This window comes from Engystomops pustulosus, chromosome 1, assembly GCF_040894005.1.
Source record: "Engystomops pustulosus chromosome 1, aEngPut4.maternal, whole genome shotgun sequence".
NCBI lineage: Eukaryota > Metazoa > Chordata > Amphibia > Anura > Leptodactylidae > Engystomops > Engystomops pustulosus.
Window position 1 is genome coordinate 192865200 of NC_092411.1, and position 144179 is coordinate 193009378.

The 144179-nt window shown below is 40.9% G+C and overlaps 3 protein-coding genes across 12 annotated transcripts; 2 read left to right on the forward strand and 1 right to left on the reverse strand.

Moving 5' to 3' along the window:
• The first annotated feature begins 829 nt into the window (after positions 1–829).
• RUFY3 (RUN and FYVE domain containing 3) lies at positions 830–67822 on the forward strand. 9 transcript variants are annotated; one of them, XM_072116651.1, is made up of 19 exons: positions 830–1529; positions 27643–27696; positions 31733–31906; positions 31990–32107; positions 32580–32681; positions 33866–33989; positions 34135–34196; positions 36645–36710; positions 38339–38408; positions 41050–41130; positions 41238–41321; positions 46423–46590; positions 47113–47210; positions 51934–52053; positions 59860–59986; positions 60824–60897; positions 62548–62581; positions 66023–66097; positions 67084–67822. In XM_072116651.1, the coding sequence occupies exons 1-19, from the start codon at positions 1112–1114 to the stop codon at positions 67225–67227; spliced, it is 2193 nt and encodes a 730-aa protein (XP_071972752.1). In that variant the 5' UTR covers positions 830–1111; the 3' UTR covers positions 67228–67822. The 9 variants fall into 9 exon arrangements, with proteins under 9 accessions (XP_071972752.1, XP_071972768.1, XP_071972760.1 ...); XM_072116677.1 differs by lacking the exon at positions 830–1529 and adding an exon at positions 21172–21979; XM_072116667.1 differs by lacking the exon at positions 66023–66097 and having other exon boundaries at positions 831–1529.
• A 1665-nt stretch (positions 67823–69487) lies between these two features.
• On the reverse strand, positions 69488–82516 carry GRSF1 (G-rich RNA sequence binding factor 1). Of its 2 annotated transcripts, XM_072116742.1 has the most exons (11): positions 82115–82254; positions 81093–81279; positions 79621–79774; positions 78270–78425; positions 77652–77840; positions 76649–76787; positions 75884–76065; positions 74239–74360; positions 73958–74096; positions 72257–72343; positions 69488–70039 (listed from the first exon to the last, which is right to left on the reverse strand). In XM_072116742.1, the coding sequence occupies exons 3-10, from the start codon at positions 79688–79690 to the stop codon at positions 72294–72296; spliced, it is 1047 nt and encodes a 348-aa protein (XP_071972843.1). In that variant the 5' UTR covers positions 79691–79774; positions 81093–81279; positions 82115–82254; the 3' UTR covers positions 69488–70039; positions 72257–72293. The 2 variants fall into 2 exon arrangements, with proteins under 2 accessions (XP_071972843.1, XP_071972834.1); XM_072116733.1 differs by lacking the exon at positions 81093–81279 and having other exon boundaries at positions 82115–82516.
• A 16882-nt stretch (positions 82517–99398) lies between these two features.
• Positions 99399–144163, forward strand: MOB1B (MOB kinase activator 1B). Its single transcript, XM_072116613.1, has 6 exons — positions 99399–99550; positions 126041–126207; positions 127372–127465; positions 132435–132568; positions 134464–134627; positions 140836–144163. The coding sequence occupies exons 1-6, from the start codon at positions 99537–99539 to the stop codon at positions 140911–140913; spliced, it is 651 nt and encodes a 216-aa protein (XP_071972714.1). The 5' UTR covers positions 99399–99536; the 3' UTR covers positions 140914–144163.
• Positions 144164–144179: the final 16 nt, after the last annotated feature.

A 144179-nucleotide genomic window follows, 5' to 3' on the forward strand; every position in this document is an offset into this window, starting at 1 on the left:
GACACGCGTGTCATAGGTTGGCCATCACTGCTATAGAATGACAGCAAGCAGAGATCTAGAAAACTGTGAGGAATCGATAAAGAAACTAATTTGGAAAATGACATAATTTTTCATTTTACAAACAATATAATTTATTACAAGACTTTGGAATACCCCTTTAATGTTACGCAATAAGGCTAAGGCTACATTCAGACGAACGTGTGCCCACCGTACCGTAGAACGGCGGGCACACGTCAGCGCCCAGTGGAGGAGGGGTTGAGCGCTCCATAGAGGCGCGTATTACGTGGGAAAGATAGGACATGTCCTTTCTTTTCACTGGGTACAGAACGGTATGGTGCTGCATGTGTGCGTCACCATACCACTCCATACGCCCATTGCCGGCCAATGGGGGAGGTATATACGACGTATAAACGGCGGCCATAGATACGTTCCCCAAGGGCTGTGTGAATGCAGCATTACATAGGTGTAGCTGCCCTGCAATGTAAGGTATGTCTTTTTTCTTGCATAAAAAAGCTGCTGTCTATGTCTCCTATAACAATCAACTAGAGGCAGATTCTCTGCGTTTTTCACAAAAAACTGCATGTGAACTAGCCCACAAAGTGGCATTTAGTAAAGCAGATTACTCAGCTTTCCATGATACAAACCGGTAAGAAATGGCAGAATCCATGTTTTAACAACTGTTACAGCCACATGCACTGGTGTTATCTGTGACTGAAACTCTGTAGTAAATAATGTCAGTGCGCCTGCACTACCTCCTCACAATTACTACGTGACGTCCATTACTACAGGCTCCGCCGCGCACTGAAGGGTTACAGCTTGAGGGGAGGAGCAGCACAGTAAGGAAGAGTCTTGTGTCTGCTTCCTCCTCTGCCTGACTTGGCTGTCAAGGGAGTTCCGGGCTCACACTGCACTGGAGGCTGGGGTCGGGCAATAGGTAGGAGCTTGTACCCGGAGAGTGCAGCTATTGTGCTATCTGCTGCAGCTTTACCACTAATGTTTGCGCCCCATATCATGGGAGTGTTATAGTGAGGGGAGGGAAGACTCCATATCTGGATGAAGAGACGACTCACGCATCGGTGAAGGATTACTACAGACAGGTGACAATACAAACATGGAAGGGCAGCGAAGTAGTAATGGTGGACCCCAAGGCAAGGCTCAGCGTGAGCGTGATATAGAGATTATCCCACTTCACCTGGACGGGAAGGCTTATCAGGAGCCCGAAGAGTCCCCTCCAGCATCTCCCCTGCCACCACCCATATTCCTATACCCAGGAGCCAGGAAACAGAAGCAGCCAGTGAGGACCTCCCCTGGTACTGTTCAAGGAGCAGGGGTCCAGCCGGAGTACCCCCGAACATCTCCATCATCCTCCCTCTCGTCATCATCATCATCCTCTCAGCAAGGGTACCCAGACCCCACCTCACCTGGTTCTGGGGGTCTTTCTCCAACATCTTCGCTTCAACTTATGATGCTGATGATGAACTACGCAGGCACCGGCGCAGGAAACACTGCTACAGAAAAAGTCCAAAAAAGTAAGTAAAGTAGATAACAGAGGGAAGGGCCGCATGTATGCCATTCCTAAATAAAGATTTATAAGGTAGGATTTACTTTAAGTTTTGTGGGCCCCAAAACGTAAAGGAAATCAAACACTAAAAAACAAAAAATGGCTACAAATGTTCACCCCCGCTCCTCGTCACCTTGATCCCGGTGCTGACTGTCTATAATCTTGATCCGCTGGGATCACCTAGAAAACAAGCTTATAAGTAGCAGCACGGGGACAAGATGTTCTGCGCTGCGGGCAGCTAATTATCCACCCTTTTGCCACATTGCACCTCCCAGCATGGGAGAGGGAGGTGCCGGGGCTTGCATAATTAGCAGCCCTGAGCGCCAGATATCTTGTCTCCACGCTCCGTGCTGCTAATTATATGTTTCTTTTTTTAGCTTCTTATGCTTTAAAAATTATGCAAATGGGCCTGAGGGGCTCTGAGCTCCATAGATGTTAATGGAGCCTGACACTTTTTTCATAACACTTTTTTTGTAAAAAAAAATAAGGGCATGTGAGGCTAAAAAGCAGATCCTGTCAGCGGGGGCATACACCAGCATGTAAGTGTGATTGGTTTACAATCCTTGATCCAGATGGTAGATGGCCTTAAAATAGAATCAAAGAATAAATAGATTAACACTTGTTATCGGTGATTCTCATTCAGATCAGTGAATCTGTGGCGTTAATAAACACAATCTGGATTTTGCTTGTAATGCTGAATGGAAATGCTTTTTATCTGGATATATGTGAAATCTGTGCATAAATCAGAATCCACAATCTGTGAGCATGGCCTAATAGATGTCTTAAAGGAAATCTACCATCAAATATCCAGCATGATCCAGGCACAATCTTATTATATTTGTTATCCATGGCCTCCTTCCTTCTAAAATCCACTTTTAAAATAATGCTAAGGAGAATGAAGGGCTCTTGGGAGTATCCCCAGAGCCCCTCTGTTGTGCAGCTTCACTGACTGTTACACTGTCTCCTCTCCCCCTCTGCTCCCTCAGCATTTCCCCCTTCCTCTGCCTGATGTAATCTCTGCAGCACAAGAAGTTTAAGCACACCGTGGTAGAGAGGAAGTGCTCCTGCACACTGTAACAGCCTATGAGGCTGTTATCTGTAAGGGGCGATACTCTAAAATGGTACCATGAAACATTAAGAGCGAAGACACACGGCGGTGATCAGTCGGTCCCTGACTATGATGCCAGATCCCATCCCCTACATTGTGGTCCTTTCACAAAGCAGGACACTGCATGGTCTTTCACAACCATGTCGTGTGTTGTAGCCCTGAGACCGTCTTGACACGTTGCATTTTGTTTTCATTTAACACGTGCGTTCTCAAAGAGCAGATTTGCCTAATGACATTGTTGTCAACATGCGGTTTTGTAAACGCAACGCTGACAACAATGTAATTAGGCACATAAATGCAAACAAAATGCAACGTGTGACCGCAGCCTAAAGCTTGTACCTCAAAATTAGACCTCAATAAAGTTAAGGCTATTAAAAAAAATGTAATTGCAAGATTTCATGGTGTGTGAGGGGAGCAGAAAAAGGCTAGGTCAATAAGGATTAAAACAGTCGGTCATGAAGTGGTTAAGTTTAGTATCAGTTGTGTTGCTTGCTGTCCAGCTGCCAAGCTGTCAAGTATCACAGCCTTATCATGACACCATCGGCAGCTGCAATGGCCATATTTGTTGACCGTGTGTAATCCGTATTTTACCTGTGTGACGGCTGTAAAACCACAAAGTTGGTCTGCGTTTCCAGGAAGCTGAGCTTGGCCAGCCCATTAAGGACATGTGATTTATCCCAGCAACCAACCACAAAAACGTCCATAAAGCCTAGTACAGCTGCCTGTAATCCCTTTTTTTTTTTTCTTTTTTTTTGTGTGGTCCCATTGACTTTTTTGGGACGGTCTGAGCCGCAAACACAGATTAGAATAGGACATGCTCTGAGTTTTTCCACATGGGCACTAGGCTGAGACACAGTGCTGAGGAATCCTCTGCAGCGAGCACAAGCCTATAGCAATACATGGAGCTCATGGAGAAAAATGGCTGTCGCACCTGAGCAGGCCTTAGACTTTGTGATGGGCTGTGTTGGGGAGCAGCTAAATTCTCTCTATAGGTAAAATATTGTCAGTTAATCCCACATAGTCATTAGTGATAGCTAACAATGTCCTGTCCTTTAAGATTAAAGGCACTGTACTGTACCTTTTGGAGCAATTGGCAATTTATAATTGATGTGAGTCAAACTTCAGGTTTTGCAAGTCTTGTTTTAGATTATAGCTCGGTACTTCACATACATTTACACTATGCTTCACACTGGTATGTCACACGGAAGTGTAAAATTTTATTGTAAAGAGAGTGCTGGATGGTGAGGGCTCTGCTCATACCTTTTAAAGGCCTGGAATGGAGCTGAGGGCTGTATGATCAACCTGCTTCTCCATCAGTTAGAAGGAACAGGACCCCCATTCTTATGATTGGTGTGGGTCTGAATGCCACCGATCAGATTATCTTCTGTGGTGGCAGCAACATAATGGGGCACATTTACTAAGGTCTTTGCGCCGTTCACAATCTTCATTGCTAAAACGGCTTGCAAAGTTTTTAAGAAGTGTCTGCCCTGTGATTGTGGCGCACACAATCCGTTTGTTGGCGCAGCTGCGCTGCATGCGGCACAAATTAGGGGGCGTGCCATCGGACTGTTTGATTGATTTGGACCAAGCGCCTTTTTTAACTTTCAAATTGTGTCACATGCCCGATGTTAAAGATGCCACACTAAAAAGATGGTGAACTCTGTCGGACCTGTTTGGGGAAGCGACACATTCATGATTTCTGGTGCATGATCTTAGTGAATTATACATTGCTTATAGATGGACATTGCGCTTTCAGTGTGCTTGAGTCACCTGGTAAGTAAATGTGCCCTAATGTGCTTCACCACATTGCTTGTTATAAGAGTTAGGGTCTTCATGGCCTAAAAGCTAATTTCTTTATTACAAGCACAAAATTATGAGATATGGAGATACATGTACCGTACATTCTCGAATATTAGCTGACCCAAATATAAGCCGAGGCTCCTACTTTTACCACAAAAAAACTGGGAAAACCTATTGACTCAAGCCTGGGGTGGGAAATGGATTGGTCACAGCCCCCCCAGTATATAAATATTCGGCCCCTTTCCCCCGGTGTATAGCCAGCCCCCTGCCCCACTGTATAGCCAGCTAGCATTCCCCCACTGTATAGCCAGCCGGCCTTTCACCAGCCCTAGTTCATAAAAAAAGAAAGTCAATACTCTCCTTTCTGACGTCCCCCGCAGGTCTTTTCCATAGTTCTGTGGCTCTGACGCCGACCACTGCTGCCATAATATTGTGTGTGCTGCCTCCAATATAGTGTCTGACATCACAGCCTGTGCGCCGGAGCGTCATACACAATATTATGGCAGCAGCGGCCAGTGTCAGACCCACAAGCCTCCGGCACACACTGTGATGTTAGCAGTGGTTGACGTCACATTTTGTGCCAGCGGAGCGTCACATGGACCTGCCGCTGCCAGAGGTTCGCAGCGAAGACCTGCGGGGGTGTCGGAAAGGTGAGTATTGACCTTTTTTTGGACTTCAGTATAAGCTGAGTTTGGGTTTTTCAGCACATTTTTCATGCTGAAAAACTCTCGAGTATATATATATGGTACATAGAGATCCTGTATAAGGAGAGAGTCGTATATCCACATATCACTATTACCTGCTTGTAGGTAAATCCTCATTCTTACAATCCGGGAGCTTGTGGTTAAGCACACTGTTACAAAGGCTTCTGAGTTTAAAGCTCCGCTTAGACACATTATAAAAGTTGTAATATATATTGGCCTCTCAGGAGGAATGAGACTTCTGAGAGGTGACTGTCCCCAGAGACTGGAGGGAGGGGGAGCATTTCCTGCTTCATGTGACATAACCATATCATAGCAACATAGAGGCTGAAAAACTTGTGAGATGTCAACATTTTGCTTTTCATTTTATATGAGAAAAATATTATCATTTGTTAAAGAAAATCTAAAATTTTGGAGAACCCCTTTTGTGGTTTTCAATCACTGCTGTGCCAATACTGTAGATCTGTGTCTGTTGTGCTGTTCATGTCTGTATGAAATCCTTTTTTCTCTCATCCACATATAAAATAGAGGTTGGCAAAAATCAGTTGGTAAAAAAACCTGTTTCCCCAGGAACATTTACGAAAAAAATGGAGAGCACGTTCTTGTGGACTGTCATTTGGTTAAAAATCGAACCACATCACGTTAGTTATTAATGGAGAAATTTAAGGTAATTTAACTCTTTAAAGCAGTTAGATTTTTATATCACAGTACAGGGGATAACAATCGCACCCTGATCGATCATAAGAAAACTGGTTGTGGCATGCCTCCATTCATTACTGTTGGAATACTGGAAATAGACCACAGCACTCGTAGATGGTGAATGAGAGTGCTGAAAATAGTCAAACGCTGTATTCTCTATTTTCCAACACTCCCATAAATTAGTGAGGCCGGGACCCTAGTTTTTGTGATACGTGGGGGTCCCAGCAGGGACTTTTATTTTACTGGAGAAAAATCATGCACATATTTTTAAGGCCCATTTGAGGGAATCTGCAGTGGTGGCCTAGGTGGCTTTGCACAGAGCTGTAACAATCTCTTCTGCTGATGATTTCATTATGTAATGAATAAGCTTATTGATTACATGCTGCGTTAGATCAAGTATTTTATTTACCTTCTCTCCATGCATGTTTTATAGGCCTCAAGAGTGTTTTATACATTGCAGTAAGTTTCCTTCTTGGCAGTTGACCTAACCTCATAATGTTTTGCTTAGATTTTCATCCCCTCACCCACTTACATTTTAGTGTTTTTATGATTAACTAGTAGATCATGTCTATATGGGAAGGAAGGTAGAGCTGCTATTGGATATAGTCCAGGATTCAAAACCTAGCAATGTCACATGGTCAGTTAGCAGCTCAGCCCCATGGAAGTACCACTAGAGGAAGAATCCTCTATGTACTATGTAAGGACCTTTTGCTTTCATCATTGGGGATAGATTAGAGTTCTGCTGAGAACAGTTGAAAAGGTTTTGAAAACAGAAGGGACTGTACATGGTGTACTGACATAGATGCCTGAGGCAGACAGACCTCTGACTGCAACTAGGAATTTTGTGCCCTTGACTTGCAAATTTTATGTCAAAGCACCCCTACCAAAAAAAAAATATTAATTTTGACTCAAGTATAAGCCTAGGTCAAAGCATTGGTCACAGCGTCCACATTATATAGCCTGCCAGACCCCTGTAGTGTATAGTGTTCCAGCCAGGTCCTGCAGAGAACATTGGGAATAGGTAGCATATGCATGATTCAATACACTGTTTCATGCATATTGATAAACACATGTACTTGTGTGCTTTTAAATGTTTTTATAATGTGTGTTTTTTGTTTTGTTTTTTTTGCAAGATGAAGATTCATATTTTTTGTAACTATAAAAGAGCTCATTAGCCATTTATATACATATCCTTTCTTTTCTCTTTGGTACTGAATTCTTTTTTGGATATGTGGCATATTTAGTTCTTGGTTCACATAGTGTATAGCCGGCCCGTAAAAAAAAAAAAAAAACAAAAACAAAAACAAAAAAAAACTGAGTACTCACCATTCCAATGCGATCAGTTGCCATGACAGCCTCAGGTCTTCGCCAGTGGCTCATTACAATGAATCCTATGCAAAAACGCCATATACTGCAATACAGTAGTATTGCAGTATATGGTAGGTACAGTCAGACCATCTAGGGTTAATGTACCCTCACACAGCTCCGTGCACCAAAGTATAAAAAAGTTATTAGCATCAGAAGATGGCAAAAATGTTTTTTTTTTTCTTTTTCATTCACATTCGTTTAATTTTTGAAAATGTGTTAAAAAACAATAAAACCTGTAAATTTGATATCACGGTAATTGTACCAAACCAAAGAATAAAGCTGACGTGTTATTTGGAGTGCAGAGTGAACATGATGGTGGAGAGCAAGAAATGAGCGAAAAAAAAACCCTGTGTCCTTAAGTGGTTAAGGAGATGAGTAAATCACATGCCCGTTTTCTTCTACCTGAGCTGTCTGCAGAGTCCAGCATTTGGCTGCTGCTGGGAGTGGATTGTGCCCTGTAGCCCAGATGATGGTGCTGCATGCACACCATATGAAGCAGAGGAATGTCACTGTGTCGGACATTGCAAGTAGCTGAACCGTGTCCTTTAGAAGGTTATACAATGTATATGTAGATGGCTGTGGACTACAGGTACAAGATATCCATTCTTAATCCTACCAAGAGTTGGTGAGTCACGATGCCACCTCTGCTAGCTTTTGGTAATGTTGTTCCTCAATAATAAAATAGTCATAGTGATGATGAACACAATATGCTTTATGTTTTAGTAATTTATATTTCTATGTCATCAAAATGTAACGTTAGATAATGGCGAGCGAACGCTGATGATTTATTTATGTGTACATACGTCTCCATGTAATACGAGCATTGTGCTGAAATGGCAGCATCTGTGTATTTTCTTTTTGTCTTCTAATCAATCCCCCCGCCTCCCTCCTTGGAAGTCTCTCGTGTGTTTCTCAGCATTGATTTTTAGAGAATTTTTTTGGTCCCCTCTTAAAGGATGTCTCACAAAGAACCAATTGCTTCAGAATCCTAGTAGCTTTCTGGCTGGCCGGTGCTATAAACTAATGGGGGGGGGGGAGAACTCTAGTTGCTCATGGCAACCATTCAGAGCTCAGCTTTCATTTTACCATAGCATTTTATAAAATTTAAGCCTGAGCTCTGATTGCCATTGGTGTGATGAAAGCATGACGTTTCAGACCCCTAAGGCAGTGATGGCTAACCTATGGCACTGGTGCCAGAGGTGGCACTCAGAACCCTTTCTGTGGGCACCCAGGCCATCACCAGAGATGACTCCAGGTATATTCCTGCAGTCCCAGACAGCCCAGGACTTGCTGTGCACTATTTTAAAGTGACAGCTGTACCTGGGACTATTTTCTGCTTTATTAGTGTCCTCAGGGGCTGGTATCAATGAAAACTGTGACAGAGAAGGGAGTATAAATCACAAATTAAATTTCTGTGTTGCACTTTGTGATAAATAAGTGGGTCTTTGTTGTAGTTTGGGCACTCGGCCTCTAAAAGGTTTGCCATCACTGCCCTAAGGGGTACACAAGGTCAATTGATTATCCTTTTATAGACGCCCCAGAACGCACAGGTTCTGGAAGATGCAGGAAGTTGTCCACACAACCTCCAGATATGGCACAACAATAAATCACAGCCCTGAATGGCTGGAAGACCCCTGTCACTAGCCTCAGTGAAAGAGAACCTTATCAACCCAAATATGGCACCACCAGCTCTCCTTTAATATAAGCCTGGTCTGTAACAAGATTATATAGGTTGAAGAACCATCCTGGTAGCATGTATTAAACCGAGGCAGGGACCTGGGGTTTTGTGGATTGAGATAAAAGGTTACATTTTATATTTAATTTCATTAGGGGCACACTAGACAAACGGTACACACAATAGATGTATACTGTTCGGAAGAGTACAAAGTACCCAGGTAGAACTACAAATATCAGTATGCTAGTTACCTTGTGTGTGGGCCTGATGGAAACGAATAGTCCACACCTTAAAGGGGTTTTCCCACAAATCAAAGTTAGGCCCCATCCTGTGGGTAGGGCCTAACCTGCTGATCGGTGGGGGTCTCGGTGATGAGACCAACACACATCAGAAAACATGGGGGGCCAAGTTACCTTAGTCGGACCCCTCGTCGCTCCCGGAGAGTAATGGAGCAATCACTGAGACCCCCACCGAACAGCAAGTTAGGCCCTATCCTGTGGAAAAAATACACTGGGCCTCAAGGGTGCTCTGATTATATTAGGTGCAGACACCCCCCTGCACACCCACAGGAGGGCTCTAAGGACCCTCCTATCTGGTATTAAATCCAGAACCCTGTAGAAGTTCTAGCTTCTCAAGGGGAAGTCATTGCGTCAAAGATCTGGTCTCATTGAATCCGGGTGAATCCGGCTGCATCACATTGATACCAAACCTGACCCATTTGCTATGGTTCCCTTCAGAGTTGTTTGTATCTCTGTGTCCAAGGATGCTAGAGTCTAGTGAGTCTGAGCTATACGATCCCCTGGCTGTACAGATGCCAAAAATGTAACTGGCCTTAGGCTGAGATGGACCATAACTCCATAACCAACATAATAGGTGGGATTTGTATGCCCCTTTTTCTCTGGTCAAACAAAATGGAGGGAAGCCTTTGAAAGATCCTGCAGCTGAGGAATTTCTTTTGAAGCTCGACCTCCTGTAGTGATTGATAACACTGTAGCTCAATAAGACTAATCAAGATGAGGTTGGAGGGAATAGGGAATTTGTACAAACAATGATGACCTGGCCATATTTATCACAATGGGCAACTAGAACAGTTCTATAAATAAAATAACATTTTTTAAAGGGGTTGTCTGAGTTACTTTAAAAAAAATCTACATGTGGCCTTGGTGTTGTAAAAAAAAAAAACCCTTGTATTTACTTTCTCTGGTGCTTCTGTTATCCCACGTTGCCATTGGTGGGTACCCCTGTTCGTTTACAGGTGCAGGCACGCTCCGCTCTGACAACTTCTATCCGCCCGGCATGCCCACCTGTCCCCTGTCCATGTGCCTGGTGCACATTGAGACTAATACTGTATCAGGTGCTGGGACAAGGGACAGGTGGGTGGAAGATGTCGGAGATGAGTGTGTTCCCCTGCGAACAAACAGAGGCCCGGTAACGACAAGTTACGGTGCAGGAGAATGGGAGCATCTAATTTATGTAATGTAAACGTGAGAGCAGGGAGCTTATGCTGTGCTATAAAGTTCTATTTGTTAAAAGTTATTTAAAGTTTAAAGGAAAACATAAGAAAATGTTCCAAATTTTTTTATTCTCATGAGGGTTCACTTAAAAGCACACTGAATAAAGCCATACTCTGAATCTTAGTTCTCATGAAACGGTTTATGATTTAACCTGAGACTGTCATGTGATTGTGCAGATCATCACATCCTGAAACTCTAGCTATTAAGTTAACATCTTATCTATTCACCCAGACCAGAAGTGTTGAACTTCCCTCCTAACATTAGTAAAGCTGATACAGCAAAGCTGAAAACTTCAGAATACTATTAGGCAACGGAATGAATTTTTGGAAAATGAATATATGCAGGCCCGGTGCCAGCACCCAGCTAACCCGTGCCGGGGCCTAAGGCTGCTGGAGGGGCTTGTGCGGCCCCTGGATCAATTGTACCAGTGTCGCTTTAAGACTCTAGTTCAAATGATCACCATCCGGCTTGTGTACCTTTCTGGCTCAATGCTGCGCTCATCGGGAGCGCAGCATAGAAGCAGAATCGAAAACTCACCTTTCCTCATTCCCCCAAAGCGGCGCTCCGCACTGTATGCAACGGCTGTGAAGCCGGCACACGTGATGTTATCGGATTACGGCTGCAGAGCCAGCGCGTACGACAGGCACATGAGAAGAAAGAAGGTGGCTGTTCCTACAGGGGAAGGGGGGGCGTGCAGTGTGGCTACAGGGGAGGGGGGGGGTGCAGTGTGGTTACAGGGGAGGGGGGGGGTGCAGTGTGGCTACAGGGGAAGGGGGGGATGCAGTGTGGCTACAGGGGAAGGGGGGGATGCAGTGTGGCTACTGAAGGTAGGCCCACAAAGGGGCCACTAAGGTTCTGTCGCCCATGGGCATACTAAAACCTGGAACCGGCCCTGGATATATGCACATGTCTACCTGCCCAGGAACATGGACATGCAAGTCTATGCTTTTTCAATTGGTGACAAGCCATACATTAATGTTATATTTCAGTGACTGATTCATATCGACCATTATTAAGGGCAGAAATGTAGTCAGACGTGTGAAAATTTCTTATGTATCTTCTATATATAGCAGAGGGTCAGAAACCTCAGTTGTGATGTATGCTAACAGATTTGGAGAATTTTATAGATTTGTAAAGGACCAAATAATCTTTTTTGTTGGGGAAGGGTTTGTAGAATAATTAAACAGGTTACAAAATGATTGTTCTGGCTGTCAAAGATCAATAACATCTAATTGTAGGGGTCATTGCACCGATGCATACCAACCCTTCATGTGAGGTTTTGTGGTCTAGCAAATCCACAGCGTCATACAGAAGCATTATTCCATACACACACTGTAGAATCTACTTTCTGCTGTGGATTTAGTTGACATCCCCTAATTGTCACAAAATTTTAGCTTTATACACATCATACGCGGCTTGGGAAATGGCTGTGGATTTACAGCTGGAATAAATTCGGAAGCCTTTCTGCAAAGTGTACAGATGACAATTCACTGGACTGTATGGGGGGAATTCATTAAAGGACATCTACCACCAGGATGAAGGATTGTCAGGGTGGGTACACATGTTCAGTTTTTGATGCCCAAACCAGGAATGGTATAAAAGTAAGGGGGGGGGGGGAGTAGCACTATTCAATTATACACTCACCGGCCACTTTATTAGGTACACCTGTCCAACTGCTCGTTAACACTTAATTTCTAATCAGCCAATCACATGGCGGCAACTCAGTGCATTCAGGCATGTAGACATGGTCAAGACAATCTCCTGCAGTTCAAACCGAGCATCAGTATGGGGAAGAAAGGTGATTTGAGTGCCTTTGAACGTGGCATGGTTGTTGGTGCCAGAAGGGCTGGTCTGAGTATTTCAGAAACTGCTGATCTAAAACAGGGGTTAAGTAAAAGCTAAAAGAGCAGATCCTGGCAGAGGGGACACACACAGTATGTCAATGTGCTTGTTTACAATCCTTCATCCTGGTGGTAGATGTCCTTTTAAGACTAGTGTTTTGAACACCAATCTTAAAGTCCCCCCCCCCCCTCCTGGCGCTCAGGTGGCTGTATCCACTGTAAGGCTCTGGCCTCTTAGTAAATATGGGCGCAAACTCTGACCTGTACACCAGATCTGAATTGGCGTAGTATTTTTATTTTTTTTCTGGTGGAGATATGTGTCAGGACACACGTTCAATTAAAAAAAAAAACACACAAAACTGGCGGTAGAGGAGATTCGTGTGCCAAAGCACAGAAAGAGATGTGTACAGTTTTAAATGTGAACTAAACTACTATGTAGCAGCAATATGCTTCTAAGATTTTGATTTGCTGTAACAAATAGGTTATAAGGGTTTTTTCACACTGCATTAGCATAATTTTTTTTGTCCTTAATGGAAATTTACCATCAAAATCAAGCATGGATAAGCCAAGGACACTTAATCACTGATCCAGGCTCCGCGACTGTGGTAATCTTCTTAAAATTGTTATCCATGCCCTCCTAGCTTCTAAAATCAACTTTTAACATAATGCTATGGCGCCTGAGGGGCTAAATATCTGTGACCCCCCCCCCCCCTGCTTCCTCAGCCCTTGTGCAGTGAATATTTCACACTGTAATGTAGGTGCTGACAGAGCAGGGGTGGGTGTAACAATGTAATAGCCTGTGAAGCCGGATCTCATAATTACATTTTTTAATTTTAAAAGTTCATCTTAGAATAAAGGAGGCTATGGATAACAAATATAAGAAGATTACCACAGTGCCTGGATCTATGAGTAAATGCCCCTGGTTTATCATGTTTCATTTTGATGGTAAATTTCCTTTAAAGGGGTATTACAATGGAGACAAGATTCTTAAATATACTCAGGATAACAAAATAACACATTCTATAACTCAATGTCGTTAACAAAAATGCAGCATTTCATGGATATAATTCCATCCTGTCTCTATCAGTCCTGCTGTTTTGAATTTTGGTTGTCCCTGGATCCAACCTTAAATCTTCTGACTGTGGTCAGACAATTCCCTATAGTTAATCTCGCATTACAGCAGAAGAGTGAGGGGTAGGGGGGAGAGAGCACTACAGATGCAGGAACTTACTGGTTCATCAGCCATGCTTCTACACAGTGTGGAGAGCACACAGCAGCAGCTGCTCTACAAACAAGATAAGCTCTGGATCCCAGGGGAGGAGGTGACATAGCAGTGCTGACTGTTTTATTGATTAGATGAGACAGCAGAGCTCAGTGTGTTACTGTGTCTTATATCCCTCTCATGACTCATCTCATTTCTCTTTTTCTGTGTCAGATACCAGTAGAATGTTTAGAAGCCAAATGACAGTATATATAGATCTGTACCCTGATAATTTAAGCACACTGCCGGCACACAGCATCTGACAGCATTGGAGTTGCTGCTTAGAGAGTCCCGGCCCAAACTCTGGAATTTTACACTGACTTATATGAGCTAAAATCGCAATAAAACTAGCCAAACTGTAAAGTAAGGAGTCAAAATGATCTATATTGTGTAAACTTAATCACATGATAGAGTCTAACTTGCTGATTTGGTGGAGGACTCAATGATCACAGATCATTAAAACGGGGGGTCCAAGGTACATTTGTTGGACCCCTTGTCGCTCCCGGAGATGAATGGAGCAGAATGGACATGTGCAGCCGTCTGCTCAATTCCTCTTCAGGAGCTACGAAGGGTCCGACGATAGTACCTTGGACCCCCCATTCTCGTGATCATCACTGAGACCCCCACCAATCAGCAAGTTAGTCTCTATCCTGTGGATCGAGCCTAACTTGAATCGTGGGAAAACCTCTTATGTACAATATGTCCACTTATTAATAGTCATGTACAGGGCATCTAGGATGGCTTGTTCTGGCGTACTTTTACCCTCGTACTACTGTGTCAGTCTGCAGAGTGGACAGGCAGGCAAGACAAACCCCCTCCCCCGGAGAGTAAAGTCACTTAAAATGAAGTCTCATATGGGAAGTGAGCGAAAATGCAGAAGCCTCACCCTGCTCATTGTTTCAGTTTATTTTACACTATCCTTAGGTATCAGCATGTTTGTTTATTCATATTTAATTACTGGAACATAAACTTGTTTAACCCTTTCATGACCAAGGCTCATTGGTATTTCAATGTCAAGGTTCTGCTGGTATTGAAGTTCTGTTATGCTGCGCTGTAAATGGTGATTATCTTTAGAACAGCTTCACATATCATGACAATTCTACTCGGTTTTGTTTAATGTGAAACTCTAAAAGAAATCTGTCACCACACTACCCCCGTCCCTTCCCCCCCAAGCCACTATCAGTACCTTCTTCTGTAATATGTACTTCCCCTGGAGGTCCTTTTAGTATATTTCTAGGTTGCTGCATGAATGAAAAATCAGGTTTTATTCTTTTGTATGATTCAGTCAGGTAACCTCTCCTCCTGCAGCCAGTTATAGGCGCACTCAATGCATCTGGAATTTAAGAGTGGGCATGGCATGGTAAAATTGGATAAACATTTACCAGAATAAAAATACATAGTGTCAACCTTCACCCTAGCTACAGATGCAGATGGTGTATGTATGTGTTAAAATGACACCAAAACCATGTTTCTATGTGCCGGGTTGCAAAAGATATCTGTTTGAAGTGGGTCACTGTCTTGACATCCATACAAGCTGTCCGCATGAGGTGTATGCAACTAGGAGGTATATAGCCTTCCGGCAGCCGTGAGAGAGTTAAAGCCTAGCTGGGTGGCTACCTGCAACCAATGCTAGAGGCAGGACAGGACATACTATTTAAAAGGGAACTGGAACTGGATCAGTCTTTTCCCTCACACACATCTGTATTTTTCTCTTTTTTGCTTCTAACCATTCTGTCAGCAGACTTGGCCTTATGTATCGCGAGACTTCGGCGATGAGACCGATAGCACGAGACTTCGGCGATAGTACGCACAGCCGGCGGGTGCGCTTTGCAAGCCAGCGATGCGCATGCCCTAATGCTCCAGAGGTCTTGGTGCCGTAACCAGCTCTCAAAAGCGAGGAAGGGAGGGTGGGGGGAGGCGGAAGCGGCACTCTACATGCCTGCCCTATTATGCTAATGCCCTAGCGCTGTGACACACACAGAAGCTTTGATTGGATGATTAGCAAAGATAAGAATCTATATTTATAACGCAACGGCCGGATTATATGCTTAACCAAAATGACTGTTTGTAATGACTCTATATAATATAAGTTTCACTTTTTGAGGAGGAGAGGAAAAAGTTGTGAGGGATTATCTAGAGCCAGGCGCCAAAATGGTATGCACAAAATGGGGGATATTGGAGTGGAGTTGCAGCATCACGCCCCAGAGCTGGATGTGGATCCAGATGTATTGTGCAGAAATAGAGAAAAAAAACGGGGTCAAGGAGTGAGACGCGCTACATCCAAAGTGTATTGTTGATTATTTTTATTGGAATTATGACTACGCGTTTCAACACCGTAATGGCGTCTTCATCAGGTCAAACACTGTGGGGTTGCATAGTAAAGAACATAAAGTATCATGGTTAGTAGTTAGTAAACATAAAGGGCAAATATAAAACACAAATGTAAAACAAGGGTTAAAACCAGGGTTAGAAGGGAGGAAGTGTGTATATGTAAATAGAGAGGTGATCAATGTAGCATCGTGGATAAATAGTCTAATTTGAAATTAGGCAGATACTTGGTCAATTCATTAGTTGTATAAACTATATAATAATAATAATAATAAATAGATATAAAAATGATTAATCAATTAGTAAATAAATATGCATATAGTTAGTATATACAGAGATAAATGCAAGGAAGATGGATGGATGAATGGGTAAGGAGGGAGTACCTGCAGGGAGTCCTGCGGTTTCTTGTGGCAGATGCTGTGCTGCTTAGATGTCCGATACTAATGGGGGAGGAATGGAATGCAGATGAGACCGGGGGGTGAAGAATGGGAGCGATGGGGACCGAAGGGGGCTTTAGGTGTGAGGAAAAAACTTACTTACCGCTGCGTTCAGTGTAGCGCGGGATGGACTGAAAGCGCGCCGGGAAGACACACGGTTTTTAATTGATTGGCAGGCGGCCGGGTCTGGAAGATGTGAGGGCAGTGCGCCTGCGCAGGTTCCGGAGCGGAGACGTGGAATAGGTACGAGTTGGGGAAGTACCGGTAAGGTGATGGGATTGTGTGGTAGCAGAACGGGGTTACTTAGATTGTAAGTGGCATGGAGGGGGGGATATCTATGAATGAATTGGAGGGATGGTGTAGAAATGTAATGTGACAGTCGCATCGGATGAGGGTGGCATATAATAGTGTTACATTTTAAATGGAAGTTGAATAAGTAAATAAATACATGAATATATAAATAAATAGAATGTGTAAATAATATCATTTTTAGGTGTATAAAATAAATAAATAAATGAATAAGTGAGTGGATGAATACATGACATAGGTAATTGGAGATATACATAAGTAAACATAGAACAGTGAAACCATAAATATAAAGTATATATATATATATATATATATATATATATATATATATATATATATATATATATATAATATAAATGAAAGAAAAATTAATGAAAAGATCTTGGCAGATCTTTTCTCTCTATTTCTGCACAAGTTTCACTTTTTGAAGTGAAACTTTTGCTGACATTCTAATTTACTGACAAGCACTTGTACAGTGGGGAAAAATATTTAGTCATCCACCAATTGTGCAAGCTGTCCCACTTAAATGATGAGGCCTGTAATTGAATAGTCCTCAACTATGAGATACAAAATGAGAAAACAAATCCAGAAAATTCACATTGTCTGTCTGATTTTTTTTTAAATAGTTTATTTGCTAATTATGGTGGAAAAGACATATTTGGTCACCTACAAACAAGATTTCTGGCTCTAACAGACCTGTAACTTCTTCTTTAAGAGGCTCCTCTGTCCTCCAGTCATTACCTGCAGTAATGGTTCCTGTTTGAACTTGTATAAAAGACACCTCTCCACAACCCCAATAGTCACACTGAAAACTACACTATGGTAAAGACCTGTCAAAAGGACACCAGAAACTAAATTGTACACCAGCACCAGGCTGGGAAAACTGAATCTGCAATAGGCAAGCAGCTTGGTGTGAAGAAATCAATGGTGGTAGCCAGAATTAGGAGGCATACAATGGAAGACATACAAGGCCACTGATAATCTCCCTTAATCAGGGGCTGCATTCATTAAAGATTCCTCCCTGTGGTGTAAAAATGATCACAAGGACGGTGAACAAAAATCCCAGAAACACATGGGGATCTAGTGAATGACCTGCAGAAAGCTGGGAACAACGTAACAAAGGCTACCTTCAGTAACCCACTACATCGCCAGGGACTCGTATCCTGCAGTGCAAGCCGTGTCCCCCTGCTTAAGCCAGTACATGTCAAGGCCCCTCTGAAGTCTGCTCGAGAGCATTTGTATGCTCCAGAAGAGAATTGGGAGAATGTAATATAGTCAGATGAAATCAAATGGAACTGTTCTGGTTGAAACACAACTGGTGGTGTTTGGAGGATAGTGAATTCTAAGCTGCAGCCAAAGAAAACCATAACTACTGTGAAGGGTGGGGGTGGCAAAAGGACCTGGACGTCTGTGAAAGAATGAATGGGGTCATGTATTGTGAGATTTTGAGTGCAAACCTCCTTCCATCAGCAAGGGCATTGAGGATGAAACGTCAGTACTATTACGGCGATATCGCATTTATATAGATTTTTGCAGAATAAATAATTTTGCAGAATAAAAACATCTGGAGAGAAATCACATGTTTTTGCATTGCTGTCTTCTTAGACAGCGGGCTATGGCCAAAAACTGGGAGGAAAAAAAACGGAACCTGAGGAGAGAAAAAGACGGAGCCGCGGGGTGAGGAAGAGCGCCAGAGGTAAGTGTTGCCTTTATTTTCATAGGGCTCCACTGTGGATATTTCATTTGGGGGTAGTACTGCTGGGACATTTCCTGGCGGGAGGAGGGGGCACACAGCTGGGTAATTATATGGGGACTCCGCTGTGGGCATTTAATGGGGGGGGGGCACTGCTGGGGACATTTCATTAATGGAGGAGAGCGCTGCTGGGGGAATTTCTTTAATGGGGGAGCAATGCTAGGTACATTTTATAAGGGGGAGCACTGCTGGGGAAATTTTTATAGGGTGGGAAGCACTGCTGGAGACATTGCATTGTGGGGTATCAGCTTGGGGCATTTCATTGAGTGGTGGACTCTGCTGGGGACATTTCATTGGGTGGGGGGCTCTGCTGGGGACATTTTCATTGGCTGGTGGGAGCTTATTTGTTGATGAGTGTACTCTTTATTGGAATCATTGGTGTTAATGTTACTTTTTGATCACTTATTGCTTTTTTTGTTTGGTTGGATGTGTAAAAATCCCAATTGTTTTTTTTTTTTTTTTTTTAATTTTGTGTTTACTGTACAGGCTTAGTAATGATTTTATTTTGTTGTTACGGACGTGGCAATATCTTTTATGTACTGTTTGGTGATTTTTACTTTTTCTATGTTGGAGGTTGGTCATTTATGGGGCATTTCGGAGACTTTTTATTACTTTTTTACTTCCAGGGTCGTAAAGGGGTTAAAGGAAACCTACCATCACGAATATGCTGAGGTATTACTGATGGTAGATACCTATCTATATAATAAGCCATACACTGCCTTTACCTAAACTTTTAACTATACTTAAAGGGAACCTGTCATCAGCAATTGTCCAAAAAACACTAGCAGTATGTTGCTGAGCAGCTTCTAGATGTTTCTTTCATGACCTGGTGTGGTGGCATCATCCAGAAAATCTACTTTGAAGTGACATGTAAATTTGTTTAATGAAGTCAAGGAGGTGGAGAGTTTAACACTGAAGTCGGCTTTCCCTACCTCAGAATACCCTGTTCACTGTAAATGATGGTCCTGCATCCACGGACATCCTTGGCCAGACCTCCCAAATTCGGACACATGATGTCAGTCACATAAAGAGTTGTTCAGAGGCAGGGAGAGCTCAACTTTTGTGTTAAGCTCTCTGCCTCCCATATACAACCAATTAACTTTTCACACAAAGTTCATTTTCTTGATGTTGCCACCAAACTGGACAATGAAAGAAACATAAAGCTGCTCAGCTGCTTGACCATATGCTACTAATAGTTTATTAGGTCAATTTCTCATGGCAGGTTCCCTTTAACTAAGTTCAGCCGTGCCCTTGCATGCACAGTAACTTCTTCCTCTTTTTGGCAGTGAGCAGATTTACTGTGTATGCATGGATATGGCTAAATAGCCGAAGAGCGTTGGGGGGCCGTGCACGGAGGTAAAATAAAATGACATTAAAAATTTATACCAACATAAAGCAGACATCTGGAAAATGATAGTTAGTTAATAATTTGGACGTTAGGACTATTTGTCTGAAAAACATAGCCTTTTAGAATTATGAAAATGGGGGAAATTTTCAAAAATTTCACCCAACTTCCATTTTTTTTTTTGATTAATAAATTCAAAACCTACCAATATAAATTTCCAACAACATGTCATGAATAAACATTCTCAATTTCGCTTGGATAGGTTAAAGCATTCTAAAGTTATTAGCACATATAAGGCCACATTTAAAGTGTTTGCACCAGTTTTCACAGGCAAACTGCACATAGTACATATTGCATTAGTTTTGATAAATGTGGCTGATGGTGACACATAGCAGATTTCAAAAATCCTTTAGGGTTAAAGATGCAGATTGTAACTTAAAGTAGGCAGTTTGAGACAGTTTTTACAGAATTCATATACCCTTTCATTTTTTCTACATATATAGTGAGCTACACAGACTGAGAGCGAGCGAGCCACACAGAGAGAGAGAGAGCTACAGGGAGGGGCAGGCTGGCTATATACTGCAGGGGTGGGCATGGCTATATGCTGGGGGTTTGCTGGCTGTATACTGCAGGGGCTGGCTATATACTGCAGGGATGGGCATGGCTATATACTGAAGGCACAGTGGCTGGCAGGCTATATACTGAAGGGGGGGCTGGCTGGCTATACCCTTGGGGGGGGGGGGCAGGCTATATACTGTAGGGGTGCGGGCTGGCAGGCTATATACTGTGGTACTGGGGCTGGCGACCTTTATTTTGGCTGGAGGCTGTGACCAATATATTTCCCACCCTCTGCTTATGCTGAAGTCAATAGATTTTCCCAGATTTTTTGTGTTAAAATTCGGTGTCTCGGTTTATAATCGGGGTGGCTTATTCTTGGGTATATACGGTATATAATAATATATATAATGTGTGTATGTATGTATGTGTATATGTGTAAGATGTGTGTTTATTAATGAAGGTTCTAATTTATTTCATATGGTATTTTATTATAAGTATTATTACCAGTATATTATCAGTATTACCTTTAGATTTTATTGCATTTGTAATATGCTTTTATATTTTTATGTATGCATGTAAATATAGTTTCATTGTACAAAATGGATGCATGAATCTTTGAATAGATGGCAACAAATAACAATTCTCTGGCTTTGAGCCAAATAATTGCTGCCACAACAATCTGTAATCGCTTTTGCTTATTACAGCAACCTCCACTATCCCTACATATGATGCTTTTCCGGTCAGTGTTTTCAGCTGTGTGTCAAGGATTAACCTGCCCTTCTGGCTGCCAGAATTAATGACAATAGCCTTATTGTGAGATTGCCTGTATGCTGCGAGAGTCTGAAGCAAGGAGGAGCCACTGATGGGGAGGGTGAAGGCTGTCACTGAGAAGCTGCTGGGGTTGGCTGCTGGAGGAAAAAGAACATTTTAATTGCTCTCCCTACATCAGCAGCATCCAGACAGCATCCTGGGACTTGCTTACGCTCCTAGCATCTCTGGTCACATGAGTGCGAATTTTCTCTTCTCTTCATTAGTCAGCCATTTTGGTCACCACCCTGCTTACTGCGCAGAACCAATCCTACAAGATCACAAGTGCCTGGGCTGTGCAGACCTGCTGCCCTCTTTGAATCACTTGGATTCCTGTAATTGCCTTTCATTGTCATTTATGTGTCGTTGGACGGCTGCTGTGAATTTTCATGATCTAGCTTGCTGGCTTAGACAAAGAATAATCGTTGAATCTGGATTTTGCTCTGAAAAGCAGGTTTGACGCATGACAATTGCCATTAGGGCAGCAGGGGGGCGGAAGAGGCAGAGACGACTCTCAGGATTCCAGAGCAAACCAGAAAGGAAAAGCATCTCTGTATTGGTGTCAATCAAAAGACTGTGATACCTTTTCTTTCCGTAGCTCTCTGCATGTTGATTGTGCAACTTTACCTCTGAGCTCATTGCCTTCCTAAGTTGCGTGCAACCATCTTGGATCCTTGACCGCTCTTCGGGCTGTTATTGTTTTGTTTTGGGTGGCTGTTGTATCACCTGAGCCATCATGTCGGCTCTCACTCCTCAAGGCGATATGCCAACCCCCACCACAGACAAGATAACACAGGCTGCCATGGAGACCATCTATCTCTGCAAATTCCGTGTCTCTATGGATGGTGAATGGCTTTGCTTGCGCGAACTTGATGACATCTCACTCACACCAGATCATGAACCTAATCCTGAAGGTATGGGCCAAATTCTTGCCGTGGCACCCTCCCATAATCCAATGCTGTGAACTACTTAATTGCTGTTTTCACATTCAAACATTACCTATTACTATTTACTTTTTTCCCAAGAATTTATTATACCATTTATGTCATTATTCTGTCTGGAATTGTTTCCATTGTTTTTCTTTACCACTGCCATGGCATGTAATATTTCAGGTAGTGGTCATTACTTGCTTCCTTTTATGTCGGAAAGTGTACATTTTTGAAGGTCACATGTTTCTTGACACGCTGCTATGTGTACACAGTATTTATTCTATTATGGCCATTGAAATATCAAAGTTATTGTTCTACGTCGAGTATGAAAAGCCTGTTTATGATTCTGTGGTGCATAATTACTTAGTAAACAGCATTGTGTCATGGTGGACATCATATTACAGTAAGCTCCTATGCACCAGTAACCTTGATATTACCTTTGTAACATGATGCAGTGGAACTGTGTATCCCTTTAAATTACTGAGCATGCACAGATGGGGTTAATAGCTTGGCCTGTCCATCTGTTTGTAGTGGGGTTTTTTTTATTCATGCAGGAGTGAAGAAGTTAAATCCTCTCTTTTTGTAAGGCTCATGCCATTCTGCCCAAATAGTTTTTAGACAAAAGGCCATTAGAGCATGCAGAGATGTGCTGCCTGTCTATAAATCCCTAGTTTATTCTAACCCCCTTGTGATCTGTACCAGTCTCTTGGGTTCTTTGTTTTTCTGAGTGTTTGTATTATGGCAGTAAGTATGGAGAGAGATTTTTTTTACATTCTGGTTATATGTATTGCTTTCATATGAATAGGGAGTGGCCAGTTGTTTGGGCCTTGTCCTGGACATTAGATGATGCATCCTGTTTTTGGTAAAGCAGTAAGCAAAGGTCTTAAGATTTTTATTTTTCTAATCACTATAAAAAGTATCTGTCATTTAAAAATAAATTCTAGGTGAAAATGCCATTGTTTTATCAGTCATTTCCTGCCTGCTAAACTGCTCAGTTCATTACTCTCATCTGTCTCCTATCTCTGTGGAATTGCTGTATTGAGCAGTATAGATGTGATTGAAGCTGTAGAGAAGCTAAATATATTTATACTGTTTTTTCCATCTGCTTGGCTGATACTAAAGGCTGTTAACTACAAACAAAAAAATATATATATACACATTATAAGATGTCAAAACTTTCTGCCTGAAATGGAGAGTAGAGATAACTTTACTTATTATGCTGCTAGATGATTGTGTATGTGAAACACCTTGCCATCTCCATTATGGATTCTACTTCTTACTTGCTCTCACAATTTAAAACTGTTCTTAAATATATTTTCTTATATTATTATATATTCTTATTGTGTTATATTATTCATCCTCATTAATATTATTTAAATAATAGTTAACGTAAGTGAACAAAGAAGAATTTTGCTCTGATAAGATACAGTACACATAACTTATAGGTTTAATAGAAAAATGTAAAAGAGGATGTGTATATAAGAAAAATATACCTTTGGTACTGTCCATGACCATCAATAATACACAAGTCAAGTAAGGTGCTCACAAATGTTCCAGGGTGGGGTAAGAAAAATAGAATATCAATATCTGGAAGCATAAGCCCACACACTATAAATAATAATGTCTCATAGACACAATATAAGAGAAGCACATTGCCTTAGGATAGTAAAACAAGGCCTCGGAGTATCGCCTGTCAAGCAGGCAAAGCCAGGCAATAGACGTGGGGCATTTTTCCTCCCCTCTCCAAGGCCTTGTTTTACTATTCTAAGGTAATATGTTTCTCTTATATTGTGGAGTATCGCTAGCACTTGGGATTGTTATCTTCTTTCTGCCACCTCCACGCCAGAGAGGCGTGAGGGGGGGGGGGGGCGTGGGCGGCAGGGCAGTGGGCTTCCACGGGGCGTTTTTCATGTCTGCACTAGGGACTTCTCAAAGGTGAAAAGTTATTTGCTGCGCTTATTTTTCCAGCAGGTATGACCTGGCGTGGTAATAAAAGGTTGAAGCCTCTTGATATATCCACCAGCAGCTGGGCTATCGTTTACCGACTTGATATAATACTACTCATTATTTATAGTGTGTGGGCTTAAGGTTTCATATATTGATGTCCTGTTCATTTATCTTACCCCACCCTATAATATTTGTGAGCACCCTACTTGACCTTAATAACTTTATTCAGGCTGAGGAGTGGGTTTGATGTTCATCTACTGTACCCAAGGTTTTTTTTTTTTTAATGTTTTTAAATCGCATATAATTTAATAAAGAATATTTTTCTCCTATACACATCCTCTTTTACATTTTGGTATTCTTTATCTTGGATGTGGGGAATTTCACTTAGACCTTTTGTGATATATTAGCCCCTTATTGTTTTTGTAGATGTACAGGTTTATGCAAAGTGTGTTGAAGCTTTAGATATAAGTAAGTTATAAGTAATAATTGTATAGATCCATGGGTTCTCAAACTACAAATAAGGGAGTATGCCAGGACCTGAAATCTGAGGGTCATCATTGAATTTCTACCTTGATTAATGCACATTGGATATAATCGAATGTGTAAACATGACCCTAGAATATTAATCCTTTGAACAAGTATGCTTCATTAGCTATACTGTGGGGGGGGGGGGTTATCTGAGAAGTACAGTAGATGGCTGTAAAGTGTCTTTTATTCAAAATAAAATTATATTTGTACATCTGGGAATCAGATGTAGAATCAGATCTCCTGATGCATTCAGTCTACTCTGCACTTCACGGTTTGCTTCAGTGATCACACCCTGACACAGTGACTTGTCATTGATGTAGCTCTTCTCTGATTGTAATTAAGTTTACCCTCCATCAACAATAATGGGGATAATTTTTGGATCCCTGTGGTCTGACCTCTGAAGCCCACATGTGTGCCTTATAAAGTATGGTCAATTTTATGGGGCGGATAGCTGTCCAGAACCACCATGTATCACTTTGACCTTTCCTGTAGTTGGTGGTTTGGTTTATTTGGATGCATTAAAAAAAAAAAAAAAAAAAAACACAAACAAATGGGTGAGCGGGCGTTCCCTATGATGAACAGCTATTTGACAAGTCCAATGTTTTGACCCAGGTGCTGGGTAAAGTTGCTGCAACTTTCTTTAATATGCTACATGACCACGTTCCCATTGGAAAAACTGTCTCTTGATTCAACACTGAGGACATATTCTGGACGTAGCCGAAAATCATTTGGCCACTCTGTGTGTATGCGAATGCGTGTATAAATATATATATTTATATATCTATTATATATAGTGTGTATGTGTGTGATAAGCCACCCACATGAACACTGTGTTCAGTAGTGCCTCAGCAGTGGTACCTGGATCTACAGCATGGAGCTAGTGATTGGCTGCAGTGGTCACATGGGTAGTTAACCAATGCTTAGTTGCCAGAATTGATTACTACCACTGATTACTTCTTATTTTCAAGCATTTCATTGTGGACAAAATCATATTCTTTATTTTGAGAATGTGTAATACATTTATAAATCCTGTATAGATAAACACAGTGAGGATCTTTTTTTCTTTATGGTTAAGTGTTCTTCTGCTGAGCAATTATACTCCAGGAGCCAGCCTAAATCCGTTCTTCAGCACACACATATGCCTACAGAATGCTAATGTAGTTAATCCCTGCACAGCCCCCAAGAACATGTCCTGTGTATATGAACCATGCCTTGCTCTGAGATTGCCTTGTATTCCCAGAAGTGGTTTAAACCAGAAGGACGGTTTTAAGTGATACAGTACATGGATGATGATGGGAGAATAGATCTCGTGTCTCATGGGAGCTACACAAGTCTTTGCCTAGGCAGATTGCAGATGAGAATGGTACATGTTGTCTCACAAAGATACTGTAACCAGGCTGATTTTTACCTCTTTGAAAAACATTATCTAAAAAAATGTAATTGGTCAGTCTTTTATATGTTTCTACGTTTGTTGTGTCCATTAGTAGCATACATACGCTGTATGATATTAATAAAACAATATTGTAGTGATACTGTGACCCAGCAATACTTTAGGTCCTTCAGGAATAAATATGTGGTAACAGAGGTAATATGGCAATTTTACAGAGCCATACCCAGATCGTGTGACATTTGACTTGATATCTAGGCATCTCGGTAGATTAGTTCTTCTTAAAGGAAACCTACCACTTCTGAAGGTAGGTATGAGATGCAAACACCGGGCACCAGCTCAGGGTGAGCTGGTGCCGGTGCTTAGTCTCGTTAGTGTTAAAACCGCGGTATCGCGGTTTTAACACTTTTTAAACTTTATAGTAGAAACTGCTTCGGCGCTGCGCGCGACCGTGCGCGCGCAATGCCTGCGGCATTTCCAATGTAGGCGCGCGCACGATGGTGCGCACACAGCGCCGAAGCAGTTTCTGCTAGAAAGTTTAAAAAGTGTTAAAACCGCGATACCGCGGTTTTAACACTAACGAAACTAAGCACCAGCTCACCCTGAGCTGGTGCCCGGTGTTTGCATCTCATACCTACCTTCAGAAGTGGTAGGTTTCCTTTAAGCGTTTTCTCTATACAGGCGGTCCCCTACGTAAGAACACCCGACTTGCATACAATCCCTAGTTACAAATGGGCCTCTGGATGTTGGTAATTTCCTGTTCTTTAGCCTTGGGCTACAATGATCAGCTGTAACAGTTATCATGGGTGTCTGCAATTAAGATTTATTGTTAATCCTGGTTCTTATGGCAAATCAACATTTTTAAAATCCAATTGTCACAGAAACCAAAAAAATTTGGCTGGGGTTACAATTATAAAATATACAGTTCCGACTTGCATACAAATTCAACTTAAGAACAAACCTACAGACCCTATCTTGTATGTAACCGGGGGACTGCCTGTGTTATGTTATTATAATACAGTATTATATAAATAGGACAGTGGTGGATAGTTTATAGTAATATAGCAGTATTGTAACCCTTGCCCTTATACATGCAATTATCTTTTAACAAACTTTGCCCACAAAATAATTCTTTGTTTATATGAATTATTTTTACAACATTTTGGTAGGATGAACAACATTTTTCAAAGTGCGCTTGTTAAAATGACCAGTTAAAGGGCTTGTCCAGGGACGACAAGTTATAGCCGGATGCACATGCACCTTGCTGCTCTATTCCTCTTAATGGCGCTGACAAAGATAGCCGAGCGCAGTAATTCTATCCCCGCACAGCGACTGAAGCAGCAAAGCTTATGTGCAACCAGATCCTGATTCTTTTAGAATGCAACGGGGTACAAAAGACCCCCTGTTCACATGATCAGGAATCAGTCCCTTTTGTCCTATTTGGTCCTTAATGTACCTTTAATGGTCTTGTGCCCCATATTTATCCTGTTGTAAAATAACCACATAATACTGTTGTGTATTTTGTCATTACAGTGGAGCAGTTGTAATGTTTCTGTTATCTCTGGATGAAAGATGGGATTGTACGTGTATCTGCTGACTAGGCTGTTGCTTTATATTGTGGAAATGGACTTCATCTGATTTGCATTAGAACATGTAGAAGATCTGCACAGTGTAGCGGTTATAAAGTGATTATGTCTAATGTAGTTATGGCCATTATGAGCACATGAAGTTACTGCTTGTTTTTTTTTTTTTTTCCTTCCTCATTTTCTGTTTGCTATTTGCAAAGACTCTTGGGAGGATTTAACAGAGTTGGTGGAGAAAATGCGTCATGATCCACAAGGTGCGTTCCTCACCGCCATGACAAATACTTCACTGTGATATTTGCTTTAGAAACAGATGCAATAAAACCTACAAAGACAGAATGTGCACTAAGTGTAGAACATATACAGTAGCACAGGAGACCTAATACTAATATAACACTGTTGCTAATTCCACAATCTATCAACCTAAGGAGCTTATGTATGTCCAACGCCCCACTTGGTGTGCGTATTTTGTATTTGGAAATGCAGTGTGTTGTAGATGAAATGGTTCAGTTGAGTCTAACATGTGGCGTTCACAACGTGGACATAGCTATCGGCGAAGTGGGCCTGCGTGGGGCATTCCTGCCCTGCACCAGTGCACTTCAGATGGCCTGCAAACACAAACACTCTTTAGGTCTAGCTTTCTTAAGGTGGTCTTTTTTAATGTTTTCACACAATCTGTCTCATGGTTGTGCCATGTAATGTTGGACTGTTCTCTTGGTCCATTCATCCTTTTGTGATGACCTAAATCAATGGGAGGTACTTTTATATGTAGTAAACCTTATAGAGTAAAGGCTGCCATTTCTAGGTGTCCCCTTTGAAATCCTGCATGTAACTGTTCAATGTGTAAAATGCTAAAAAGTACAACGGGGCCTAAATATCCATCTTCTTTTTATGTCTAATGGAAATAAATGATTTCTATATATCTGCTAAATTTTAACACAACTGTGGGTTAAAGGGAACCTGTCAGCGCTGTTGGAAAAAAAATGAGCATTAGACCGATTCCCATAGAGCTTTATGGCCTTTTTTAACGAACTTAATCGATGGTCACAGGTGGAGAAAATTAACTTTGATTCTCTGCCTGGTAACCAGACAGAGAACCCAGCGCTTCAGACTGGGCGTATGCTCACGCTTGAGTCCAGCAGCCACCTCCTCAGCACCTCATCAGTTCCTCCTCATTCCACTCTCCTTTTCCGATATGTCACTTAGCCAAGCGGAAGGGTGGGAATAAATTAGATTTTGACAGAGCCGAGCACTGAGCGCCTGCGGCTCATTTGCATAAATTTTATAAGTTAATATTTCATTATAGAAGACGGCCCAGAGCATGCCAGTAGGAGTCCCCCATCACCCCTAAGGTGACTAGCATACTATGTGGACAGTCTTTCACCCTTATATGTAACTGTAAATTTGACTGCTTTGTATGTGCCCACAGTTTGCAAAGATAAATGGCACGCATTTTACTATGCGTTTGGCTGCTTTGAACCTGTTGATCTTCATTTCTAGAAGTGTAGGCAGCTGTGAAACAGATGAAAACCAGCCAAACGCATGGTAAACATTCAAAAAGGCATGCTTTAAAACAGTCCAAAAACGTGACGTGTGGCATCACCCTAAGTCAGTGATGGCGAACCTTTTAGCGACGGAGTGCCCAAACTGCAACCCCAACCCATCCTCATTTATTGCGAGGTGCCAACCAAAATTAAAGCAGTAATTTATTGCTTCCTGGACAACTTTCAATCATACTGGCCTCCTGAGGACACCAACACAGTAGAAAGGAGGGAAAATTTGCATCATTGTAGCTTCTATCCAGTGTCCCTCTGTACACAGAACCAATGGGGCCAGCAGTAGCTTCTCCAAAGATAATTTGTCTCTGTCCACACATTCCACAAGTTGCTTGGAACTACAGTAAAATTCTTTGAGTCCTGTCTGGTGTCCTGGGGCAATGGCCTGGGTGCCCACAGAAAGAGATCAGAGTGCCGCCTCTGGCACCCGTGCCATAGGTTCGCCACCACTGCCCTAAGTGGTCACAGGGCTGGAGAAAAATCATGCTAGGATCTTTCCCCGTTGTCTCATAGCCCAGGTACATGATCAGAAGCTGAAGGTAGTTTATGATGATGTATTTATTCTATGAGATGTTAGTCAAGGCAGGAGGGGTGAGGTCAGCATGACTCTTCTCCACTCCTATGACTCCTTTTCTTTGTACAAGGGTCAGAAGGTAAGAGTGATGCCACACATGATATTTTTGGTCCGTTTTTAAACATGTGTTTTTGACCATTTACCAAGTGTTTAGCTGCTTAAAACCTGTTTATCTATTAAGATAATTGCGCATGCGTTTTTAAACGCACTTAAAACGGCTGCTTGAAAAGGAACCAAAAAAGCCATGTGTGGCAGCACCCTGAGAGTTCTCCTTTATGGAGAGGTTGCTAATAAAGGGCGTCTTATAAGCGTGTGGAGACTTAAAGCCATAGATACTCCACTAGGGAATCAGACTTCTTGTAGGTCATACTTGGTGTTAAGGGGACTGCCTTTTAAGGTAGCAAAAGGAAGCATTATTTTCCTTTTAACACCTTGGAAAACGTATTTGCATTTCTTTGTACGCAACATTCAAAGTTTTTTTTTCTTCTGTGTATTGCTGTAGTTCCCAGAATATCAAAGAATGTCATTGTGGTTCTGTCACTCACTTGCATAACAAGTAACAGCATGTGGGTTTAAATCCTCCTGACAAGTTCCCAATAAGGGCTGTTTCACATCAATGTGCGAAACCTGGAATGTGTGTTTGTTAGATTTACAGGCCAGAACCTGACTCAGCTGAGCCAAACACAGCATGGCTAAGAACACTCAGAAATGGTGCTTAGATCTCCCGTGATAATGTAGGATAAACATTGTACACATTTGGTATTGTCATTCACAACACAGTGAAGAAGTTAAGTGTATCGATTGTTTGTTTTTTTGGGTTTTTTCCCTGTCCACTTTTTCTGTATACAAAACTGAAATAAATTGCATTGGGTTGTGGTTTAGCATTATACAAATGCACATTGTAAAACAAATAGCAAAGCATCTAAAAATTTGCCCTTAAAGCACATGTACCATCGGTTTACGGATGGTAGATGTGTCCTAATAAGAAGTTCCAGGCTTCTTTTATTATAACTCTATATAAAAGTTATATAAGAATTATAAAAGTTATGAAAATTACCCTGGGGTGCTTAGGGGAAGTAGCCTGTGCTCCCCAAGGTAATTTGCATAACTTTTATAACTCTATAGAGTTATAATAAAAGAAGTCTTCTTATTATGTCACGGATTTAATCTAGTAAACTGATGGTAGATATCCTTTTAAAATGCATTGTTTGGGGAAAGTAGATTTTTGATTTAAGTTTCTGGATGTGTAGGGATCATTTTATTTATTTTTTTTCTTAATGGCTCTTAAAAAATGTGTAGAATTAGTAGCTCATTGTTCTTAATTCCTCTTTCATTGAAACAAGGCTGCAGTTTTTCTGTATATTGGCTATGGTAGACTTCAAAAGTTCCCCTTAGCACAAGAGCTTCTAGTGATTTATTAAAATCCGCTTTTATCCTACTTTTCATGCTTCTAAATAATAGGTGCTGGGTCTCTGGACTGTAACTATTCACTCCCCCTTAACAATTCTGGATAGAGAGGACAAGTCCACCCTAAGTGAATGTTTAATGAAGTGAAAAGAAACTGCAATTCTACTTGAACAGGTACAGAGAATATCTGTCTCCCACTCACATATATTTAGAAACCTGAAACAAAAAGAAACAGTCAGTTCTCCTCCGGCTTTGGGTGCTGATCCTGTGATGTCTGCTCAGGTACTTGGTTTCGTCTTCTCCTTGATGAAGCCAAAATCTGATCCCTATCAGACAAGCCTCCAGTTTGATATTCCAGCGTCATATACAAGGTTTGAACTGGCAGAACTTGCTCGGAAAGGTACAGTGATTGGGATCTCCTTATATATGTAATATCCACATCTGCCTTGGCTTATGTTCTAGGAAATGACTGCCACACCTCCTGGATTTTTAGTGGGTAAAACAACATTGAACATGTGTACTTTTAATCTTTGACTCATTTCAGATTCCTTATTGTAGGGAAATTCCAGCTATATTTCTCCTGTTTATAAACTAGATAAATAATGCACAAGTCATAGCCAAAGCTGAGCTTCTCAATACAGTTATCATAAGTGCACTGTACTAACCTTGCTATTTGTGGCCCTTTGTGTTATGTTTACAGAAAGTCCAGGAAGTTTGTGGTTCACTAAAATGTTTTTGACATTGTTTCTTCTCCAGATCCCAATTATCTCATGGCCAATGAACGGATGAATCTCATGAATATGGCAAAGTTGAGTATAAAGGGCTTGATTGAGTCTGCGCTGAATCTTGGTCGGACCTTGGATTCGGACTATGCACCTTTGCAGCAGTTCTTTGTGGTGATGGAGCACTGCCTGAAACATGGATTAAAAGGTAAGCAGTCCAGTCATTGCCTGATGGCATGTCTGAAAAGAGGTGTTGGTTAGCAGCGAGTCAAACTTGTTAATGTTTTCTAGCTAAGAAGACCTTTCTAGGACAGAATAAATCATTTTGGGGACCTTTGGAACTGGTGGAAAAACTTGTACCTGAAGCAGCAGAGATCACTGCTAGTGTAAAAGACCTACCTGGCCTCAGGTAAGTGATTTTATAAAACTGCAGTTGTGTATTGACACATTATGTGGTTATTTTCTTCACTATGCAGGGAAAATCCATGAATGAGTTGAGTCCCTTTATATCATAGATCATTGGGAACCTGTCCCCCAGGTGTCCCCCAGTAAGTGATGGCATATCCTAACCAGATGTCATCCATCACTTTGATAGTGATCCTACTTCAAAGGATTAATATGTAATACTTTAATACATTTTTAATGTGCATGTACTCTCCTTTTTTTAGTCCTGCAAGTTTTTGATCCCCTTTGTTTTTAACTAATGTGAAAGTTTTCCCTATACGCTGGTGCTTGGATGGTCTTATACTGACCAGCCGTATTTTCCATATAACTTTGCAAAAAATAAAAAAAATTGTAAAAAATAAATATATATAATATACTTACTTTTGTCTAATGTGTATTTTTAGTTTAAGCTTTACCATCTGATCTTTTCTTGGCAGAACACCTGTGGGCAGAGGCCGGGCCTGGCTTCGCTTGGCGTTAATGCAGAAGAAGCTCTCAGAGTACATGAAAGCCTTAATAAATAGGAAAGACCTCCTGAGGTAAACGTAACTCTTGAAGGTTTTCTTACAAGATAGTAGAGATGGTGGTAGACATCATTCATCCATCTGATGCTTGTTTTATGGACAGGTTTAGCCTTCGTGCCCTTTTGAGTGCTTTAATAGTGGATGGTTATTAAAGTCAACATTGCAGCTTGTAGATCATAAGTTATAAACCAGTCTATTTTAATGTCAATCCAAGTGACTTTTGTCATCAACAATAAAATGTGTTCTTCTCCATACTTACACAGTAATATAGAAGCCACTGTAGGAAATATACACCATTCCGACTCAAAGACTTCTATGTATTACATGGTCTTTTGATTGTCCCTGGGGAGGGTTGCATTCCTAATTAACCTGTACATTATCAATAGTAATTTGTTTTATAGTAATACTCCAAATGTTGTCTGAAATTGCAACTTTGTTATCCTGAGCCAGATTCATCAAAGTGTCTCGTTCCTGGTTATATTCAACCTGTCTTAGTTTGGTCTTAGTTCCATCTTACTTTACATCTTCTATTTGTTGCCAGAATAATGCACCATAACTTTAGTAAACACCACAGTATTGTTGTAAAATTGTCTCAAGACTGTCTAAAACAATAATGATGATAAATCTTTATATAGCGCCATAATATTCTGAGTGTTGCACAAAGCATTTTTTGGAGCACAATAAGTCAGAATTCTGGTGCATTTAATCAACTCAAGTGTATATTGGTTTGTGGCCCCTGCTGCTCAAAGTTTCACTGATGCTAATGAAAGAAATGGCCTTAAGGCATATTACAAGGAAGCAGGTGCACATAGCAGTTTGGCCCATAATTGGAGATGAATCGGACAACACAGCAAATGTTCTCACATATTGATCTTGAATAGTTTACTGCAAAGACAATGGAAAGGCTGTAACCCACAATGGTTGTCTGTACTGCATGGCCTCTCTGAGTGATCTGAGGTCAAAACCAATAAAGTAGCAAAGGAAGAAGTACGAATACAGCCCTCAAGAATATGTGGAACACGTGTTTATGTCAAAAGTCTTTTTTATTTTTATAGGAAAGTGTGAATAAATAGTTTTTATAGACAATGTAACCCTTTATGGAATACAATCCTGCACTTCTGTTTTATCTTTATCCAGTATTACATCTAACAGAAGAATTTCATTCTCATATAACATTGTGCTTCCCCTTGTTGTTGCAGTGAATTCTATGAGCCTAATGCACTAATGATGGAGGAGGAAGGGGCCATCATTTCTGGCCTTTTAGTTGGACTCAATGTGATTGATGCAAATTTTTGTATGAAAGGGGAAGACCTTGATTCCCAGGTACCTATCTAAGCTTTTCCATGTTACAGAAAAAAAAATGCAAACTAACAGGTCTCTATAAAAAAAAAGTTTGAGTATGTTATGTGTTTCAATATATTTAAGTAATCGGTAACAACTAATAGTTGCTGTTTTTGTTTATATTTAGGTTGGAGTCATTGATTTTTCAATGTATTTAAAAGAAGGTCCTATTGCCAAATCCAGTGAAGAGTAAGTGAATCTGAAGCCGAATAAGTCAATTGTAGTATCTACTGTAGTGTCCATTTATAAGTCACATTTATTAAAGGGGTTTGGGCGTAAATCTGAAAGATTATTAGGATACAAGTACCATCTCCTAATAGGGTTATCCTGGTAAACTTTCCCATTGAAGCTGTAGGAGCTGCCAACTTTATGACCTGTCAACAGCCTCTTTTGGGACTTCCTGCACATCTGGTGGAAAAGAGCACTCATTACTGAATGCATGCCACCCCCATGTCACTGGTTGGAGAAGAATGTGGATTTGCTTTACACTCCCCACCCACCAGTGACAAGAGCGTGGTATTTGGGGAGAAGGGCTGCATATAGTAATGAGTGCACTGCCTCACTCCTCCAGACTGGAAGTATTGCAAGACATGGCATATCACAGGAGGTCCTAATAGAGGCTGCTGGCAGTTCATATAGCCTGTGGCAGCTACAGCTAAAAGGGGAATCAGTCTTATTTGTGGCCAACATCTTTAATCGTAAAGTATTTTGTGTCACCAATATTTGTAGAAGTAAGATGGCAAAAACATCTTTGGTGCTTTTCATATATTAACGATAATAATCTAATCTTGAAATCCCACCTAGCTAGGGGTACTGTAAGTTACAGAACTGAAAATACAGGTAGTCAAAGACATAGGAGGGAATTGGATCTTTGCCTGGAGCTCGCATTCCCAACAATCAATGTCTTCAATTGCCTGTATCGTTTGATTTAAAAGATAAAAATCTTTATCTTTAATATAATCTAAAAGCACAGTTTGGGGTACTGTAGCACCCTGGGTATGGGCATCCGAAGTAATGCCCCCTCATCCAGCATCTAAAATTTACTGAAATGAAGAGTTGCATGACTTCGCATCACACAGTGTTACTGACATCCTCTTTCTGACATTCAAGAAGTTATAAATATCACTTCATCCTTCCAGCTACAGGCTCATCTCTAGTGAGCAGAAATTATTTTTTTTTCTTTATAGATGACATATTATTTCTGAGTTGAGCATGAGAAATCGGTACCTTTTGATTTCAAATGGCATCTTCTTTACAGTGTCTGGGTAGCTTTCAGAAAAGATCAACTTTAAGACTGTGGCCTGCAGTAGTTGCTTTCCATAAAATTGTATCTGGATATATCATGAATTAGGAGCAATACCTCTGCAACCAACAGCAAATTACCGTATATACTCGTGTATAAGCCGAGTTTTTCAGCACAAAAAATGTGCTGAAAAACGTCCCCTCGGCTTTTACACGAGTCATATACGAGTTAAAAATACTTAAAAAATAATAAACGTATATACTCGCCCTCCGGTGGCCCCGATGCGCAGCGCTGCTCCCCCCATGTCCGCGCGGCTCGTCTTCTTTCTTCTGCAGGGCGCCGCCATTGTTCTTCTCCCGGGCAGCGCCTAGTATGACGTCAGCAGCGGTGCGTCATACTAAGCGTCGGCAGAGAGAGAGCAATGGCGGCGCCTGGCAGAAGAAAGAAGATGGGCGCGGAAGCCTGAAGACGAGACGCGCGGACATCGGGGGAGCAACGCTGCATATCGGCATCACCGGAGGGTGAGTATATAAGTTTTTTATTTTTTTTTTTTAATGCTGGGGCAAGCTGTATACTACTGGGGGCAGGCGTATACTACCGGGGGAAGGCTGGGCTGGGCTGTATACTACTGGGGGCAGGCTGTATACCACACGGGGCAGGCTAGGGTGCTGTATACTACTGGGGGCATCGCTGTATACTACTGGGGGCAGCGCTGTATACTGGGGGCAGGCTGGGCTGGCTGTTTACTTCTGGGGGCAGCCTGGGCTGGCTGTATACTTCTGGGGGCAAGCTCGACAGGCTGTATACTACTGGGGGCAGGCTGGACTGGCTGTATACTATAGGGGGCTGGTTGGCTATATACTGGGGGGGGGGGTCTGTGACCAATGCATTTCCCACCCTCGGCTTATACTCGAGTCAATATGTTTTCCCAGTTTTTGGTGGTAAAATTAGGGGTCTCGGCTTATACTCGGGTCGGCTTATACTCAAGTATATACGGTATGTATTCAGTAATTAAGGTATAAATAGGGCTTGGAGATAAAAATAAGTTTGTTGACCTGGTTAAAAACCACTGTGATATGCTGTGCAGCTTCAACAGCATATTTATAGGGTTTGTTTTAACCAGCTGTATTTTGTCTGTTCTGTATATAGAGTATATGACTTAAAACTTTGTCACAGAAGACATTCAAGAACTTTTTCCTTTCCTTTTTATCCATTTTTTTTTTAAACAACTAATCTTAATACATTTTTATATACAAAGATCTTGCAGTGAGTGTCTTGGAAGACTCATGGGTGGGGGTTGTAGTTGCTTTACCTTCTGCACTTCTACTGCTATTCCAGTTGTGTTATGTACGGTTTCTCTGTTTTATGACTGTAATTTATTATTTTCCTTCTAGAGATGTCCAGATAACTGCTATACTAGATCAGAAGAATTATGTGGAAGAGCTTAACAGACAGTTAAGGTACACAATACATATTTAACAAATCACAGCCTGCAGGATTATTTTGGTGGATATTCTGGTGTCAACATATAAAGCTTACTACACTGTATTATGTGAATTATTTTCTATTTAAAGACGCATACAAACAAATTCAATACTCCCCATGTTTTCTTCATAATTTTTAGGTGATTTCTTTTTGACCACATGTTTGTTGTAAATTACATAGTTTTTGTTATGTGCCTTATAGTCACTCAATTACTCTTTAAATAAAGACATTTCCACCACCAAATCTGTATAAAGAATGTTAGGATGTAGTAAATCTTAAATGTAATGTATGTAGCTGTGGATCATAGACCGCTGAGCATAAATAATGAAAGTGATAATTAGATCTACTGAAATGCTTTCTTTGCCCCAAGCAGGCCAGGAATTGTAATGTACTCCATTATCCCATAAATGGTGCAGAAAATCTGCCTCACATTATTGATCAGTCATAATGGTTTGGGATTTCTGTATTTCTGTGGGATTCATCATTGTACCTCCAGGTAGTGTTCTTTTGGTTAAAATCTAAATCTAAAATACACATAAAATACATTTAACTAATGTAACCAAATTACATGACAAAATACAATGCAAAAACATCTCTAGACTAGTGCTGTTCAGATAAATGGTTTATACACTGTTGAACTGCACTATAAGGTAAAAGGGAAAACCTTATTGGCTGCATGCACAGAACTGGATTGTGGGCCGTTATCTGGTCGCACAAATTGCGGCCAGATAAGGGCCCTCATAGAGATCTATTATACTAGTGACGGTATGGAGAACACAATGGAGCACATTTATCATAAGCCCGGCTTTGTCTGTGTTTTTTGGGACTTTTCTTGGCTTTTCTGCTGGTCAGATGTATCTCAGCTGTTTTTCCTTATTTATACATATGGCGTTTGGTCTTTTAGTGAATTAGTAACCTTTTAAAACAAAAGTCGCAAAAAGTTTCAAGCTTATTTCTACACCTGGTCTGTGGCAGCCGTAGATTTGCACCAAAATTTGCGACTTTTTAAATTCAACTTTGCAAGTTTCACAGCTGGATCCAGGTAATATCTCGGGGAACACTGCAGAAAACTAGACCATGCCAAACTTTAAAAGTAGACTCTTGTAGGCTCAAAGAAAGTCGCAAATGAGCACAAGCACCATGAGAAGTCTCAAAATTCAAGAAAAAGGCAAGCCAAAAGTTTGATACATGTGAATCACTGTGTCTCACTGAATTGTGACCTATCCATACGACCACGCCATTACAAATGCAGTCCAGCAGATCCACAAATTTTTAGATTCATTAAACCTCTGATATTTTTTTTTAGTCCAGTGGGCAGTACTGCTCTTTGATTCTCTGTCATAGAGAAGATCATTGGTCAGTAAGTGAGACTCCTGGTCCCTGAATGAGCAAAGGTGTAAATGATTAAATGAAAAGGATCTTGGAGTAAGATATGTTCCTTCATTCAGTTATCGTATAAGGAAGTAGTTACTAATAATTAATTGCAGGAACTTAGGAATAAGGAAGTATAACAAATCTGTATTTTCACCAAAATATGTTTGCTTTGCTGTGTAAGGTTACATGCCAACCTTTTTCTTTTTTTTCTCTTTTTTATGTATTACAGTGCCACTGTTAACAACTTGCAGACAAAGGTTGATGCATTAGAAAAATCCAACACCAAGCTAACTGAGGAGGTTTGTTCTTCTATGAACTAAAGTTATGTTTTAGATAAAACCAAACTTGAAAGAGAACCAGTCGAGCAAATTAACCGCCAAAACTAAATATATTTCCATAAACTGCCATTACAAAGCATTGCCTCTATCCCTTCATTGTCCCTCTACATGACTGTAAACTTAAGCAATCAGGCACTAAAGCTGTATGCAAATGACCTGTGAAATGTCCAATGAGTCATTATCATATTCAGCTGCCCAGCTTATTCATGAGTGGGAGGCACAGCCACACCCCCAGTGCTTGACTGACAGCCTGTGTAATGATGTGATGTATAATGGTGTGATTGCTCCTCTATGTGCTTCCTGGTGCTGGAGGCCACGCCCCCTGCAGCCTGTGTGTGCGAGGGTTACAACAGCTCCAGGATGCAGCCATGTTATAGCAGAACATGTCAGATTCATGTGTAGCTGATGTTTGTCTCGCACATGTTTATGGGAGGACAGCAGGTAAAGCACAGACACTAGCAATGCTTTACTATACATTACATACAGACAGGTTCAGAGGGGAGGGGCAACAGGGGTGACATCACTGCCCCTCTCCATGTGCCCAGCCTCATTTACATAATAAAGAAAATATGATTTTACAACGATCAATGTATGAATTGACTAGATAAAGACTGGGTTGGAATTCTTGTGGGCTGCTCCAACAGGTATTGGTGATAGAGATAGTGACAGAGACCTGATGACAAGTGTCCTTTGAAGGCAAAAACATACCAGTTTTAAATAGCATTATTGTTGATAGGTGATTAATATTAGGTGGGTTGGGGAGCAAAACCCAGCATCTCTGTCAATCAACTGCTTTGGTGGGAACCTGTTGGGCAAATTAACCCGCAAAACTAAATATATTTTCATAAACTGCCATTAAAAGCATTGCCCCTATCCAAACAGTGTCCCTCTACATGCCTGTAAACTTAAACAATCAGGTTCTAAAGCTGTATACAAACACATGACCTGAGATGGGTCCAATGAATAATTATCATACTCAGCAGTCCAGCTTATTCATGAGTGGGAGGCACAACCATACCCCCTGTGCTTAACTGACAGCCTGTATAATGATATGACACTGCTAGTGCTGGCTCCTCTGTATGCTTCATGGTCCTGGACGCTACGCCCCCTGCAGCCTGTGTGTGTATGAGAAACTCCTATACACATCACTGGCAGCCTGTATAATGATGTGACACTCCTGGTGCTGGCTGCCACACACCCCCTGCAGCTCATGTGTGTGTATGAGAAATTCCTATACACATGACTGACAGCCTGTAGCAGTTGTAGCAGCCTGAAATGCTGTTACTTTTGTAGCTGATGTCTGTCTCTCTCACAGGCAGTAGATAAAGCACAAGCACCAGAAATGCTTTACTAAACACTACACAGATGCATGAGCAGGGGGAAGTGAGGGGACGGGTAACAGGGGTGACATCACTTTCTCTGTCCATGTGTCCAGCCTCATTTACATAATAAAGAAAATATGATATTAGAATGATTAATGTTTGAATTGACTAGATAAAGGCAGGGATTTAATCCTTGTGAGCTGCTCCAACAGGTAGTGGTGACAGAATTAGTTACAGAGACCTGATGACAGGTGTTCTTTAAAGGGGAACCTACCACCACGAATCTAACTATAAAGGTAGAATGGGTGGTAGGGGCATGTATACGGCGTGCAGCTCCTCGTAGCGGCTGCGCTACTGTTCCAAAGCCGTAGCTGCTGCGCACGCGCAGAACTCTGGATGTCAGGGTAGGAGGAACAACGAGGCTACTGGGGTGTGGAGTAGCCGCGACTTGTAGCCTCATGTCTGGCTACTCCACGCCCGAGTAGCCTCTTTAGAAGATTTACATATTAGGGCAATAAAGATTTTTAAAAAGATAGCGGGGACGTGAGGATTAGCTCTAAAATGGGCTATCCTTATGTCCAATACATGCACCTACCACCTGTTCTACCTTTATAGGTAGATTCGTGGTGGTAGGTTCCCTTTAAGCAGGCCTTGGTTTTGGTCTCTGGTAAAGTTAAAAAAAAAAAATTTCAGTCTACCTTGTACATCACAGCTCCTCTTATACTTGCCTTGTTAGTGCACAAAAACTTTAAGAAATGCTATTTGATTAAACACATATTCATTCACAATTCGGGTATGACCTGAAGCTGTTATAGTAACAGATTGCTGCTCCCCAATGACATTACTGGGAGTGATGGTCTGAGCCAACATGGTGGCGATCGAAAGGGTTACCACCTGTGATCGGTGCTAGCGGTGGGGGTTTGCTGCAATATGCAGTAAACGCTCACTGGCTATGGAGAGGGCAACGAATATGTCACAGGACGTTAAGGGGTTAAAGAATAGCTAGACCATGCTACACCTGCATTTACCACTGTTTGCATAGCTGACCGCCACATTTCTGCAAATATGTTTTATGCAAATTAGCTGGCTGGCATGCCTCATTCTAGCAAGTGCCTATCCTACCAAGGTTAGGCCGTCACTTGTACATCACAGCTGTATATCACCAACAGCTCCTCTTATACGTGCCCTGTTAGTTTTTATATAAGTGCAAAAAAACTTTAAGAAATGCTATTTGATTAAACATATATTCATTCACAATTATTTTTTTTTTTATAATTAAGCTTGCAGTCGCAAACAACAGAATCATTACCATGCAGGAGGAAATGGAGAGGATGAAAGAAGACAGTACATACTTCTCCAAGGTAGGCTTGATGTATAGTATATAAAAGTTGGAGAATTAGTAGTAAACCGTTAATGTCATATTTTTGTGTTATTTTCATTGACCATAAATGCTTTGTTTGTATCCAAGGGTAACAAACAAGAGAGAACTGCAGATGGGCAAACTCTAAATGAAGTAAAGAAACACTTGAGGGAAGAAACCCAGTTAAGACTGGTAGGATCACATTTTAATGGCCTTGAAATTCCTATGTGATCTGTAGGCAGTTCAGTTGTTGCATATGTGTTCCTATGTTTTAATCATTTTAGTTTGTCGACTTTATATGTATTACAGAAGATTTTGGAAGCACAAAATAACATTTATAAATACTGTATCAGATTTTTCAATGGCAGTGTCACATATTGAAAGCCACAAAGGATTTAATTGTGAGAGTATTGATTCTTCAATTACCGTTTATACTCGTGTATAAGCCGAGTTTTTCAGCACAAAAAATGTGCTGAAAAACCTTGCCTCGGCTTATACACGAGTCAATGATAAAAAAAAAAAAATTAATACTCGCCCTCTGGTGTCCCCGATGTTCGTCGCGGCTCCCCGTGTCTTCTCTTCTGTCTTCTCTAGCCGGCAGAGTCGCGTCCATGCGATCTGCCGGCCGTTGCACACTGTGATGCGACGCTGTCGCGGCAGATGACGTCCTCAGCGGCGACAGCGCTGCATCACAGTGTGAGACAGCCGGCGCGATCTCCTGGCCAGAGAAGAGTGAAGAGTGAAGAAGCCGCCGGGAGCCGCGATGGGGATCGGAAGCCGTCGGGAGCCGCGACGAACATCTCGGACACCGGAGGGTGAGTATTAAGTATTAAGGCTGTATACTACTGGGGGCAAGCTGTATGCTACTGGGAGCAGGCTGTATGCTACATGGGGCTGCTGTATGCTACGTGGGGCTGGCTGTATACTACATGGGGGCTGGTTGGCTGTATACTACATGGGGGCTGGCTGGCTGTATACTACACCCTCGGCTTATACTCGAGTGAATAGGTTTCCCCAGTTTTCGGTGGTAAAATTAGGGGTCTCGGCTTATACTCGGGTCGGCTTATACTCGCGTATATACGGTATATACTTTGTAAAGGAAAAAGGGAAAATAAAACTAATGGTGCCCACTATCTCACTTTCCTTTGTGTATATATATAAAAAGTCAAAATTCTAACATTTAAAATAAACCTGTAAATTTAAAATTCATCTATACTCTATGAGAATTAATTTGAGTTCACATTGTTAGCACCAGATTGTGGCCACTAGCAACCAGAATTTAATAATTAATAAAGTTTTTTTTTTTTGTATACGGATCATGGGATGCATATACAAATAAAACCAGACATTGCAGAATAATAACCTAATCCAATGAAATAATAGGAACAAGGGCCCTCTTAAGACTATGAGGATGAAGGGGTGACACAGAAGGAGATTCGTAAAATGGTCCAGCCATACTTTAAGGGAAAACATTATTAAATAGATAAATAAAGCTGACAGGACTCCTCATTAAGTTCCACACCACACAGGACACAGAAGCGAGAAGAATTGGACAGAGCTGAAATATGATTGGAGCTCCGTCTCTGGGCTCAAGATTCAGGGTACCTTGGAGGGAAGCTACAATAATAATCAGAATTTCTCCTCTGTCTTTGCACTGTATTGGTGTCTTCAAGATGCCAATACGATTAAAAGCTGTGACAGAGCAGGGAACAATAAGTTACTGCTTAAATTTCCACGTTGGAACTTCGTCAGAAATAAGTGGGTTTTGTTGTAGTTTGGGTACTCTACCTCTAACAGGTTCTCCATCACTGCCTTAACCCCTTAATGACCAGGCCCTTTTTTTGTTTTTGTGTTTTCACTTTTCACTCCCCACCTTCAAAAATCCATAACTTTTTTATGTTTCCATGTAGAGAGCTGTGTGAGGGCTTGTTTTCTGCATAGAAATATTTAATATTCCATGCCATGTACTGGGAAGCGGCTTGGTCGCTATTTTCTGTATGGGAGTTTAATGCCGGGAATAATCATTATTATATTTTGATAGATTGGACATTTTGAGACAAGGTGATATCCAACATATTTGATTTTTACTATTTATTTATATCAGTTCTAGGGAAAGGGGGATGATTTACATTTTTATGGCTTTTTTTATATTTATTATTATTACTTTTAACCTTAGGTTGTCTGATCCTACCACATACTGCTATACTGCACAAATCGCACATTGTAATAAATGTGTTAAAACAAAACCGCCTCGAGACTTTGTATGACCCGAAGCTGTCATAGTAACAGATTGCTGCTCCCAGATGACATTACTGGGAATGACGATCTGATCCAACATGGTGGCGATCGAAGGGTTACCACCTGTGATCGGTTGCTGCAATATGCAGTCAACGCTCACCGGCTATGGAGAGGGCTAGTAATATGTCACAGGACATTAACCCCTAAACGCTCTGCGCCGTAGCTCTACGGCGCAGAGGTATAAGGGATGTATGAAGAGGGCTCACGGGCTGAGTCCTCTTCATACAGAGGTGGGGGTTTTTGCATTTTGCACAAAACCCCCACCGCTAATAACCGCGGTCGGTGCTTGCAAAGTCGCCGGCGGCGTTTAAAAGACGGCGGCGCGCGGGCGCCGCCATCTTTTTTTCGATCGCCACGCCCCCGAACGTCATCGGGGGGCGGCGATCGGTTACCATGGTAGCCTCGGGTCTTCTTTTGACACGAGGCTACATGGTTTATGCAGGTTCGTTACAATGAGCCAGTGGCTCATTGTAATGTATGACCTGCAAAAATGCCATATATTGCAATACTGTAGTATTGCAGTATATGGTAGGAGCGATCTGACCATCTAGGGTTAATGTACCCTAGATGGTCTAAAAAATAGTGGGAAAAAAAAAAGTTTAAAAAATAAAAAAAATTAATAAAATATTAAAAGTTCAAATCACCCCCCTTTCCCTAGAACGGATATAAAACATAACAAACAGTAAAAATCACAGACATATTAGGTATCGCCGCGTCCCAAAATGCCCGATCTATCAAAATATAAAAACGGTTACGGCCAGCGGTGACCTCCGAGGCGGGAAATGGCGCCCAAATGTCCGAAATGCGACTTTTACACCTTTTTACATAACATAAAAAATGAAATAAAAAATGATCAAAATGTCGCACAGACCTCAAAATGGTAGCAATGAAAACGTCGCCTCATTTCGCAAAAATGACCCCTCACACATCTCCATGCGCCAAAGTATGAAAAAGTTATTAGCGTCAGAAGATGGCAAAAAAAATTTTTTCTTTTTTGTACACATTCGTTTAATTTTTGAAAATGTATTAAAACACAATAAAACCTATATAAATTTGGTATCACCGCGATCGCACCGAACCAAAGAATAAAGTAGGCGTGTTATTGGGAGCGAAGAGTGAAAGTCGTAAAAACTGAGCCCACAAGAACGTGACGCACGTGCGGTTTTTTTTCAATTTTTCCACATTTGGAATTTTTTTTAAGCTTCGCAGTAGACGGCATGTTAAAATAAATAACATCACGGGAAATTAAAATTTGTTACGCACAAAATAAGCCCTCACACAGGTCTGTACACGTAAAAATGAAAAAGTTATGGATTTTTGAAGTTGGAGAGCGAGAAATCAGCCGAAAAACCCTGCGTCCTTAAGGGGTTAAGGAGTTAAAGAATAGCTTGACCATTTTACTGTACTATGCTACACCTGCAATTACTTTAAAACGTTCAAATAACTGCTTTTTCGACATTAAATAAAAATGTATATAAAGTAATCAAAAGGTTGCACACTTATCAGCTTTTCCTGCATTTAATTACATGTTCTCCATCTCTGTGTTATGAGTGTTCGATATATCTGAAACGACCTGTAGAATAAAAAAAATATATCATTGAATCTGCATGATGAACACCATAAAATAAACTGTTAAAAACCCAACAAAGATTATAATTTTTACTTTTTTCATACCACAAAAAATACAATAAATAACATCTACTCAAGAATGATATTGGTGCAAAGTACAACATAGTCCCCTAAAAATCAAGCCTCCAACCACCTCCATAGCCAGAAAAATAACAATGTAATGCCACTTGGAAGACGGCGATGCAAAAATTATTTCCCCACATTAGGTTTTATTTGGCAAATTTTGTAAAATGTTAAAAGATATCTGTAAGTATGGTATCGCCATAATCGAATTAACCCATAGAATAAAAAATTAAGAAAAAAATTGCATAATTGATGCTTTTCTATTCCTCTGCTCCCAAAGCCGTTAATAAATTTCCAACAATAAGGAATAGCAAACGCCAAACAGGTATTGCTGGAAAATGCATCTCATCTTGTAAAAAAAATGCCATCACATGTCCCCCACTAACCGAAAAACAAAAATGTACAGTCTTCAAAAGGGCACCAATGTGTGGTGTCTCTGTACTCGGGAGAAATTGCATAACAAATTTTAAGATGAGTTTTCTCTTTTTATATTTTGGACATGTGTACACTTAAGGGCTAAATTGATGTTTTACTGACAGAATTCTAAGTTTCAACTCCATTTTGTTTTATTACTAAGCAGCAATCAAACTGTTAAAAACCTAACCTAAAAGCAGTTTCTAGTAGTTTCAGGGATGTACTTTTGATTATAGGGGGATTATAATAATTTTTATTTTAAACTGCTTAAAAAAAATGATCCCAAATGATCCCAAAATTTTCAATTGAGAAATTTTGTGAAAAAAATGGCAACTTGAAAAGATAAAGTTGAGTTTTACCATCAAAATCAGTTACTTACTAAGTGTCAAAAGCAGATCATTTTTATAAATGATGAATTTCTCAAAAGAAATGGAAAATTTTCGTTTTTAAGACATATCAAAATCATTTTGGGAAGTTAAAGTGTTCAAAAGTTCTAACCATACAAAGCGAACACATGCCAAATTACAAAAAAAAAGTCATAGCCTTAACATACAAACTGGCTGCGTTCTGAAGGAGTTAAAGCTGTTAAAATAACAAACCTTTTATTTTTAAATGTTTTACGGTAATTGTTTAGCTTTATGATTGCATTAAAGGGGTGCAATAATAATCGATATGGTTTTGCGTAATGAAAGTTAAGTTATACAGTTTTCTAATATACTTATTGTATTGATTCTTCATGGTTTTCTACATATCTGCTTGCTGCACTTCTATGGAAAGCTTTTATGTTTACCTCCAGTGGACAGAAATCTGACCATGAAGGACAGCAAGCAGAGATAAAGGCAGATGTGTATGCCCATTTTATTCATGTTGTAATATATTTTATTTTTAGGACGTAGAGAAAGAGCTAGAGGTACAAATAGGAATGAAACAAGAGATGGAAATGGCTATGAAGATGCTGGACAGGGATGTGTGTGAGAAGCAAGAAGCTTTAGTAGCACTCAGACAACAACTTGATGATCTCAGGGCTTTAAAGCATGAGCTGTCCTTCAAACTTCAGGTAACAAGAAGTTACTGAGCACTGCAAACAAAACCTAAATGATGTCTATTTGAATGAAAATCCATAGTTTCTTTTTTTTTACAAGCAGGACCAGCCCCATCTGCTGCCCTTTAATTGTTTTATCCTATAGAATTACAGTTCTGGATGGTCTTTGTGCTATTTTTCTGTTTACCCCCACCATAGGTGTGTGCCCATACACAGTATGACACCATCCTATCAGTGATGACAGAGTTGAGCAGTTTACCGACTCATCCCTTTATTATTTACTAAAGATAGACCAGTAAGGACACAGCTGTCACTTCTAAAACGGGTTAATTCAGCTGTTTGTTAAATAAGAAAATGACCAAGCAAGTGAGGTGGAGCTAGATATTAGTGTAATACATTATGATTTCAGAGTGGTTCTCGTCTTTTTGTGTAAAACCGATCTGCATAGTAAAGTAATAAGTGATTTGTCTGAGGATCTTGTTTAACTGAATCTTGTTGTTCCTGAGAGACCTGATTTTCTGGTGAACTTCCCTACAGAGCTCAGACTTGGCACTGAAACAGAAGAACGAGTTAAACAGTCGCCTGGAAGAGAAGACTAATCAGATGGCTGCCACTATCAAACAACTGGAGCATAGGTAATGCAGAGGTCCCCTATGTATCTTTCATGTTGTATATAAAGGCCCTCAAGGATTAAACACAGGATTATTTTTTGTTTTATTTAAAGATTTTAATAGAAACATGAGGGAGATTTATTAGAAGTGCAGAAATGTTCTAGTTGCCCATGACATCCAATCAGAGCTCAGCTTTTATTTTCCCACAGCAGTTTATAAAATGGAAGACAGTTTTGCTCTCAGACATTTCTAATAAATCTCCCCCAATATGCCAAATTTTGTGGTATGTTACATTCCACATCTTTGTTCTAGTTTTACACGTTGAACAGGGTCTTACTATTTTGGACATCTATAAAATTATATCGGCCTAATAGGCAGTAGTCCTGACTTGGAGTTAAAGGGAACTTGTCAGTACACTTAACCACCCACCCTTATGGACCTGTAGTTAGTTACCCTGCATAAATCAACTTTATATTTACCGGAACGTGTAGGTGCTGAGGCAAGTAAAACCAGAGCATTGCACCAATACTGTGCAAGCATCGTAGGTACGCCGCATGCGTAGTGAAGCCAGGTTTCTGTCCCGGCTTCACTTCCCTCATCTCGTGGCATCTCATGATACGAGTCCAATGTGCCTCTTTTGGACTCCTATCTATGTAAGTTGTTTTTTTTGTTTTTTTTCTTCTAATTAAAAACTTCAAAAATTGGGACCCCAAACACTAGGTCTATAAAGACCTGTAATTGCTTTAGGGTCCCAAATCCACCGGACGGGTCTTCTTTAAGCCTTGCTCTCTCTGTATCACCGATAGACATCAGCGAAGAGCGGTGTTTGCCCATTTACCAACCAAAAAATGCCTTCCAAAGCTAAAAAGAGTCAAATCCTATCTTGTCAGAGATGGATTAGGCTGAGAGGCTGGAAGGGGAGCAGCACTTGAAATCCTTTTAAATTGGGCTTTATAGCACGAAGAACCATGTTTCTGTATCCTCATCTCACATTCCCAACTATGTCTGTAACTGTATGTATTCTGACCCAACCACACAGAGAACTGTGATCTTGGTGCGATTTTAGTGACTTTCCCCTCCCCAGCCTTTTAGCGTGATTTATATTCTGACACCACATAATACACTAATATAGGCAGCTCAGCTGATCACTGGCTGAGGTGCGCTTAGACAACTGTTTGAGACAACAAAATCTAAAGAGATTTTCCATGGTAGACATAATTGCAGGTCCACAGGCTATGCTGCAAATTTGTAATGGATGTTCCTAATAGTTTCCCTGTCAACCTTCCATGTACTGTTTTCTGACTTCCAATAAGTTTGAATGGAGCAATAAAACGTTCATGTTAACATTCACCTGAACACTTCCTGTGCATGTGATATTGGGTAATGAGGATTTTATAAACTTAATTATGCAATCTAGAAGCCATTTTTGGATCATACATTTAAAAGTAATCTATTGCAAATTAGGAAAATTTGTCACCCACGTGTAATTTACTTCTAGTGCTTAATCGATAAAAATGTACGTTTTCAGAGGGCAATGCTAATGTGCTGGGATTATGTAAGAAGAGACGATGCTGAGCTTAGTCACATCTTGGGCTCCATGCACACAGCTGTTGTCTCATTGTTTTAATGCCTAGCACACATCCCTGCATCGTTCTGTGAGTTCCTGTGCATGAGCTCGTATCCAAGGTTGCAGTGCAGGTCCTATTCCTACCGGAGCTTGCGGTTTATACAGTCCTTACTGTGGATCCATTGTTTGTGGCCAGAGAGACCACCTTGATCGTGTGCTTGCAACTTCCGTTGTATAGAAGTGTCAGATTTTACCATATTTGTCAAAAAGCGTAAATCCAGCAGATGTAGAAAGGATTATTACACCAACCTGACATGTTCTCTACCTTGATTGTACATCTGTGAGCATCTAACTGATCTTTCCTTTTCATGTTCTGTTTCCTTTATCATTTGCCCTCAACTCTCATTTAACATTTCTGTTGATGTTCCTAAATTAACAAATTAGTGAAAAGGATTTGGTGAAACAGGCAAAAACTTTAAGTAGCACAGCCAGTAAACTCCTACAGAAGCAGCACTAGACGGCTGACGCAAGGCTCCTTACTAACACTAACTGAGCAACCTGGTAGCAGGAGGAGGGGAGGAAGTCTGCCTTGTTACAAGCTACTACATAGATGTTAAATGTTGCCTACTGTTCTTTTGACAATTGCTGCATTTTGAAGCCATGGCTCCTCGGTTCTGTTATCCTTTTTTTCTCCTACCCTTTCACTATAGATGGAATCTTTGTTAGACCCGCCCAAATATTTGCCAAATAAACTTTTTAAAACCATGGCTGTGTGATGATTTATCATCTAACCACATCTGGCATGAAGCCGCTAACCTAAACCGAATGCAACCCCTGCTGAGTAGTGCATCATTTATTATTAGGTTGTAGGGGTACGTGCATATGTAACTAATTGGCTGTGGATATTAATATAACAAAACATGTATGCCTACTGTGACAGCTTCTAACACATTGCTCCCTGCACACCCAGCCTTGCACACCGACATGTTGTAACCAACCTCTGGAACCTATGATTGGTATTCGGGCCCTTTCCGTGGTAGAAATTGGTGTGCTACTTACACAAAATTGGTCAGTTTCTATTTCAATTGGATGAGATTTAATATATTTACATCTTGCAAATACTTAATATATGCTAGAGGAAAGAAGTTGTTGTTAAACCTTGCACCGACAATTAATTTATAAAAATACAGTGACCTCATTTATGATGGTGATCACTATTGATATCTCTAACTTCATGTGGCTTTTAAGTCACAGGCAATGCAGGCTGAAGACCGCTTCATGTGACATTTCAGTGGCAGGGCCTCTTCCTCAGACATTCCCAGTGTCCCCACCACCATGAATAAATACAATTTATCCAGAACTATATAATTTCTATAAAAAGTAGACATATGATTGCACATTTAAAGGAAACCTACTATTTGATTTGATGCATTATGAAGCAAATATACCTTGAGAATGCTGTAGCTACACTGATGCAGGATCATATCTTGGTTAATCCCTGTGCTGAGTGGTTTTGCTGAAAAAAACATTATAACATTCAGGACCTTGGGAAACCTGGGTCAGACTGGTTGACATAAGCACATTACACACGGGAGCTTGGAATTACAAATGGAGGTTAGTCAAGACATGACTAATCAACCTTTAGCTGAATCACTAGTATCATAGTATCATATGATTCTGCATCAGTGTAGCTAGAACACTCTCAAGATATGTTTGCTTCATAACGCATCAAATCAAATGGTTGGTGTCCTTTAAAAGCAGTTCATAGTATTGTCACTAAGAACTTGATTAGGGGGTGATTACGGAGTATGTTTTTTCATATTGCATTACATAATTCATATCTATATTATTTATACTACCCTACCTAACGGGCAACTTTTTTGTCAAATTTAACTGTAAACGTAAGACCTGGCTATATAGTGTATGTGGTACAAAATCATTTGACAAGGGAATTTGGTACTGCTAAATAACTTTGTTTTATAATCCTCATGGAATGAAATGTTTCGCCAAATAAACTTAAAAAAAAAATATTCATGTTATTTATGTTTATGTTGGTTTGTTCTCATTGGAGAACGGTGAGTGTCCTGCCCTTGTTTTCCTCCAGCCAAAGCAGGAGTCTTGACGACTCCTCCATCATGATGTCCTCACCAGCGGTGATGCTTCAGCACAGATGATAGCGACAGCATAGGAATAGTACACAGCTGAGGCTCCCTCTAGTGGCGAATGGTTGGTAATCTAAAATAGGATTATATGAGTTAAATATTCTCTGAAATGGACTAATTAATAAGAAAATCAATGAATGAATTCACATCAACTTAAAAAGGCTTTGGTGACTCAGTTCTTAAAGGGGTATTCCCATTAGGGCATTTACATTTAATTAAATTCATTTGCCATATGTAAACATTTCTTCAATTGCATGTTAATAAAAATTGTTCCTGTGTGAAGATAATTTTTCATAAATGTAGCCATGTTGTCCCTTAGAAATGAGATAGCTTCCTCGGATACGACCACCTCACACTCTGGCAGCAGTGGCCAGACATGCGCTATAGAGTCCTGCCTGTCCACCAGGATTCAGCGTTCATTACCATAGGAAGGCTGTAGTATATGCAGTAACTCCCAGATATTTCATATACAAAAACAATTTGGTTTTTGTGCAATCCCTCTTGCAGAGGTGGCCGTATCCAGGAAAGCTATCTCGTTTTTTAAGAGACAACATGACTACATTTATGTGAAATTATCTTCACGAAGGAACATTTTTTTAAATAACATCTAATTGAAGAAATGGAAAAATTATTCCAGAAATGGTATTTATATTTTGTATTTGGTAAAACATAAAAATGGGGGAATGGATGGAGGATAAGACTATGATTTACAGATAAAATACACTTCAAGCCATATTTGACATTAGATATCTTTAGTGTTTCCTTCATCAAACCACGTTACTTTTTATGATAATAAAATGAGTAGTTCAGTTTTTGCCTACTTCACCATCAAGGTTCTGTCAGCATATATTCTCCCTTCATCTTTTAATTATTCTTTATCTGTCCATTCTAATTTTTCCACCCTTCTACTTTTGTTCTAGTTTTGGGTTCACATTTTGTTTGTAACCCCCTTCTTATCCCCACCACCTCCATTGCCTTTTTGTTTTGTTTTTTGTACCCATCCATGTGACTCATTCAGATTGAGAGGAGCAGTGCGTGATCGTCTGGATGCTGAGGAAGCCAACAGACTCTTCAAGCAAGATTTCGGAGACAAGATTGAGAGTCTACAAATGGAAGTGGATCGGCTTCGAAAGCAGTGGTGAAGAGATGATTGCTTGGTGTAGTACTAGTCAGAAGCTGTGCTGATGCTATCTGGGTGTCTCTGGTGCCAGGCATTTCCTAACCTCTTGCAGGTGGTGATATCTTTCATTGCACCCAAAATAAAAGATTGTTGTCCCCAAACTTTGAGGATTATTTGAATTGCCCTATAGTTGACAAACTCTAATTGCTAATATTGGTATTGTAAGAAAAGTTGTCACAACCTGCAAAGAACCAAAAGCTAATAAGTAATGCATCTGATTTCATGACTGTTAATTGGTGTATATGTTGCTATTAATCATAATCTTGCAGTGTGATCTGTACAGTTATTGGAATCATTCAGATGGTGACATAGCTCCTCCCCTATGATAACTTCATAAGCATAACTGTATAAGATAATGAGGATGGGGATGTTAAGATTGCTTCTTATTACAATGTAGATCCCATGCATTTGGAACAAAGGGTCCCAAACCTGTACTATAGTTTCAGAAGTTGCATCATTAAACATTATTATAAATTGTATAGTTGTGTGGTATAAAGTGATTATAGCGTAAAACAAACTTTCTCCAGAAATGGTTCTTGTCCGAGTAAAGCACAGCACAAAAAACACATTGTTACTACAGAATCATTTGAGCAGAGATGTTCAAAAAATAAACTTGCCTTATGAGCCACTTCCGTGTCCCACGCTGATCAGTCGCTGCTGTGCGCCCCTGTCTGTTTACAGGTGTTGATGTGCTGGGCTCAGACGACTTTCAGCCACCTGACACTCCCACCCATCCCCAGTCCCCGTGCTTCATACACATTGAAACTAATTGCCACTATGCTTCTTGCCATGATAATTCTGGCTAAGGAACAAACTACTTTTTTTACAGGATGGGGAAAAGGAAAACTATTCCTCTAGTGCTACCTTTTAAAGAAGGCAGCTCCCTATAGATCAGTACTGGACTTTCAGTAAGCCTTTTGACATGACTTAAAGCAAACTAGTAAGTATCTTCCAGAAGGCGAAGAAACCCAAACTGTAGACTGTGCTGTTGGTCATTGCTCCTCACCAGTGCAGCATTGGAAACTGGTTTGGCAAGGTTATAGGCAGGGGCAGACAGGGAATTTAAAATGGCCCTGGAAAACTATAAAAGTGGCCCCATTTTATGGGTGGAGTCAAAAAGTGGGTGTGGTCAGATTATGTGGGTGGGGTTATAACAGACAAATTGTTGGTAGATGGCCTTACTGGCAAAAGATGTTCTTGTTTTGCATTAAGTGAATTTAATGTGCAAAGAATGTGACCTGTCGATCAGTAAATGATGCAAACACACGACCCGGTAAGCCTTAAATACCTTTCCCCTGTGCCATACATGTACAATTCAGAGAAAGAATATATTGATACTGCCTTCTATGTACAAGAATAATGCTACAATAACACATTTAGAATAACACATTCAATCCTGCCTTCTATATACAAAATAAAACTACTACAATACCTTTTCCCCTATACAAGCCAACTACTATAATACTGCCCCCTATGTACAAGAATATAACTACTATAATACTGCCCCCTATGTACAAGAATATAACTACTATAATACTGCCCCCTATGTACAGGGATATAACTACTATAATACTGCCCCCTATGTACAGGGATATAACTACTATAATACTGCCCCCTATGTACAAGAATATAACTACTATAATACTGCCCTCTATGTAAAGGAATATAACTGCTATAATACAACCCCCTATGTACAGGAATATAACTACTGTAATACTGCCCCTATGTACAGGAAAAAACTACTATAATAATGTCCCTATGTACAAGAATAGAACTACTATAATACTGCCCCCTATGTAAAGATATATATCACTGCTATAATACAACCCCCTATGTACAGGAATATAACTACTGTAATACTGCCCCTATGTACAGAAATATAACTACTATAATACTGTCCCTATGTACAAGAATATAACTACTTTGATACTGCCCCCTATGTACAAGAATAGAACTACTATAATACTACATATATAAACAGAAGTGAACATGAAAAAAATCAGTATTTATCATATACAGCTACAGAAAACACATGAGATCCTCACCTATTGCATCCAGTGACATCAGGTGACGTGTCCTCGGATTGTACGCGTTCCTCATCTTCTCCATTAGTTCCACCATCACCTTGTCTCTTCCTCCAGGTACACAGCATTCCTGCAAAGTTTACCACACAGACGTCTTATGTTCTGCACTTTCCCATTGTCCCTTAACTGTCCCTTCTTCTGCTACCACCAATACTGTGCCCCAAATACTGTAATAGAGCCCCCTGAAATATTAGTACCACACAAATAGTGCCCCATAATGTAACATACTTTAATAGTATGGGATATTTTATTTCTTCTTTCTCTCCTTTAACAACCCTTAACACCCCCCCTTCCCCCATCCCAGTATTGATAGAGCTCCTACTATGACCCAGGCATAATAATGCCCCCAGTCTACCCCAGTCATAAAATGAATGCCCCCAGCTTGCCCCAGACATAAAATTAATGGCCCCAGCCTACCCCAGACATGGAATTTATGACTCCAACCTACCCCAGACATAGAATATATGCCCCCAACCTACCCCAGACATACAATTTATGCCCCCAGCCTGCCCCAGACATAAAATTAATGGCATCTATGAATAGTGCCCTATAAATCAACCATTTGAAACCATTTTTTTGTTTCATCAAGTTTTACTTCTTTCAAATATATACATGTATTTACATCAATTCATTTTCATTTTCTTAAATCTTCTTATATATTATAACATTTTTTTCGGCTAGTGTACGTACGTCCTAGTGAGTGTGCTATCACATGAATTTTAAAGATATAAAGAAATTCACCTCATTTGGCGTTCTAGTAGTTTTTTTTTCTTCGCAACACTCACATGTTTGGAGGCCCCAGGGCTGAGACTGCCTTGTCTCTGACTGTTGGACAGAGTGGTATCGTCCACCTGCTGTGACGTTTCGAGGGACACGCCCCCTTCCTCAGACGTCACGAATTTCTTTATATCTTTAAAATTCATGTGATAGCACATTCACTAGGACGTACGTACACTAGCCGAAAAAATGTTATAATATATAAGAAGATTTAAGAAAATGAAAATGAATTGATGTAAATACATGTATATATTTGAAAGAAGTAAAACTTGATGAAACAAAAAAATGGTTTCAAATGGTTGATTTATAGGGCACTATTCATAGATGCGTTTATTTGGTGGACCAGGAGATCCCCGAAGCCCTAGACCTAAGATTCACTAAAATACCTCTATCTTATTATCAAATACGTCTGTCCAATAAAATTAATGGCCCCAGCCTACCCCAGACATAAAATTAATGGCCCCAGCCTACCCCAGACATGGAATTTATGCCCCCAACCTACCCCAGACATGGAATTTATGCCCCCCAACCTACCCGAGACATAGAATTTATGCCCCCAGCCTGCCCCAGTAATGGAATTAATTTCCCCAGGCTACCCCAAAAATAGAATTAATGCCCCAGCCTACCCCAGACATAGAATTAATGGCCCTAGCCTACCCCAGACATATAATTAATGGCCCCAGCCTACCCCAGACATAGAATTAACGGCCCCAGCCTACCCCAGACATAGAATTAACGGCCCCAGCCTACCCCAGACATAGAATTAACGGCCCCAGCCTACCCCAGACATAGAATTAACGGCCCCAGCCTACCCCAGACATAGAATTAATGGCCCCAGCCTACCCCAGACATAGAATTAATGCCCCCAGCCCGCCCCAGATATAGAATAATGCCCCCCGCCCCTGACATATAATTAATAACCCCCCCCCCCCCCGAGCGCCCCAGACATATAACCAATGCCCCTTGCATGCCCCAGATATAGAATTAATGGCCCAATTCTATAATTTAAACAAAAAACCCATAATACTCACCTCTATGGCGCAGGTTTCTGTCCCGTCCCCGGTCTTCAGTAGCTTGGTGTAGAGGCGCGGGATAGTGACGTCACTGCTCAGCTCCTCTACACCTAGCCGCGGAGCTACATGGAGACAGGCGACCTGACATCTGGTAGGTAAAAACATGGCACACATCCTATGTTGATTTTTATATTTTCCTCTTTTAATTCATATAATCAGTATTTACAGCTCCACCAAAAAGTTTGCAAAAATCATATAGAGAAACAACAGATCATACATTTTTCCTAGCGACGTTTCGGTCTAAATTGACCTTTGTCAATCCCGATCTGAAACTGATACAAATGTAGAGCAAAATTAACATCCTAGTATGTTGATGCATATCAAATAATTATTGAATCGGATATCATGGATAAGTACATCATGGGTAAGTATATCGATGTGCCAATAATCTACAAGAGATATGTGTCTAATATCATGACAACATATTGGTATATCTGAATAGGATCAATGAAGTGAAAAGGTGGTCTAGGTAGACAAAGAAGTGTAGTAGTACTCTACTGAACATGTTTTAGGGGAAAAAATGGAGGAGAAGATATAAACAAGAGATAAGAGAGATTCTAGGTGGTGTATTCTGTAAAGCGATTGCCTGTAGAGATGTATATGTGCCGGCTCAGGTGGAGAGTGGAGGGCTTATGCCCGTTGGTGGCGTGCTAATAAGTACGCACTGATGACGGCCAAGCCAGTGAGCGGTTGCAAGACCAGAAGTCCGGCCCACGAGACCGGAAGATGCTTTACAGAATACACCACCTAGAATCTCTCTTATCTCTTGTTTATATCTTCTCCTCCATTTTTTCCCCTAAAACATGTTCAGTAGAGTACTACTACACATCTTGGTCTACCTAGACCACCTTTTCACTTCATTGATCCTATTCAGATATACCAATATGTTGTCATGATATTAGACACATATCTCTTGTAGATTATTGGCACATCGATATACTTACCCATGATGTACTTATACATGATATCCGATTCAATAATTATTTGATATGCATCAACATACTAGGATGTTATTTTTGCTCTACTTTTGTATCCATTTCAGAACGGGCTTGACAAAGGTCGATTTAGACCGAAACGTCGCTAAGAAAAATGTATGATCTGTTCTCTATATGATTTTTGCAAACTTTTTGGTGGAGCTGTAAATACTGATTATATGAATTAAAAGATGAAAATATAAAAATCAACATAGGATGTGTGCTACGTTTTTCTCTATTGTATATTGGGGCTGAGTACCCGACGTAAGCACCATCCAAACTCTACTAGGAGTCCATTACCCCTGTTTCCTGGACTGACATCTGGTAGGTGTCAGCCTTCTCCACTGAGTGTATACACAGACGGAGAAGCAGCGGTGCTGTGTCTGTGTACTAATTAATAGTACCTGCATCATACAATGCAGGTACTATAAATTAGATGAAAAATTGAAGGGAGGGAGTACGGACCAGCTCGGGACCGGCCCAGAACCAACCGCCCCCCCGGGAAAATTCCCGGTGGGTACAATGGCCAGTCTGCCCCTGGTTACAGGCCATAGACATGAGTTTGGATCCCATCTTGCAGAGATATATTCCCCATCAGGATAACGTCATCTATGCACTCTCACTTGGCCAAACAAGCCACCTATGCTGTTCTCTGCAGTTGGGTTTCTTTGGGTATCTTTCTGGTATACATACTGGTTTGGGGGTCAATGAAAAATGGATCTGCTTTCTTTAAAGGGACTTTCCAGGAATTCTGGAAGGCAGGAAATCTACTATCAAAATGAAGCATGATAAACCAGGGACACTCAAAGATCCAGGCACTGTGACTGTGGTAATCTTCTTATGTTTGTTATCCATGGCCTCCTTCCTTCTAAAATCAAATTTTTTAATTATGCGAATGAGCCTGAAAGGCTAACCCTGCTCCCTCAGCACTGAGATTACAGCAGAAAGTGTTCATTGCTCAAGTACTGAGAGAGCAGGAAGGTGGGGGGGGGGGCGAGACACTAACAGCTTGTAAAGCCAGATCACATAAGAGTTAGGATAGCCCCTTTGGCTCGTTAGCATTATTTAAATAGTTGATTTGAGAAGGAAGTAGGCTATGGATTACAAATATAAGATGACCACATCCGGAATATGGCATTAGAGGTACAGTTTTCCCAGGAAAACTTATTTGTAAATTTTTACCAAGAATTTTCAGTGGAGCATACAAGGCCTGCAGAGGCGTCACCTTAAGGAGAGATATCCCCCTTCTTGACCCTTGATAATTCTGTGCATGATCAGCTGGTGACAAGATAATTGGAGCTTCCTGCAACTTTGATTTATAACGCTATTTCTCAGCAATTTACTAATTGGTGACAATGAATAAATAATGCTCCCTTCATAGATTTTTGTTGGCGTCTGTGCTTCTGTCACATATGTCCAACATGTGGACCGCTCAGTAATTCAATAAGCCAGCAGGGTTTGTCAGTAGCTATAATTAAACAACAGAAAGAGAGAGAGAACCCAAACTATTTTTGCCTGAACATTTTCAGAGATGACAGTGTTTACTTCCTGGCTCAATATACATTCATATGACCTTCGAATTATTATTTTTTTTATAAATGAATAGTGACATTAATAGGAAACTAAATATGTTCATTAACTAAAGCTACTGTTAGACATATTTTCTGCTCCTCCTTTCTCCTGCAATGAGCAGTGTATTTGAAATCCCTTCCACTGAATGGAAAATTAGAAAGACTGTTAAAGATGGACTCCATACTTAGATAATTTCCCTTCTTGATTCATGTGTGTTAGGAGATACTGGAACACTATCCAGGCATTGTCAGTAAAGTGATAAAAGGGTTGTCCAGGGTCAGGATTCATATATAATTCGATTATGTCCAAGGGGGTTATAAAAGTAACAAACGCGCTATACTCTCCCTGAACCCAGCGCCATTCATGCAACATGTGCTCACCGGGCTGCTTGGTTGTAAGAAGCTGCTGTTATAGAACATTAAAAGTGCAAAGTTACAGTCAAAATCCCACACTTGCGCAGTTCATCAGTCTTTCTGGTGGCCTAAGTGATGCATTGCATTCAAGACTTGCAATCAACTGTGATGTAGCTGAAATCAAGGGTTAGGGTAGACTAACCACACTGCTGGGGATGGGACTCCGAGCATTACAGTGATGTAACAGGATTCCCTGCTTAGACAGCATCACCAAAATGTAATGTCGAGTGTCACTGGCCTTAATGGTGTAGGCCGATTTAGCCATAACAATCCCATTGTTAGGACAATTAGAATTTGACACTGCTCCTTTTAAATGGTTGTCAGGATTTGAAAAATCTATTGTATATCTGTAGTCTAGTAATAATCTGAGATTGGCTAGAGGGTCCAACTGCCAGTGCCCCTGTTCGCCTTGTACTATAAATTTAGTACTACCAACTAAGCATTATGTAATTACACACAAATCTGCAACTAATGGGAGATTTTTATACTTTTATATTTATTTTTACCTAAATCCTTTATAAATAGCCTGTATAATCTTGTTAACTTTATAGTGGAATGTGTATGTCAAGCCATAATCACAGTCATCTCTGGAAGGTTGTAAAATTGAGGTTGAAATTATCAAGTTTTTTCACGACATTATTATGATGTATTATTTTAGATTATGATTGGATAACCTGTGGTTCTTCAGCCGATATGCAACTTCATTCATTTAGTAGTCACGTTGCCAGTAGGCACCGCAATGTTTAGATAGATAGATGCATTGTGAAATAATGTGCTTTTGGTATGTCTTGCTTCATGCAGGCTTAGTAATGGCTATGATAAAGAACCTCAGTGGGTGATCTTGCCTTGTCTCTCTTTTATTTGCCTTTAGCTCACACTATGAAAAAGAACACAAGAAAGAAGCAAAACGGAGGCCTTCTGGAAATCAGATAGTGAAAGAAGTGCCTGAAAATAAATACTCGCCATTAAGAATACCACATCTGCTGCAAAAAAATATGGTGAAAGCTGGAATTCAAATGCCAAGCAGTTTACAGGATGTTTATGTGTAATAGTAACTTAGAAGGAAGTCTAGACATGGGCTCATCTGTGTAATATAATAGTATTGAGAACACCTAATTTAAAGGGGTTTTCCCATAAATCAAAGTTTGGCCATATCCCACTTCAGTCGGACCCCTCATCACTCCTGGAGAGCAATGGAGCAGACCATTCTGCTCCATACATCTCAATGGAACTGACAGAGAGCACCGCGCTGGGCAATTTCCGTCAGCTCCATTGAGATGTATGGAGCAGAACTGAACTGGGACACCTCTTTATCATGATTTGTGGGAGTCCCATCACTGAGACCCCCTCTGATCAGCAAGTTGGGCCCTATCCACCGGATAACTGTGGTTTGTGGTAAAACCCCTTTAAAGGGGTAACTATTATTGGAGGATAATCTGGTTGCACAATAAGTAATCACATTTGATAGGTCCGGCCTCCAGAAAGCAGGTCAATATATTGTACCCATTGGACAGCTGAGAGGTTTTGAAAGTTTGAAAAATAGAAGTTGTTACTTTTTCGCCTTTTATTTTTTGCACATTAATAAACATAATTTAGCATTGACCAATAGAAATACCAACATAAAGGCTAATGTATTTTGGAAGTTGTTTACCCAGACAACTAAATCGGGCAAATTTTGTTAATAAATTAATATTTATAACGGGCCTGTTCTGAGTAATGCATGAACAAGCCAGGTCTTCCACACAACAAGATTCTATTTGTAGTTGGATTATGTGTGGTTTTCATACACTCCTGAGAAGGCTGCAAAATAATACAGTTTCAACTTGTTTTTTCAGAGTGCTCAAAATAAAGGAGTCCCTGAAAATGTGAAACAAGCTGTGAATGAGATGAACAGTACTGCACACAACAGGTATGTATTTCTGGATGGTAGAACAATAAATGCTCCTGCATGTTGTATGTGGTTTTAAGTTCAATGGCCATTGTATGTTGAAAATATTGTGACCTGACAGACCAATGTAATGTAGTTTGGTTGGAAGATTCTCCAGGAGCCATATTTTATCATTGTGGTAATGTTGTTGTTGTATGCCTTATGTTTATGAGCGACAGTTTTCCTGCTATATACCTGCATGTCATAAGAATTTACATTAAAAAAAGGACCATGTTAAATTCAAATCTGTTTTTTTTTTTTAATTTTTACCGGTGTTTTGTATGCGTTGGAAAAGGGGTAGTCTTATACGGCGAATATATCTTAAACTCTATATTTTAAACAGGAAAGTAGGGGGGTCGTCTTATACACCAGGTCGTCTTTTACGCCGGAATATACGGTATATCTCTCTTTCTCTCTCTCTCTCTCTCTCTCTCTCTCTCTCTCTCTCTCTCTCTCTCTCTCTCTCTCTCTCTCTCTATATATATATATATATATATATATATATATATATATATATATATATATATATATATATATATAATACACTCACCGGCCACTTTATTAGGTACACCTGTCCAATTTTTTTCTTTAACACTTAATTTCTAATCAGCCAATCACATGGCGGCAACTCAGTGTATTTAGGCATGTACCTTGTTGAATCTATGCCACGAAGAATTGAGGCAGTTCTGAAGGCAAAAGGGGGTCCAACCCGTTACTAGCATGGTGTACCTAATAAAGTGGCCGGTGAGTGTGTCTGTATATATATGTATGTGAGTGCTAATCTTGCGACACAAATTCTTTTTTAAATTCCATGTTTTTCCACGTTGTATATACACATGAAATGGGCATTTACTAAGGGTCAGAATTGCACCTTTCCATCGGGTTTCCCCGGGTTTTTGGCGCACATGATCGGATTGTGGCGCATCGGCGCCGGCTTTCAAGCGTCAATATCGGGAGCGTGGCTGTCGGACAACCCGGCGGATTTGGGAAAAAAGTGGAATTTAAAAAAGAATTTGTTTCGCAAGATTAGCACTCACATACACTGGGACAAAGCAGGTGAACTCCGGCGGACCTCAACGCAGCAGCGACACCTGGTGGATATAGGGCGCATGACCTTAGTGATTCCCGGCAGAACCCAATCAGGGTCGAAGAACACGCTGCTGGATCGCGACTAGACCGGGTAAGTAAATGAGCCCCAATAATGGTCTCTGAATTGTCTTAAAGTGAATGTCCAAAACTAGAATAAAGCTATATATGGCGGGCTAAAACAAAAATTTATTTTCATATTTATTTCAACAGACAGACTTCGTGCTGAGAAGGGGCTAAAACACACAACAGCACAGTACTTGCCAGTTGAATCTTCTGCTGTGTTTCTTCTCTGCATCTTTCTCTAGTGCTAGATGACTTTGCGGGTGTAGCTGTTGTGACATTGCTGTGGTCCAGTTGTGTTGATTTATTTTTTGGCCCCTTCCCAGCATGTGTCCACTTTACTTGCTGATTGTTTTGTGGCGCATGTGCCAAATGATGTGTCATAATGTATAATTAGAAGCTTCGGAGGATAGGTATTAACATTGATGATGCCTCTTTAATCATATCTTGAAGACTTACTTTGTCTTTCTGCTTTTTTTCCAGTACAACATCCCCTTCAATAAGCCCTGAAAGAGAGGTTCGTGCAGACTGACAATTTCCTTATTCACAGTATTGCACATTATAAAAGTCTACACACCCCTGGTAAAATGCCAGATATTTGTGTAAACAAAAGCTGAACTTTTTCCACCTCTAAAGTTCCATATAATCTGTACAAACATTTTAGGATGGAAAAATAAAAAACAAAATAGTGGATGCATTATGATGTACCTGTACCGTTAAGTATGTATGAAGTGGGTTTACGGGCAGTGCCCTCTTCATACATGTTAGGTGTTTGCTGCATTATAGTGAAAGACTTTTGCGATAGAATTTTTTTTATGGCTTCCCAGTACATTGCATGTAATGTTAAACGGTGCCAAATAGAAGTACAATAGGATAACAAACCCTAGTTTGGCTCTTTAAACAGGAAAAATAAATAGTTTTGGCTTTTGAATCGCAGGGAGTTAAAAAAAAAAAATGGAAAAGGGCCTGGTTATGTAGGACCATGGGTTTTGCTGTAAAATTTCCTTCCGCTTTTTGTACTTCCATTAGTTTTTGTCTTAAAGGAGTGGCCACTTTCAGCAAATAATTGATATAGGAATTTAGTGGATATGAATTTGTCAGTGGTCATGTGATGTCACACAGGTTTATGTCTCCTTAGTGTCATATCACAGTAATGAGATCTGTGTGTCATCACATGACCATGGAGCAGTGTTTATCCGCTGTAAGTAAACAATGAAGGTTCCTATAGAATGACAGCAAGCTGAGATCTTAACAACTACGAGGAATTGATAAAGCAAGTATATTGAAAAATTGTATAACTTTTCATTAAACAAACAATATTACCGTATATACTCGAGTATAAGCCGACCCGAGTATAAGCCGAGACCCCTAATTTTACCACAAAAACCTGGTAAAACCTATTGACTCGAGTATAAGCCGAGGGTGGGAAATGCATTGTTCACAGCCCCTTCCCCCAAGTATATAGCGAGCAAGCCCCCAGAAGTATATAACCAGCAATCCCCCAGTATATAGCCAGCATTGGTCACAGCCCCTTCCCCCAAGTATATAGCGAGCAAGCCCCCAGAAGTATATAACCAGCAGTCCCCCAGTGTATAGCCAGCATTGGTCACAGCCCCTTCCCCAAAGTATATAGCGAGCAAGCCCCCAGAAGTATATAGCCAGCAGCCCCCCATTATATAGCCAGTAGCCCCCAGTAGTATATACCCTGCCAGCCCTTGCCCCAGTATACAGCCTGCCAGCCCCTGTGCCCCAGTATACAGCCTGCCAGCCCCTGTGCCCCAGTATATAGCCTGCCAGCCCCTGTGCCCCAGTATACAGCCTGCCAGCCCCTGTGCCCCAGTATACAGCCTGCCAGCCCCTGTGCCCCAGTATACCGCCTGCCAGCCCCTGGGCCCCGGGAAATATAACCTTCCAGCCCCTGTGCCCCAGTCAATAGCCTGCCCCTGTGCCCCATTATGGAGCCGGACCCCCGCCCCGTTGATGTAAAAAAATAAATAATCAAAACTCACCTTTCCGGCGGCCCCCTCGGGTCTTCTGTGTGATCCGGCAGTCAGCGGCAGGTCCGTGCCGCGCACAGCACTGACGTCAGCCGCAGCCGCTGACATCACAGTGTGTGCCGGCTGCCGGCTCACACAACACTATTGCAGCGGCGGCGGCTGATGTCAGTACCTGTGACATCACACGGACCTGCCGCTGACTGCCGGATCACACAGAAGACCCGAGGGGGCCGCCGGAAAGGTGAGTTTTGATTGTTTTTCTTTTTTTTTTCAGCGGCAAGTCAGCGGCAGGTCCGCACAGCACTGACATCAGCCGCAGCCGCTGACATCACAGTGTGTGCCGGCTGTCGGCACACACAATACTATCGCAGCGGCGGCGGCTGATGTCAGTGCCTGTGACATCGCACGGAGCTGCCGCTGACCGACGGATCGCACAGAAGACCCGAAGGGGACCGCTGGAAAGGTGAGTTTTGATTGTTTTTTTCTTTTTTTTGGTGTCGGATTTTGTTTGACTCGGCTTATACTCGAGTATATACGGTATTTCATTGCTGAAAGAGGACAACCCCTTTAATGTAATGTATGAACCTCTTATTGAAATTTTCAGGAAAATCCCCCAAACCCGTATTTAGATGGACCTGCTCATCTTTAAATTGACTGTGAGAGGACCAAATAATAGCTAGACTCATAAATTACCCCATTATTGAATCTACAACCCTCAACGTATGAAAAAGCTTTTTAGAAGTTTGTTAACCCTAGAGGTGTTTTATAGGGTGTAAAAACAAAATGGAGGTGCCATCTACGAATTGTAATATTTTTTTCAACAACTCTTTATTGGTTTAGAAAATGAAAATCACCAATTTTTGGTAAGATTGTTTTGTTTTCATTTTCAGCCATTCGCCACCTTAAAAAAAAAAATATTATAATAATATATTATTTTTATTCTTTGGGTCGCCACAATTACGAAAATTCCTTATTTAAATGGCTTTTTCCATTTTTTTTCTCCCAATTTTACTGAATAAAAACTAATTTGAAAAGATGGTGATGCTAAAATTAACAACTTTTTCTCCAAATGCATTACTTTTTTTTTTTTTTTTGGCTGCCAAATAAGAAATGTTCTTTTTAATGGTCTTATTTTGGAGTGAGTAACATTTTTTAAAACTCTTTTAAGCACATTTTTTTAAAAGGATATCAATTAAAAATGATCTTTTTCAGAAGTTTTTTTTTTCTGTCTAGGGTTCACAGTGCGGTTCCAGTAACGATTCTTTGATTATACAGATTGTTACGGATGCAGCGATACCAAATATTTGGGGGTTTTGTGTATTTTATTCAATTTTGCTGAATAAAAAGTAATTTGGAGAAAATCTTTAACATCACCATCTTTTCAGATGCATAAGTTTTGTTTTTTGACTTGTAAATCTGGTTATGGGTTTATTTTTTGCATCAAGAGTTGTAACCTTTTTTATATCACTTTTTAGAGCATTTTTTAAGGGTGTTAATTAAAAATTTTATATTTTCCATGCAAGTCCAGTAACTATTCTGTTTTATTATACAGATTGTTATGGACGCAGCGATACCAAATATGTGGGGGGTTTTGCATATGTGTGTTTTAGTGTTTGTAGGGGATAGTGACATTTTATATTTTTATTTTAATGTTTTAAACTTTTATTTTTTATAACTTTTTTTTTTTTACTTATATAAACTTTAACTAGCAACGTCATGATAATCGTCCGGGAGATCACAGCGGGAGCCCAGCAATATTAAATCAAATGGTAGATTAACAAGATGACAAAGTTTTATAACCTTTTATAATGACACAGGGCAAATTTAAGAAAGTATCAGGCTTGGTCCTAAAGCCTTAAAATGGCTTAGTCCCACAGAGGTTAAAAAATAATGCACTGTTATCTGTTTTACCGCAAAAAAATTGACTGATCTATTCTTCTTCTATCCATATATTGTATTAGGGACAAGATGGTGAAAGGAGAATCCTACAAATGTGTCAGCTGTGTCGAGAAGAATCAAGCATTCTGCTTACCAAAGTAATTATCTAATTATGATAGTTTGGGGGGTGCAGATTTGAAAATGTGTTGATTATATAGGGGGGTTTTTGATGTTAAATATGAAAAATTTCACTCAAAACTGTATTTATCCCCAAAATAGTCCATTCTGAAAATATGTTAAAGCAATAATCGATTTGTAAGCCGCGTGACGTCAAAATAAATTATCCAGCATTATGAAAATGTAAGAAGAGACCCAACAATCACATCCTTTGCAAAAAGTTGCTGCCAATATTGAAAGTCACATCAAAAATGTGGAATATATGAACAATTGCTGAACCAAAGAAGGGAAAATCCACCACATTCAATTGTACAAAGGTTTAAAAATCAATTTTATTGTGCATATATTTTAAAAAGTATTTTTACACTTAGACATATGCTCAGGGGATAATATCCCTGGCTAGAAACGGCGAGGGTACAGATCAAAATCTATTCTTATGTAATTATCAAGTGAAACAACAAACATTTACATGCTGTGTATATATGGGAAGGAGAAAGAAAATAATCCAGTAATAATGCTCATATATAGCTGAGAACAATAGGTTATTAGAAGTTTGTACATAAATCCTTACCCATGGATAAAAGACCACACGCCGACCCCTTTGAAAATGTAAAGTAGACACATGGGAAATGTTATTCAGCAACTTATTTAGGTGGTAAATCTATCTGCCTGGAAATGCGATGATTTTAAATTTTGAAAATGGCAATTTTTTAAAAAAATTCAGCATTATTCTTTTTTTTTTTTTTTGTAAACAAAAACACAAAACTTATCACCCAAAAACAATCTCAGAGTCGCTTTGATAAGTAGCAGTTTTCAAAAGTTATAACCATATAAAGCGATGCAAGTCAGAATCCAAAAAATGGGGCTGAGCCTTAAGCTGCAAAATGGCTGCGTCCTTAAGGGAAAACTTGGGACAAGCCCTTATAACAATGTTGTTTTGTAATACTTTTTCCCTTCTGTGCTACAGAATGAATGCAAGAATTGTGGTGGGATATTCTGCTCCACCTGTTCATCTAATGAAATTCCTCTTCCATCATCAATCCATCCTGAAAGAGTGTGCAACCTGTGTTACCAGAGACTGATACAGCAATATTGTAGCAGCCCATCTTAAAGCCCAAGACGCTACAAGAACTTGCATAGCAACTGGAAATGATGCCAGTCCTGCACCCTGATCAGACCCACATCAAAGACGACGTTATCTGCCAAACTGGAATATCATGTTCTTCATCTGAAGATGGGTGTGCACACCCCTCTCCATTGCTTATCAGGGCAAGTGCAGTACTTGAATGATATGAGATTGTGCTTATTCTGTGTTCAAGTTTTTTGGTGGCTACGGGAATTGCTGTTTGGGATTTCTATAGCAGAAAGCTGTAAGGGGGGGGTATTATAAGTCAGGATAGGCAATAATAATAGCTGACATCCATGTTTTTCTTGTGAAAGAAGTGTAAGAAAACTTTTGCTGCTGAAATGTGGGATGCGATTATGTGTAGTTGCATTGACTTTTTTTTTTTGTGAAAAAATGAATAGTTCATCAGTCTCTCATACTAGAGAATATAGTAACTGGATAATGTCTCTGCCTGTTCTCGTGTCAAAAGGCTGGAACATGGGAAAGTATGTACAGAGAATTCCTATTCAAGACTTTGCCAAAAGTGTGGATGAGAAGGAAGGCAAAAAAAAAAAAAATTCTAGAGCCAATAGTTTAGAGCTTGAACAATTTTAAAGGGGTTGGCCACTTTACCTCATGTTTTTGTAATGTGTGTAAGTGTCAGGTGCATGATATTAACTTATTTACCAATATGCATGTAATAATAGTTCTGCTCTTCTTGATATGTGAAGTCTTTTACCTCATCAGCCAGACATTCCTGACCATAAAATGGCCACAGATGGAGGGTCATGTGATCTCTAACTGTCCATGAACAATCACCAGTTAGAGATCACATGACCCTCCAGCTGGAGCCATTTTATGGACAGGAATGTCTGGCTGATGAGGTAAAAGACAGGAGGCTTTACTTTACATATCAAGAAAGCAGAGCAGAACTTTTTATAGATGTATATTGGGAAATTAACACACACACCCTCAAGTTTTGTGTGCATATGTAAGTGGCCAACCCCTAAATTCTTTTTGCATGTGGCAGTTCAATTTGTTATATATTTTTGGAAAACTCTTGCCAGGTCTTGAGCATTCTAGACCCTAAATATATGCAACAAAAGTAAGGAAAGTCTAAATATGCTTTGTTAGTAGTAAATTTTTATAGTTTCCCGTCACTGGTAAAATGTCCCCTTGAGGTCAATGTGGTGCAACAACTGTTGTATCAACTACATTCAAAGATGTGTATTTTACCGCAATTTCATGGGAAAACCACACTTTGACTGACTAATCTTGTTTTCCCGATTATGGCAATAAAATAAGTGTTCACGTAATCTTACTGGGAACAATCACCATTTTATTATCTTTACATTGGGGCACATTTACTATTGTGGTCTGGAATTGACTGTGAGAAAATCCACCATCATTTGACACATCTATCGTTCAATTTATCCAACTGGTTAAAAGACTAATTGTAATAAAATTCTGGTCCATAATTGGTTGAATAAATTTAGAACAACTGGTCTAAATATTTATCAGCCACTGTGATAAAACCTGTACACTTTTAGACTGACAAAGCTGGTTTCATGCTGTAAACATGTTTTCAGGACAGCGAGTCCTATGGGGCACAGGATCATAGATGATGCTACGTCTGTGTCTCTGCATACTGTGAAGTCCAGGAGAAAGGGCCGACCTATAGTCTGTATTTCCCAAACTTAATACTGTTTGAAACTTGCCTCATGTGTTTCATTAAGGCGCACATAGTGTTTCAATACCCGAGAATATACTTGTATGGGAGTTTACCATAGTACACAACTACCAACCAAAGAAAGCACTAAGTTGTGTCACTATTTGGGCAACACATAAGGAAAGTCTCCCGCTAGTGTCATTATGAACCATGGTATGTTGCATCAGGAATACACTGAATGAAGATGTAGCTATTGACATTTGTGTTGCACTAATGGGATGTCTCGGTTGCTGCTCTGAGTATATTGTATGTAATGAGAAATTCTAAAATAAATTCTACAAAAAGCTAATTAAACTGTGGCTCTTATTTCATCAACTGTGTGACTGACTGCACAAAACCACCACAGTACAAGCTCTACCGCACATGCAAATAATGTGTAGTAAGGCCAGAAATAACCCACCATCTGTGTCCGGGGGCAGGGAGTATGGATAGAAACCCTCCAAGTCTTGTCAGGGAACAGGACAATGAGTAGTGTCAGACGGTGAAGCTTCAGAATTTTCAAATTCGTACATAGAAAAAAAAATGCAAACTGGACACTTTCATAGTTTATTCCATTTTATTCCCCCCAAAGATTCTACAAATTTAACTGTTTTTTTCATGAATTTAGAACAAATTGCAAATCAACTATGCAAGAAATGAACCCACCACACACAGAAGTTCTTACACAAGGAGAAAATAAGACATGTGCCCCTTTCACTGTACCGGTGTCTGTCTACACATCTAAATGGGCACAATGCCGGACATGTAAATGTCTGTGTACACCTTCTATGGTTTCCCTTCTCTCCAAGGGAACTGTACTCCCACTGTTATCTTAGGCACTTTGATGAAACAAGAACATGCTGCTTGGCTTGCGATTTGTATCCACTCCAAGCACTTTTCTTCCAGACCAGCAGGTACTTTTGAGTTGGCACTCTCTTCAGGAGTCTTTGCATCGGCTGATTTAGTACCAGTTTTCAGCTTACATTCAGCAAGGTAACAAATATATACGTATTTAAAATAAAAGGTCCCATCTTTTGAACAGCCATTTAAAAGAAAATAGAGGTGTTTACACAGTCTAACGTCAGGAAGTGGAGAAAATATTTGAGGGTCCTGGAACAAAAAGACATGATGGTGTCAACACAATGGTATGAGAACATGTATCTTCCTATAGAGCCGATGACAGAGTCTCCTCTTCACATAGCTGAATAGATGGTTCAAAGTAAACCCCACGAAAGCCCTTTCAGCTTTCCCCTGATGGCATATGAATAAACCCACAGAAGTGACAACAGAAACAAAATGGTTGAAAAGGATTTATTTAGCCATTAACCATAAATGAACTGAGAATTTTTTTTAAAGTGTATGTTTATAATCAGTGTAGCAAAACAGAGTAGCAGGCCTCATTTAGAAAAGAGCTGACACAATGCAGATTTTAAAATTTGCTATACCAGTGAAGGCTCATGCAGTATGGAGCTGTGTAGGCTTTATATAGGAGTGCATTATGCTTTTTTTTTGTGTATATTGAATCCATCCAACAACTAAAGAATATAAGATTAAAACAGCAAAAAAAAAAACCTAACACAGATGTTTGCATATGCCAAGGAGATCTTCTACTCTTCTGATAATTCAGTTCCTTTGGTCAGTGTTCTGGAAAACGCACGCTGCAAGTTTGACTGATCAAACTCTCCCGTGTGAAGCCAGGCCTTGGGCAGAGATCCATGACTGTTGCCAAGGGACCATATGACTAAACTGAATAAATGGGGAGCTTGACAAATATCCCCCCCCCCCCCTATCGACCTAGCTGTTGTAAGCAGTGGAAAACATCCACTTGGTGTGTAATATATATATATATATATATTTTTTTTTTTTAAACTACATTCCCATTCATTCATTCAAATCCCGGTGCTGGTCTTTTTTAATGTTCACATGCCAAAATCACCTACAAAAAAAAAAAAAACACTTCTAATTAGCAGCTCGGAGCGTGGGGACAAGATGTCCGGGGCTCCAGGCTGCTAATTATGTATGCCCTTGTGTGGGAGAGAGAGAGTTGCGAGGGCTTGCATACTTAGCAGCCTGGAGCGCCAGCCATCTTGTCCCCGCGCTCCGAGCTGCCAATTAGAAGTTGTTGTTCTTTTTTTCTAGGCAATCCCAGCATGTGAACATTAAAGAAGACTAGCGCCAGGATCAGAATGAAGAGGATCAGAGGGGAGTATCTGTAGTATGTTTTTATGTATACTAAGTGGTTGTTTTCCTTTAAGGGCACATACATGTGAGAAATAATCTTTTGCCAGACCTTCAGTAAAGTAGATTGTTTGACCCACCACCAGTCAGAAGCAGCTATCCATGGTTTATTGGTCCATTATCAAGGCCCATTTGCTGTAGAGCTATTAACAAAAAACCTTGACTGCTGTAGACTGGAAGCATACTGGTTTAACATATAACAGTGTGTTTGGGTGAGTGTAGGACACCCTGGGGCCATTTGTGTTGTTTAGGATTCTAAATGGCATTATTAAAGGGGTTTTCCCAATGGAAAGGTAGGCCTTATCCACAGGATAGGGCCTAACTTGATGATCAGTGGGGGTCTCAGTGCTGAGACCTCTGCAGATCGCGAAAACGAGGGGTCCGTCTTTCTGCTCCTTTAATCTCTAAGGTGCTGACTGAAAACGCTGAGCGCAGTGCTCCAAGATCTCTGTCAGCTCCATAGAGATTAATGAAGCAGAACGTTCGTGCACAGCACTCTGCTCCATTAATCTGACAGAGCGAGGAGGGGTCCGACCCCTCATTTTCACGATCTTTGGGGGGTATCAGCACAGAGACCCCCACTGATCAGCAAGTTAGGCCCTATACACGGGATAGGGCCTAACTTTCCTTTGTGGGAAAACCCCTTTAAGAAGGATAAAGCAAGCACACACAAGAGCAAAGGAATAGTACAGTGTTTTCCAATAAAATATTGTTTTCCATTACGATGTACTTTATTACCTTTACACAATTTAGTCAATACCAAATCTTCCTTACTGGTGTTATTGTCAATGGGTAAACTTACTTAATCAGATATGTCATGGAAATAGGTAGGCCCTCTTTAAAGGGGTTGTCCGAGAGTAATAAGAAGGCAGCATAAAAAAAATAATAATAATAAACTCGTACCTATCTCTTCCCCCATAGTGGTCCCTCTGTGCCATATATAACTGTTTGTTCACAGGGGACGGAAGCTCAGCTTCCAGGCCCCAGGACAGGGGACCGTGGGGTGGGACAAAGGGAGCGCCGGAAAAGGCAAGTACGAGTTCACATATACAATTCACAAAAGGCAAGTTTAAGTGACATTAGAAATACCTTTATAACTTGCGCAACAAGACTACCAAAACAACCCTCATTTACCATCCGGTGAAGAATTCAGGAACAGCTCTAAGTATCCTTGGTCTAAAAGGGAAAAGATTTTGTCTAAATTATGTAGTTTGTACAAACAGACTTCACTATAAAAAACAAACACTTTAAAACATGTCATAAATTAGAAAGGTTAGATGCGTGTTCACCACATTTTACCAAAGGATATAAAATCTTGATAAAACACAGAGAAACTGTATACAAGCAGTCCCCGGTTTGTTGTTAAATTGAATTTGTATGAAAGTCCAAAAACTGTATATTGTATCATTGTAACCCCAAACAAAATTATTTTGGTCTCAATTGGATATTAAAAATGTTGGGTTGTCATAAGAATCAGGATTAACATTAAAGCTTAATTGCAGATACATGTGATAACGGTTATAGCTGGTTATTGTAGCCTGGGGTTAAATGACAGCAAATTACCAACATCCAGAGGTTCGTTTGTAACTAGGGGTCGTCTGTAAGTCAGTTGTTCTTAAGTAGGGGACCGCCTGTACATACCTTGCTTTGTTCATTTGTGTGCTAGCTCTGCTGATATTCCCTAAAAGTTTCTACTTGCATACAATAACCGGGGACTATTGCTTAAGATCTATACCATATAAATACTACGTTTCCCCAAAAATAATACCTAGCATAATTTTTCAGTCTGGAGTCGGTTTGAAATTTAAATAAGCCATAATTAAAGGGAGGTACTCTTCTGAACTATGGCAAATCCACAGATATTCAATATTAAAGTTACATATGGGAATGCAATTTTTATGGAAGTGTCCAATTCCTGACAGTCTCATGAAAACAATCATTGTATGTATTAGGGAGGTTCTCCCCTTTATAGCTTTAGAGAAGTTAGAGCTGTTTAAAATGTGTCCTCTCAACTGTATGAGAGGGAGCCGACAGGTGACCAGATGAGCTCATTTATGGAAAAAGACATAACTAGACATGAGAAATCAAACACGTCTTTAGGGACAATTATAGTGGGAAGGAAGAGGATGACCAGAGGAAGAATATGTAATCTACCAGTTAATCGAGAAGCGAGCGGATTATGCAGTAATCCATTGTGTAGTAGCACACTTTAGATTTACAATTACTTGGGTTTCCTGACAGAAGTAGGTGGCACTGGGAGGAGGAATTTGGGACCCTTAAAGGAAGAAGAGTGGAATACAATTTTGGTGAGGGTGGACTCTCCCACAGCGATGCGCACAGGCTATCCTATTCATACCTCCTCCACAGAGTATACAGGGTGCAGAATTTGTTGATCGATATTGGAGCCTGCAGCGATTGTGCAATACATGCGCTGCTGTCAGCGATTCTCACAGGTCCCTAACTGATAGGGGCGTGGAGGGGGGGTGTCGCCGGCCCTCTAATGAATACGGCCGACTGCTAGGGCGACTTGTACGACGATCCAAACTCTTATTTGATAAGAGGTCGGATCGTTTAAAACTAAGTATGCAAACACAATTTTAATAAAAATTAAATATAAAGGGGCTGGGGACAGGATGAGGGGGGAGCTAATTTGGTGGGGGGGGGGGTTTTCGGGTGTGACAGGTCCCCTTTAAGGAGTTAAAGCAACGTTGGTGTCCATACTGCTTGCTACATATTCTTAATTGTATCAGAACATTGTTGTGTTAACAGGTTAACTGAAGCCAGACTTACGCATGTGGCATCTGTTTTTGGCCATGGCAGCTACGGCATCCTCATGGGTCAAAAATCTTACTACCGCTTCCCCAGAGGTCCCGCCTGCATCTGCACTGTATTCAATATTTATCTTCAATGGCATCACAGGGTGGAAAAACTGTTAAAAAATTGTAATTTTTAGTGTACATGATAATGTCCAACAAGCAGAAGGAGCTTTACTGGCCCACACCTGGAATTGCCATTTAAAACAATGGCAAGTGCAGGCACCTGAGTAGACCAAGTGCCCATCATTAACTTACATTTGCAATATCTTGGCCAGAAGCATGGAAAGGAAGTCCTCGAATGTGAATATCATGCACTGGTGATACACCTGGGAATTCACTGGCATCCACAGCCTTTCCAGGCATGTCCTTCCCATAATCTGTAGGCAGAAAATAGAAGAACAAGAAGAATACAAGTCACTTTTTCCAGATTCAGCAATTTATATAAAATTTAGTGTAGTAATATTGTAATCCAGAGTTTTATGTCTTACTGCATACTGTATATCTGTGTCTGTATGGCAGTATAGTATAAAAATTATCAAGGTATCACATTTAATTCTCTTAGTAAAAAAAAAAATAAATCTTTCCCCCATAAGTTAGCATGTACAGTTAATAAAAAAAGAAAACACTCAAAATGGTTATTGCCGCTTTTGTAATGACCTTGGTTAAAATGATATTTGTCATTATATAAAATAAACCATGTCAAAATTGCATTTAAGGGCTGTGTACATCCAAAAAAATAAACACATCAAAAATTCCATTAAAAAGGGTAGTGATACAAGTCACAAAAATTTTGTGTCTTTAAAATACTGTATAAAACAATATGAAACACCATCTCAGTGGGGCTCAGGTAATGTGCAGTGATGGCGGTTACACATCTCTATATTAAGTGAGAGAAACGCATATTTCATTTGCCTTTACTTTGGTAACAGCATAGCACAGTCTATTGGGCAGAAAGGGAGGAGCTGTTACTGAAAACTAAGGAATCATGGGAGTTGTGGTATCCTGTGTCAGGCATTTTTGAGATACTTGGCTTTCTAAAGTAGGCAGTTACATTTCAAACTATTTAAGCTCCATTTTGTGATGACATTGAGCTTTGTTGTATGCATATATTTATAGCATTATGGGTTTTCGTATCAGACATTGATATTTCCGGAATACCCCTTTAATATGAATAAGTATTATCTATTGAGGTATGCTTAAAGACGGATGTACCCTCTGCATCATCAAAGCCCTATACATATATGTTCATACAAGTTGAATTAGATGCTAATTTTTTATTTAAATCACCCCCCCCCCTCTTGTTACCGTACATATTCTCGTATATAAGTGGAGTTTTTCAGAACAAAATTTGTGCTGAAAAACCCTAACTTGGATTATACACGAGTCTACGCCCCCCATAGGTCCTCTTCTTGTTTTCGTAACTACGGTGCCTCTTCGGGTCCTTTCGCTGATCTTTGGGTACACACGCGATGCTGGAGGCTCACAAACAATGGCGTCAGCAATGTGACTTCATTCTGTGTACCGGCCGAAGACTCGAAAAGGACCCAAAAAGGCACCAGAGATTTGGAAGCAAGAAGAAGACCTACGACGGGGCGTAGGAAAGGCGAGTACATTTTTTTTTTTCACTACAGGGAGCAGGCAGGCGGGCTATACACTACAGGGGGCGGGCAGGCAGGCAGGCGGGCTATACACTACAGGGGGCGGGCAGGCAGGCTGTACACTACAGCGGGGATGTGACCAATGTATTTCCCACTCTCGAGTCAATAGGTTTTCACAGTTTTATTGTGTTAAAATTAGGTACCTCGGCTATACTCGGGTTCACTTATAGTTATGTATATACAGTAACTATACAGTTCTTCTGCAGATACAGTATACTGAAATTGAGAGACAAGTATCTCACCATTCATGTGATTGTTCTCACTGACTATGTCCTGGTGTCGGTCTTTTGTGTCATTACTGACAGATATGTCTGGGTCATAAAGTTCTTTCATGGTTGGAGCAAAAGAGACTCCTTTCTTCCTTCTAACAAGGAAGCGAGCATTCTGAATTTCGTTTTTTCTGCTTGGAAAAATTTCAATGTATCTAAAACAAGTAAAAAGAAATTGAATATTTATGCAAAAGTCCATAAAGATTAAGGTTCAGTAGACACAAAACACATATTGTTTTCCAAATGTATCCTGGAGTAAATGTGACCTCAACTCTTGATCACAGGAAAAAAAAAAATCTAAGAAATCTTGCTTTCAAAGTTCTGAATGCATGTGAACATCTTGTCTGGCCATAGAGTCCAGGGAGTAATATCTACAACATCCTCTCATGGTCAGTTCTACCAGCATCATCAATGATACAATGACACGTTTTTGCCTTTGTGTTTCATATTTAAAGTAATACTAAATTAGGCAAAAGTAAACATGGAAAAATGCTGACGCCTGATGACTTGGGATGGGTTTGTACATAATAACAGTTGTGTCCATTGAGCAGTTTTATGCCGACCAAATTGATAACATTTTGGTAGGCTGGATGCACCTATCTGGCATCTGTAGAAAAAGCTCAAACAGATAAAGGTAACATTCTGCTTATTTATACCTGGCGCTAAGTGACATCCAGCCTCAAATGATACACAGAATTCAATAGTGGTGTGCTGTGCCAAATGTACATAACATATTACCTGCTGCCTATCTCCTGCTTGTGTCGCAAAAGTGCTTGTTCTGCATGTTCTTCCGAAATAAACTGGACGAATGCCTCCCCCGACTTGCGTCCTCTCTGGTCAAACACAAATGTTATGCCTTCATCGGCTATACTTAGACCTGTAAAGACATGCATTTTAGTAAGACTATTTTACTGAATGCACTTTGGATCTCTATGTACACAGCCCTGCTCTCTACAGTTTAGGATTGGCTTTGATTTATTATAGCGACAGCTGAATTGTAAAATGACAGTGTGGGGAAAGGCTGCATTGTCATCATCCTGATCATCCAGAAGTAGGATGTTACAGAAAGCATGAAAACACGGGGCTTTTGTAGACACACTGGGGCTTATTTACTAAGGGTCCGCAGATCGCATTTCCATCGGACGGTTCATGGTATTCGGGATTTGCGCTGCTGGGAAAGGTATTTAGAAGGGAATTTTGGCGCAGAAATGGGGGGGGGGGGGCAGGCCGTCGGATTGATTCGGACTGAGCGTGCAATTTAAGATTAAAATTGTGTTGCAAGAAATTTAATTACATACACCGGGAAGAAGAAGGTGAACTCCGGCAGACCTGAGTAGGGATGCAACACATGCACGATATCGGGTGCACAATCATAGTGAATCGCAGCACAGTGCATTGTTGTCGGACAATGCACCTTCGGAAACTCCTCTGGATGGGTAAGTGAATGTGCCCCACTGTGTGCTCACCACACTGTAACCCATAGACTTCTATTGTTCTATCTAATTGGTGCAGCGAGACCACAGCCATAATTGCGACCATCTGATTTTGGATTGGGAATCCAAAATTTCAAAGTTACATATTGTGCTGTAATCTTTTGTGTGCCCTTTTCTCTAGAATGCTGTTGCAGAAGACAAAATAGGCAAAACGGTCTTTTAGTTTTGATGAGGAACTATAACGAAGCACTCTTGCGTTTGAAGAGTAGTTACTGAAAAACTGCCCAAAAATAAATAAATAAACTCACCTGAAAAAAAATTGACAATATCTTGTTCACTACAACTATATGGAAGACCCCGGAGGCGCACTGTGCCATCGCTTGGGATACCAGCCAATGACTGTGCAGCCTGAGACACAGAGGAGGATGCAGTGGGCGACATTGGAGCTTGCAGTCTCTGTAGCAAAGATTCAGCATCTTTCTGGCTCATTTCAAACACTGCAAAACAAATCAAGTTTTAGGGAAAAAAATACAATAATGTTTTATAGTAAACATAATTCTATTTCAATTAAAGGACACCTGTAATGTGTGAACACAGAGTGGTTTAAAATATGTATGTAAAATAATCAATTGCTTTGGACAATTCCATTAAATCTTGAACATCAGCTGCAGGGATCTTGATGAATGACTCATTTTCCCTTGGCAAATTTTAAAAGATGCAACAACAGGTATAACACGTAAACTTGCCGTTTAAGGGTAAAACATAGACGTGACTTAAAAGAGCGACGCATGAGACTTTGAGGAGGTTTAAAGCTGACCAGGAAAAAAGGGACCGTCTCAGGCAGTCCTAAGACTCCAAGGGTCGGCAGTCACGTGGCCGCTGCAGTAGCCACAGCATTCACAGGAGGGAGAGCAGAGGTTGCTTACCTTCTACATAGCGCTGTCCCAAGTACTTTTTGTGGTGTTCTAATGCTTTTACCAAGTCATCTGCAGTCTCAAACTCAATGACTGCATCTCCTCGTGGTTTTCCATCCCTATTAAATATGAAGTGAACACCATCTGCGCCACTTCGTACATTGCAGCCTGAAAAAAAAAAAAAAAAAAAAAAACACATTAGAGGGGACAAATATATAAGGAGCTTTATTCAAAATACAAAAGATGGGCCCTAACAGGAAAAGCCAAATTAAAATATTGGCTACCAACACCTGGCTCTCTGCACATCTCCGTTCATCTTCAGCCTCCAGTCCACACTACACAATGCACTGAACGATTGACTCTTTCTACAACAGCAATACCAGGAAAATATAATTCGTAATGCTGGCAGCACTTGTACTAAATGACTGGATAAAAAGTGTGTTTCACTCCTTATGCTGCTGTAGAGAAATCCCCGGCATAGTTCCCATTCCATGTCAGGCTGCCAGAAATTACCTAAACAGTGTAGCAAGCAACCTCAGCAAGGAAAGCCCGGGGGGAAATCTTACTGACTGTATACGGGAGGTAAATCCCATACTTGTGATGTGAAGGGGAAGATTCAGAGGTATTAAATGTTGGAGTGACCTTGGCTGTGCACTCTATTCCGCTGCGTGAGTGGCTCTTCTCGAATCAGAAGGGGCAATGTAAGTTTGATTTAGCAACTTTCAGGGTCCCAATACTTGAATTTGTCTAGATATGAGGCCACTAAACTAGAAACATTTCCTTGAGAGGGGTTGGGTGCTTAACCTACCAATATCAATTACCCACCTTCCATCCCCCACATGATAGGTGATAACAAGATGATCAGTGAGGGATAGACTGCTGGGAGCCATTCTATTTAATAGCATGGGGTTGTTGTGAATTGCACTGTTTATGTTGGTGCTGGAAATAGGCAAGCGCTGTCCAAGGGGCTCCAGACTCCTTTGGTGAGCCTCAGGCTAATTTTTTAAGTCTTTTTTTTCTAAAAAACAAGAGCATATGAAGCTTAAAGAAGAGATCCCTTTTCAGCTGTTCAATCCCCTTTAAAGGGGCACATTTACTAAGGACCTTGCGCCAGTTTTTTGTCAGATTTTGTACATTCTTTTATGTGTAAACTGCTTGCACATGAATTCAAGAAGTGTCAGCGCCACATATGTGTCACATCGTGGCTGCACTATACTCGACACAAATTTCTGCGTGTAAAACACATGCCACAATTCCTGAATCTGGAGCACCCTGTGTAGTTTGAACAGTTTTTGATAAATGTTGGCCAACAGTTTGTACATTACACATATTTAACAGTACTGGAGGAAAAAAAAAAACATACCTGAAAAAAAATTGAGCACATCTTCTGCAGTGCATGACCACGGCAGCCCTCTAGCACGTACAATAAACATCTTACTAGGCCCTTGGTCTACAGGCCTTGGCTCATACTCTGGTAAATCAAAATATTCTTCACTTTCATGTGAATTGGACGGACTCTGTCAAAGAAGAAAGCAATAGTGTATAGTGGCAATAAGTAGATAAAGGATCTAAAAAAATAAATAAATGTACAGCTACATTTCCACCATCAAATCTTGTCTGTAAGCCTGACACCAAAACAACACCACCCAGACTATACTATGGCTAATGTAAATGGCGCCCCCCACCCAAACATTGGCTAACGCCAAGGACCTTCCCGCCCATAGACCAAACTATGGCTGACTCCAAAGCCCCCACTCCCCTTCCCAGATCAGACTAAGGCTGACGCCAACATCAGCGGACGCCAACTTCAGCCATAGCCACCCCCCACCCCAGACCAGGCTATGGTTGATGCCAGCGTCTCCCCCACCACCCCTTACACGAGACTATGGCTGACAGCCATCACCTCTCCCCCTTACCAAACTAGACCAGACTATGGCTGACTCCACCGACCAAGTGACCAGACTATGGTTGACAGTGACAGCGACACCCCAAATAAGAACATGGTTAACAGCGGCACCAGTCCTCTGACCAGACTATGGCTGCTGATGATGAAGCTTCCTGCTCAGTATAAACTGTGCCTGACATCCCAGACTACGACTGATGTTGCTGACCCCAGATGTTTTCTGGGTTGGATAAACTTGCAGCTATTTTTAAAAACAGTTCTATATCTTGTGTGTTCTATAAGTGCGAGCTTATAGCAACATCCCATAGGTTCACTGTAATCAGTGATCTGTATACCCAGACATACACGAAGGATGCATATTGCATCTTCCCTGCATGCATCTCACCCTTAGGCTTAGGGAATCCCAGTGACATTTTATCAGTGACATCACAGGATCCCTCTGCAGGGACTTCTCTTGGACGCTGTGTAAGGTCATGTAACCAGAGCATCAGTGTCCAATGCTGAATTGCACCGGTTAGCTTTTATCGGGACCAGGACTGACAGAAAGAGGAGAAAACCCTCAGGATGATTTATCTGCCCAAGAGGTTTTTTTTTTTAGGTGTAAAACTCTCTGTACAAGCGTCAAGAATTATTACTTTGTGTGTTTTAGGTCCAAGAGGTGTGAGGCTTTGGGTTAGACAAATGCTTGGGGGTGCAGTTTTGAATGCTATCAACTATAGCAGTATTAGGAAACTCCCCCAGTGCTTCAAGTCCAGCTAGCATTCTAGAATTAAATGCATTTTTGACAGTCCTGCTGCTACACACAAAGTTACAAAGGTACCCAGGGCTGCTATCAAACACTTCTGCAGCTTTGTATGGTCAAAACTGCTGGTAATCTCCCAGTGACATCCTTGTCACCCTCCCCCATACCTTCTATTTTCAAATCTTATTACCTCTGTACAAAAATCTTTTTCTTCTCTGTGTCTCAAACAACTGCAGGTAGCGGTAAACTGATGCTGGTCTGGATTCTCTCTATAGTTCAAGGGAAGTCCTCTTCTACAGTCGCTGGACACCTATCACTTTGCACAACGCTTAGTGCCGTGTCTTCACACTCTTCCTGTCCCCTGCGTCTCTTAAAGGCTAATGTTTGATGGGAGAATAATTCATATTTAGAAAAAGTGAGCAGAAGACAGAGAAAAGAAGTGTCCACATGTAGAGAAGAGGAGATTTCACCCTTGGGTCTAAGGACCACAAAGCTGCACCACCTGCAGTTGTTCTTCAACTATGGAGGGATAATACGCTTAAAGGAAACCTACCACTTGAAGTGGCAGGTTTCAGATGGAAATACCGAGCACCAGCTCAGGGTGAGCTGGTGCCGGAGCTTATTTTTGTTAGTGTTTTAAACCGCTGTATTGCGGTTTAAAACACTTTTTAAACTTTATAGCCGGCGCAGGCAGGTACGCGCTCGGCGCTTACCATGCGCGCGGCTACATAGGAAGTGAAGGAGATCCGCGCGCATGGTAAATGCCGAGCGCGTACCTCCCTGCGCCGGCTATAAAGTTTAAAAAGAGTTTAGAAAACCATGAGAAATTGATACACAAATTGTATAACTTTTTATCATAAAAACCTTAACATTAATTTGCTGAAATTGGAATACCCCTTTAAGCTTTAACCCCTTCACTAAAGTGTCACCCACACACAGTCCCTCATGCGATTCCTCATGGTTTTCTAGATCTCAGCTTGCTGTCATTCTATAGAAAGCTTCTAAGTGTATGATATGTAATGACATGACATCTTACTGAAACTAATACTCCAGAATGAGATCACATGACAAATATACTGACACCCTGGCTGCAGCATGGGATTGGCTGGTGTAACCCTTCAAGGTTTTAGAAAGCCCATAGAGTTCAGTGGTAAACACCCGGTCACCGGGTAGAGGCCACAACAGTCACAAGCCTGGCACCATGCCCCTCACCTGGTATCTGCTGGTACAGTAAGGCCTGTGCAGCCCTCTGCTCTGCTGTGCTGGAGCCCACAGTGTCCCCGTCCGCCACACACAGCTCTGCAGCTCCTGCGTTCCTCTCCACAGCCGTGCAGCTCCCCGGCCTTGGCCCCTCAGCAGAAGCTGCGCTATTGAGGCGCTGATGATCCTGCAGCTCCCGGCCATGCAGAGGAAGGGCAAACACCGCTCCCGGAAACCCAGGGGGAGCTCACCAAGGACCAGCCGACTACAGCACGGCTCCGCAACAGGAAACAGAACTACAGCTCCCAACAAGCACCGCTCCACGGTTGACCAATAGGTAAAAGGGAAACGCTATGGAAACTACATTTCCCAGCGGCCATCGCTTTACGTAGACAAATCAGTGAAAGCACCAAAAACGTGAAGAAGGACTGCCTTTTCCTGTACGTGCGCTGAACCAATCAGAGAACTTTACTGCGGTGGACTCCACCTCCTCTCCCGGCATACAACGGGCTGTGCAGCCAGCGGATAGTGCCGGCTGTCACGTGGAGCAGCGCATTCTGGTGACATTGTGCAGGTCACCTGACCTTGGCATCAGCCACCCCAGCACCTAAAGTAGGGAACGCAAAATCCCAAGTAGATTTTACTGGGGATTGTATCAGTATGGTGCCTGCAGCTAAATGGAAAGCAAGAAACTGTTATGCACATGCCAGCGTTTGTAGGGAGGAACATTTGCAGATTGATTCTGTATACTGCAGCTGTCAAAAATTTGCAAACAATCCACATGCGCTGAAATGCACGCGTTTTCATGTAACAATGTGTTTTCCAGCTTTGAAAATGTGAGATATTTCTCTGCAGGCATCGTTTTGGTCCAATCATATGCCATCTTGTCTAAGCCTGGGGTCATGCTGACCACTGTCCAGCCATGTCATGATTCAAACGTCATTTTGTGTGAACTGTTAAGAAATGACTGTGTCCTCGCTGTTGTTAACCTTTCTGCACCTTCTCTTACTGAAGGCCATGTTGTGACTTGTACAAAGCTAACCCAAGGACAATTAGTATAAACATTCTGTTTGTATGAGAACAAGGCCTCTGGCTGAAACAGGTCATAGTTCATCAACATTTTGGAAGAATGTCTTATAGGGGAGGCTTGTCACCTTACAATTGATGAGGGCTGTTTGAGCCTGGATAAAGAACTTTTACGAAAGTGTTATTCTTCATTGCTGAAGTGTAAGATCTAAATTTTGCTTACCTGAAAATTTCTTTTCCTCGAAGTCCAAAGGCAGCACTGATGGGTAAGAGTCTGTAGTCCTAATTATGACAGAAGAACACAATAACAATGTTAATTAACAATAAATCAATTAACCGACTGCCCTATAAGTATCCTAGGAGTCAAGGAAGAGGCGTGTTTTATGCAGCAAAAAAATTATTTTATTGGGAGGGAATATAATAGTGCTGCCTTTGGACTTCGAGGAAAAGAAATTTTCAGGTAAGCAAAATTTAGATCTTCCTCTCGTCCTACAGGCAGCACTGATGGGATTTAGGTAGCAAATCAAAGGGGGGGACAAATTTTCGAAGCCACTGTAGATAGCACCGATACGCCAAAGGCTGAGCCAGCTGAGGAGACATCCAGCCTGTAATGTTTAGCAAAAGTATTACAAGAAGTCCAAGAAGCTGCTTGACAGATCTGATCTATAGAGAGCATTGCATACTCTGCCCAGGAAGTAGCAGTAGATCTTGTAGAATGAGCCCTAATCTGTAAAGGTGAAGGTTGTCCCAAGGCTCTGTAAGCCATAGAAATACTCTGCTTTATCCATCGAGAGAGAGAGGCTGCAGAGGCCTTCATCCCTTTTCTTGGACCTTGAAATTGGAGAAACAGAGATTCACATTTTCTAAAAGATTTTGTCTTCTCTAGATAAGTCAAGACGGATCTTCTAACATCCAGAAGATGCAGAACTTGCTGATGAGCATTAGCAGGAGTTGGACACAAAGCTGGAAGATAATATTCCTGATTTAAATTAGAAACTGAGGCCACTTTAGGAATAAACGATGGAACTGTTCTTAGTATGATGCAGTCTGGTCTTATCTGTAAGTATGGCTCTTTGCAGGATAAGGCTTGCAGCTCTGAAATTCTTCTAGCAGTGGAAACGGCAACTAAAAAGAAGGTCTTCCACGATAAACATTTGAGAGAAGCTTCCTGTATAGGCTCAAAGGGAGGTTCTGTGAGATGATGTAGGACCAAGGCAAGATCCCACTGTGGACATGGTGGCCTAATAGGAGGTTTGATGTTCCTTAAAGCCTTGAAGAATCTCCGTACTAAATGATTAGATGAGAATCTATTGTTATTTAAAGCATTGATTGCAGCAAACTGAAGCTTCAAGGTAGCAGGTTTTAAACCTTTATCAAGGCCATCCTGTAGAAAAGTAAGAATATCTGAGACTGAAGGTTCAGATACAGAATTATCTGAACACCAGGATGTGAAGACTTTCCAAACTCTACCATAGGACTTAATGGTCGCTGGTCTTCTAGCTGACAACAATGTCTTTATAACTCTGGATGAAAGACCTAGACCTGTTAGGGTCTTCTTCTCAATCTCCAGGCCGTAAGCTGTAGCTTCTGTGGTGATGGATGGAAAAACCCCATCTGTTCCAAGAGATGTGGAACTGCAGGAAGTTTCCAATATTCGCCCTTGGACAACCTCATTACAAGAGGAAACCATACTCTGCGTGGCCAAAATGGTAGGATCAGAATTGCATTCGGTTTCTCTTCTTTGATTTTGTAAAGTATCCTCTGAATGAGCGGTATCGGAGGAAATATGTAAATGAACAGGTTGGTCCAGGGAAGAGACAGGGCATCCACTGCATAGGGTTGGTCTGACCTGTAAAGAGAGCAAAACATTGGCAACTTCGAGTTCTGTTTGGTCGCCATCATGTCCATTTGTGGACAACCGAACCGACTGACAATCTGTTGGAAGATAACACTGTTCAGGGACCATTCCCCTGGTCTTAGTTGAGAGCGGCTTAAAATGTCTGCCCGAGTGTTCAGAGACCCTCGAATGTGGACTGCTGTCAGACTCTGAAGGTTTTCCTCGGCCCAGGAGATAATCTTTTGACACAGTTTGATGAGGGGTGTGCTCCTGGTACCCCCTTGCTTGTTTATGTAATAAACACATGACAGATTGTCGGTCTGTACCTTCACATGCTGTTTTTTCAGATGGGTCTGAAAGAATTTCAGGGCTAAATAAATGGCTTTCAATTCTCTTTGATTTGAGGACAGAGTCCTGTCTGTGGAATTCCATTTGTCCTGAACCCAGAGATTGCCGAGGTGGGCCCTCCAACCTGAGGATGAGGCATCGGTTGTCAGGATCTGGGGTTGAACAAAACGTAAAGATCTGCCGGACGCCAAATTCTTCCTCAACCACCAACCGAGGCTGACTCTGGTCTGAGGAGTTAGTACAATCGGTTTGTCGAATCCTGCTGGAGATTTGTTCCAAACAGCCAGAATGTTGAGTTGTAGCTGTCTGAAATGTGCCTTTGCCCAAGGAACTGCTTCTATTATTGAAGTCATCAGACCCAGGACCCTCATGGCTGTTCTGACCGTTGTGCATCTTGTCTTGATAAGGTAGTGCACGGACTGCTTGATTTTCAAGATTCTCTCCTGAGGAAGATGAATAGTCATACTGCACGAGTCGAGAATATACCCCAGGAACTGAATTCTGGTTGTTGGAATAAGAAGGGATTTTTCCCAATTGATTAGGAAACCCAGTTGTTGTAGAAGATCGATTGTCATCTGAAGATGAAGTTTCAAGAGAGATTGATTCTCTGCTATGATCAGCCAGTCGTCCAAATAGGGCACGATCTGTATCCCCCGAAGTCTCAGTGCAGCCGCCAGAACTATGGTGGTCTTGGTGAAGACGCGAGGGGCTGATGTAATGCCGAATGGCAGACAGGTGAACTGGTAGTGAAGAGTTCTTGAATTGGTCACAATTGCTATTCTCAGATATTTTCTGTGACCTCTCCTGATGGGAATGTGGAGATAAGCATCGGCCAGGTCTATTTTGGCCATGTAGTTGCTTTGCTGTAGAATGGCGGTGGCCGATTTTATGGAGTCCATCTTGAATGCAATTTTGGTCAAGAATTTGTTTAGATAGCGGAGGTCTATAATTAATCTCCACCTGTTGTTTGGCTTTGGTACAGCAAATATTGCGGAGTACACTCCTTTTCCTCTTTCTGACAAAGGGACTTCTTCTAGAGCTCTTTTTTGGATAAATTCGTGCAACAAGGGAAGGATCTGAGATTTTTCGATTTTTGTACTCAAAAATCTTTCTGGCGGAATCTTGTCGAATTCCAAAGCGTAACCGTTTTTTACTGTGGACAGTACCCAAGCATCGGATGTGATGTCTGTCCATAAGTGAGCGAAGTCTGCCACCCTTGCACCTACTGGAGACAGACCTGGCATGGCGTCAGAAGTCAGGCTTCTCGTTTTTTTTACTGTGGAAGACAGTTCTGTCTTTAGACTTCTGAACTCCTCTACGTCGGTTACGAAATGCACGAAAAGGTCTTTCTGGTCTTGCTTTTCTAGGTGGAAAGCTCGGTTTTTTGGAGGTACTGGCTACTTGTGGAAAAGAGTTCCCCTTATCTTCACTAAGATTCTTCAACACCTCCTTCAGGTCTTTCCCAAACAAGGAAGATGGGTGGAAGGGAAGTGAACAGAAGTGATGTTTGGAGGCTACATCCCCTGTCCAGGGTTTTATCCACAGGGCACGACGTGCAGAGTTAGCCGTTAGCATGTTCTTAGATGCAAGTTTTAAAGAGTCAAGAGAAAAATCACACAGAAAATCGCCTGCAAGTTTAACAGAAGACAAATTTCTTCTCTAGGGACTCCATCCAAAATGTCCCGACCAATCTGGCTTAGCCATAATCTTAAGGCTCGTGCAACAGGCACAGTAGCAAGAGATGCCTTAGCCATGGCTGCTGAGAGTTGATAGCTTCTGCGGAGCATAGCGTCAGCTTTCCTGTCAAGAGGGTCTCTAAGTAAAGAAGATTCATCTGCAGGAAAAATAGATTTTTTAGATAGTTTAGCCACTGGGATATCAATCTTGGGAGGCAATTCCCATTCTTCAGATTCTTTAGGGTCGATTTTGTATACTGCTCGAAAACGAGACCCCAAATCAAATCTTTTTTCAGGCTTAGACCAACCCTGTTCAAAGAGGACTTTAAGATCAGGATGACTAGGCAATACTTTGGCTTTTTTTCTGGGAAAATAAAAAAGTGCATCTTGGTTAACAGAGTCGTTATGAGACTCATCTGTCTCCATTACACTTTTAACCGCCTTGATCAATTTAGAGGTTTTATCTTTGTGAAACAGAAAAAAATCCTCAGATACATCTGGCCCAGAACCTTCCGATTCAGGGCTATCCCCAGAAATTATCTGGGCTTCTGAGCAGCTACTAGAAGGCAAAGATATAGAAGATGATTGCCTATGATGTTTTCTATGTTTATGATGTCTTTTAGACTTCTTTTTCTTTGAACTCATCTCATCAAATACAGCAGACATTTTTTCCTTCATCCACTGAAAAAATACGTCTCCTCCTGAAGTCTGAGCAGGAGCTGCACAAGGGGCACAAACATCATCAGGGCAATCATCCGGTATAGGCTGCTCACAGCTAATACAGTCTCTATGATGAGACTTTCTCTTCCTTTTACCAAGGCTGGACATCTGTAACACAAACAACAAGTGTTAGGACATGCCAAATGAAGGAACAAGGGCACTCATGAAAGGAACAAACCTTAAGCTCAGACTGACTCTGCTGCCTGGCAGGTGCAGAGAGCATACCTGAACAGTACAGCCTTAAAACATTCCCAACAGGAAATGCAATGCACCTGGTCAGAGGCGACACCCGGGCTAACAACCAAATCCTTCTAACATAAGAAAAGGATGCAGGGGACGCGCTGAGCCCTAAGGTTAGCAAGAGCTTTGTTCACAACAATATAGAAACCACCTTACGGTACATTGTAGATGGTGGCTTCAGGAAGGGGGAGATGCAGCAATACAGCAGCTATACCCCAAAGTATTGAGTGCAACACAAATCTGACCTCCACTTCTCTGCTTATTCAAAAGCCGTACCTGAGAATACAGCGGTTCCCGCTTCCAATGGGAGACGCAGTAGGAGGGGAGTTTATCCAGAAACTCCGAAAATACTGGACTTCCGCCACCACGGGGGGAAGGACAGCCTCAGAATGTAGTTTCACCAAGATTGCCACTGGTAAGACATTTGCTTCTACCCTGCTGGACGTGCACCACAGCCCAGGCCTCAGGGGAGCAAGAGGATACTGGCAGTAAACCTAATTAGGACAGAAGAAAAAAACACGCCTCTTCCTTGACTCCTAGGATACTTATAGGGCAGTCGGTTAATTGATTTATTGTTAATTAACATTGTTATTGTGTTCTTCTGTCATAATTAGGACTACAGACTCTTACCCATCAGTGCTGCCTGTAGGACGAGAGGAAGCAGCTATTTCCCAATATTAACACAGCTGCTTACACTTCCAGTAATGAAGAAAAGCTAGATACCTATAACAACATGGCAATTTATTCAGAGAAACGGCACAACATATTGTTTTAGGAGTAAAAAACACTTTAGAATTGTTATTTCATGGAAAATACATGTATTTACAATCCAAAAGAGGAGAAATCCTGGAAAACCCCACAAGGGTAACGTAAAAATAAAATGGCTGGTCTTTGATTGGGCTGGAGATAATGGGGCACATTTACTAAGGGTCCGCAAGGCGCATTTTTGTCGGGTTTCCCGGGTATTTCCGATTTGCGCCACATTTAAGTGGGGTTTTTGGTGCACACGATCGGAATTTGGAGCAATCGTGCCAACTGGCATGCGACACAAATCGGGGGGTTGGCCGACGGACAACCGGACTGATTACGTATACAGAAATTTGGGATCTAGATGCAATACGTAAACCCTATCTAGGGCTGAACACACGCAAAAGAGCCTATATAATGAAGAAGAAGCATGTGTCATGTAGCCAAAAAACACAATTTTATTCAAATTACCAACATAAACATGGCACAAAACATCCAAAGAGCAAAAGATAAAAACATTTAAAAAGGGTGAAAAAAGTTACACCCATCAATGAAAAATCACCTGGAGCCTGACACCTGGTTTTGTCAGGTCCTCCAGGCCTGAGCCCCCCACAATGGCATCCCACAGACACACTGGCTGAAATAACAAATGCAAGGTGGCTGAGTGTGTGTGTGTATGCCCTGCGGTGAGGTAACCACACGCAGAGGACACAGCAGGGAGTGATGAAAATCTGTGCACTAGTCTGTGCACTAGTCACATGCCACCCATGGACAACCAATACCTAAGTGTTACCAGAGAGTGTGGGATGAGGGTGAAGGCTCAGGAAGGGTAGACCCACGCGTTCTGCCGCCAACCGCAGCTTCCTCAGGGATTCGGACTAAGCGCGGGATTTACAATTCAAATTGTGTCGCAAGACAATGCACTCACATACATTGGGAAGAAGAAGGTGCAATCTGCCTGTTTGTGTACGCATTTCCATTGTATGTGATTGATAACAAGCACCTGTTTCACATTGTTTTTGTGCAAAACACTAGGTACCCGTTTTCCATCATATGCGTTTCAATGGATACAGGTGGTCCCCTATTTAAGAACACCCGACTTACAGACGACCCCTAGTTACAAACGGACCTCTGGATTTTGGTAATTTACTGTACTTTAGGCCTAGGCTACAATAATCAGCTATGACAGTTATAAATGGTGTCTGTAATGAAGCTTAAGTGTTAATCCTGGTTCTTATGACAACCCAACATTTTTAAATACAATTGTGACAGAGACCAAAAAAATTCTGTCTGGGACTACAATTATAAAGCATACAGTTCCGACTTACATACAAATTCAACTTAAGAACAAACCTACAGACCCTATCTTGTATGTAACCCGGGGACTGCCTGTATAAATATGTATTTGAGCCCTGTCCAGCTCCAAATGGAATTGCTATGCAACTGAGACATGTGAATGTGAGGAAGAGGCAACAGGCACTATGGTGGTACATTTTTTATTTTTCCTACGCCTGCACTGGCTTCTGTGCGGTTTTCTGGGATTTATGAAAAACACCTTTACATTCTGACCCCTATTAAATTAGTGTGCCGTTTTACCCTTAAAGGGGTTTTCCCTTGAAACAAGTTAGGCCCTATCCACAGGATAGGACCTAACTTGCTGATCATTGAGTTTCAGTGATAAAACCCGCACAAATAGCTAGAACGAGGGGGTCCGATGTACCCCAGTTGGAACCCTTGTCGCTTCCCGAGATCAGCGGTGCAGCCCGCTGCGCATGGCTGGGCTGCCCCATTCAGAGTCCTGAATTAGTGCTCAGGATCAATGGAGAGTCCAAGAGGTTGCATCCCCACATAGTCCTGCAATGTCATTTCACTTTCATGAGATAAAAAGGAAAATGTCTATAAACTGCTATTTTGATTTTTCATTAGCAGCCCAGGAGGTGTAAATATAATAAAGTGCTAAAATGTACTTCCTTACTTCTAATCCAACACAGCTTTTTCCACCAACATCGGTCTCTACAAAGGATCAGCTGTTACATAATGGACTTGCTACAACCTAATATAAGTCAAATGCTGTAGTGGGAGTGCACTGTCTACGTAACATCACCTCTAAGCCTCTGTATACCAACAGAGACCGCAGTGGTGGACCAGAGCATTGGAGATAGGTAAGTATTGATTAATTTTTATTTTTACCTGAGCCAATATACATACAATACATGGACAACCTCTTTAAGCTGGCCATAGACCAGTAATATGCGGAAAGTCCTCTGTGCCTAAATACAGAAGTGTATCCCATAAATAGAAACCCCAACAACACCAAATTTCAAGAGCGTCATCTGATCTGCTATTTTAATATTGGGCATCACTGCAACATTTTTGCAAATCAACATTAACTATTGATCAACAGTATAAAGAACCACATTAGCTAAGATTAACCAATATTTACACACTGTAAGAGGCTGAAATTGGGCCAGAATTGTCACAGTGGTTGATGCTGGTGCCTGACTGACACACAGACTACTGAAGCAATTTAACACACAGCTAAGCTGGGATATATTTTTTCTGGAGAAGGCAAAGTGGTAAGTGGGATGACTGCTTTCACGTTTCAGGCCAGGGCTTACAAGCTGTATGTAAGTCCAGCAGTCAGATGAAGGGGGCTTTGTGGAAGTTCAGTGGAACACAAGATATGTGAACCAGAGCTGGCTCTTGCTGTATTGGAAAGCCTCAGGACAGAAAATGTGTGCCTAACCCAGTGGTGGTCAAAGTAAGGACTCTGCTAAATAACAAGGCCTGTGCTATATCATAGGGATAGTCTTATCTGCTTTTGTGCCGGTTGGAACTAGCCTTTTTTCCCCTTTCGCTAATTTGTTTAATGCCAAAAATAAAGACAACTGATTTTGTTCATCCAAAAACTGATTTCACCTTAAACCCCGCAATTGGTGGAGGTAGCGGGCTAGATTCCCCCTTAAAACACTGTATGTCCGGAGTTAAGGCTACTACTGACAAAAGATCTGACAGAATGGAGGACCTAGTAAAGCACTTGTGTTGGTCAACAGCAGCAGTCTCCGCAGGAGGCTAAAGTATATGTCAAATTGAAAGCTGAGATCCTGGCACGACTGGGTGTAGTTGTTACAGTCCAATTTCAGAGGAGGCACCACAAGAGGGACAAGATGCCAAGGTCTCATATGTTCATCCATCTGTACCTTGTCCAAAAATATCTACAGCCATTATCTAGCAAAAATGGTAAATTGTGTGGTGATGGGCCGTTATGTACATGTAATCCCCAAGCCAGTACAATACTGGGTTGCACAAGGTGCAGTCCAGAACTCTACTGCTGACCCAGCCTGGAGTAGCCCTGAAGGCCAAGAGTATACCAGAGACAACTGCCATTGCCCCCTCAATGCAGAGCCCTTGGATTTGTCAGTAGGAAGGCAGAGCTCTATGATTGCACATCCTGCATGCAGTGCTGTGCCGAGCACCCCCTGGAGAAGCGTGGGCGAAACGAGCATTGGGGAGTCTGAGAGGCAACCAGAGACCGCGTGATATGGGTAGGACACTTGTCTCTTACTTGTGAAACTTTATTCTTGGGTGCACATCTTATGTTTACCTTTGATACACATGGTTGTGCAAATTAACCCTTTCAGGACCTGGCCCTTTTTTGTTTTTTCATTTTCATTTTTTACTCCCCATGATCAAAAATCCATAACTTTTTTATTTTTCCATGTACAGAGCTGTGTGACGGCTTATTTTCTGCGTAACAAATTGCACTTCATAGAGATGGTATTGAATATTCCATGCCATGTACTAGGAAGCGGGAAAAAAATTCCAAATGCAGTGAAATTGGTAAAAAAACGCATTTGTGCCGTCTTCTTGTGGGCTTGGATCTTACGGATTTCACTGTGCGCCCCATATGACATGTCTACTTTATTCTTTGGGTCTGTGCGATTACGGGGATACCAAATTTGTATAGGATTTATAATGTTTTTATACATTTACAAAAATTAAAACCTCCTGTACAAAAATTTTTTTGGGGATTTTGCCATCTTCTGGCGCTATTAACTTTTTTATACTTAGTACTTTTTCAAAAAAATGGGGAATTGGTATAGAAAGAAATAAATATTGTGTCACACATCTAAAAGGTAATTGATATAAGACATGAGAAAAGAGATGTGCAAGAATGACACTAAGAATATTATTGAATACGACATAAAAACACACTTAAAAAACCCGGTGAAGGGTACAAACCACACAACAATCCCCAGTACAATATAGGTAAATAAACATCAAGGTAAGTAGTTAGACATTAAAGTGCACAGTATATATATCACAAGTTAATCCGGACCATGAAAAGATTAAATATACATAAATAGCTAGCATAAGAAATGGCGCATATATCAGGTCCAGAGCAAAATAAAGTGCAGTGCATAGAGGTACAAATTGCTACATTACCATAAATAAACGATCGGATCTGGGGAAGGATGAACGCCCCACGCGTATCGCCCGGCTTGCGGGCTTCGTCCGGATTAACTTGTGATATATATACTGTGCACTTTAATGTCTAACTACTTACCTTGATGTTTATTTACCTATATTGTACTGGGGATTGTTGTGTGGTTTGTACCCTTCACCGGGTTTTTTAAGTGTGTTTTTATGTCGTATTCAATAAAATTCTTAGTGTCATTCTTGCACATCTCTTTTCTCATGTCTTATATCAACTTTTTCATACTTTGGTGTACTGAGCTGTGGGTGGTGTCGTTTTTTTGCGGATTTTGATGACGTTTACAATGTTATCAATTTTAGGACTGTTCGTCCTTGTGATCACTTTTTATAGAATTTTTTAATTTTTTTAAATGACAAAAAAAAGTGCCATTTTCGACTTTGGGCGCGATTTTCCGTTACGGGATTAAACGCAGTGAAAAACCGTTATCATATTTTGATCGGGCATTTTCGGACGCGCCGATACCTAATGTGTTTATGATTTTTACTGTTTATTTATATTTATATCAGTTCTAGGGAAAGGGGGGTGATTTGAGTTTTTAGGGTTTTTTATTATAATTTTTTTTTTTAACTTTTTTTTTATTTTTAGTACTTTTCAGACTCCCTAGGGTACTTTAACCCTAGGTTGTCTGTACGATCCTATCATATACTGCCATACTACAGTATGGTAGTATATGGGGATTTCATACCTCCCAACATTTGTGAAAAGGAAAGAGGGATCCCCCTAAGCCACACCCCCAATCACTCCCTGGCCACGCCCCAAATTTTAGCCATATTAAAATAATAAAAATCATCTCAATAAAAAAAAAAAAAAATGATCCTCATTGGGATTTGAACCCAGAACCTGCAGTGTCCATGTACAATAATAACACAGCGCCTCAACCAACTGAGCTATAACCTCTGTGATTAACAAGGTGGAGAATTTTGGTAACTAAGAACTATGACTATATACTGCCTTGGTATATAGGGAGGGATCTTCTCAGATTATTGTAATTATTGAGACTATTATTATTATTATTGAGATGATTATTATTATTTTTACCATTATTAATAATCATCTCCATAATAATAAAAATAATAAAATTTATAATAATAATAATAGTCTCAATAATTACAATAATAACCTCTGAGAAGATCCCTCTCTATATATCAGTGCATTAGTCTGTGTCACAGTGTAAATGGCAGATAACACTTCTTAGTTACCAGAAATCCTCAGCTCTGTATCACTGGGCTCATAGCTCAGTTAGTTAAGCTCCTGTCTATGGTGCACAAGGTCTCAGGTTCGAATCTCAGCCTGGCCAAAACTTTATTTAATTTAATTATATAAAGAGCTTGTGTCTGGGGAAGCCCTGGAGACCATATATGGACAGATACTGATCTGACCTGATGACGTGGTCCCTGCTCTCTCCACTAAGCCGACACTTCTCTGAAAAGGATTCCCTCCCGATGTCTGCTCTGGGGAACCCTAGGAGATGCAGTGACCATATATGGACAGATGCTGATCTGACCTGATGACGTGGTCCCTGCTCTCTCCGCTAAGCCCGACACTTCTCTGAAAAGGATTCCCTCCCGATGTCTGCTCTGGGGAACCCTAGGAGATGCAGTGACCATATATGGACAGATGCTGATCTGAAGCTGATGACGTGGTCCCTGCTCTCTCCGCTAAGCCCGACACTTCTCTGAAAAGGATTCCCTCCCGATGTCTGTAGAAGCCATTCTGTACTGTGAGTTCAGACTTTCAAAGTATTTACTATGCGGACACAGCGGGACCTGGGGGGAGAATCCGTGACAATCTCATAGCTGCCCGTGACGCGGGGCAGAGGTACGAAAAACGGGAAAGTCCTGTCAAAATCGGGACGGTTGGGAGCTATGGGATTTTACTACTCATACATTACAATGTGCTGATAGCACATTGTAATGCATGGGATAACCCGAAGTAGCCTCGGGTCTTCGTGAGACCCGAGGTTACCATGGCGACGGATCGCCGCTCCCCGATGACGTCACAGGGAGCGGCGATCCTCGAAAAGAGCACCGTTCGCGGATGTTACCGGTAAGCCTTTGCTGCAATATGCAGCAAAGACTTACCGGCTATGGAGAGGGCTCACGCGCTGAGCCCTCTCCATGCACCCGCGGCCGACCCGTGATGTGCTATTACGTCACGGGTCGTGAACGGGTTAAGCATTAATGTGCCATCTAAGGGAATGAGCAATATACCCTTCAATGTGGTCATGTGGTTTTGTCCTGTCTGACTTATTGTTTGTCATAGTTGAAAGTAGTTGGGAAAGATGGTCAGGACAGGGATTTCTTATTACCTTACCTGTTTCCTTACCTTAGTAAAGGAGACCTGGAAGAGTTAAGTCACACCTTACAAAAGTGTTATTAACCCCTTAACGCTCTGTGCCGTAGCCGTAGGTATAAGGGATGTATGAAGAGGGCTCACGGGCTGAGTCCTCTTCATACAAAGGTGGGGGTTTTTGCATATTGCACAAAACCCCCACCGCTAATAACCGCAATAACGGGCGCCGCCATCTTTTTTTCGATCTCCGCGCCCCCGAACGTCATTGGGGGGCGGCGATCGGTTGCCATGGTAGCCTCAGGTCTTCATTTGACCCTTCATCTGCAGATTCGTTACAATGAGCCAGTGGCTCATTGTAACGAATGTGCTGCAAAAATGCCATATATTGCAATACAGAAGTATTGCAGTATATGGTAGCAGCGATCTGACCATTTGGGGTTAATGTACCCTAGATGGTCTAAAAAATAGTGAAAAAAAAAAAAGTTTAAAAAATAAAAAAAATTTATAAAATATTAAAAATTCAAATCACCCCCCTTTCCCTAGAACTGATATAAAACATAATAAACAGTAAAAATCACAAGCATATTAGGTATCGCCGCGTCCCAAAATGCCCGATCTATCAAAATATAAAAACGGTTACGGGCGGCGGTGACCTCCGAGGCGGGAAATGGCGCCCAAATGTCCGAAATGCGACTTTTACACCTTTTTACATAACATAAAAAAATGAAATAAAAAATGATCAAAATGTTGCACAGACCTCAAAATGGTAGCAATGAAAACGTTGCCTCATTTCGCAAAAAATGACCCCTCACACATTTCCGTGCACCAAAGTATGAAAAAGTTATTAGCGTCAGAAGATGGCAAAAAATTTTTTTTCTTTTTTGTACACATTCATTTAATTTTTGAAAATGTATTAAAACACAATAAAACCTGTATAAATTTGGTATCACCGCGATCGCACCGAACCAAAGAATAAATTAGGCGTGTTATTTGGAGCAAAGAGTGAAAGTCGTAAAAACTGAGCCCACAAGAACGTGCGTTTTTTTTTAAATTTTTTTCCACATTTGGAATTTGTTTTCAGCTTCGCAGTACACGGCATGTTAAAATAAATAACATTACGGGAAAGTAAAATTTGTTACGCACAAAATAAGCCCTCACACAGGTCTGTACATGTAAAAATGAAAAAGTTATGGATTTTTGAAGTTGGAGAGCGAGAAATGAGCCGAAAAACCCTGCGTCCTTAAGGGGTTAAACATGTTGCCCAATTGCAGGAACAGATAGCGTAAGTTATTTCTATTGTAACAGAGCATCTCCTCCAGGCTCATGAGGCATAGGTCAGAGTCTATAACGGGTCAGCCCATTTTAGACAGTTTAGTCTGAGGATCGGGTTATGGTGTACTAAGTACTAAGAGTAGAGGGCAAATTCTTGGCGAGAGGGCAACGGTGCTATGAGATTGTTGAGAAGGTGGGCAAGGTAATCATGTCCACCAGCCAGGTAGTTCTATCATGTTAACTTTCTTAAAGGGGTTTTCCCATGAAAGAAAATTCTCACATTTCTATCCCCTAGTGATGTTAACACAATAAAGTCTTTTATAAAAGTATTGTTTGGCACAAAATTACAACAAGTAGTGGAACACACTAGACTCCCTAGAATGTCCAGAATCAGCAGCATATAGAAAAGAAAGCGAGCCACTAAGAATGATTTTCTTTAAAAATTTTTTGATTTTATATATTTCTTTTTCATAAATTGGTTACAAAAAGTACAAACATGTCAGAAAGGATTTTCTTTTTTATCAGTTATTTCTGAGGTATTACCTCTAAGTCCTTTATCACATATAGTTTGGGTTGCAAGCAATTCCCATTTTTAGAGTTTCACTGTACCGTGGCCTTGTAGAGACTTCTCACAGGTGGATTTCAGCAGAGGAGTAGATGTTCTCGTCAGTCACTTCTTAGCAGAGAAAAACACTCGCATGATTTTTGTGACGTTTCGGAGGTCACGCCTCCTTCCTCACACAATAAAGAAAATTTGAACCCTTTACTTTACCATTTTACTCAGTTTTATTGCTGATTTAGTTCCTATCTCTCCCTCCGGTGCTCAATGTAAAATCCCAGGGTGTGGACGGGGCCTCTCTAAGCAGACACCTTCTGATCCATCTAGTTTTGTGGGGTGACAATATGGTTATATTATTAGGGTACAGGTGTATATGCAATTTCATCTGGCTTCTGACATTTTACTAACAGTGGCCTATGTAAATCCAGCAGTGTCAGGTGAAGGGGGTATGATTGAAGCACAATGAGCTGGTCCTTGCTGTATTGGGAAGCCTAAAGACAGAATAGTAAGGACTGTGCTATATAATAATGATTTTATTTTTTATTTTTTTTGCCAGCTGGAGCAAGTTTTGTTTTGTTTTTTTCCATTTTATTTTATGCCAAAATAAAGACAACTGTTGTTATGAGCTAAACCCCACAATTGATAATCATATATTTTAATATAAAAAATTATATTACTACTGTAACATGTCAAATGCAGCGGTGAAGCACGTCAGCTCTCTGCACCACCACTGAACCTCTGTTTTTTGCATGTGTAGTGTACAGGGTGCGCCAGATTTAGGATTTCTGGCTCATGTTCTTCATGAATTTGGCGCTCCCTCCAGTGCCCAGACAGAGTGCACCACTTTATTTTGGTGCACCATTAACATTGGGTGTGCGATACAATTCTGTCAGACTTTACATGTTTAATCTGGTGCACGGTCTTGGCATTGGAACACCCCCTAATTTGTGTTGTATGATGCCTAATGCAGCTGCGCCACAAAAGGGTCGCGTGCGACACAAATATAGCACGGACACTTCTTAAATACCTGTGCAAGCAGTTTGCACTAAAAAGAGTGTGCATAGTCTGACAGAAAACTGGGGCAGGACCCTTAGTAAATGTGGCCCAATATGATGACATCTTTGCACCTCCCGACTTCAGATCAAGGAGTAGTAGCGGTAGTGAAAACAGAAGCAGGGGACTGGGAAAGGTAAGTATCTAGTTTCACACCAAAAAGGAGAGGGAAAAGGGGAGGACACATATGCGTATTATAAAATAAAAGCTACAAAAAATTAGAGCATTATAAATGGGGGAGGGGGCATTTTATGTGAGGTATAAATCAGGAAGTGAAATAAAGGGGAGCTAGACTGAAGCAGGAAATATAAGATTATAATTGGGAGGAATTATACATTGTGGGAAGGACAGTTCTTGGGACCAGTAATATACTTTTGGGGAACACTAGGGGAGATGGTTGGGGGTAGGTGAACATTTTCTAGCATTATGTTAAATTTTACAGAATCCCAAAATCTGGTAGATATAAATCTACAGCATATACTACTTCGAAAATAAATTTGTCCCCATTCTGTAGCGGATGGTGACTTATGGTGTGGATTTTAACTGCATCAGTGCAAGTCACAGAAAAGCCTAAATTCACACCAGTGCCTGATTTCCTGATTATCGGAAACTATAAACGGAACCTCCCGTTTCCCATTAAGATACATGTATAGAGGGGGCACTTACTTTGTGTTGCCGTTACTTCTAACTTATGTGGCCTGCAGCTATAGTTTCACAGAACCCGAGGACGGAGGCGCCGGTGATGTGGACCAGGCTTGTACATTTTCCTATGGCATCATACAAACTCACCTCCAGAAAATAGGAAGGTGTGGATATGCCTTTATTGCATTACATTACTCTCCATCTCTAATAGGACAATGTATATTCCTGTTGGGAATAGTCATACAATACTAAGTGTGTATTAAGTGATGCAGTCACTGGTATAATACAGTTCTGGGGAGAATATAATATTGTGGACAAGTGCTCGCGCGTATTTGCTTGTTCTTTCTTATTTTGTCATCCTTGTTCTTTTTAAATAAAGTTGTTGAGGGAAAGGCGTTGTGCAGCGTGTGGTTCACACCCCCGGCTGTCTCTCTGGCAGAAGGATTACAGCTGCTGTTCGGAGAGGACTGTCACCTCCTGCACCCTGCTGCTGCTGCTGCCGCCGCCGCCGGCTTAGCAAGGAGATGAGCTTCTTGTTGTGAGTGTCAGGGTGCTTGTCACCTGCCTGCCATTTCTCTGTCTTGTCGCATACTGATCTGTCCATGGTCACCCTGAGTGGAGTGTCAGCCTCTGTGTTTATGTCCTTTGTCTGGTACTGAATAGTGCAGCCTCTTATTGGTGGGGTGATAGTCTGTACATTACACATGATGGTGCAGTACTCTCCTCTATGGGTGTCATATGCAGAATGGGATAAATAAACTTTTCTGGACCTATGGGCCTGATCTGTATGTTTCCTGATAGTTGTGCTTATTTATAGAGAACGGACCTCTGACCCATGAAGAAGAAAGGTGCATTGTCAGGCTTCTGGGTAGTGTTTCTTAAGTCAGGGTCCACTACCTTTAGCATTATAGCTGTTGAGAAACTACAACTCCCAGCATGTTCAATTGTTCAGCAATTTTCAGCATAGCTCCTATAGAAAGGATTGGGAACTGTAGTTTTATGACAGCTGGAGGGCTGATCATTACACCCAAGGGTAACCTAGTGGGGCATCTGTTCACCTCCTCAGCTGAGGAACTTAGTTTCATTTATCTTATGAGGGTCCTGAGATAAAGCGTTGAAGGTGGGATCTTAATCTTTTAGCCAGAGTAGAAAACAGTTACAGATAGCATCTCTTGTTCTGGAGGAGCTATCCTTCATTATACAGGTAACTCATTGCAAAGGTTGAATTTTGATTTCTGCCTCCTCCGGCACCTCCTTAGTAGATGTCACTCATGCACTCACTCATTATTCTCTATTTATATAGCGCACACAGATTACACAGCGCTGCACAGAGCTTGCCAAATCGGCCCCTGTCCCTGATGGCTCACAATCTAATCAACCTAACAGTATGTTTTGGAGTGTGGGAGGAAATAGGAGGACCTGGAGGTAACCCACGCAAACACAGAGAGAACATTCAAACTCTTTGAAGATGTTGACCCTGGGACTTGAACCCAGTGCTGTAAGGCTGTAGTGCTAACCACTAAGCCACCATGCTGCCCACCTCCAATTCTGTCTGCTACTTGCAGCAGTTATCGCTTTGCGCAACCACAGTGAGTAGCTGTCGGCAGAAGGGGGCGGGGTAGACGGCAGGCATGGTAGAAGTGTTATGTAAATATAGAGTACATTATTTTAAAAGGAAGGACCTGACTAATTTATATAATAAAGGGATTGCTGCATTAAGGATCTTAACCTTTGCAAACCACTGGTGGCCCTTTGTAGAGGTTAAATTAAGCAGTAGATTTCCTTTAAGACAATATTAATAATTCTGCTGAACATGTAAATGCTGTTTATCATATCTACCCTTCTGATGTCAGGGGAATGATAGGTCAGCCATGTTTACTTTCAGCATGCCCAGCACAGGGATCTTGTACCAATCCTATAGCTTTCTTACAAAACTGCAGCACTGAATTCTAATGACAATTCACTGCTGCTCTTTTGTGGGGCAGAAGGGGCTCCTATGAGGCTTGTGGTCTCTGTGTGTGTTTCTAGCCTTGGGGAGAGAAATCTGATTTAACCATCATGCTAAAAGCAGGAACATAGGGAGGGGAAAACACAGTGCACATGAATATTTTTCTTTAAGTATAGTACAAAATTTACTGTTATCATCTACAAAACTAATAAATACAATTTTGCTTAACATTTTGGCTTAAAATCTACTATCAAAATGAAACGCAGATAAACAAAGGACACTTACTCACAGCTCCAGGCACCATGACTCTTGTAACCTTCTTATTTTTGTTATCCATTTCCTTTGTCCTTCTAAAATCAACTTTTAAAATTATACTAATGAACCACTGTGTGCTTTCTTTGCTGCTGTGAAATTACATCAGGCCAAGAGAGCGGGGAAGTGCTGGGAGAGCAGTGGGAAACAGTGTGACAACATGTGAAGCTGCAGCACGGAGAGCCTCTGCCATGCTTTATTTTGATGGGACATGATTTTTCTCAAGGTTCTCAAATTCCTACATATTTGCCATTCTCCTGTGACCATTTATTTAGTCTAGAATATTTCATTCTACCACCTATCAGAATCTACCAACAACAGATTAAATTCTTAAAGCAGAAATCTTATCTTGGATGTGCCATATTTGTGTTATAATTATCACATATCATCGATTCATATTGTACTTCATATACAAAAAAATAATTCTTGAGCGTTCTGTATAATTCCTCAAAGTTAATGTTGCTGGTATAATAGCTAACTGCTGATATTTTTCTTCTTTGGATAATATTTAACTACAAAGCCTGGATATTCTTTATCATGTATGCTGGTGAGAAACTATGCATCAGATATACCTTGACGGCAAAATATTTCACTTTCAAAGGAGCATTTACAGTGGGGGTTACATGAGTTTCCTTTGTATAAAGCTTTTTTTATGTACAGTATATATTTTAGTAGAATGGATGTCTCTTAGGCCTTATGCATATGAATGTACTTTAAGGACATGTGCTATTGGAACAGCTAACACATGTATCCTTGGTGTAATAGTTGCCTATGTTTTGATATATGATGCGCATTTCCCCAAACTTGGTTGCCAGTTTTAAAGTCTGTATGACCTTTAACCCGTCTATATGATTAATACACACAAAGGGTAACAAGCTACTTGGTGAGGGCTTACACACCATAAGCTTAATAGATACCACCAAACTCTTGAACAGAAAGATTACTCCTAAGTTAGAAATTAGAAAAATCACATATCTTTATTGGAATATACAAAGCATGACAATAATTTAGGGACCACAAATGACGGATTAAAATGGCGTGTGTCCAAATAAGAGCCATAAGCGGCATAGAGGTAGGTTATACAATCCATATGCAATGTTAGCATTAAAGAAACAAACTGAAAATGGTAACAATCAGTCAGTAAATGAATCGGATAATTAAGGGGAAAACCCCACAAAGCCAAGCCTTTAAGAAAATCATGTAAAAGTTTGTAGATACCATACCAAAATAATTAATACCTTAATTATCTGATTCATTTACTTACTGATTGTTACCATTTTCAGTTTGTTTCTTTAATGCTAACGTTGCATATGGATTGTATAACCTACCTCTATGCCGCTTATGGCTCTTATTTGGACTCACGCCATTTTAATCCGTCATTTGTGGTCCCTAAATTATTGTCATGCTTTGTATATTCCAATAAAGATATGTGATTTTTCTAATTTCTAACTTTGGAGTAATCTTTTTGTTCAAGAGTTTGGTGCCGTCTATATGATTAAGCCAAAGATGTTTAGTGTAAATGTATGTTAATGGGGATGTAAAATAAATGATGTGTTGTCACCAATCCAGTGAAAGATATGTAAACTTATTTTGGGTTGAGCTGAATTATCTTCAAATGTGCTGAATGTCCTAGCTTTAGTGGTATTTTAAATGGGTTTTCCAGGAATACACTTTTTTTTTTTATACAACTTCTCCGACTACAACTCTGATTCCACCAAAATGGTCCCTGACTACAACTCCACAGTCCCTGTCATACTGTTCACTCTAGAATTTCAAAGATGAGTGTAGGCATTTCTTGCCATGCCTCATCCCTCTGATCTTTTCCAGAGAAACTTCACTACTGAGCATGTACATAAAGTGCACACATTCATCACAACTGAAAGCTCTAGAAGAGGGGTTGCGCAACATTCTTCTGTGTGCTGCACGGCAAGTGTGGAGTTGCTGCCTGCACCCTGCTGTTAGTCAGAGTCCATAAATAGTGGAAGAGTTAACTGGCACAGGAAGAAGCAAGTGCAGCTTAGACGTCCTCTTTCTGCTTCACTCTGCATCCTAGGAGAAGGCTCAAGAGTGGTAAGTACTTGTCAGATGTACCCAGGTACTTTCCAGCTACTGACGCAGCTCTGCTATGAGCAGAGTAGCTAATGAAGGAGAGAGCGAGCTGCTCTATGGTGCAAGGAGCAGAAGAAGCAGGATAGAGAAATCTACCATCAAATCTACTTCTGATGGCAGATTCCTCATGGTAGTTTCCTCTAAGGTAGGACTTGATTTTAAAGGGCTGATATTTAAAGATTTATGCTAAACATGTCAACCACATGCATCAGAATTATCAGGAGGATCCAACATCTTAATAATTCTGCTGCATCACTTGCAATCTAGATTTCAACAATAAATGGTACAGATATATGGAAACTGTATAATGCGTGGTAAGCTACATGCGCACACAGATGTGTGCTACACTAGACCGGACCCGGGCATATCGCATGTTCGGCTGGAGAGGGATGAGCGCTGCTCTCCCTTCCCCTCTTCACAGGGACGTATGGTCCCCAGCCATACTTACAAGAAAACATAGAGCATGCTCTATCCTTTTCCTGCTGATGGTACGGGGGCACAGCTGTGTATGTGGACCTTCTGTGGCCAGGAGAAATAGGCGTTTATGGAGACGTATATCTGGCTTTAAATTGTGCGCTTCAACACATAAACCCCTTTAATTTTTCATCTTATCTAAGTCAATAGCAAGTGTTCTGGGGTGCTTCAGTGGAGTCCCTTTGGGCTCCGAGGCAACGACTCAAAAACGTCCCCTCTGTTTCCTCATCTTGTGGCAGCACAGAGTATGCGTTGTCTGTGCTGCCACAACATTTTAGCTAAAGGGGGAAAGGGAGAAGTGTGACTGGAGCGGAGTTGCTCATTGCAGGCCGCTAAAGCTTCGGTCAGCAAGTTTCAGCAGTGAGGAGTCCTGCTTGTTCCCCTAGCTCTGTGCATTTCAGCTCACAGAGCCATTGCAGGATCAGGCCCAATCCTATACTGTGATGGGGGGGGGGGGGCTATATAATCTCCCTGTCACATCACCCCTGAATACAGCGTTCATACTGAGTGTTTTGGGGGTGAGAGACGTGCAGGGAAGATGTAATGTGCATCCTCTCTGCACGCCTGTGTGTACGGATCACTGGTTACAGTGATCTAATGGGCTGTAACCATAAGATCAATGGTATATGTGATCTGTATAAAAGCCCGGTATGTGCAGCGGCAGCTGTCACGGTCTGAGCTATAGTTTGTAGTTTCTGAGGCGGTGTAAAAAGGTTGAGTACCCCTTACTTAATACTTGATATAAAGTGACTACAATTGTTTAAATTTTTTTAGCACACATATCAGTATTTTATTAACACTATATATGTTATTAACACTAAATTATTACTCTTCTGGAAAAATATAAGCGAGACCTCTGGCTGAGAGAGTGTGGAATTATCTGCATTTGGGTTATACTGTATTTGATACTTCATGTCACAGTCCCATTGTCCCTGCTTCCCACTGACTCCCTATTGCGAGGGCCTTTCCATGAGCTGTAAATATACTTGCACAGGCAAGGCTCTATGGTATTGATTGTTGCTCAGGGATACTTGGATGTGTGCGGTAGGCAGGAACAGCTTGGCCTCATGCTTCCCTTTATGTTTCTTCCCACATGCTTTGTGTCGTTGCTCGGTATATGCCATGGATTTTCATTATTCATCATCGTGCAGGGTATAAAGGCAAAGGCAGGCAAAGTGCCTGATACTAAGTCAACTGTATTTAAAGAGTTTAACCCATGTTGCTTAAATGCCTAGTACGTTAGGAGTAACAATCTTTCTGGTAATTACTCTATTAGCCTTTCAGCACTTGTCTCTGTCTAGGTTCTATCACTGATCCTCTGTTGATTTCAAGCAAGTGGATGCTATGATGTGTGTGGCATAAACAGCACACGCGTAGTGGTGGATTTCATGGAAAAAGTAACTTGGAAAGAAATGGAAATAAATGGTGCATCCCCAGTTGCCTTTATCTTAATCGCCTCGCAGTCACTATCTCATTGCCCCATCCAAAGATACATATGTTACATTTGCCTTGTCTTGTTCTACCAAGATCGATTCAGCAGAGACTGTAGAATCGAATGTCAGTGAACGAGGAAAAGAGGGAGATATATGGAGATGGAGATATTTCTCAAGGTTGTATACATATCTTTATTTAGTTTTCCCATTGTCTTTCATCTCTGCAGAAAAATGTTTAAATTGATCTTAGTGGTCTTGAATATATATTATCCTAGCCCTCTTTTACGCTACATATGTTTACAAATCCCGTGTATAAATATACTTTTTTTTTTTTTTTTTTTTTCCAAAAATATCTAATTGTAACATTAGGTCAAATCTAATGGCAGGTTCCCTTTATAAAACTGACAGGTTCCTTTAGTTTACAACATTCAGAAACCAAACATGATTTTTCTCCCAATTTCTTATTTATTTATTTTTTTGTTTAACTGTATTTTTATTTACATTTTTTTCATACAGGAAAGGTAAAGAACTTTACATAAGATGTACAATTTTTACCGGAATTCCGGTCATAAAACTTAAATATTATAAAAAATTCGTAACTGCAATAAACTTGTTACAAACATTTGTATCTACCAACATGGTTGCAATAAGGAAGAGAAAAAAAGAGATGTACAAACAGTCTGTTCCACTCTAAGTAAGATATTTTGCATCATCATCTGCTTTAAACATATAATTGTATGAGAACACAAAACATTCCAAACACAAGACAGACAATTCAGGGAGGGAAGGGTGGGCGGGGGGGACTCTAATTACCCGAATCCAGATAAAGTACAGTCCTACCGGCAGCTGGGTAATTGCCCTACGAGATTGTTGCCCAGTACATATCCCATGGGCCCCATACTTTATCGAAAAGATCCATTTTGTTATTCATGGAGGCCGTCATGGTCTCCATACTCCGGACTTCTCTTACCCTTGTTAACAACTGAGCGTGAGTTGGAGGGGTTTGCCGTTTCCAATGTTGTGCAATCAGACATCGAGCGGCAGTAAGAATATGTAAACAGAGTTTCCTAGTAGCTTTAGTCATGGGCAGATCAGTGATATTCAGCAGGTAAAATAGCGGAGTCAATGGGATATCTAATATTAATGATCTCCTTAACCAGTTTCCTTACATTCTCCCAGAACGGTTGTATAAGAGTGCATGTCCAGAAGATGTGTTGCAGGGATCCCCTTTCTATCCTACATCTCCAACATCTGTCTGATACATTAGGAAATATTTGATGCAGGAAAGCAGGGGTGTGATACCAGTGGAACAACAATTTGTATTGATTTTCCTTGTATGTTGTACACAAGGAAGTCTGAGCTGCATATTGCCATATTCGTTGCCAAGTCTCTTGTGACATTGGGGCCCCCACTATCTCCTCCCACTTAGCCATATATGGGTGAGTTGGAAAGGCCTTTGGGTCAGGATGTAACAGTAACAAATATATAGCAGAGATTAGTCCTGCAGTATGTGTCGTCGTTTTGCATATATATTCGAATTCCGTAGGTTTGGAGACCTTATCTGTTTTACTTACTGCTTGTAGGAAGTGGCGTATTTGGAGGTATTGGAGGTGAGAGGATTGCGGGATGCTATATTTGTCTTGAAGCTGCTTGAAGGAAAAAATTTTTAGGGTCATGTGGTCTACTATATCCGCAAATCGGAACAGGCATTTCTCATGCCATGGTTTCACAACCCTCCCCGTCATAAAGTCCTCTGTTTCCGGGTTGTAAAGAAAAGATTGCAATGAGGAGACCTGTGATGCGAGTGGAAATTTGGCTTTACAAGTGTTCCATATGTTTAGTGTGAACGCTAAAGGGCCTAACATCTGGGTATTAGGGGAGATAGGTTTCTGGGACCATAAATACGAGTTGGGGTGAAATGGGGTGAGCCATAATTTTTTGATTTCCATCCATTTTGAATAGACCCAAAGTTGCGACCAAGCTGGAATGTGCCTCAGGTGCGCCGCCCAGTAGTATTTGATGAGGTCAGGCATAGATAGCCCTCCCTTCAACTTATGTGATAGTAAGACAGATTTGGCTACTCTGTGACGTTTCTGCGCCCATACAAAGCGGATAAGGGAGGCTTGCAGAGATTTAAGCACCTTCATGGGTACCGGAATTGGGAGAGTTTCAAAGAGGTACATCAATTTGGGTAACACCGTCATTTTGACGGATGCTATTCTACCAAACAAAGATATTGGTAGTGCGTTCCACCTAGCTAGTAGAGAACGGATCTCATGAAACAACTTTGGGAAATTCTGCTCGTATAATGTTTTATAAGAGGAGGTAAGATTTATCCCCAAGTATTTCAACGCAGTTGTTTTCCAGGAAAATTTATAGTTAGATTTTAATAAGGTTACCAAATCTGCCGGGATGTTAATGGGTAAAGCTTCAGTTTTAGAAGGGTTTACTTTATATCCTGAGAGGGCTCCAAATTGTCGCAGTCGTGACGTTAAGTTGGGTAAGGATGTTAGGGGTTTCGTCAAAGTTAGGAGTATGTCATCTGCAAATAATGATAGTTTAAACTCTTTATTTCTAATATGGATACCCTGTATGTCAGGATCTTGACGGATTATAGCCGCTAGCGGCTCTATGCACAGGACAAAGATGAGGGGGGATAAAGGACATCCCTGTCGTGTGCCGTTCCGAATCTGCATGGGTGGGGATGAGGCATGTGGTAATTTTATGGCCGCTGTCGGGTTCGTATATAATCCTTGTACTGCTCGCAAGTAGGACCCTTGTATCCCTACATGTTTTAGGACCTGAAACATAAAAGACCAGTTCAGCCTATCAAAGGCCTTTTCAGCGTCCAGGCTAAGTAGTAGGGCCTGTTCATCCATTTTATTCACTGCATCTATAAGGTCTATCGTTCTCCTTGTGTTATCCCCACCTTGACGGCCTGGGATAAATCCTACCTGATCCTTGTGGATCAGTTGTGGTAGCCACTGTATCAACCTGTTGGCTAGGATTTTTGTGTAGATCTTGAGATCGGTGTTGAGGAGAGCGATAGGTCTATAGCTGGCACAATCTACTAAATCTTTTCCTGGCTTAGGGACCAGGGTGATGAATGAGCAAGTTGCAGATTGTGGTGGTGACTCGTCTGTCATGTACGCATTGAATACTTTCACCATATGTGGTAAAAGGACTTGTAAGAATGTCTGGTAGTAAAGATATGTCAGGCCGTCAGGCCCTGGTGCTTTTCCATTCGGTAGGTCCGTTACTACTCCTTCTATTTCTTCCTCTGTTATAGGGTCATTAAGTAATTTAACGGCGTCCGCCGGTAGTCGGGGCAGGGAACAGGAGTCTAGGACAGTGGTGGCGAACCTATGGCACGGGTGCCAGAGGTGGCACTCAGAGCCCTCTCTATGGGCACCCAGGTCCTCAGCATAGAGTTCATAAGACAGCACCCATGACCTCCTCCTGCAGTCCCAGGCCACACAGGACAGTGCTGGACTATAATTTGAGCTCCTGCCATGGGCCCTACATTGTTTCTGTACAGGGGACCCTGGGGGGACGCTACAATAATAATCTGAATTTCTCCTCTTTCTACTGTACTGATGTCCCCAGGACGCCAATACGATTGAAAGCTTTGACAAAGCAGTAAGCAATAAGTTATTGCTTAAACTGCCATGTTGTCACTTTGAAATAAATGGGTTTTTGTTGTTGTTTGGGCACTCGCTCTCTAAAAGGTTTGCCATCACTGGTCTAGGAACTCGTTTAACAATTTCTCCCTTTCTATTTCCGATCGGGGTAAAGAGTCTGGTAAGGAATATAGGTTAGAAAAGAACTTATGAAACTGTCCTGCTATCTCTGTCGGGTCATGTCGTAAGGCTCCCATGTTATCCCTAATGATGTGTGGGGCTTGGTGGATTCTCTTTTCTTGTAACTGTCGCGCCAGTAGTGTGTGGGCTTTATTGCCCCTTTCATAAAATCGTTGTCTAGAAAATGTCAGCAATTTTTCTACCTGTTTGAGTTGAAGTTCCCTGAGTAATTCTCTAAGCTCTATTAATTTCCTCAGTCTCCCCAAAGAGGGTTTAGCGGTCAAGTTTGCCTCTGCCAACACTACCTCCTTTCTTAATTCCAGCTCTTGTCTCATCCTGTCTTTTTTTGTCTTTGCCCCGTGGTCTATACAATGTCCTCGCATCACTGCCTTATGTGCTTCCCATAAGGTTGATTGTAATGGGACTGAGTCTACATTGAATTGGAAATATTCCTTAAGCGCCACAATGAGAGCTTCTTTAGTGTGTGGGGTTTTCAATAACGCCTCATTTAGTCTCCAATGGCATGTGCGTGTATGGTGGAAGTCATCCCTCAGTCGTAATGTCACCGGTGCGTGGTCCGACCATGAGATAGAACCCACCTCCGCATCATGTAACATGCGTAAAATTTGGGTATCCCCGAAAAAATAATTAATGCGGGTGTGGGGGCGAGAAAAATGTGTACGCCTTGTCTGTAGGCCTGCAAACACGCCATAGATCGTATAAAGCATAACGCCTTATCAGTTTGCAGAACATCATAGCCCCATCCTTTTGGGACCTACTCACCGGGGCATTTGCTAGAGCTAGTCTATCCATTGTTTCAGAGAAAATAAGATTAAAATCACCTCCTACCAAGAAAGGTGCAGATGGTAGTTTTGAGATTTTATTCAGGACCCTGTTTAAAAATCGTATTTGGGAAGAGTTCGGGGCATATATATTACAAAGGTGTATTGGATTCCCGTTAAGCTTACCCTGCAGTATAATATATCTACCCATAGGGTCTGAGACTGATGAAATCCCCTGTACCGCGCATGTGGCAGACAGGAGGATCGCCACTCCTGCCTTCTTGCTGTCGTGTGATGCTACATATGACACAGGATACAAGTGGTTGGCAAAGGCAAATGTACCCTTAGAATCATAATGGGTCTCTTGCAGGAAGACTATATCCGCTTTCTGCAGTTTAAGTTCTTTAAGCAGTAGTCTTCTCTTTGCAGGAGAGTTCAGCCCCTTGACGTTAAGTGTGAGGATCTTTACCATGTTGTAAGAGTTGCTAAAGCCTTACCCCTAATGAAAAGGACGCCAATGTGGACTGGCTCAAGCTTTTGGAGTCACAGCAACTTAAACCTCAGGTATAAGTGTTCTCCTGAAGTTATTTATTTTTTTGAACGTGCGCCAGTTTAGAGACCCCACTTTTTTCGGTGCAGATGCCCAGTGCATGCGTGCATCCAATTTCCTGCAGGTGTTGCTTCCCCCGCTGAGGTCCGCTGGAGTTCACCTTCTTCCCGGTGCATGTGAGTGCTGATCTTGCGACACAATTTGCTTTTTAAATTCCGCGGTTTGTCAGAACCAGTTGGGATGTCCGACGTCCACGCGCCCACAATCCAATCGCGTGCACCAAAAACCCGGGGCTATTCAGTGCAAAATGGAAAAGTTTGGGAAACCCGACGGAAATGCGGCGTTCGGACCTTTTAGTAAATGTGCCCCATTGTCTTGCAGAAGGATAGCATACCACGTCTCTTAGTTTTGATGGCCTCCCGCAATTTCTGCAGTGGTGTAGCACTGCATGCACCAGTGACCATGATACCCTTTGCTAGGAAATCCCTCAATACTACTTCGTTTTGTTCCCAAAATAATGCGAGCATGACTTAGCCTGCTGAGATTTGGGCACATGCCTTATTTGGTAGGGGGGGGAGTCATGATGGTCTTGGGATCATATTCATGGACCCAGCTTTCATCCTGTGTGATAAGTTTGTTTCCATGTCACATCACCAATAGAGCACGCAACTCTGTCCTTGTGAACAGCCGCGCATGGATGATGATCTTGGATGATTTTTTTCCATGTACCCCACAATTATGTTTTCATTTTGAGCCAGGTGGCATTGTGTGTTTTGAGTTGCAAATTGGCACATAACATATAGAGATTGATATATCATATATTTAATATTATTTACACATGCCATTTCAGTGTCCTGTGATAAATAGAAGTGGATGAGGGGAAATCTTTAAAGTGATACACATATAGTGTAGCTTTCTTTTCATCAGACTGCTGAAAGATACACCCATTTTTTTACAGACATTCAGTGTCAACACTGTGGTCTCTGAGGACTTGCAAGGAAACGCTGCATTTCTTATTGCTTCTCGACCTCCAGGACGCACTTCCTGACCTCTTGTATCATCTCTAGTTACTAGGATCTGTTTTCTTGCATTTCTAGGAATGTACAATCCCATCAAAACAGTTATCCAATATAAAGCTATTTGTACAACCAAGTAAACATTCTAGCCAGCCCTGTTTTAATAAACTTTGGGTGACAATAGAGCCATCATTACAGTTTCCACAAAGGTTGTCAAGCAGCTTGCTGGATTCCTGAATAATAACTGTGCCTAGCTTTGCAGCAGAAATAAAGCGGTAAGATCCTTTTACTTGTTGCAGGACTGATAGTGATAGCAGTTGTGATCCGGTAAAATCTTTTGACAGTTTTTGCTGTTAATAGTGTAATGGGTTCAAAACACTATAGAAGGCAATATTATTTGGAGCAAATATATAAATTTCTACTACTACTTGATTTCTACCCTTATCCAGGTAACCATGAACTCTTACTACAGAACTGGCATCTGTTGACTTGAATCTGATAACAAAAGCTATTAAAATCAGTGGAAAGTTTTCCATAACTATGTATCCGGCAGCAGGCTGCGCTGGCTTAGGATTTTATGCCAGGCCCTGTCTGCCATAGAATTACGCTATTACCAGTGAACATTCAGGTTTGAACAGTCGCAGACTAGAGTAAGTGCACCCATTCCTCTGCTGGCCATGCCCACTTGGTGTGGAGGGGGCATAAATGGGAAAATAATCACACATTCTGGCAGTTCATAACAATTTGGGATTGTTTCAGGACTTTCTTACAAGCCCTGATAACGTTCCTCCATTATTTTTTTATTATCTTTTCCCCTTTGATACTGGAATAAGCATTGACCGCTTAGTTTTAGATATAAAGGTATATTTAGAGTGCCCCTGTTTTATTTTTGTGGTTATGTTGGCTAAATCATTTTTGGAAAAGAGGCCATATGTATTTGCAGTATTTATTATGTATAGATAAATGACATAATGTGTGTGTGTGTGTGTGTAAATCTATTTAGCTGTATTCCTCAAGATGTCATCTCAGAACCCAATTGATTGTTAGACTAAATGTGAAGTTAGATAGACTTCTTCTCTTATTTCAGTTACCTGGGTAATACTAGATAATATACAGGAGTCAATAAAGAGGAGTGAATTTTCTAACAACTCCCAGCTTGGAGGTGATAAATGTTAAATTGTTGGGTTTCAGGTCAACAGTCCAGTAAATTTTCACTTCTCTGTTAACCTAAATGGGCCCCAAATCTATATAGTATGCCTGGAGAGCAGCTGTAGAGAGTGTGCTCACTAAAGTGCTTACTTGTACAAAGAAAGTAATTTGTCTAAAATGGGGGTTTGTATCCTGTTTGTTCCAAAAATGGTCTGATGAGGATAAATTTGCATCACTTTTCTCCCTCCTCTGTCTGTTGGGCCGACAGCGTCGGCCTCTTACTGTGTCTTTACTGCTGCAGCTCGTGGCACAATAGAAGGTCACGTACCGGAGCACAGATTTCTGGTCACATAACCTCCTGCAGCGGCCAGGAACGAGCTCCGCCTGTCCCCATGGCAGTATGTGAACCTTCGGTACATATAATGCCATGGATGGGATTGAGCTGTCATTGTGACACCTCAAGTCGGTACTGTACTGTCACAGCTGCCCCAGCTGTTACAGAGTGCTGTATCGACAGGGGGTTCCATGACTTCAGTGGGATTCCTGGTGCAGTGGGGGTTAATAGACATGCAGAGAGGCTAGGATGTGCAGCCTCTCTGCATGTCTGCATATACTGATCACAGTTATCTGATGGGATGTTACCATAAGATCACTGTGATCTGTATATAACGTCTATTTAATGTGTTCCCTAAATTTTTTTATTATAATAAAAAAGTTAAAAAAAATTGATAAAAAAATGTAAAAAAAAGTTAATAGTAGGACACTAGTTGATATAGTTCTCTACCTACGGCATACTGTATGTTATAGTAGAATATATTTCTTATTATAAAATGTATCCAAATTGAATGAAAAAGTGCCAACAATTATTATTAGGTCTCAGTATAAAAGCTTTGTGTGCCATACATTACACAATCTCATTCCTTTTAAATAAAGATTTCCATTGGTATTTATTTCACTTCTGAAAGGTTACCGGTTCTTTTACTGACATTTTTGTTATTCTCCAAACTAAATAGGTCATTGATTAGTCTCTTAGTAACCTCTGCTAATGTACATGTTTACTTTGCTTTAATCAAGGCAGTGAAGATAGTTTAAAGGAAATCTACCATCAGAATCACTGATGGTAGACCCCTAACACTTGTTTGTCTATGTGATGAATTGGAGTCCTGTGCTGTGTTTTTTATATCCAGGAATGCCCCCAAATGTGTAAAAGAAAAAAAAAATACATTGGCTGTTAAAAATATGTAAATAAGGCTAAAGGGCTCTGGGGACATCAACAGAGCCCCTGCACACTTTGCCATTTTTTAATCTATTCATTCCTCCAGTACATCTTCCCTGAAGGAGTGACTACCAGTAAATTAAAAGATTAAATTAAAACATAGGAACTCATTTACGCTCTCAGAATCCCTAAGGCTTACTTACCATTTTTTTACAGACATTCAGTGTCAACACTGGAGCTGGTTGACCTGTTTTGGTGTCTGTAAGATCCAGTATTTTGGTGGCAATAGACAAGTATAGTCTGCTACTACTAAACTATAGTAAGAATAGGGTCATTATTTTTTCATATGTATGTAATTGTTCTGATTAGTACCTTTCCAAGAGATTATTTTATTTCTTGAAGCTGGTGAGAGCTAAGTCTAGGCTCCTAATGTGCTAGTTAGGGTACATTCAGACGGCCGTCTGTGGGGATGTATATGCAACCGCAAATAGACGACAATGGTGGTGCGGGCAATGTGTGGCACAGTTCCATGCCGTACACAGGGAAAAGATAAAGCATGCTCTATCTTTCCCCATGTGTGCAGGCCATGTGCCGCTTTTCTCTATGGAGGGGTCACCTCCTCCCCTCCGGTGCACAGCGTTATGCCGTGCGGACATATAGCTGTGTAAATGTACCTTAAGGATGATTCACTAAAGATGTATTCCAGATTTCATAATAGGATTTATTGGATTAGAGAATAGGATATAATTGTCTGATCTTGTATATGCATAAACAATCTTTATTATATCAGTACAGTAGCCGGTCTCCAAAAGAATATTTATCTGTAGCAGAAATGAAACATACTAAACATTGTGTTATTCACAGGACCATTACGCTTGTCATGCCTACTCTCATGTTCTGTCTCCTCCACATTTTATTATTTTTTTAAATAGTTAAGTATATCGACAGTATGACATTATGTTTTTCAGACAATAAGCTATGTTACAAATCCTTCAAACGCAGGGGTATCGGTGCTAAAAAAAAAAAAAAAAAAAGGTCCAATCGCTTGCAAAACCCAAACGGACACAAATCCAAATGTATTTTATTGATATTTTTGCGTGATAAAGAAATACAAAATTTCAAGTAGGTTCAAAGTTCACAAAAATAATACCTGCTTTTTCAAATGTTTGCAAACTGAATAATGTGAACTTGAAGCTGGTCATAGTTGAAGGAAAGATGGATGGAGCTAAGTTTGATTTTTACTGATTATGATTTTATTTATATCCATTCTAGGGGGTGTGATTTAGATTTTTAGGTTACTTTATATAAATTTTTTTCCCATTCAGAGTTTCATTAAATAACAGACTGGAAACAAGTTGAGCAATGGCATGACCGTAAGCTGGCAGCAATACTGCACCTTTTGGGGTGAATACAACCTTTATTAATTTTTTTTTCCACATCATCTATTACAATATGCAAATTGAGCATTGTAATAGGCTAAAATCAGACAGCCTTGAGTCGTGGTATGACCCGAGGCTGTCATGGTAACAGATGGCCGCTCCCTGATAATGTCACAGGGAGCAACTATCTAAGTCAATTTGTTGCGCCCACCATAACACCGGTGTTACCAGTGGGTGTTTGCTGCATGATATCTTGTATCATGTGACATACTAATGTCACCTGTCGGTAAGCGGTTAAATACTAATTCCTGTGAAAAATATATTTTGTATAAAATATTTATTTGTGTACACTTTAAATTCAAATTAATAAAAGAAATGCACATATGTTTTAGCTTTCACGGTTTCTCTGTGATCAATCCAATATTTTTTTCCCTTTTTAGCTGTTTTTCATGTGCAATGTGTTGATCTATGATAAATCATATATTCGTGCCAATTTTTTAGGTGCAAACTCCATATCAAAAATAAATCTGTCAGTTAGCACACTCCTCCACTTTCAGCATCCTTCTTTTTTCCTTTTTTAATGCATGAACTCACCGTACCTAAATAAATTCTTCCTCATTAATATTTTTTTTTTTTTTTTTAAACTATATAAATTTGGTATGCCTCTTATCGTACCAACCCAACGAATAAAGAGGAGGTATTACACTAGAAGGGGTTAAATATCTTTCTGTTCCATGCACATAAGGTTTCCCCTGGCCTTTGGCTCAGTTATGACTGTCTTGTAGAATTAGTGCGTATAGGAAGCATTCTGAAGCTCCGCTACAATCTTCTGTCTTCCTGTTTTCTTCAGAGTAGCCTATTTCCGTATTGACCTTAAACAATGCAATTATGTTTATACAATTGAAGTAATATCTCTTATATAAACTCATCATGATTCTTATTTTTCTTCTCTGGACAGAAGAGGAAGCAGGAAGCCATGTCATCAGCAAAACAATCCTGTATCTTAAGTCAAACTATATTTATTCATGAAGAATCCACTCCACTTATGGCCCTACAAATACACAATGCAATTGTGGTATAGACGTGTACGTGTGTATGTTTGTATATGATGTATATTTATATATGAGGAATGTGGATGGCTATTTTTTTAACAATCTTATTAGTATGTTTGTAGCCATGTAGCTTGGGAGTTAAAAGGAACCTGTCATCAGAAATTGACCTAGTAAACCACTACTAGTATGTTACCAAGTAGATGAACACTTTCCGGATCATGTTTCTTTCATGACCATGTATGGTGGTCTCATCCAGAAAATCAATTTTGAAGTGAGATGAAACTGAATGTATAAAGTCAAGGGGGCGGAGATTTTAAAACTGAAGTCATGCTCTCTCTTCCTCAGAAAACCTGCTTCACTGTAATTGATGGTCTTGCATACAGAGACATCACTAACCAGATCTACAGAAGTCAAATGCACAATGTCAATCACGGAGGAGGAGGCATTCAGAGCTCCCACATTGACCCCCACATCGTCCTTGACTTTGTACAACCAATTTACAACTCAATTTAAAGTTGAGGTATTAAGCTATTTGACAATATACTGGTAGTGGTTTATTAGGCCACTTGGTGATGACAGGTTCTCTTTAAAGAGAAGAAATTTTACTGAGTATTTGGAGTGCCAACTCCTCGTCTATGCGGCATCAGTCAGATCTGTGAGGATTGTAAATGTTGGCCCACTGTGCTATTCAAGCTGCATTGGCCACCCCTGAGAACATTATTCCACCCCAGACCAACCATATTCTTCACGTTTTCAACCCTATACTGGAATCTAGTCTTCACTGCAGACCAGGAGATACTGGTATGTGACACTGAACAATTAGGAAAGGGATTGGTCAGGACAGCCCACTAGCAAAATCGGCAAACGGCCATGGGTTTAGACAGGCAGCACTGGTGGATTAAAGATCATAAATGTAGTTCGGAAACTACCCATGTGCTGAAAACATATAGCACAAGTGTCCTACTATTTCACTGCTAAAATCACGTAAACATATGACCTTTCCAAGTGCTTAAAAAAAAGAAGTTTCCCCTTGAAAGGTGTGCCTGTAACCATGGTAAGCCTGTGTAGATGATGCACGTATTGTATTGCTTCACTAATGGTGAACAAACGGAGATTACATCAGGAAGCCTATATGAAGATAAGTGATCCATAAAACTGTTCTCCTCCTATGAGAAAACAATGGTTAAACAAAAGATGTTGCGTTTTTACACAGACAGGTTTAAAAAGTATCCATAGGATGGAAGATCTGTCATACTAAGTATTCTTAATAGAAATGATTATCCACATAAAGAATTATTTCAGTTGTTCAACCCTGGTCTAAATGTCTGTTCAATTCCTGATAAAACAATTTAAACCAAAATTGTCGCTGACTCCACTTCTCCAACTTCACAGTGCTGCTTAACCCGTTCACGACCCGTGACATAATAGCACGTCAAGGGGCGGCCGCGGGTGCATGGAGAGGGCTCATGCGCTGAGCCCTCTCCGTAGCCAGTAAGTCTTTGCTGCATATTGCAGCCAAGGCTTACCGGTAACATCCGCGATCGGTGCCAGCAAAGCTGCCGGTGGCCTCAAAAGGATGGCGGCGCCCATGCGCTGTATACTGTAGTATGGCAGTTAATTTTTTTAAATGTATGAAAACATTATAAAACCTATATAAATTTGGTATCCCCGTAATCGCACCGACCCAAAGAATAAAGTAGACATGTCATATGGGGCGCGCAGTGAAATCCGTAAGATCCAAGCCTACGGAGATCCAAGCCTAGAAGAAAACGGCACAAATGCGTTTTTTTACCAATTTCACTGCATTTGGAATTTTTTTCCCGCTTCCCAGTACACGGCATGGAATAATAAATGCAATCTCTATGAAGTGTAATTTGTTACGCAGAAAACAAGTTATCACACAGCTCTGGACATGGAAAAATAAAAAAGTTGTATTTTTGATCATGGGCAGTGAAAAATAAAAATGAAAAAACAAAAAAGGGCCAGGTCCTGAAAGGGTTAACAGTACATGCTTTTAAAGATATGGGGAAAAAAACCTGACATGTTAAAAAAAGATAAACACACATAGATAAAGGCGAGCATGCTATCCATGAAAATCGCAGATGGCATACTATATGCATATGAACATGTATTTTGGATGTGTGCTAGCCATTGTTTCAGCACGTCCCATATGTAAGGCAATAGTTTATATTGTCATTGGCACATGAGCAGAGCTCCCCCGTATACCACCCAACATTTGCAGTGCTAAAAGACAGACAAAAAATACTTTTTTTTTTTTAAAGCCACGTCTTTTGATATACCGCTTTTCAAACCCCCATGTAGTGTTCCACCCCTTAATGACCCTATCCCCCCCTCGCATTGGAGGGAATTTATCAATGAGTCGCTAGACAACACTAGTCTACTAACCCAGAATTATGACTGTAAAGATACATTAGTGCTGTATGTAACTGTCTACATCTTTTCTAGTTGCTCTTAACTCTACACCACAATTTGGCACAGCTTATAATTTTTTTAAAACATTTTTAGCGCTCAGGGGCAACGCCTCCTTTGTCCGACTAGTGTCAAAAATGTCTAAATGTCTTGGTAAATGTGGTGCAAAGCATTTTGGAAACCGTTACACAACTCTCCCCACCTCCTTTCCCCCACAGCAGTCCTTTCCTCTCCCCTGCCAGCAGGTGGGATGACTTTATATTATGGTGCCTGCCAGCCTACAATGCACACAGCGTCAGGCAGCAGAAGCATCGCTGTCTTAAATGTGGACATTCATCAGTGTTTCTACTCCAGTGTGAAGAACTTGCGCACTGCAAGAAATTGTGATTACTCTCTTGACTACACCAACACCATGGGGCAGATTTATCAAGCTGTCTGAAAGTCAGAATAATTCTAGTTGCCCATGGCAACAAATCACAGATCAGCTTTCATTTTACCAGTGCTCATGAATATTTTAAAGGGGAGCTGTGATTGGTTATCATGGGCAACTAGAAATATTCCGACTTTCAGACAGCTTGATAAATCTGACCCTATATGTTTTAGAATCAATCACATCAGCCTTATTGGCTCAAGATTCTAAAAGGGAATTAAAAAAAACTACAGGAGGCACTTTAACTATATATATTTTATATATAATACATATACAACCATACAGATTGTGTACTTAACATTTTGTTTATGAACTTGGATAGCTTTATAATTCTGGTTTTCATTTTGTCACACTAGAGTTCAAAAAAAATGGCACAAATGAGCAGATGTGATTACAGGTTTTGTGACAATTTAACCCCTTAGTGACCACCTATACAGATTTCTCCATTGGCTTAACCAAAGGTCTGCATGTGCCCCCGTCGCAGAAAAGAGCAGTGCCCTGGCTCTCTTATGATTGCTGTGACCTCGAGATCTACATACCTGTCGGGGAGTTTGGTACCTAATGAAGGTCCCCAGGTCTGTCATCGGCATGTGTCTGTTTGTCAGCCTATCCACTTGCATAGGCTGACACTTCTGATGCACTGCAATACATGGGTATGAACTAGTGATCATTAGTTCACATGGTAATATTGTAAAAATTTTTAAAATATATTAAAAATAAAATTCATTAAAAATTCCCAAAGCGCATATAAAACAATAAGTGAAAAAGAGGGGAAAAAACATGACATATTAGTTATCACCGCATCCCAGAATTCCCAATATATAAAGATTTAAATGCATAAAGACTGTTATTCCCGGAAAACGGAAAAATGTGGTCAAATGTCAGAATCGCCACTTTTTTGCTGTTTCGTAACACACAAAAACTGATCTAATGGTCGCACAATGGTAGCAATGAAAACATCAGCTCATCCCAGAAAAAATGACACCAACTCCATACTCCTAAGTATGAAAAAGTTATTGGTGTCAGAATATGGTAAAGGTATTAATTGTTTTTTGTAAAATCTAATCGCCTAATGAAGCCTACATAAATTTGTTATCCCTGTGATTGAACCGAACCAAAGAATATATTAGAGATGCTATTTGGAATGTACAGTGATAGACGTAAAAACGGAGCCCACAAGAAAATGGCGCAAGTGCAGGTTCTTGTCAATATAACTGCATTTTGAATTATATTTCCACTTCGCAGCACACAGCATGGAATATAAAATACAGTCTCTAGGAAGTACAATTTGTTGTACAGAGATGTGTGAGGGCTTATTTTCTGCATACTGAAAAATAAAAGTTTTTGATTATGAAATGGGGAGCGATAAACAGAAAGTAAAGGGGTTAAAATGCACCATATACCACATGATAAAAATGTTAAAAATTCTCTGGGATAAAGGTTTGTGGGACCTGAGGCCACTTTCACAAGCACCGACTGGGGGTAATAGCGATGGGTCATCGCTATTAAGTAAAGCCCATCTCTGTATGATGAGGGCTCAGCCTGTGAGCCCTCTTCATACACCCTTCATAGATCTGTGGCGGATATATCCGTTGCAGAGCGTGAAGGAGTTAATGATAAATATTAGTGAATTCCAAATCAAACCTTCATTTTGTTTGAAGGTCTGTAAAATATTTAAAGGGTTAACAACTTCCTACCTGCTGTTTTGAATGGTTTGAGGGATGAAGTTAATAGAACGGGGGTATATGTGTAAACCTCTATAGCAGTCATGGTGAACCTTTTAGTGGCCAAGTGCCCCAAACTGCAACCCAAAACCCCCCTTATTTATCGCAAGGGGCCAACCAAAAATTAAAGCTGTAACTTATTGCTCCCTGTTCTTCAAAAACATTCAATCATATTGATCTCTGAGGAGAGCAACAAAGTAGAAAGATGGAATCGTAGGGCCTGCAGGAGGTCCTCCAAAGATAATTCGGCCCTGTCTACTCATTCTCCCTCTTCCTACAGTCCCAAGTAGCAAAGTAAGTATCACTTTAACCCCTTAAGGACGGAGGGTTTTTTGGCTCATTTCTCGCTCTCCAAATTCAAAAATCCATAACTTTTTCATTTTTACGTGTACAGACCTGTGTGAGGGCTTATTTTGTGCGTAACAAATTTTACTTTCCCGTAATGTTATTTATTTTAACATGCCGTGTACTGCGAAGCTGAAAAAAAATTCCAAATGTGGAAAAATTGAAAAAAACGTCACGTTCTTGTGGGCTCAGTTTTTACGACTTTCACTCTTCGCTCCAAATAACATGCCTACTTTATTCTTTGGTTCGGTGCGATCGCGGTGATACCAAATTTATACAGGTTTTATTGTGTTTTAATACATTTTCAAAAATTAAACGAATGTGTACAAAAAAGAAAAACATTTTTTTGCCATCTTCTAATAACTTTTTCATACTTTGCTGCATGGAGATGTGTGAGGTGTCATTTTTTGCGAAATGAGGCGACGTTTTCATTGCTACCATTTTGAGGTCTGTGCGACATTTTGATCATTTTTTATTTCATTTTTTATGTTATGTAAAAGTCGCATTTTGGACATTTGGGCGCCATTTCCCGTCTCGGAGGTCACCGCCGCCGTAACCGTTTTTATATTTGGATAGATCGGGCATTTTGGGACGCGGCGATACCTAATAGGTTTGTGATTTTTACTGTTTATTATGTTTTATATCCGTTCTAGGGAAAGGGGGTGATTTGAACTTTTAATATTTTATTAATTTTTTTTATTTTTTAAACTTTTTTTTTTCACTATTTTTTAGACCATCTAGGGTACATTAACCCTAGATGGTCAGATCGCTCCTACCATATACTGCAATACTACAGTATTGCAATATATGGCATTTTTGCAGGTCATACATTACAATGAGCCGCTGGCTCATTGTAACGAACCTGCATAAGCCATGTAGCCTCGTGTCAAAAGAAGACCCGAGGCTACCATGGCAACCGATCGCCACCCCCCGATGACGTTCGGGGCCGCGGCGATCGGAAAAAATATCGGAAAAAGAGGGTTAATAGCACCGACCGCGGTTATAAAATATCGGAAAAAGAGGGTTAATAGCACCGACCGCGGTTATTAGCGGTGGGGGTTCTGTGCAAAATGCAAAAACCCCCACCTTTGTATGAAGAGGACTCAGCCCGTGAGCCCTCTTCATACATCCCTTATACCTCTGCGCCGTAGAGCTACGGCGCAGAGCATTAAGGGGTTAAAATATGACTGATTCTTTGAGTCTTGTCTGGTGTGTTGGGGTGATGGCCAGGGTGCCCACAGAGAGGGCTCTGAGTGCCGCCTCTGGCACCCGTGCCATAGGTTCGCCACCACTGCCCTGTAGTAATTAAATGGTCCATAAAATTTTCTTGATAATTTGAGAGAATGCTGTTTGATTTGTGATCTATTTAGTGTTATAATAAAACAAAAGGACACTTCTAAAATTACGACAACACAAAGCTGAGATATGGTAAATGTACGTCAAATTAGTTACTATTGAAAAACAGAACATTTTGAAAATAACAATTTTTTTTTTTAAAATTGTTTATCAAATTTGCCTCTTTTCATAAATAAATGCCAAATATATCAATCAAAATTTCCCACTAACTTGAAGTACAAAATGTAACGGAGACACAAATTCAAAAACACTTGAGTACCGTATATACTCGAGTATAAGCCGAGTTTTTCAGCAAAAAATTCTGCATTTAAAATTATGTACTGTACCTCTGCTTATACTCGCGCGTGTGTGTGTACACGCGTGCGTGCGTGTATATATTATACAGGCGGTCCCCTACTTAAGAACACTCGACTTACATACGACCCCTAGTTACAAACGGACCACTGGATATTGGTAATTTATTGTACTTTAGTCCTAGGCTACAATAAACAGCTATAACCGTTATCACTGGTGTATGTAATGAAGCTTTATTGTTTATCCTGGTTCTTTTGACAACCCAATATTTTTAAAATCCAATTGTCACAGATCCAAAAAAAAGTTCTGGCTGGCATTACAATGATAAAATATACAGTTCCGACTTGCATACAAATTCAACTTAAGAACAAACCTACAGACCCTATCTTGTATGTAACCCAGGGACTGCCTGTATTATAATCCAGTTATAACTTTAGAACGCTTTAACTTAAAGGACACCTGTCATCAGGTCTCTGTCACTAGTCCTGTCACCTCTACCTGTTGGAGCAGCTCACAAGGATCCCATCCCAGCCTTTATCTAGTTATTTCATACATTATTCATTGTAAAATCATCTATTTTTTATCATGTAAATGAGGCTGGTCACATGGTCAGAGGCAGTGATGTCACCCCTGTTACCCCTCCCCTCTCCTCCCCCTGCTCATGTCTGTGTGTAATGTATAGTAAAGCATGGCTAGTGTGTGCTGCATCTGCTGACATGCTGCATCCTCCTAATATACATGTGAGAGACACAGACATCAGCTACACATGAATCTGACATGTTCTGCTGTAACATGGCTGCCTGGAGCTGCTGTATCTCTCCTATACACACACACATGCACACACAGGCTGCAGGGGGTGTGGCCACCAGCACCAGGAAGCACATCATTATACAGGCTGTCAGTCATGCACTGGGGGTGTGGCTGTGCCTCCCACTCATGAATAGAGTGGACAGCTTGAATATGCTAATGCTTCATTGGACATTTCACAGGTCATTTGCATACAGCTTTAGGACCTCATTGCTTAGGTTTACAGGCATGTAGAGGGACAATGAAGGGATAGAGGCAATGCTCTCTAATGGCAGTTTATGAAAATATATTTAGTTTAGGGGGGTTATTTTGCATGACGGGTTCTCTTTAAGTTGACCGGATAAAAATGACATATGCTGGTTTTGTAAATAGGTCTTGGTCATTGAGGCTCAAATGAACTTGGTCTCTAATGAGTTAAAGCCCATGATTTGCCATAACTACAATGATTCATCCCAACAGTGTTGGCTAATTCCAAATGAACACTTATGGTTTCCATGCTAGAATCAATAAAAGTAGTAATTACGGGGTAGGCGCTTTAATGGAGCTCTGAATATTTATGCTGCTTTCCTCTTGGTTTCCTGTATCATATCCAAGTCTGCATACTGATTATAGGGCAGCTGCAACTTATGTTTCTTCTTTGTACGGAAACAGTGAGGAGAATGTATAGAGGGGTTTTCTCAAGTATCAATGAAGCCAGTGTGGATTTTCTACAACGCAACTGAGCCAAGCAACATTGCTGGAATGGGGACAACTTTTAGCACTATTTATATATTGGCGCTTAGCAAAGCCTTTTTATTTTAGAATTTTGTTTATTTTAATTAGTACTGTGAACTGGAGAAGAAAATTTTGAAATGTATCACAAAATTTGTTGAATAAAGTGCTGATATTTTGGACAATGCGTAATATACCGTAAGTTTTCCTTTAGTAATTACATTTTTTTAAAAGGAAATCTGTCAGTTAAACTAATCCACACTGACCAAACTTATCTTTGAAAACTGCTGTTATACAGCATCACAACTATCCTTATATTGTTATTCTCCATGCCTGAAAAGTTCAGTCCATTTGTGAAGTTGACTCATCATCTCTGCATAGTCATGTTCTTCTAGCTCAGCCACAACTCCAGGATGATCGACAAGGGGACTGTTTTCTCTTTAGCACAGTGAACTGGACTCTGCTAAATCAACCCTCCCTCAGGAATGAGAGAGACGCATGCGTGTGTGATTCACTGAAAATAATTCCTGAGGGAGGGGTGAATGGGAGCTTGAGAGAGACACTGGCTGTAGAGAAATCAGCTCAACCCTCCTACAGGAATTCTTCTCAGCTAGGGGAATGAGCGTTAGGCATGGCTAAGACCTGAATGTGCCGGAAGCATTTCACAGGGAAGACGTGATCGGACTCACTAGGGGTAATCTACCTTGATGGTGGGTTAACTTTACAAATGGACCGTGGAACCTTTCGGGCATAAGGAATAACACTATAGTGATAGATGTACTGCTGTATAATAGCAGTTTATTTGGTATGGGTTAGTTAAGGACCCCTTAAGGACGCATGGTTTTTTAAAAAAAATTTTTTTTTTTTTTATTTCTTGCTCTCCACCTTCAAAAATCCATAACTATTTAATTTTTCTGTGTACAAAGTGTGTGAGGGCTTATTTTGTGCTTAACAAATTTTACTTCTCAGTCACATTATTTATTATTCCATGCCGTGTACTGGGAAGCTGGAAAAAAAGTGGAAAAATGTGGGCTCAGTTTTTACAACTCATGGGCTGCAGGAGGCAGCCAGAAACAGGAAGCACATAGAGGCAGCCAGCACCAGGAGTGTCACATCATTATACAGGCTGACAGTCAAGTACTGAGGGTGTGGCTGTGCCTTCCATTCATGAATAAGCTGGACATCTGAATATGATAATGACTCATTGGACCCGTCTCGGATCATTTGTATACAGCTTTAGGACCTGATTGTTTAAGTTTACAAGCATGTAGAGGGACACGGTATGGATAGGGGCAATGATTTCTAATGGCAACTTATGAAAAAATATTTAGTTTTGGGGATTAAGTGCTTCCTTTTGTAATTGACCCCACTTTTACCCCTAGCCGTTGTTTCAAAGGCCATCACACAGCCTCATCTATTTCAATGGACTCGTATACACACCCATGGTTTCCACAAGCCTGTGTATGAGCCGACCGCCCAAGCTGCACATTATAGAGCAGATCCTATTCTTGCTATGTTTGCAGACAGGGTAGTCTTTTTCTATATTTATACCCACCTGAGCAGACCTCAAATGCAAATGACATACAGACTATACGCACTAATTGGACAAAAGATACTTGGCTGTTGTCTTGACACATGTTAAAACCTCTTTAAATAGGGGAACATAAAGTATAGAATAATAATGTTCTTATTTTGTGTGTTTCTATTTTAGTGGCAATCGATCTTCAAAAACATTCAAGCCAAAAAAGAGTATTCCTGAGGGATCCCATCAGTACGAGTTGCTTAAACATGCGGAAGCCACTCTGGGTAGTGGAAACTTGCGAATGGCTGTCATGCTGCCAGAGGGAGAAGATCTTAATGAATGGGTAGCTGTCAACAGTAAGTGCTTACAAATTATGCTAAACAGGTATATTTAGTTAAAAAAGTTTGTGACCTAAACCTTGTCCAATGTTTGGAAACATTTTAAATTAAAGGCACAGGCCGAGATGTCATTGTGCAGTTGCTGCCTATTCTATACTTTGTATAGCATAGTACCAGTTTAGTTGACCTACTATGACTGTTCAAGATACATTTCCTACCAGTAACAGTCTTATCATTGGAATTTGTCAGGCATCATATCCCTACTAGTCTTTTTGGTACTTTCTCTACCTGCGCGTAAACTTGTGCTTAATCATGCTGCAAACTGATCCTTGTTCCACCGTTTGGGGCCTGTGTATCTTTGGTGTGTAAGGTCCACTCTCATGCTGCTCTGAGTTTTGTGGCTCATCTAGTCCGCTCACACACATGGTAATGGAAACCAGAAATGATAAGTAATCATTCAATTAAATCACACACACACACACACACAGACCCACCAAATTGTATGATCCCATCCACCTGCTGGTGGTGTCAGGCTGCAGATTTTTTGCAGTAATATTGAGCTGTATGGCCTTATTTTATAGAGGCTTGGTGGATTTCTTTCCTTCATTGACAAATTCCCCCTTGCCATTTGGGGTTTTAGTGCTTCATTGGTTTAATATTCCACTCAAGTCTTACAAAGGGTCAGTGGTCATACATTAGGTCATACATGCAGATGTAACAGCCACACCACCTTAATGCTGTAATAGTACAGCAAATTGCATTTAGGCCTTTCTGTCTGTGATAGAATAGTTTAACACTTTATAATTAATACGTAATAGGTTAATTAATTTAATACTCCCCTACCTGTTGTTCCCCCAGCCATATCATTTTTTTTTTTTTTTTTTTTTTTAAATGCCAAACAACCCCTATAAAGAAGAGCAAAATGATCCTCTGTCACGAGGGGGCATTTTTTCAGTTATTGACTAACAAAATGTTTTTCATAGGAAGGCGCTAGATTTACAACCACAATGAAAAAAAATCTGAAATGGGCATATTGATCTTTCATGCAATACTATAGTGAACTTGGTTACCATATAAGTTATTTCTTATTCTTGCGTTATGTTATTCATACTCATTGATTCTTCTCAGCTATAGTTTTTTGCTATTTGCTTACATTTTAATAACATTTTTTTTATATTGCAGCTGTGGATTTTTTCAACCAGATCAATATGCTATATGGGACCATAACAGATTTCTGTACAGAGGAAAGTTGCCCAGTAATGTCTGCAGGTCCAAAGTAAGGCAATTGTTCTCTACTACCAGATTGCACCCAAGTTCTAATAATTTTTAGCATGGACATTGCATTTACATATTATATATTGTACAGATATACACCGTGCGATTTTTGGTACTTAATTGTCAAGTTAAGGCTAAACATATGATTTTGTTGTCATTAATTAACATAATTTGATATTCCTCCCAGCCATTCGGTCACTGATTGACAGATTTTTGTCACTCTTACAATTCATACAGTACAATAACCACCTAACATCCATGTCTGATTAACAGGGAGTGCTTGCCAAATAATACAAAAATTAAGATTTTGCATTAAATCAGCATGTCTATCATTACTTGACTATGACTATCTTGATTCTATAACTATCTGCATGTGTAGTGGAATGGCTGGGAATTATTCCACAGTAGCCAAAGCTAGCTTAAAGGGGTATTCTCTTCAATTAAATGTTATTAAAAAAAATGTTCCTGTGTGAAGATAATTTCTCATAAATGTAGTCATTTTGTCCCTTAGAAACAAGATTGCTTCCTCGGATACGGCCACCTCTGCCTGAGAGATTGCACAAATAAATAAAAGGTTTTTGTATATGAAATGTCTGGGAGTTACTACATGTCACACAGCCGTCCTGTGGTAATGATTGCTGAATCCTGGGGGTCCTTCAGAGCTCATTAGCGCATGTCTGGTCCCCGCTGCCAGAGTGTGACGTGGTCGTAACCGAGGAAGCCATCTCGTTTCTAAGGGACAGAATGACTACATTTATGAGAAATTATCTTCACACAGGAACATTTTTTTTAATAACATCCAATTGAAGAAATGTTTATAAATGGAAGATTAGTGAAACTGAATGTTAATGCCCAGGCGAGAATACCCCTTTAAATCATCTGGTCTATGACGTGGTTTAAGGCCTTGTTTTTGTTGCAACAAGCTGGTGGAGCAGTAATGACTGTTTCCAGACAAGAATTGAAAATGATATGATATTTTAACTCTGCAGCATAATACTGTTTCAATTGCAAATGTTTTATCCCATGGGGATGGGATATGTATAAATTCTATTTACTACACTGCAATAATGTACACCACGGTTCCAGAGTCTTAGGTTGCTGCCCGCTCAGACAAAAGGGCACTGCCCACAGTCTGGTATTCCTGTTCCCTCCAGCAGCGTTTGAGATAAATGCGGTCATTCTTTTCCACTGCCTTATTCCTCTAATCTATAGCAGAGAATAATAATTCTTTATTTATATAGCGGACGCAGATTACGCAGCGCTGCACAAAGCATGCCGAGCTGGTCCCTGTCCCCATGGAGCTCAGAATCTAAACAGCCTACCAGTATGTTTTGTAGTGTGGGAGGAAACCGGAGTACCCAGAGGAAACCCACGCAAACACGGAGAGAACATACAAACTCTCTGCAGGTGTTGACCTGGGTGGGACTCGAACCCAGGAGACCAGTGCTGCAAGGCAGTGCTACCCACTCAGCCAGTTTGCCTTAACCCAGCATAGGAAGGGGGGGGGGGGGATGACCGCTGCAGGTATTTTTTATTGTTATTTCATCTTGTGGAAAGGGGAAGAAACTTTTTTTTTTTTTTTTTCCAAGGCCCCCTAAGGCACTTGAACACTCATACAATAATATGATGGCGCCATTAAAAAGAAAGACTGTTGTCAATATATACTGTCTTATTAAAATGGTTTGTGATTGACAGCCTTGGTAGTCTCCTGGGAGTCAGGGCAACCAATTGGTGTGCTTGACCTGTTCAATTGCAGCACTGACGGTAAATGGTTAACATATACGATTGGTGCCAGCACTGACTGTCTGTCACCCCAAAATCTGGACTTGGCAAGCACTATGTAGCGCTGCGGAATCTGTGTGTGCTATATAAATTAAAGAATTGTTATTATTGTAGAAAGGTCATTTTTACATGACTGCTACCAATAGCGTCTGGAATGTTGATTTCAAAAATGCCTTTGTTGTACATAGGCATAATTCCACTGCTTTTTAATTATTTCTTTAACATTACCCGGCTACCTGCTAGAAGCTTGTGTTCAGTCCCGAGGGGGCGCAGTTCAAATGCTACAATTCCTCTCCTCCTCACTCATCGCCTCTCCCCCTACTTCCTTACCCCACTTTGCCACTGCAAGCAATTCTTGTTTGAACTCCTCCTTCCTCTTTGGGTACTCACTACCCACTGCTGGCAGGGAGCCAGGTAATGTTAAAGAAATAATTAAAAAACAGTGGAATTATTCCGATGCACGCTAATCTGGCCTAGTTACATCAGAGAACCAGGGCTTGGAGAGAATGGGACGTAAGCTGTCTCCAAGCTCCTCACAGCTGGCAGGACTAGCATTGTGGGGCGTGAATAAATTAAAAGGCTGCAAAGCCGAAAGGCTCCTCCAGCACATGTACATAATTTTTTAAGTCTTTTTCCTGTTGCTGTTCCTGCTCTTACTACAAACAGTTCCAGGAAAAGCATCACACGGCAAGCCTTTAAGTGCTATCATCCACCATAAGTCAAACCGATGTCCGTTAAAGAAATGATTAAAAAGCAGTAGAATTATTTAGATGCACGAAGATCTTAGATCTATGAACAATTGTACAAATGCATAGGATTGGGGACCCATCAGGTTTGGGTAAGAAGTACTCATCCTTAAACATTGCATTTGCCTTTAGAAGTCTGACTTTGCTGTAAGTTCCAATCCATTGCATAAACGTAGGTCACTGCTATTTTCTGTGTGTACATATGCTAACAAGGCTTCTATGCTATCTTGACGACAGCTGCCCTTTATAACCGTTAGTTAGTTATTCAGTCTGGTCTCAATTGACATGGAAAATAAGCCCATAAATCAAATTCTCTGTCTGTCATGAAGTGCGTTGTCTATTCTGAAAACATTACACAGCAGCTGTTTCCTCCAAAGCATAACAATTGTTATCAAGGCCTAAAAATGTTAATATTGTCTTTTATTTTTTTTTGTTCAACGGCCACAATCCACAGTGCTTCTTCCAATGCCACGATAAAAGAGGGTGTCTATTAGGCAGTACCATCTGCTCTTTCTTATGAAACCGTATCACCTCTGTCCTGGGTTGTGCCTAGAATGGTGCAGAATGGTAGTGGGGAATCAGGGCTTTTTCAACAACCAATTTATATGAGCAATAGAGAGGAAAGTACCATAGGTCTGTGCATTAGTATATAAGGTATGTGCAGATTGCTTATTTCACTGACTCTATCTACTACACTAAGTGTCGACTCCAGGTTTTAGTAGGCCCCTGGGCAACAGAGCCCTTTGCAGTGAACTCGCATGACGGCATGAAAAATTCAGGAATTAAAACAGTCTCCTGTTCCCTTAAATATTCCCTAATGTATCATGCCATACAGCCAGGCCCGCCGCCAGCACCCGGCCAACCCGGGCAAGTGCCGGGGTACTGGAGGGGCCCACTCGGGCCCCCGGATCAATTGTACCACTGTTGTTATAAGACACTGGTACAATTGATCACCAGGGATTGATCACTTTTCTGCCTCTATGCTGCGCTGGTCGGGAGCGCAGCATAGAGGCAGAATCTACAACTCGCCTGTCCCAGTTCCCACGATGCGGCGCTCCGCAGGGTATGCGATGGCTTTGAAGCCGGCGCACATGATGACGTCATCGGGTCACGTGTGCCGGCTTCAGAGCCGACACGTACGGTAGGCCCAGGCCGAAGACTGCAGGCGCTGCTCCGGGGGAACCAGGAAAGGTGAATTCTTTCTTTTCCAGAGGGGGGGTCAGTGTGTATACAGGGGGAGAAGGGGGGTGGTGTTAGTGTCTCAGCAGGGGGGGGTCATTGTGTCCACAGGGGGGGGGGGGGGGGTTCAGTGTGTCCGCAGGGGGGCGGGGGGTTCAGTGTGTCCGCAGGGGAGCGGGGGGTTCAGTGTGTCCGCAGGGGGGGATCAGTGTGTCCGCCTTGGATCAGTGTGTCCCCAGGGTCAGTGTGTCCGCTGGGGGAGGGGGCGCAGTGTGGCCACAGGAGGGCGGTCCAAGGAGGGGCCCACTAAGGCTCTGTCGTCCAGGGGCCCACTAAAACCTTGAGCCGGCCCTGCATACAGCCCACTCATGATTATTTTATATAAAGCCTTCTTCGCCCCCTATAGATACAGACCCCTACCCCCTATGGATTCCTTATGTACCACTTTATGTGGACCCCGGCACTTGCCCAGGTATGCCCAGTGCTGGCGCCGGTCCTGAGTAAACTGCTGCTATATTAAGCTCCCTGTACACAATGGTTGAAAAACTTGCCAATGGGAGATACGGGTATAATCCCCTCAGACCTTTGACAGTTTTTTAACAGACTTTATGTGAATTATCATTTTGCTTGGTAGGCGTTTGCATCAATTGGTGATCTATGCATTACAGTTGTAACACAAATGGGCATATTTATTGTACAAAAATGTAATGTTTACAGATTTTCAATTAAAGTGGATATTCAATCACATACATTTTTATAGGACACTTGAAATGCTTTATACCTTAATATTTAAAAATGGTAATAACGTGTTCCAATTTTCATGCTTCTAGGGTCTCCCACTGGCCACTCTAAAGCAGTAGGCATGTTGACATGAAAATGTGATTGATGCAGCCAATCTGTGGTTCTTGCATTACAGTTAGTGACTGACTGCAGCATGTGGTCACAGGGGCATGAAAACAGAAACCAACGGGGGGAGAACAACAGGGGATCAGTTAGGTGAAACTTGGGCTTAGTTTTACAGTTAAGTTGTGCAAGTTAACTTAAACCGTATACTTTTATCCACTATGTTTGGCAGAAGCCACTGGAATATTGGACTTTCCTTCCACCTTTCCTATTTTGTAATGTTTTCTATAACGGAATGTGTAATGGAGTATGGCAGGTGTGAACTTACCCTTAGTCATTTTATTATAGCTAGGCAGCCCCTTTTTAAACTGAAATAAAACTGATTCTACTCTTGTTTATGAAAAATATTTTTTTTTATAGATATGAATATCACTGGGCAGATGGGACTAATATAAAGAAGCCTATTAAGTGCTCTGCTCCCAAGTATATTGATTACCTAATGACTTGGGTACAGGACCAGCTTGATGATGAAACCCTTTTCCCCTCAAAAATAGGTAAGAACTTCACATTGATGGTGTCTTTGCTTTTTAAGTAAGTCTTTTGGAAAACTGACATGCTGACTGATTGCTGATGTTCCCAGTACATGTGGATGGCGTTAAATAAATGTGTTAAGAATCCAGGATATGCTAAAGATTTAGGTACCAGTCTATAAAATATACACTATTGAAGTGTTTTTTTTTTTTTTTGTTTTTTTTTTTAAGTTTTTTCAATTTTGTAATCCAGTGCAGGAAAGAATAGAATCAGATGCACGACACATAAATTGCGTAAAGATGTATGTGCTTTTTCGGTCAACTCTTACAGGACATCTACCATCAGGATCAAGGATTGTAAACCATTCACACAAACTTACTGGTGTGTGCCCTCCTCTTGCAGTATCTTTTCTTATTTTAGCTTCTTATGCCCTGGTTTTTATGAAAAAAGGCTTTTTGTTAAGTTAGTTGTTATTAGCCTGCAGCCCCCAAGGCTCATTTGCATATTTTTAAAGCCAAGGGCACATGAAGCTTAAAGAATAGTGGATCATGCCAGAGGGGGCACACCATAGTATGTTGGTGTGCTTGGTTTACAATCCTTGATCCTGGTGATGGATGTCCTTTATAATATTTGACTAAAATGTTTGACTAAAATCTTTCTCACCTCAGGTGAAGTGAGCGAGAATTAATTTCTTTCTGTCTATGCCCTCAAGCCGAGGCCTGTTATCTTACCCACAAATCCCATGATGCCTTGTGTTCTCTCTCAAAGTACACAAGGCACAGTTCACACACAGGATGTATTTGGGGACTAGCCTGAAAACTTTCATCACATCTAGGGGCAAGGAACATGTAATAAGTGAAAGAAATCATAAGTAAACCAGTTAGATGAAGTCTAGTGCTGTGTTTGCACTAAGGGTTAATGGCTTATCTGCACAGAGCACAAAGTGCCACTGACAAGGCTTCAGCATAAGGTGCAGAGAGGGACAGAGAAAGTTCTGTAGAATCAGACTGGGATAGAGAGACTGATAAGGAACTGGGGAGATCTTGTACCTCATTATTCTGTGCAGGAGATCTCTGTATCCACTAAATACCTTCAGCTCTGCTACTTACACAGAGAGAGCTCTGTCACATGACCTCCTTCTCTGTGAGAAGGGAGAAGCAGCCCCTCCCCTTCCATGAAACCTTCCAGTTTGTAGATTTGTTTATAGTGCGGAATCCAGGGCTTGTCAGCACAGTGAGAGAAAGTAGCCATTGTAGCTCTGAGGTAAAGTTGTTTTACATCTCAAGGACTATTGATTTGTGAAATAAACCTTTACAGTTACTCTTTAAGTGCCACTTGCTACAATATTGGATAAAAAAACTAAATAATGTATTCAACAATATCACTTTGATTGTTATATTATCATTTACCACCAGGATGAAGGATTGTAAACCAAGCACATTTACATACTGGCGTGTGCCCTCTCCAGCAGGATCTGAACTTCTTTTAAGCTTCATATGCACTTGTTTTTAAGAAAAAGAGGCTTTAGAAATTATGCAAATGCGCCTGAGGGGCTCCAGGCCCAATTGTTATCTATGGACCCTGTAGCCCCTCAGGCTCGCTTGCATAATTCTAAAAGCCTTTTTTGTAAAATTCAGGGCATAAGATGCTAAAAGGAAAGCGGATCCTGCCAGAGGGGGTTGCACACCAGCATTTAAGTGTGATTGCTTTACAAACCTTAATCCGGGTGGTAGATTTCCTTTAAAGGGCTGACAAACGCATAGATTCTTCTGTAAAAAAAATAATCTGTTAATAATAACACTAATGCCACTAAACAAATGTTATTGTATATAAGTATATTCTGAACAGCTGAGCCACTAATGGTCATGATTTTTTTTGTTTGGCTATGGTAACATTGCATAATTATAATTTGTTCTAGGTGTACCGTTTCCGAAAAACTTTATGTCCGTAGCCAAAACAATATTAAAGCGACTTTTCCGAGTGTATGCTCACATCTATCACCAGCACTTTGATTCAGTTATCCAGTTGCAGGAGGAGGCGCATCTCAACACATCATTCAAGCACTTTATATTTTTTGTCCAGGTATTAATTTATTATGTCCTTCTAACAATTGGTTCAGCCCCAAACTCCCATTGGTGGCATTTCCCATACCATTTTGTTATGATTTTCCACAAAAGGTAATTAAAGACCCCTGGTTGATGATTCCTGTGGCGAACCCCCACTCTCAAGTTCAATCACAGGATTCACCTACTCTGTGGAGTCCCAGAATTTAGCCCTTAAGCTCCGCCCATGTATGCAAAATGGCTTCGCTAGACAAGCGATCCCCGGGTTACGTACAAGATGGGTTCTTTAGGTTTGTTCTTAAGTAGAATTTGTATGCAAGTCGGAATTGTATATTTTATAATTGTAACTCTAGATAAAAATGTTTTGGTCTCTGTGACAATTGGATTTTAAAACTTTTGGGTTGTCATAAGAACTAGGAGTAACAATAAATTTTAATTGTAGACACCCTTGGTAACTGTTACAGCTGTTCATTGTAGCCTAAGGCTAAAGAACAGGAAATTACCAATTACCAGAGCTCCGTTTGTAACTCGGGGTCACCTGTAAGTCGGTGTTCTTAAGTAGGGGACTGCCTGTACTAAATTTGCCCGTAAGCACTGGGCAACCAGACAATATCACTAAAACTACCCACAATTTACTTCTACTAAGAAGGCTGTGGGCATCTCATCCACGCAGACCATGCACACTGGTAATTCACACAAAACTTGCAGTCACCAAATATGCTATGTTAAAGAACCTGGTAATGCTTATTAAGGCTAACACTATTTATGAAGGTACAATACACTCAAAAACAAACTTGTCAGATTAGGGTTACAAAACAATATACATAAAGTACATGCAAACCGTTATGGGATAAAGAAACAGAATACCCTGACTATGAGATGGAGAGAGATTTTGGCCGGAGGCGCCATCTTGCCGCGGATCGCCGCTCCCCCATGACGTCACGGGGAGCGGTGATCCGTTGCCATGACAGCTTCGGGTCTCACGAAGGCCCGAAGCTGTCTCGTTTTAACCCATTCATTACAATGTGCTATCAGCACATTTTAATGAATCAGGAGTAAAATCCCCATATACTGCCATATTGCAGTATGGCAGTATATGGTAGGATCGATCAGACAACCTAGGGTAAAAAAAAAAATTATAATAAAAAAACCTAAAAATTCAAATCACCCCCCTTTCCCTAGAACTGATATTAATATTAATAAACAGTAAAAATCATAAACACATTAGGTATCGCCGCTTCCGAAAATGGACGATCTATCAAAATATAATAACGGTTTTTCACTGCGTTTAACCCCGTAACGGAAAATAGCGTCCAAAGTCAAAATTGACATTTTTTTTGCCATTTTGGAAAATATAAAAAAATTTATAAAAAGTGATCAAAAGGTCGCACAGTCCTAAAAATGATAGCAATGAAAACGCCATCAAAAGTCGCAAAAAATGACACCACCCACAGCTCCATAGACCAAAGTATGAAAAAGTTATTGCCGCAAAATCAAAAAAAAAAAATTTGTACAGGAGGTTTTAATTTTTTTAAATGTATGAAAACATTATAAAACCTGTACAAATTTGGTATCCCCTTAATCATACCGACCCAAAGAATAAAGTAGACATGTCATTTGTGGCACACAGTGAAAGCTGTTAAATCCAAGCCCATAAGAAAATGTTGCAAATGTGTTTTTTCACCATTTTCACTGCATTTTTTCCCGCTTCCCAGTACACGCCATGGAATATTGAATCCCGTCACTACGAAGTGCGATTTGTTACGCAGAAAATAAGCCATAACAGAGCTCTTTATGTGGAAAAATAAAAAAGTTATAGATTTTTGAAGGTGGGGAGTGAAAAATGGAAGTGAAAAAACTAAAAAAGGGCAAGTCGTTAAAGGACACATTCCCCTCAGTTTTTTTTTTTCTTACTCCATTGTATCTGCCTATCATTACTTCTGAACGATCAGTAGCAAGGCCTAAAATTTTACTAAGGGAGACACCCCTTTTATCCAAAAATATTTTTAAAACATTTACAATGGCATCTGCAGAACACTCTCCATGTAACTGTAAATTTGCCCAAAAGTGTGTCTGGTCATTAATTATTTTGACATAAAGTATCATTTTATGATGCACAGCAATGTCAGTGGATTCATCAATTAATAGAGAAATACATGTCCTTCTTTTGATTTCCTTATCTATGTCTGATGCAATTGTTTCAGACAATACAGACTATCTCTGTAAGCGTACAGTGATGACGGGTAATGTGCTTTTCTTTAATATCATTATTCCCTAATGATTTTATGGGCTTGAATTTAGGCTACATTCACACTACCGTATGGAGGAGGTATATACAGGCGATATATGTCCTCCATAGACTGCAATGGGCGCACGGCGCCCTACGGGAGCGGTACGGTGCGGCACTGTACCGCTCCGTACCCGGGAAAAAGATAGGACCTGTCTTTACCCGTAGTACGGCGCCGTGCGCCATAACTTCCTATGGAGAGGGGCGGGGGTGAGCTGCGCTCACCTCCTCCTCCTCTCCCCGTGCACTGCCGTTGCCCGCTACGGTACGGTACGGGCGGGCAACGGCAGTGTGAATATAGCCTTAGACTGAGGCATTTCTTCTTTTGCCATATTATACAATGTTCTATATATGGCCATTTCTCCAGGAGTTTCTTCTGAGGATGCTACCATGAATGTTTGGGCACAGTATTTTGTGCTACAGATAATAAAGACGCCATATGCTCCACTGCCTCTTCCTGCCATAAATATGTAGATCGCTGCAAGTTAACAGCAACATTTGTCGCCATTACCGCTTTCATATTTGCTCGCTGGTAATCCCAACAAAAAGACCCTTTTTTTTCATTGAATTTCATCCATGCGAATTCATGTAGCCACTTGGATAAAAATTAGTTTTTTTTTTTTTTTATTAGACAAGGGTTTCTCAGAGTCCGCAATGTTATCACTTGAAGGCTCTGGAGGACTTACTATATCACAACAGTCACTATTACTACTAAAGGTAATAGGAACTGACTCATCCAAAATCCTTTTCAGTATTTTGACTAAGGTCAGGTCTGCTGGTGTTGGTGTTCTTATTGAAATATTTTATCAAGCTCACTTGTTTTTTAACCGACTCCTTTACTAATCTGGAGGTAAAAAAAAATACAAACATTGCTTTTTAGACATGGCTTCTAGCTAACGTAACTCTAAGCCGTGGCAGGCCGTGGCTCGATCGCATATGCGTTTCCAGGGAAACGCATGTGATTGGGTTATCGATCGCATGCGTTTCCCGGGAAACGCACATGCGATCGAGCCGAGGCCCACCCTCTGTGAACGTGACGCTAACAGAATGTCTGACCACGGCCTGAGGTTGTGTTCACAAGCTATGCTTGAATTGCATTTAGAAATGCAATCGAAGTGTTTGAGCAGGAAGGAGTTACTCCTCATAGCAAATGTGTTTACACGTAAACGCTTCAGATTATTGTTTGCAAAACACATGGTCCTCATTTCTGATTGCAAGTGTTTTAGTGGAAACACATCTGCGATCGGACAAGGCCTTACCCCACAGCTTTTGTGTTTCAAAACTCTACAGAAATGCTGAGTGAACACAATGAACCTCAATGACCAACAACAAATAGTTTCAGGGGTGGGAGAAAATCAACCCTTAGGGTGATATCACACATGGCGTTTTTAGGCCGTTTTTAGTGGGTGCATTTTCAGATCGTAAAAACCGCATGCGTTAAAAAAGGCCTCTGTCTTTTGAAAACGCATGCGTTTTTGTCCGGTTTCCCAAATTTGTGCAATTAAAAACGGACATTTTTTTTTAAGGCATGTGGTTTTTACTAAAAACGGCCCATAAACGGCCTAAAAACGCCATGTGTGACATCACCCTAACTAATAAGATCTGAGTCTCTGACTAAAAATGAAGGCAGGGTCGCAGCCTGCAAGCTGTGGGAGGGGCTTTAGAAGATGATGAGTTCAGTAGCAGCAGTGGATGGCACTCTGGAAGCTAGAAGGAGATGCATCAAAGTCACAGGCTGGCAGACAGCAAAGGGATAGGCCACGGTCACATGTGCCACTGGCGTTGTGTTTCATAGCACAACCATAACGCATGGAGGGTGGGCCTTGTTCCCATTACATATGCATTTCCAGGGAAAAGCGTGCGATTGGTAACCGGACCCCAGTGTCTTGGATTGCTTAAAGGCAATGAAAAAAAAAGCAGTGACAAATAGTAAAAAACAGATACAAATACTCACCTACACTCCTCTTCATCCCGATCCCAGTGGTGGTCGAAACACCGGGATCACCTAGAAAAGAAACTTATAATTAGCAGCCTGGAGCTCCAGACATGACCCCGCACTCCAGGCTGCTAATTACAAGTTTCTTCTTTAGGTAATCCCAGTGTGTCGAGATTAAAGGCGAGTATTTGTATCTATTTTTTTTACTATTACTAGCAATACAAGACACTGGGGTCTGGTTACCACTCGCACGCTTTTCCCTGGAAATGCATAACGGGAGAAGGCCCATCCCCTGTGCGCTATGGTTGCCTTATAAAACGCAGCGCTAGTGGCACCTGTGACCGCTGCCTTACACTCTAGAAGCCAAAGCGAAATTGGTGCTAGAGTGCTCTCAATGACCTACAACAATAATATCAGGGGTGAGCGAAAATCAACTCTTACCAGCTGAGGTAACTTCACAGATCTGGGTCTCTGACTGAAAATCACAGCCAGGAAGCAGTGGAGTTGCTCTGGAAGATGAAAATGAGTATGGTAGCAACTGTGATGGCACTCTGGAAGGAGATGTTTCAAAGTTACAGGCAGGCAGCAAATAGTTACTCTCGAAAGCCATGTTCTGGGCTAGAAAGGTCACATGTACCCTAAAAATAATACAGATCTCTTTTTACACATTATATATAAGAATAGCCTGTACGATGTGTGTTCAATATTATATATGAGACTTCAAAGCCACTTCCTGCACTGTATACAGGCGGTCCCCTTCTTAAGGACACCCGACTTACAGACAGACCCCTCTTCCCACTGTGACCTCTGGTGATGTCTCTGGATGTTACTATAGTCCCAGGCTGCAATTATCAGCTGTAAGTTGTCTGTAATGAAGCTTTATTGATAATCCTTTGCCCAATTACAGCAAAAATTTTGAAACTCCAATTGTCACTGGGACGAAAGAAAAAGAATTGTCTAGTACTTAAATGATACAATATACAGTTTCGACTTGCATACAAATTCAACTTAAGAACAAACCTCCGGACCCTATCTTGTATGTAACCCGGGGACTGCCTGTATAAGAATATAGCGCCCCATTCCGACAACAGGAGGGCAGGCAACGACTGGCACACGTGGAGGGCATCAGTGTACCTGTGGTCCGCCTGCAGCTCTGGTCGTGTAGAGAGGAGAGTGCACCTCTCCTGGCTGCAGTCCAGAGGAAGCTATCAGAAGTGCTGGCAGCCATGGCACCAGGTCACAGCGATGTTATTTGTCTTGTGGACACTTCATCACATTTCCTGCTCAGCGTTCCAGTGCACGCCTGCAATCCTACTTATAATATTTCCCACCTCTGCAGCGTACTTTTATGCATGACAATTATTTTGGGGGGTAATGGCGCCTGTGCGTCTGTGACGCATGGTGAGGCATTAAAGCGATCTCTGGCTGCAAAATATGTGCACAATATGATGCTTCTTATTTGCATATGTCCACACTTGCCACGCTGAAAAAAAGTAGCCAGAATAGATGGCAGCTGTGAGGGAACGCTAGGTGAATTTTTTTTTTTTTTTTTTTTACTTGATTTTTATTCCACAATATTTCCATGAGGGGGCCAATAACTGTAGAGCAGGAGGCACTTTTAATGAGGCTGCACACGTTGCTTCGGCAGGTATCTGGCCGCCTGTGCAGCGTTTATGAACGTGACGCTAACAGAATGTCTGACCACGGCCTGAGGTTGTGTTCACAAGCTATGCTTGAATTGCATTTAGAAATGCAATCCAAGTGTTTGAGCAGGAAGGAGTTACTCCTCATAGCAAATGTGTTTACACGTAAACGCAGCAGCAAGTGGTGCGGAAGCCGTGATAAATATCCCCCATGGTCTCCATGATTTTTTCCAAATCAGATTCACTTTAATGCTACTGTGATACTCTGCAGATTTTCCTCCAGCCTAAAAATTCCAAGCATCCTGCAATATGAGGAGCTACAACAATGGCATAATCTAATGTAATATTTCACTATTCGCAGGAGTTCAACTTAATTGACAGAAGAGAACAAGCTCCTCTGCAAGAACTTATTGAAAAGCTGACATCCAAGGACAGATAAGATCCTAGCCACAAGTGCACAGATGCCTTTCATTCAAGCAAGCTTTGTTTTATCATTTATGTTCCATTTATAACAGCCAAAATCTGATTTTTATTTTATTATTTTTGCGTGTGTGCTTACAGAGGGAATGTGATGTAACTATTTTCTTGCCTTCTAGTGATTCCAGTTGATTGTATTTTACATATGCAGTTTCAGAGGAGAAGGAATCTGCTGTACCCCTGTAATACTTTGCACAGCCTTTACTGCACTGATGAGGTTGTTATGTATATTGTGCCTAATTTAAATACGCCTCACTTTCTACTCAACCACTCAAGATATTGTACATTATGACATGAATGCTTGCTGATTTCCTAGCTAGTGTAGTTAGTGGCCAAATGGAACATCAGATCTTATGTGTAGGACATTTTGTTTTACCCATAGGAATCGGTATAAGCCAAACACTATGAACACATTTTCACGTTCTGTAAATGAGTTGAGATTAAGTCTCTGTAGTTTACAGTGCTGATGTGTGTAAATTTCAGATGTAAGGCAACATTTTCACATCAATCTTGATGCTCGCACAGGTTTCAATAATGTATGCCTTAAGCTGATGCATTTCCTTCACCTAATGAAGAAAAAGTTGAGTTGAGAGTTTTAATGTAGAAAATCCTGCGTTCTTTTGTGGTTTGGATCGGTCACAAGTAGCAGGTAACCAACCATAGGAATGTAATGCTTAAAAAGTGCACATAGAACAATTACTTTCATTTGTATAGCAATATTTGGGAAGTTTAAGAAAATAAATGGGGATTTAAAATGAAAAACTGTTGAGCCATGATGGCTGGTTAGATGCCAGGAAACAAAGCATACAACAAAAAGTAAAAAAAACATGTAATCTATACTATCAAGGGCTTCTGTAAAAGAATGAACACTATTCTGAAAGACCTTCTTTGATGTAGATTTATAACAAACCTGAATGAGTACCCGAACACTTAAATGACTTAAGCCACTAATATAGCTCCACTTCTAGGCACCATTAACTCTGAACCCCGTTATTTAAAAGTTATTGAATTCAATGGAGAGACCATTGCCTTTTACATAAGATAATAACTGGCTGAACAAGCTCTGGTAGGCTCATTCATTCCCAGGGACTGTACACGGTTAAATCAGTCAACAAGGCAATTTAAGAAAGTGTCATTTAACCTGTTTGACTAATTAGCTGGTATTCCAGGCAGAAATTAGCCTATATTTAAGGACCCCCAACAAAAAAGCCAGGTTGTGGGTAATTTTTTCTAATATGCATATCTCTATAGAGTGTGTAGTATCTGTAAAGTTGAACCTAGCTAGTAGTTGTAGATCAGTTGTAGGAACAACCATGACTGCTGATAATATCGTTATTTCAACTGGTACTCATTGGGCAGTGATTATGGTTACATGGCCCTGCAACATTACAAGTCCTGCAAATGATTGGGGTTGTTGCAACAGTTTGTCACAAGAAATAGAAGAAAGTGATTCATTATTTTGCAACTATCATGGTTTTAGTGCCCATACACTCACATTTCATGCAATGAAACTGATTGAGCAAGTGATCTTTCATGAGATGATGGGTGATGCATCCAAAATCACCAGGTAGCCTCAGTCTTGGCCTACTTGTACACAAATGTATGCATTCTCGAGCCACAGTCCCCCAGTGACCATGGAAAAGACGACTCCAGCCGCAAACATGATCACGATTAGGATTTGCTCTAAAATTTGCAGCTTGGACTGTCGACTGAATGTGGAAACAAAGGCCGTGTGTGCTGTGTTTTGAATTGCAGATACAACACAAATTATATATTTGTGTACATATAGCCTTAAAAAGAGAAAGTTTACAGACCAGATACTGCGAGAGGAGCCTTGTTATATTCGTGCACATGTATTATAGAAGTTGTAATATGTATAAAACAAACTTCCATCTAAGAATCTAAGACTGGGTTCACATCACGTTATTTGTATATGCTAATCGATTATGCCAGGAAAACACCCTACTTATACGCTTAATGTATACATTGACAAATAGCGTCAGACTGCGGCATAGTTGTTGCCTCTGTTTGGCCACTAAACATCCTGTACGCCCACAAATGTAGGATGGAAAGCTGTAGCAAGCTAAGTCTTTTCATGCTGTAGCCTCTGCCAGAGCGACTTGTGAGCAATGGATGGCGCTGGGGAGCGGATGCAGCGTATTGCATCTCTCCACAGAGCCCTGCTGATTAGGAGTGACATCACTGGGGGAACACCATTGTTCACCCCGTTAAGCAGTCAATCACTGGCTGCTGCCGATGTACACTCCTCCACCGCATTCAGGGGGGAGTGGGGGCAACGTATCCCACTGTATAGGCATACACTTCAATACTTCTGTGCCATATATTGTACGGACACTTCGGAATCCTCGTCGTGATGTGTTCTTACAACGTAGGCAAAAAACGAGATGTAAACCCAGCCTTACTAATACTGCAAAGAAACACTTGGCTTTGTGGCCTTTAATTGTCAATTTTATTACAGTATTTGACATTGGAATGGAAGTATTAACGCTAATTATACAGAGGGCTCTTTTTGTAATGGAATTGCTTGATAGAGCAAACAGGAGAACATATCAACATCATTAACACCATGGCAAGAAATCTGGAAACCTTACATCAACTAAAAGCCATATTTCCAGTATCTGATGTCATTAAACAATCACTAGAAATGACTGCTTTTATATTTCCTGGTGCTGCTGTGGAGTAATATAGGTTGAGAAACTCAGGCGGAACCACATGTCAATCAGTAAGCTAGATACACTGCTACATTGTGTCCTGGGTAGATGTTCTACTTGAACACTTATTCCATTTTCTTAAAGGGGAACTAAACGCAACACAGTGAGACATAAGTTTACCCTCAATGAAGATCAATAAAAGAGACTCATTCTATCAAATGCATAGGAACCTATAAATTGCATAGAAATAACAATTGAAAATTAATATAACGTATTGCATGGGCAATTGCTGACCTCAGCTTTCCCTGTAGTCAATGAGCAACAAACCAGCCTTGGTCACACCTCTCTACTGATATTCTTATCACATACAGTAGGTTTAGTTCCAATTTAAGGGATCAACATATATTTTTTTACTCTCTGAAATAACTGATATTGCACTTACTGGTAAAGATATGTCCATTATATTGAAACATTACTTCAAATGCAATATATGTTTTGCAGAACTTTTATTGTTGAATAAACCTATAGAACTCCTGTAAACGCTTTGTTAGTTTTC

Coding starts and splice junctions, on each gene's coding strand:
- RUFY3 (XM_072116651.1), top strand. CDS start 1,112: ATGGAAGGGCAGCGAAGTAGTAATGGTGGACCCCAAGGCAAGGCTCAG. Junction 32,682..33,865: donor AATAGGAAAGACCTCCTGAG/GTAAACGTAACT, acceptor TTGTTGTTGCAG/TGAATTCTATGAGCCTAATG. Junction 60,898..62,547: donor AACAGTACTGCACACAACAG/GTATGTATTTCT, acceptor CTTTTTTTCCAG/TACAACATCCCCTTCAATAA.
- GRSF1 (XM_072116733.1), bottom strand. CDS start 82,306: ATGGCCGGGAGCTGCAGGATCATCAGCGCCTCAATAGCGCAGCTTCTG. Junction 79,775..82,114: donor ACTGTACCAGCAGATACCAG/GTGAGGGGCATG, acceptor CTTCTTTGACAG/AGTCCGTCCAATTCACATGA. Junction 77,841..78,269: donor GGGACAGCGCTATGTAGAAG/GTAAGCAACCTC, acceptor TTTGTTTTGCAG/TGTTTGAAATGAGCCAGAAA.
- MOB1B (XM_072116613.1), top strand. Junction 132,569..134,463: donor CCTTTTCCCCTCAAAAATAG/GTAAGAACTTCA, acceptor AATTTGTTCTAG/GTGTACCGTTTCCGAAAAAC. Junction 134,628..140,835: donor ACTTTATATTTTTTGTCCAG/GTATTAATTTAT, acceptor CACTATTCGCAG/GAGTTCAACTTAATTGACAG.